Here is a 140,489-nt window from a genome sequence, read left to right as displayed (position 1 = left end):
GATTTTTCTCAGACTTCTCTTTTCTTGGGTTACTGTGTTTCTGATGTGTCCGGGTGTTTCCAGATACCCTGACACCCAGTCAATATGAATCCTTTTCTCTCTCTCTCTCTCTCTCTCTCTCTCTCTCTCTCTCTCTCTCTCTCTCTCTCTCTCTCTCCCTCTCCTCTCTCTCTCTCTCTCTCTCTCTCTCTCTCTCTCTCTCTCTCCCTGCCCCCTCCTCTCTCTCTCCTCTCCTCTCTCTCCCCTTTCTTTTCTTTTGAGACGGGATGTTTTCCTTTCTGTTTCTGTGACAAATGCTCTGACCAAAGGAAGGAAAGGGTTTATCTCACCTTAAAGGTTACAGTCTGTCACTGAGGGAAGTCAGGGCAGGAACCTTGGAAGAATGAAGAATGCTGCTTTCTAGCCCATTCGAGGACTCATGACTAGTGTCCTAGTCAGGGCTCCTACTGTTGTGATGAAACACCATGACCAACAGCAACTTGGGGAGGAAGGGGTTAATTCAACTTATACTTCCATATCATAGCCCATCAATGGAGGAAGTCAGGACGGGAAACTGGAAGCAGGGGCTGGTGCAGAGGCCATGGAAGGGTGCTGCTTACTGGCTTGCTTCCCTTGGCTTGTTCAGCCTGCTTTTTAATAGAACCCAGGACCACCAGCCTAGGAATGGCACCACCCATGGTGGGCTGGGCCCTTCGCCATCAATCACCAATTAACAAAGTGCTTTACAGGCTGCCTGCAGCCTGATCTTATGGAAGCATCCTCTCAGCTGAAGCTCCCGCCTCTCAGATGATTCTAGCTTGTATCAAGCAGTCATAAAAGGAGCCAACACACTTAGCTACCTCCTACATCGATTAACGATCAAGATAACCCCCAACAGACAAGACAACTCACCAGTCTGACCTAAGCAATCCATCAATTCTGTCTCCTCCTCAGGTTATCCTAGGAAATCACCAACTTGACAGTTAAAGCTAACTAGGTAACAAGGGTCTGAGCCTTAGCCAGGCCAGGCTGGTCTTGAACTTGCTGTGTAGATAAGCTGCCCTGAACACTGATTCTCCTAAGTACTGGGACTAGAGGATTAGAAGTGTGTAGCACCATGCCTAGAGTGTGCTCTCTCCCTTTCCCTCCCCTACTCTCCATCCATTCTTCTCCCCGCACCCCAACACACAGACTCTTCTTACTTGAGATAGTGTCACTAGGTAGCCCAGGCTGGCTCCTTCTGTCTCAGTCTCCTGGGTGTCTGGATTCCAAGTGTGAGTCATAATACGACTTGCTTCCTGCTTTCCCGTAGGGTCTTCCTTCCCCACACTGTTGTCTTGCTTGCATGCATTTCTCTTTCTTTCTTTCTTTTTTTAATTTTTATTATTTTTCAGTGTTTAGGGTTTTTTGGTTTTTATTTTGTTTTGCTTTGCTTTGCTTTGAGACAGGATTTCTTTGTGTAGCCTTGGCTGTCCTGGAACTCACTCCAGGAACTCACAGAGATCCGACTGCCTCTCTGCCTCTGCCTAAGTGCGTTCGTCACCACCACCACCCAGCACTGTGTGTATTTCTTGCTCGCTGCTTCTCACAGGGATGTATTTGGGGGCCTTAAAAGCTCCCCAAAGGTTGGGGCTCAGGAAGATATCAGGATATCTCACCCAAGCCTGAAAAGATAGTCTTTGAGAGTGAAGCTTCATTTGAGTGACATACCCCCTCCCAGCTTCTTCCCTACAGGGTCCTGGGCCTGTCATTCAAGAGGTGAGGCCTATGGGGCGGGTACTAGGGAATGAGGAACCACCCCCATCCCCACCTCCCTGGTCATAGCCCTGGAGGGTGGGGTCTGCCAGGGGCAGAAGTGTTGATGGCAGTGCCCTGGAAGCAGACTTGCCCCCAAGGAGAGCAGCTCCCTTTTGGCCCACAGACCCCTACCACAGGTAGGAGCTCAACTGTGTTCACTCAGACTCTGGGTAAAACATAGTTGGGTTGGAGTTTGCAGTAACTTGTCAATCAATTCTAGGTGGCAGCTGATTGGGGGCAAGCATGGCTCTCCCAGAACAGTTGGTTACAATGACCCTCTCAAGCTGGCCATGCTCTGGGAGAGCCTTGAGCTACCAGGGTTTCCATTTTGTCTTTCTGGAAACCCTGTTGAAAGCACACAATTCTACAGAGGCAGAAGATTTGGGGAGAGAAGGTTCAGGGGCAGAGATTGTGGGTGGTCTGTGTGGGGACCAGGCTAGAGGAAGACTGGGGTTTGATAGGAGGCTGGGAGAAGGAGATCTCTGGAGGCTGCTGGAAACAGGTGTGGACAGCTCACAGTAAAGGAGTAGCTCAAGGCTCTGACGTGATGGGTTGGTTTGCCGTAGGCCTATGCTCTAATCCTGGGCCCCAAAGGGTTTACTGACAAGGACCGAGAGGGATGGAACTCTGGCGGCCCCTTTCTGGTTCCTCCCCAGATCCCTTTGTAAAAAGTGGGGACAGAGGACAGTGTCAAACTACTTCTGATAATGGGAGAGAGGTGGGCTTGCCAGGTGTGTTCAGTCACATCCGAGGGACAGACACCCAGAGAAGTAGACAGAAGCCTCGTGTCACTGTATACTGGTACTCAGAACCTGTTTGGTCTTCTGGTCAGGCAGAACCACCTAAGACAAACACACACACACACACACACACACACACACATTCACACATGCCACACATAAACACATATGCACGTTCACATACATATACATATTCATACACACACACCACTGCACACAGTTTATGCACACATATACAAACATGGACACACACATGAACAGACTTGACAACATACACACATATACCCTACATATGCTTACCCACATTTTCAGAGGCCTATATATATACATATGTGTATATACACACGTACATATCATATCCATGTATATATACATATATGCACATTTTTATATATGTACCCACTTTCACACATGGGTATACACATGCACATACATATATACACCTACTGTACTCCTGTATACATTCTCAACATATGTATAGACATATATATACACACCATATAGGCATACATACCCTGACCCTGTGACCTTCCCTAACTAACTTGGTGTTAAGAAGTGGTTTATGGGGGCTGGAGAGATGGCTCAGCGGTTAAGAGCACCCGACTGCTCTTCCAGAGGTCATGAGTTCAATTCCCAGCAACCACATGGTGGCTCACAACCATCTGTAAAGAGATCTGATGCCCTCTTCTGGTGTGTCTGAAGACAGTGACAGTGTACTTATATATAATAAAAAATTAATAAATCTTAAAAAAAATTATATAAAAAAAAATTTTGGGTTGGGGATTTAGCTCAGTGGTAGAGCGCTTGCCTAGCAAGCGCAAGGCCCTGGGTTCGGTCCCCAGCTCCGAAAAAAAAAGAAAAAAAAAAAAAGAAAAAAAAAAAAAAAAAGTGGTTTATGGGGTTGGGGATTTAGCTCAGTGGTAGAGCGCTTGCCTAGCAAGCGCAAGGCCTTGGGTTTGGTCCCCAGCTCCGAAAAAAAAGAAAAAAAAAAAGAAGTGGTTTATGTCAGAAAGGTCTCTCCTGGCTGGGGATACTGGAGGGAAGGTTTCAGCCCACCAAACTCTGTGAGGTCTACTGTGATGGGGTCTGCTCTGACTGGCCCAGGAGGCCTTGGGCATATCACACAGGCTGCTTAGGGTCAGAGAAAGGTGCCCGGAAGGGAGAGGGTAGGCGGGTGTCGCCCCAGCCCGGGATGTGGTTAGGCCATGAGTGGCTTGCTTCCCAAAACCAGAATAGCCCAGAACTTACACAACTCACAACCCTAAACAATGTGGCTGCCTAGCCTGCCTCTCCACAAACTTTTCAGGGTTCCTGGCTCTCTGTCACTCTCTGTCACCCCGACTCTGAGTCTGTGTTCCCCAAATGTCAGCCACGACTTCGCTCCGCGCTCCACGCAGTTTCAGTTTACTGATCTTTCAGCGAGTCTACCCTCTCCCTGACCTACTGACCTCATGAACCTGTTCACCCTTGATTCATCCCTGACGCATTGGGGCAACTCCCCTGTACCCCACCTCTTTCCTTCCCAGGGCCTCTCTGTGACCCCTTCTTTCTAGAATGCCAACAGGGCTAAAAAGGGGAGCAGACACGGGGAGGGGAAGTGATCTAGCAGTGGGACTCCGTGGGTGAGCAGCTTCCTGGGGTCCCCGCCCACTTACTCCCAGACCCCACCATCTTCCCCAGGTCCATCCTACTTGTCTCTACCTCAGCTTCCCCTGAGTGTGACAAAAACTGTTTCACCATCTCTTGTAGAAGCCTTCCACCTCTCCTGGTCCCTATCGGACCTCTCCACTGTGGGGACTGTGTCTATCCGCCCATTCTAGTTCTTAATGCCATTCGCTACCCTCTGTGTCCCAATTACAGATTTCTTCACCAATTATCGCCCCCCTCAGACGCCCACATCTTCAAACTTCCCGGAGCCCCCCAGCTTTGGCCCCATGGCTGACTCCCTCTTCAGCGGTGGGATCCTGGGCCCAGAGATGCCATCTCCAGCCTCCGCTTCCTCCTCCTCGGGGATGACCCCTCTCTCAGGGAATACACGTCTCCAGGTGAGCTTATCTTATCCTGCTCTGCCCAGTCAGCCCTGAGCATGTAAGAGCCCTGGCTCACCTGGGGCCAGGAGATAGCCAGGCATTTACTAGGCTAACCAGGCAAAGACCTTGAAAACCCCATAAAGCAGAATTGCATGAACTGAATGAGAGAGGGGTGTAGGGGGACAGCAGATGGCAGAAGACACAGAACAGGGCACGACCCAGACGAAAGTTTTTAGTTCTTTTTTTGTTTTTGAGACAGAGTCTCGGGGCTCTAGATGGCCTTGAATTCATACAGATCAACCTGCCTCTGCCTCCTGAGTGCAGCCATTAAAGGCGTACACCATGCATAGCTGCCTAGTATTCCACGTCTTGGTGAGTGGCAAGCCAGAAAAAGGACAAGCCAGATGGGGAGGACCAGGAATGTGTGCGTGGAAACGGGATGGGTGCGTGTTTAGACAACCGTGAGTTGGCATCAATTCAGAAGTCATTTCCTTTCCACTGTTAAGCGTCTGTTCTGGTTTCATTTCTGTTGTTGGACTAAAATACCCCAAGGCAAAAGCAACTTAGGGAGAGAAAGGGATTTATGTTGACTTGCAACCCCAGGTTACAGCCTACCTTTGTGGGGCAGATAAGGCAGGAACCTCAGCGATCACACCACGTCTACAGTCAGGAACAGAGAAATGATTGCATGCACGCTCATCTACTCCCTTACTTATGTTCAGCTCCATGTCTCTATTCTTACACAGTTCGGGATCCTCTGCCTAGGGGATGGTGCCACCTACAGTGGGCTGGGTCTTTCCATATCACTTGACTCTGACAATTAAGACAATCCCCAATAGACATGCCTATGGGCCAACCCAGTGTTGGCAGTTCCTTGCTGATACTCTTCCTATGAGAATTCTTTTTTTTTTAAAATATTTATTATGTAATTATGTAGAAGCACACTGTAGCTGTCTTCAGACACACCAGAAGAGGGCATCAGATCTCATTACAGATGGTTGTGAGCCACCATGTGGTTACTGAGATTTGAACTCAGGACCTCTGGAAGAGCAGTCAGTGCTCTTAACCACTGAGCCATCTCTCCAGCCCCTCCTATGAGAATTCTTGGTTCTAGGTTGTCATTTTGACAAGTAAACCTAACCACCACAATGTCTTTTCCTCCTATCATTGAGCTTTTTGGTGCTTTCGTAGTTGATTTTGAGAGGTCTCTCTCCTCTATTCGACAGCTATGTGCAGGAAGGGTTGTCTTGGTCACCACTGCATTCTCTGTTCCTACCCGTTTCCACACCGAGTATCATTCAATACATAGTTGCCCAGTAAGTGAATGAATGAGAATACAGAGAGACTTAGGCAGCAGTAAATGGAAAGATTATTGTAGACAATGGTGTGCGCATCTGTGGGTAAGTGAATGTAAAGTAGAGTGGGCTGGTTTAGAGCTGATGAATGAACTAGTGGTGCACGGCTTTGTGAATGGATGAGCGATTTGTTCCATCCTGGTTGGTGAATAGACAGAGTATGAATGGACAGATGGGAGGATAGAGTTCAGATGGTTGGATCTCTTGGTAAACAGCTCACCTGGCCAGTCAACTGGAGCCATAGCCAGTCTCTCATCACTGAGCCACACCTAGGGAAATAACCCCAGGGAAGGAGTTACTCTGCTATGGCTTCAGAGGTTCTAGTCTATCCTGGGGGAGGAGCTGTAACACAGCTAAGAAGGAAAGATGGAGAGGTTGGGGTGGGGAGAGTACCCTCCAACTATTCCATTTGGATCCTTAGACTGAGCATTCATGGCATATCTCCCCCATATTAGTTACTTCTCTCCTTGCTGTGACAAGATACCTGGCTTAAGCAACTTACAGAGAGGTTTCTTTTGGATCATGGTCTGAAGGATACAGTGGAGAAGGCAGCTGCTCACATGGGGTCAGGGGGCAGAGGAGAGAAGGCTGGTACCTGGCCTGCTTGCTTATTTTCACTTGATGATGATGATGATGATGATGATGATGATGATGATGATGATGTCAACAACAGTGTGTGTGTGTGTGTGTGTGTGTGTGTGTGTGTGTGTGTGTGTGTGTGTGTGTGTACACAGGCATGCATGTCATGGTGTGTATGTGTAGATCAGACACTGAACTCAAGTCAAGGCTTGGTGGTAAGTGTTCTACCCACTGAGCCACCTTACCAGTCCCCATACTTACATTTTTTAAAATTTATTTTATGTGTGTTCACATGTGTGTGTACGGGGGCACCCATGTGGAGGTCAGAGAATAACCTTCAGGAGTTGGTTCTCTCCTTTCCCCTATGTGAGTGCCTGTGATCAAACTCAACCCATCAAGCTTGGTGGCCAAGAGTTTTAAGTTTCTGAGCCATCATGCTGGCCCACTTTCTAATCAGTCTGGGTTCCTCCCCCATGGAATGGTTCTGCCCACACCCAGGGTGAATCTTTTCTCTCAATTAACCCTCTCTGGAAACACCCTCAGAGACATACTTCTTGATGTGTCCACTAATGCCCTACCCATTTTTTTTTTAAAGATTTATTCATTTATTATATATAAGTACACTGTAGCTGTCTTCAGATACACCAGAAGAGGGCATCGGATCTCCTTACAGATAGTTGTGAGCCACCATGTGGTTGCTGGGAATCGAACTCAGGACCTCTGGGAGAGCAATCAGTGCTCTTAACCACTGAGCCATCTCTCCAGCCCCCTCTTTTTTCTTTTTTTTAAGATTATATATCAGATCCCATTACCGAGGGTTGTGAGCTACTATGTGGTTGGTGGGATTTGAACTCAGGACCTCTGGAAGAACAGTCAGTGCTCCTAAAGGCTGAGCCATCTCTCCAGCCCCCACCCTACCCATTTCTTTTTTTTTTTTTCTTTTCTTTTTTTTCGGAGCTGGGGACCGAACCCAGGGCCTTGCGCTTCCTAGGCAAGCGCTCTACCACTGAGCTAAATCCCCAACCCTCCCCACCCCCCATTTCTTAACTAAATTATGCACAATGGAATTTAATCAGCGTGCCCACCCTCTTAGACTATCCCCTCTGGAAATGTCCTCAGAGGAGCACCAGTATGGCTCCCCCAGCTCCTACACATTCCTCAGTCCTATCAAATTGACAATCCAGATTAGCCGTTCCAGATGAGGGCTGAAGTAGAGAGTTGGGGGAGTTCATAGAGGAGAGAATAGGTTGGGTAAACAGGTGCAAAAGATGGATGGACAGACAGGTGGATGGATGGATGGATGGATGGATGGATGGATGGATGGATGATGGATGGATGGATGGATGGATGGATGGATGGATGGATGGATGATGGATGGATAGATGGACAGCTGGGTGGGTGGATTGATGAATGGACAGATGGATGGATGGATGGGTGGGTGGATGGGTGGATGGACAGTTGGATTGATGGACGAACAGATGGATGGATGGATGAGCAGGTGGGTGGATAGATAATACATAGATTAATGGGTCAGTCAGTGGGGCTGAGCATGTAGATGGATGGATGAATGGGTGGATAGATTGATGAGTGGGTAGGTGGATGGATGGATGAATGGATGGATGGATGGAGGGGTAGGAGGATGGTGGGATGCATAGATGAATAAAGAATGAAAGAATGGGAGGAATGGTGACTGAGTTAGTGTTTTTCTGGATAAAGAATAGATATATGGAAAGATAAATGGTGGATAACTAGTGGATGGATTGATGGATGGCTGGATGGATAAAGGAAGACTACATTAGTAGCTGTATTGGACAGATTATTTGGTGGGTAAATGGACCACATATCATCTATAAGATGATGCTCTGTGCCATGCCTAATTTGTGCATAAGGGTTCTTCTAGGCTACGATTGCTCATTAGGTAGTAATGTGCATATGTGCATATGTGTATGCATGTGTATGCACATAGCACATACTTGGATCAATTCTCCTCCATACCCAGTCCAATGCATAGCCAGGAGAGAGGCTTCCTGGTGGTTGGAAGAAGGCGGCTCCTTCCCCTGCTCTCTGAGTACCATCCTGTCTCCCTTCCTGTCACCTAGGCTCGAAGCAGCTGCTCTGGACCCTTGGATCCCAGCACCTTTCCGAGCTCTGAATTCCTTCTTCCTGAAGACCTGAAGACCAAGATCCCACCTGCTCCTGTACCGACTCCTCTCCTTCCGTACCCCGGCCCTGTCAAGGTGCATGGCTTAGAGCCCTGCACTCCGTCTCCCTTCCCCACAATGGCTCCACCTCCTGCTTTGTTGTCAGAAGAGCCTCTCTTCTCTGCAAGGTTCCCCTTCACCGCAGTCCCTCCCGCTCCAGGAGTGTCTACACTTCCTGCACCCACAACCTTTGTTCCCACGCCACAGCCTGGCCCTGGCCCTGGCCCTGCCCCTTTCCCCGTAGATCATCTGCCCCATGGGTACCTGGATCCCGTCTTTGGGCCTCACTTCACGGTGCCTCAGGGTGTGCAGCCCAGATGCAAGCCCTGCTCTCCACCTCCTGGGGGACGAAAAGCCAGTCCACCCACCTTGACCTCTGCCACTGCCAGCCTCACGGCCACTGCTACTGCCAGAGACAATAACCCCTGCCTTACACAGCTGCTCAGGGCAGGTGAGGGGGAGAGGCAAATTGATGGGATACGGGGAGGGAGTGACTTGGGATGGAGGGGCAAAGCTTTAAGGGCAGAGGGCTAGGGTTTCAGGATGGTCTTGGGGAACGGAGAAGGTGGAATGATATTAGGGATATGAACCATGTCTGGTAGGGGTGTGTGGGCTGCTGGGGAACAAGAAGGGGTCTTAGTTGGTGATGGACTTGATCAAGCCAGTCTAGTGGTCCTCATAGTCCTGCCTGTACCCAGCCAAGCCTGAACAAGTACTGGAACCTTCCACTGTGCCCAGCACCCTCCTCCGGCCTCCAGAGTCCCCGGTAAGATGGTGGGCACTGGGAGGTAAGGGTCAGTCTAGGACCTTTACTCCAACTCTCTGTCCTTCTCCATCCCAGCAGGATGCAGTCCCTGAAATCCCCCGTGTCCGTGCATTTTACCCCCCAATCCCAGCCCCTACACCACCTAGGCCACCTCCAGGCCCTGCCACATTGGCTCCTCCCAGGTCCCTGGTTGTCCCCAAAGCAGAGCGGCTCTCACCTCCAGCATCCAGCGGTAAATAGGAGCGAGAGGGATTGTGGGTCTTAGGGGATGGAGGGAGGGGAAGGATGAAGGGGGCTCTGAGTGGGGTCAGGGTAAGGGGACTTTCTCCTTTGTGTGTCGGTCTGTCTGTGGGTCTGTCCATGCCACAGGCAGTGAGCGGCGACTATCAGGGGATCTCAACTCCATTCAACCCCCGGGGGCACTGAGTGTCCACCTGTCTCCCCCTCAAACTGTCCTAAGCCGGGGTCGTGTAGACAACAACAAGGTATGTACCCCACAAGACGCAATAGGCTTCCCCTCCGTCCCCCAGCCCTCCTACTTAGCCTCACCCGAACGAACTTTCTGCTTCCTAAGATGGAGAACCGGCGAATCACACACATCTCCGCGGAGCAGAAGAGGCGTTTCAATATTAAGCTAGGATTTGACACTCTGCACGGACTTGTCAGCACGCTCAGTGCCCAGCCCAGCCTCAAGGTGAGCCCCTAGCCAGAAAGGCACACTCCCTTAGTGTCATGGAGCCCCTCCTTGGACCAACACCCAACACCAGATCCCAGGGCCTGCCAGCACAGAGGCCCACATTGGTGGCGCTCGCAGGTGAGCAAAGCAACCACGCTTCAGAAGACGGCGGAGTACATCCTGATGCTACAGCAGGAGCGGGCGGCCATGCAGGAGGAAGCGCAGCAACTGCGGGATGAAATAGAGGAGCTCAACGCTGCCATCAAGTAAGCTGGGGTGAAGCCCAGCCTAGAAACCTATAGGGGGTTAGAAGGGTTAGAGATGTGACTCTGAGGTACCGCACGGGCCTAGAATACTTCAGTGAAGGCCTGGGGGCGTGGGCCAGCGATAGAGTGCTTTCTTAAATATCTGCTAGTAAGGGCTTGGGGGCGTGGCTTGATGATGGAGCCTAAAATCCTCCACTGAGGAGCTCCAAATACGGTTTGTCCTAGGGTGCTTACATAGCATATGCAAGAACTGGGTTTCATCCCCAGCACCTTAAAAAACAAAACAGCAGCAAAAGTATTCAGGGGCTAGGGTAAAGGAGATGTGTCCACATTCCCTGAACTGTGTGCGACTCTTCTCCATTGCTAGCTTGTGCCAGCAGCAGCTACCGGCCACCGGGGTGCCCATCACACATCAGCGCTTTGACCAGATGCGGGACATGTTTGATGACTATGTCCGGACCCGCACGCTGCACAACTGGAAGTTCTGGGTAGTATCCTTATTTGGACTAATGGCCTGAGGACAGTGGTGGCTGCTGTTGTTACAGTCGGGTCCACGCTGGGTCTCAGTCCATAGGCTGAGCTGTAGAGCCCCAGGGAATGGGCTTTGGTTCTGCCCTCTACTGTCAGGCCCTGGGATTGCAAGATTTCGAGGCAATCTAGTAGCAGAGGGGGAGCAAGAGTAGGAGGAGGAGGTTGGGAATGTCACTGAAGGCGGTCTAGAAGGATCTAAAGTCTTAAGTCCTTTGAGTCTTTTGAGAAGGCAAGGAATCCACTCATCTCTGGATTCAGGGTTAAGTTGTGTTTGTTTTCCCATACTATAGATCAAACATGAGCTCCATCCCAGCCCTCTTTTAACTTTCTATTTTGAGACAAAGTCTCACTAAGTTGTCCTGGCTAGCCTTGAACTCATGATACTCCTTCCTTGGCCACCTACATGACTGGGATTATGGGTCTGTGCCATCAGTCCTTGACTGAGCCTAGAGATATGGGACAGACTAATACAGAATGAGGACTCTGGAGGGACTAAAGGGAGGGGCTGAGAGGTAGAGAGATGAGTGGTAATCCTTGGTGAGAGGGAGGAAACAGAGTGGCTCCCCACAGGGTCCATGGTTCAACAGTGCCGGGCCTCTCTTGGTCCTGGCTTGGGTCAGGTGTTGTAATTCTGTGTGAAGTGGTGGGATGCTGTCTGGACCATTCGTGTGCTCCTTGACTCCAAATCCAGTTCAGCATCCTCATCCGACCTTTATTTGAGTCCTTCAATGGGATGGTGTCTACCGCAAGCTTGCACAGCCTCCGTCAGACCTCACTGGCATGGCTGGACCAGTACTGTTCCCTGCCTGCTCTCCGGCCAAGTAAGTGAGACACCTTCCTGCCACTAAATTGTGAGGCTTTGCAGAGCACTTGCCTAGAATCCCCCAATGAGGGGCTGGGGGTGTGGTTCAGTGGTAGAGACCCTGCCTAGAATCCCCCAGTGAGGGGCTGGGGGCATGACTCAGTGGTAGAGCACCTGCCTAGAATCCCCCAGTGAGGGGCTGGGGGTGTGGCTCAGTGGTAGAGCCCCTGCCTAGAATCCTCCAGTGAGGGGCTTGGGGCGTGGCTCAGTGGTAGAGCCCCTGCCTAGAATCCCTCAGTGAGGGGCTGGGGTGTGGGCTCAGTGGCTCAGTGGTAGAGCACCTGCCTAGAATCCCCCAGTGAGGGGCTGGGGGCATGGCTCAGTGGTAGAGCCCCTGCCTAGAATCCCTCAGTGAAGGGCTGGAGGGCTGGGGTGTGGCTCAGCTTTTACATCATAATATATAAGATCCTGAGTTCAATCTCCAGCAGCACACACATATACACGTATGTACACACACACACACACACACACACACACACACACACACACACACACGGACTTGTGGGTTTCCAAAACAGAGAGTTCAGGGGTTGGGATTTAGCTCAGTGGTAGGCGCTTGCCTAGCAAAGCGCAAGGCCCTGTTGGTCCCCAGCTCGGAAAAAAAAAAAAAAAAAAAAAAAAAGGAAGAAAAACAGAGAGTTCAAACCCAGCCTGTTTGGTCTCCAAGTATAGTCTGTCTTGAATACAGCCTAGGGTTTGAGGCTATCCCACCATGTCTTATCCTGAGTGGTCCTTCAGGCTCTAAATCACCTAAGGAAAAGGTCCTAGGGAAGGGCCACTTGTTTAGCTATCTAATATTTACTCCACGTTCTGGACCTCATCCCTAACCTTCAAGACATCTGTCTTAGTTAGGGTTTCCATTGCTGGGAAGGGACACCAAGACCAAGGTTAAGTCTCATAAAGAACATTTAACTGGGGCTGGCTTACAGGTTTAGAGGTTCGGTCCATTATCATCAGGATAGAAACCATGGCTGCATCCAAGCAGGGGTAGCACTGGAGGAGCCGAGAGTTCTCCATCTTCATCCAAAGGAAACACAGGAACACTGTCCTCAGGCAGCTAAGAGGAGGGTCTCAAAGCCCACCCCTCAGTGACTCACTTCTTCTAACAAGGTCACACCTCCTAATAGTGCCACTCCCTGGGCCAAGCGTTTTCAAATCACCACAGCATCTCACCCTCTTTTTCCAGCTGTCCTGAATTCCCTTCGCCAGCTCAGTACTTCCACCAGCATCCTGACTGACCCGAGCCTCGTGCCTGAGCAAGCCACAAGGGCAGTCACAGAGGGTACCCTGGGCAGACCATTATAACCCTGGTGAAGGTTTCCAAGCTCCAGGAACAACTTGTGGACACGTCCCTCTCGATCCTGGCTGGCCCTTTCCCGGCAGGTCTGGAAGGTTCCCGGTGTTCCACTCACCATCTCCTTGGGGATAGAGAAGAACCTGGCTCTGTCCTTGCACTGTTGCTAATGGTGTGATCCCTGGTGACTCGTACCCCATCTTTGGACCTCCCATTAATAACAGAGGACCCCCAAACGCATTAGCAGCTACAGCACTGGGGAGCTAAGCAGGGGCTCTGATGAGAGATGTCAGTCTGTTTTCTCACAACTCCCCGCTTTGGAGAACCCTTAGTTCCTGAGCCGGGAGGTAGAGCAGGAGATTCCTTCTCTTTGCCCCTGCACTAGTGACATGGGGAGCTACAGGGTGGCTTCCTCGGTGAGGCCACTGAGGTCTGATGCCAGGAGAGATCAGGGAAATGGGTAGCCAGAGCACAGCCGGCATCTTGCATGAATGTAGATGTGTGTGTGTGGATGTGGATTTTATAACAAAAAAGTTCTTGATCAATAAAAGCAAAAACCGTTTGCAAGGGTGTTGGTGTGACTGGCAGTGTGTCTCAGTGCGGGATGCAGAGCTGGCAGCAATGAAAGGTGACGTTATAGAGGACCCTGTGGGTCATAAATAACCTTTGTGTACTTTCGATCTGTTATTTTTGTTTTTGGTTTTTTTTTTTTTTTTTTTTTTAAGACAGGGTTTCTCTGTGTAGCCCTGGCTGTCCTGGAACTTACTGGATAGACCAAGCTGGTCTCGAACTCAGAGATCCACCCACCCTTGTCTCTGGAGTGCTGGGATTAAAGGCCTGCACCACCGCGGCCCAGCCCTTTGAGTACTTTTCAGATTGCTTGTGTGCAGGTGTGCTCACGTGTACTTGTGTGTGGAGGACACCGGCTGTCGTGGTTACCCTCCTCAGTGTTATCTGCCTTACTTTTAAAATGCTTCAAAATATATTTTAGCATGGTGGTGCACACCCAGTGCATCCCAGTACTTGGGAGGCAGAGGCAGGTTTTTATGAGTGAGAACAGCCTGTTCTACATTCGGAGTTCCAGGCCAGCCAGGGTCATATAGTAAGACCCAGTCTGCATACATACACACACACACATAGTTACACACACACACACACACACACATATATACACATACACACACATACACATATATATATACATACACACACACATATATACACATACACACACACACACATATATATATACACATACACACACACATATATATATATACACATACACACACACATATATATATACACACACACACACACACACATATATATATATATATATATATATATATATATATATATGTAGTCTTCATTGTCCTAGAACTTGCTATGTAGACCAGGTTGGTTTTAAACAACCAGATCTTCCTGTCTCTGTCTAAAAATAATTTAAGTTACATTTATTTATATGCATATGCACACATGCAAATGTCATACATGTGGAGGTCAGAGGATAACGTTTTAGGAAACACTTCTCTTTCTACCATATATATGATGAGGAGCAGCTCAGGTTATCAACTTCGGCAGCCAGTGCCTTTACTGGTCAAGCCATCTCACCAACACCTCTGCCTTATTCCTTGAGACAGGGTCCTTCATTGAACTTAGAACTCAACAGTTTGGCTAGGCTGACTGGCCAATAAGCCCCTGAAATCTACTTGTCTTTACCACCCCAACAATGGGGTTACCACTCCTGGCTTTTAGATTTGGGTTGTAGGTCTGCTCTTCAATGACTGAACCATCTCCCAGCTCCAGTCTTGAAAGGAGATATATACATATGCATATATGTATGTAGGTATGGTTTTTTTTTTTTCTCCCTCAAGACAGGGTCTCACCGTGTAGCCCTGGCTGTCCTGGAACGCACTCTGTAGAAAAGACTGGCTTCAAACTCACAGAGCTCTATCTGCCTCTGCCTCCTTCGTGCTCCTCAGGATCAATCCACAGCTGCTAATAAGTAAATGAATACATTTAAAAAATGGTGTTTCAGGAATTTTTACTCTGTGGTGGGGGTCTGGGTGGGGACTAGGAAACATACGCCTTGTCAGAAGGTTCCAGTGCAAAACTAAAGTTCAGTTCACCTTGGGTGCCGCTAAAGGGAGGGAGGGGAAATTGAAGCAGGCACATCGGAAGGTTTGTATCCAGTGCGAACGATAGCTTTCCCCATAGCTACATGCATGGAGTCCTCCTGTCCTCTTTACAGTGTCTAGAGTGAGGTCCAGAGTGGGGCTATGTTGTTGACATGGCCACAGCCATGTTTAGTACCCCAGTGCATGGCCTCATGGGAATGGCAAAACCATTCCCTTGTGAGGCTCAGAAGGATGTCAGAGCCTGACTCAGTGGTCTAAGAATGGTGAATGTTGACACGTGTGTGTAGGAAATATCAAACACTGCTTTCTCCTCAGTCCCCCTTTCTTGTGTTTGAAGATGTGAATTCTCAACTTCCCCCGTTGCTACCGTGCCTGCCCCCTGCTGTCCTGCCTCCTTGCCTTGATGGATTCATCCCTCTGGAAACGTAAACCAAAATAAACTTTTTTTTAAATAAGTTGCTTTGACTGTGGCATTTTATCACAGAAGCAGGAAATTAACACACCTCCTCTCTGTTGTGCATTAGGTAGTAATGCCCATGTCTGCATGCTCTCTGCTGCCAAACATCTCCCGGGTATAGTCTTGGCAGGCTTGGAACTTTCTCTGTAGATCAGGCTAGTCTTGAACTCATAGAGATCCACTTGCCTCTGCCTCCTGAGTGCTGAGTGGAAAGGCATATACCAACATGCTGGCTTACATTCTGTTTTCCCCAACCCATCTCCTTTCAGAATGCTCCTTCATAAAATACCCACTTGCTGGCATTGATAGAACACAGGTATAATCTAAATGGAGGTTGAGGCAGAAGGATATGAGTTGGAGGTAGCTCGGCATACATTGTGAGTTCAAGACTACCTTGGGATAAAAGGCAGGAAGGTTCCTGAGAGATGGTTTAGTGATTAAGTGTGCTTCCTGTTCTTCTAAAGGACCCAATGAGTTCAGTTTCACCGACTCCGGAGGATCTAATGCTGTCTGCTGGTCTCCTTGGGGACCAGGCACAAGAGCCATAATCATCATCATCATCATCATCATCATCATCATCATCATAACTATTAATAATAATAACTAATAATAATAAATACAACTCTGCAGTGGTGGCACAGGTCTTTAATCCCAGTATTCGGTAGGCAGAGAAAAGCGGATCTCTGTGAGTTCAAGGCCAGCCTCATCCACAGAGTTAGTTCCAGGATAGTCAGAGGTACACAGAGAAACCCTGTCTTGAGAAAAAACAAAACAGAGCGACAACAAAAAAGGAAGGGGTTGGGGATGTAGCCCAGTCAGTAGAGTGCTTGCCTAGCACACCGGAAGCCCTGAGTTCTATTCACAGGAGTACACAAACTAGACCCATTTTTATACCTGCTATCCCAGTGTTTGGGAGGTGGAGGCAGGAGAATCAGAGTTCAATACCACCCTTCGCTGAAAAGTGAGTTGGATGCCAGTGTGTGCCCGGTGAGATGCTATCTCAAAGAGCAAACCAGGGGTTAAAAGAAAGAGCTAGGCAGGGGTTGGGGTTTTAGCTCAGTGGTAGAGCGCTTGCCTAGGAAGCGCAAGGCCCTGGGTTCGATCCCCAGCTCCGGAAAAAAAAAAAAAAAAAAAGAAAGAGCTAGGCGGTTCAAAGCACTTGATGCTCTTTCAGGGTACCGGGTTCAGTTCCCAGCTCCTTGATCAGGAAGTTCACAGCCACCATTACTCCAGCTCCAGGGAATCCAGTGCCTCACATACACACACACACACACACACACACACACACACACACACACACACACACACGCGAAAAATCAAACAAACAAATGACCTTCTTGACCCTGGGTCCTCTTATTGATGGTTCCCCTTCCATGTGTACAATAGCTTTCTCTACTTCAGTACTTCAGTTCCTCCTGCTCCCTTGGCCTCTTATTTTTGTTTTTTGTTTGTTTGTTTGTTTTCTTTTTTTTCCGGAGCTGAGGACCGAACCCAGGGCCTTGTGCTTGCTAGGCAAGCACTCTACCACTGAGCTAAACCCCCAACCCGGCCTCTTATATCTTAACAGCTGCTTCCTGGCTCCTTCACTAAGTGCACCTCTGCACTCATTCTGTGCCTACTGTGTTACCCCCTGCCGGACCCTTACAAAATCCAGCTATTCTCAGGCACACATCTTGCTTCCCATAGGTCCTTAAAGTGCTTTCTCTGAATTCTTGGGCAGCTTTCTTCTTCTTCCTCCCTTACAGTCTCATGCCCAGTTTTGCTGCTTCTTTCTTGGCTTGTCTTCATCGGTCAATTTGCTCCCTTGACCGGCCTTTGGCCTGCTGCTGGGGTCCCTCCTCTGTATCTGACTCCCTTTCTTTCCAGGGTGAGACAGGTATGTATCCCTGTGGTACTACCTTGCCTGCTCCGCCAGGATGCTGCAGTAACAGTACAGAATTCACCATTTCTATTTTCTTGAGCTTTCATCCTGAGATAAAAGATCTCCTTCCCTACAATCCCCAGAACAGAAGCCAGCACCAAGACACTTGTGTCAATTAGATGTCTCTAAGTCCCCGCTCTTTCCCAGCTGCCTGAGCCACCTGTTCCTGAAGCCAGTTGACTAAGCCCCGACCTGCCCAAGCCAGCCCCTCGTCAATAGAATACCATCCCCTTTCTCTACACTTGCTATTAGCCTTGCATAATACCTTCCGGCTGTTTCTCAAGTTTGGATGAGTGCCAGGCACAAGTAGCGCAGCTATGGAAAAATCTTCCAATCCGCAACGGTCAGTCTGGACCACTTAAGCCAGAATCCCAGAGGTGATACTTAGACATAACAGTTTTAAAGGTGATTCCATCAGGCATTGAAGAACTCTTGTGAGAGAGGCTTTGAGGTATAAATAACATGCTTGGGGCTCAAATTAGCAAAGGTTCTTAAACTATAGGATGGAACTAGCGTAGAGCTCCGTGCTAGAGTGCTTGCCTAGAGTTTCCCAGTGAGAGGCTGGGGGGCGTGGCTCAGTGGTAGAGCCCCTGCCTAGAATCCCTCAGTGAGGGGCTGGGGGCGTGGCTCAGTGGTAGAGTCCCTGCCTAGAATTCCCCAGTGAGGGGCTGGGGGCGTGGCTCAGTGGTAGAGTCCCTGCCTAGAATCCCCCAGTGAGAGGCTGGGGGCGTGGCTCAGTGATAGAGTCCCTGCCTAGAATCCCCAAGGAGGACTGAGGGTGATTGTGGTGGTAGCTGAGCAGTAGTCTACCTTTCCTGTGCATGCCTTAGGATTAACTTCTAGCATTCCACAAACTAAAGCAATTACAAATTAAACTGTACTGTTCAGGACAACCAAGTAGCGGGCTTGTTAAAATACAGCTCACGTTCAGTATGTTGTGTGTAATCCCAGTTCTTGGGGAGGCAGATCTCTGTGAAATGGAATTCAGTCTGGTCTACACAGTAAGTTCTAGATCAGCCGTGGCTACATAGTGAGAGCCTGTCTCCAAGAAGGGAGAGGGAGGGGGAGGGGAAGGGGGAGGGGGAGGGGGAGAGGGAAAGGGAGATGGAGATGTGGGGTCAAGTATAAGCATGCGCTGCTCTTAAGAACTCTGGAATTTGGTTCCAGCACCCATACTGGGAGGCTCACAACTGCCTGTAACTCCAGCTCTAGAAAATGCCCTCTTTTGACCTCTGTAGGCACCTAAATAAATACATATGTCATGCACACGTTCCATATATGACATATTCAAACCCAAATACATGCTCTGGAGTTGTTTGAATGTGAATGCTCCTCTGTAGGTTCAACGGTTTGCATACTTGGCCCTCAGTTGGTGGAACTGCTTGGGAAGGATTAGGAGGTGTGGCCTCATCGGAGGAGGTGTGTCACTGGAGCGGTGGGCTATGAGATTTGAAGATTTACCTGCTCTGTTCCCAGTGTGTTTGCTCTCTGCCTCCTACTCACTGACCAAGATGTGATCTCTCAGCTGCTCCTGCGTTTGCTCTGCCATCTTGAACTCCAATGCTCTGAAACTGTAAGCCCAGTTAAATACTTCCTCTTTGAAGTTGCTTTTGTCATAGTGTTTTGTCACAGCAACAGCAAAGTAGCTCAGACACGCTCTGCTCTGTCTCAGCCTCCACCCCTGCAAATACAGCCAGAACTATGTGTCCTCAACTCACCCCTCCTTCCATGATCCATCCCACTCTCCTGAGTCCTGCTTCCTGCCCACTGTCCTCCTTCACACTTCTGTCAGCTTCAGACTGGGCTACGCACCCACTAGGGTAAGGGACGGCTGTATGCACCCTTCCTCCTTAATTTGGCTTGAGGAAGATCTATCCATAATGTGGCCCAGCAGGGGTTGTCACTGGCTGGGTTCTCTCTCTTGCTTCCTTCTTGACTGAGGCACTTATCTTGGGTTTACTGTGGCCACAATCCAAGACAGAAATAACTTAAGGTAAGATTTATTCACACTTGTGGTTTCAGATAATTGCTGTGGTGCATTGTGGGGAAGAGATAGCAGCAGATGGGTAGAGCTGAGCCTGTTCATGTCATGGCTGACCAGGAGGTGGAGACACTGGAACCAGAATTGGACTCTAACCTTCAGGCAGCTGCCTTTAGCAACCTACATCCACCAGGCAGGCCCCGCTTCTAATTGTTTCTTGTACAGTGCTTAACCAAGTCCCAAAGTTTGTCTCCTAATCTTGCAATAGGACCTCTGGGACGATTAAGTAACACAAAAGTCTTCTGAGGTCGGTAAGATGGCTCAGCTAATTCAAGGGCTTGCTGCCAAATCCAGCGACTTAAATCCTATCTCCTGGACCCAAGTGCTGGAGAAAAACAATCACACCAGTTGTATTCTGGCCTTCAGAGGAGCATTAAAGCATGTACCCCCCACCACCACCCATGCATCTGGAGAGGAAATGAATGTGATTTTAAAAAGTTTAACTATGGGCTAGAGAGATGGGTCAGTGGTTAAGAGCCCTGACTGCTCTTCCAGAGGTCCTGAGTTCAATTCCCAGCAACCACATGGTGGCTCACAACCATCTGTAATGGGATCCGATGCTCTCTTCTGGTGTGTCTGAAGAAAGTGACAATGTACTCATATAAATAAAAAAAAAGTTTAACTATATGAATAAATGCATGTAAAATACTCGATGAAATGTGGGTATGCATGTATACACGTGTGCACACGTGTGTGTGTGTGTTGTATGTACATCTTCAAAAAAAGTTTAACTATATGAATAAATGCATGTAAAATACTCGCTGAATGAAATGTGGGTATGCATGTATACACGTGTGCACACGTGTGTGTGTGTGTGTGTTGTATGTACATCTTCATGTGGGTTTGTCCATGTCAGTATAGGAACATATAGAGACAAGAAGTTAATAACAGGTGTTTTTCTCAGCCAATCTCCAACTTCTCCCACTTATTTTTCTAGTGAGTTTTTAATTAGTAGTTGTAGTATAATTCTGGATCGTGGGATAGGGGTCTGTCACGTACCCAGGTCCCTCTTTACCACCTGAGAAGGACAGATGACAGAATGGAAGCAAGATGGAGCCAGCATGTCTTTTTTTTTTTTTTTTTTTATTATTAACTTGAGTATTTCTTATTTACATTTTGAGTTTTATTCCTTTTCCCGGTGAGCCAGCATGTCTTATGTCAGCAGTTTCTGGTCTGGTCCCAGTTGGGACGGGGTTATGCAAAGGGTTGTTCTGGTAGTTGTTTAGTCTGGATACCAACACTCATGGTGCTCACTCCTAAAGATGCCCTTTGGGGTAGAGTGAGTTCTGTGTGACCCCTAGCAAACACCCAGCTTCTGCTGTGAGATCCGGTTTCTCACTAAACCTGGAGCTGGCGAATTCAGCTAGATTGGTTAACTAGCAGGCCTCAGGAATCTGCTTGTCTCTGAGTCTTCAACCCTGGGCTTAGATATGCACAGTACTATATGCCTGGCTTTTTTTTTTTTTTTTTTTTTTTTTGGTTCTTTTTTTTCGAGCTGGGGACCGAACCAGGGCCTTGCGCTTCCTAGGCAAGCGCTCTAACCACTGAGCTAAATCCCCAACCCCATATGCCTGGCTTTTATGTGGGTGCCGAGGAACTAAACTCAAAGCCATATGCCTGTGGAGTCAGAGTCCAACAGCTAATAAAAACTCACAGGAAACAGAGGCTGGGAAAGATGGAGAATGAGTAAGAAAGACGACTGATGTCAACTTCTTGCCTGTAATGCATTTATACAACTGTAAACGTGTGCATACAACACACACGCCCATGCACGCACGTGCGCACATACATGTGCAGAGAAATTCATTTCATTCACCAAACACTTTTACTTGCCGAGCCATTTCCCCCAGCCCTGCAATGCTTCTTTAAAGTGACGCCATCACTTAGGAGCAGTGATGGAGGCTCTTGATGCCAGCACTGGGAAGACCGAGGCAGGATGATCATGAGTTCGAGGCCTAGACAACCTAGGGAGTTCCAAGTACATTATTTTCATACTGAGATCAAACCAAACTAAATGTTCTAGTTTGGTTTCTTATTGTGTAACAAAGATCAAAAACGACTTAGAGAGGAAAGGATTTATTTGGTTTATGCTTCCACAGGATAGGTGGTCCTTGAGGTGAGCCAAGGCAGGATCTCCTGGGGGTTAGAACTGAGTGACACCACCAGAGGTGTGCCCCCCCCCAGCCACTAATTACATAAGTGCCCCACTGATATGGCTACTCCTCAACTGAGATGCCCTCTTCCCAGGCAACTCTACTTTGTATCGAGTTGACAAAAAAAAAAAAAAAAAGTAACCAGCACAACAAAAAGACAAAACCCCAGACAGCTTCATCTGTAGATGGCAGAATGGCCAGCACTCCCCACCACACTGCCCAGAACTGAATTGATGCCAGTTCCCAGAAAAGGGCAAAAGGGAAGGAAGTGAGTCCTCTCTGCTCTGACTGGACATAGTTCCTCACCAGAGACAGCCAATATGTCTGGCTGTCTATGTCTGTCTGCTTCTGTCATTGCTCGTGTCCTTAGAGGGTCCTTGTCATGAAGACAGGGCTGGAACTGTGAGGCCCGGCAGTTGGAGTGCAATGGGGTTAGGGCAGGCTGGCCCATAGTGGAGGCTTGCTGTGGGTGTGGGGACCAGGCAACTCACAGCGCATACCAATTCTAGAAACATTCCTTTCTAGTGAAGCATGTCTGATTCAAATGGTATGTTTCAAGATGTGTTTTAATGGTGAATTCTGTAGATTATATCAGTGTCATATACATCAAAATCAATTCCTGGTTATATCTGGTTAATCCTGGTTCTTTAGATTTTAATTGGAGAAAATGGACTGAAAGGCCCATAGGACTTCACTGTTCGTTGTTCTCTAATGGCCGCCTTTTAAAAATTACATTTATTGGGGCTGGTGAAATGGCTCTTTGGTTAAGAGTACTGGCTCCTAAAGAGAGGTCCTAAGTTCAATTCTCAGCAACCACATAGTGGCTCACAACCATCTGTAACGGGACCTGATGCCCTCTTCTGGTGTATATGAAGACAGCAACAGTATAGCTATGTCAATATATCTATATATATATATCAATATATATCTATATATATAGATATATAGATATATATTTTGAAAATTATGTTTACTCCTTTGTGTGCTTCTGGTCACCTGTGCCTGCCTGTGTAGGTCAGAAGACAACTTGTGTTAGTTGTCTCGGTCATCTGGGCCCTGGGACTCAAATTCAAATAGTCAGGCTTGGTGGCAAGTGTTTTTAATCTGCTGAGCCACTGTGGTTGGCCTTGAACTCGGGATCCTCCTGCCTCTCTACCTCCAGAACACTGGGATTACAGGTAAGTGCCTCTATGCCTGGGAGGGTTCATTTTCCTTTCAGTGCCTTGTAAATCTGTAATTATTTTTAAATAAACTAGTTTTAGAATGATGTGCTTCGTGGTACATGCCTGTTTTCACAGTACTTTGGAGGAAAAGGATTACTTCAAGTTCGAGGCCACCCTGGCCTACAAAGTGAGTTCCAGGACAGCCAGGACTACACAGAGACCCTGGCTCAGCAGCCCAAAATTAAAATTAAAAAGCCCAAACCAAATCAAACCAAAAAAATTCCTATAATCTCAGTTCTCAGAAGAGTGAGGAAGGGTTGCCACAAACTTTTTTTTAAATTTTTTTTTAAGACTTATTTTATGTATATATAAGTATACTGTCTCTGTCTTCAGACACAGCAGAAGAGGGCATCAGATCCCATTACAGATGGTTGTGAGCCACCATGTGGTTGCTGGGATTTGAACTCGGGACCTCTGGAAGAGCAGTCAGTGCTCTTAACCACTGAGCCATCTCTCCAGCCCAAGGGTTGCCACAAATTTAAGGCCAGTTTGGGCTACAATATTGAGACTGTTTGAGGGGAAAAAAAAATCAAAAGTTTTCTCTTCGGGCTGAGGAAAAGATGTCTTAGTGGGTAAAGCATTTACCGTGTGTGTAAAGTGGAGTTCGGGTATCAGAAACCATCCTAAACCCTGGGTGGGTATGTCACATCAGCCTCCTCATAACCCTAGCATGGAGGAGAGACAGAGAAATTAGTCAGAATAGCTGAAATTGTACAATACAGGTTTAGCATCATACCCTGCCCCAATACTCAGAATACAAAAGGTAGAGAACAATTTTGAAAACCAACAGGCATCAACATCTGGCCTCCACACAAATGCGCGCGCGCGCGCGCACACACACACGCACACACACACACACACACACACACATCACACATCTGAACACATGCAAACTTACACTCGTGTATGACATACACACACATACATATGCAAAAAAATTTGTGAGACAGAAGCCTCACTATGTATACTTGAACAGCGAGGGTGTTGTGGAGAGGCAAAATTGTAAGCATTATAAAAAAAAAAGTGAATGCACCAGGCTGACCTCAAATTCAGGAGAAATTCACCTGTCTGTGCTTCCCAAGTGCTGGGATTAAAGGAATATGCCACCACAATTGGCGCGCCCAAACATACATACAACCTTTTCAGGGACGAGATAGTAGCCTCCATTGTAGAGCAGCTGCTTAGCTTAGATCTCTAGCACGGCCAAAAAAATAAGTATCTCCTTTTCAACATCCCTTTTGCTCTTCAGGCTACCTAAATCTAGATACTGATCACCTCCCTGGAATATTTTTGCAACAACTTCCAGTTTGTTTTGTTGTTGTTGAGTCTCACATAGCCTAGACTGCCCTGGAACTCGCAATGTGGTCTAAGAGTACCTTGAATTTCTGATCTTCCTGTTTCTCCTCCCAAGTGTCGGGCAGCAGGCAAATGCTACAACATGGGATGCTGAAGAACTCAGGCAAATACTACAATATGGGTTTATGGGGTGCCGAAGAACTCAGCTTCTGCAAGCTAGGAAAACACTCTTCCAATGGAGCTACAGCCCCAGCCCCAACACATTGTAAGTTTTGGTTTTGTTGTTTCTCTTTGCAGAGCTAGGGATGGAACCCAGGTTTTTGTACAGGCTAGACAAGTCATCTACCATCTCCCTGGCTTGTTTTCTACCTTCGGTCTTTTGTTCAAAATACTACACTCATGGACTTTGCTCCGAGCCCTCTTAGGATAACTGACGTGCTCGGATGCAACCAGTATTCTAGCGTCTCCAGTTCTTTCCGACCTTACTAGCCGTTTCTGTTTCTAATGGTTACAACTTTGCCTCTCCGCGACACCCTTACTGTTCAAGGTTTTGCGTCCCATACCAACAGCCGGGGCATTTCTCTTCCTCAGCAGCGAAAGCACCGATCAAGTGGCAATAAGAACCTTGGAAGGATCCAGTGTGGCGACGCTGCAATAAAACCTCTAATTACCGATCAAGACACAGCTTTAATCAGAGCAGTTCTCCCTTAGGCCCCGCCCCTCAATAGTAGTCCAATAGCCAGGCCTTGCCTTTCGGGTCACTCGCTAAGTCCCGCCCCTCAGAACACTTAGCCGGAAGACCCTGCCCCACGAGGCGTTCAAATAGCCAGGCCCCACCCCCTCAGAGCACGTGAAGCAAAAAAGCGAGTTTCGGCCTCCAGAAGCGTGAGCAGCAAAGTCCCACCCCTCAGGTCGTGTCAACGGCCAGGTCTTTCTCCTCCTAACACTCAAATTACCAGTTCTCCCTCCCCAAATAGACGAAAACGGTCAAGATTGGCTCCCCAAGATGCCTCAAAGGCCAAGCTCCGCCCAACAGTACGTGCAATTGGGTTCAGTGGGTCGAAGCGCGCCAACGGACAGGCCCCTCCCCACAGAGCACTCTAACCGCCGGGCCCACCCCTCGAGGCGCGCCAGTCCCAGGCTCCGCCCTATAGAGCGCTCCAACTGCCAGGCCCCGCCTCACAGAACCGGCTAACGGCCCGGCCCCGCCCTCAGGACCCTCAAGCGGCCAAGTTCGACCCTGCAGAGCTCTCCAACGGCCAGGTCCCTTCTCATAGGACCTCGTAACGGTTAGGTCCCGCCTTCGGAGGCGCGCTTACCCCCAGGCCACGCCCCAAAGAGCCCATCACTGGCCAGTTCCGCCCCTCGAGGCGCGCCAACTGTCCTCCCCCGCCCCCTCGTGCGCCGAGACGTGAGGACGCCGGCGTCGTAGGCTGAGGTGGCAGCTGTCCCGCAGTCATGGAGCTGCCGCAGATGCCGGAGCTGATGGGGCTGTCCCTCCTGGTGGGGTTGCTGGCCCTGGTGGCCACCGCGGCCGTGGCGCGGGGCTGGCTGCGGGCCGAGGAGAAGCCCAGCCAGCCCATCTGTAAGTATACCGGGCCGGGTGGCGGTGACTCTGGGGACTTTGCTCCCGGCCGCTGCGTGGTCCGAGGAGCGTGGAGAGTCACGGACCTCAGTTTCCCCGGTTGTGACTGAGATGAACTTTCCCATGTAGGTTTCGAGTTGCAGGTGCACCCCAGGGACAAGACACTTTAGAATCTGGGAGCTGCGCTGCTACGTGGTGGGTGACTTTTTCCAGGGACACCTCCCACCGCCACCACCTTTGTCCCCGGGGCTTCTATGAAAACTCAGTCAGACCCTAAATTTGCTATGTGTTCATGTCCTTAGAAAATGGGGATCATTTGAAAATACTGTTCAGCAGTATTTCTGACCGACGGGAACGTTTTCTGAGCTCCTCAAGCCTATTGCTAAGCTTCGAGGTCTTTTTCGTATGTTCAGTAACTAAGAAGCTAAGAAGTGCACGTCTACACTGCAGATCTGAATTGTAAGCATCTGAAAAAGCAAGAGAAATATATGGTGTATTAAATTTCACAGAGGAGTGATTAGTATAAAAGGAACGAGTATGAATGGTCTCGCTTTTTTTTTTTTTTTTTTTTTTTTTTTTTTTTTAAGTTGAGGATTCTGGGAACTCTTCAATGGAGGGTAGGGAGCCCATTGTGGGTTTTGAGACGAGGTTTCACTATGCTGTCCAGACTTGAACTCTAGACCTTCTCAGGAGCATTGGAATATACAGGCGTGTGCTCCCTCTACCTAGCCTTGTGTGGTGCTGGGTATATGGAGCCAGAGTCTCAAGCAAGTGCTGTACCACAGAGCTACACCCCCAGTTTGTGATGTGAGTTGTTCAAGGATGGCACTGTAGGGTTGGCTTGGGAGGCCAAGGAAGAAAGAAAGTTCTGCCAGTGGCAAAAGTCAAGAAGGCAGAGATTCTAAAACATTTGGAGGCTGCTGCGGACATGGTGCAACTGTAGACCGCCTGCCTTGCACCCCCTAGTGAGGGGCCAGGAGCAGAACTCAGAGCTAGAACCCTTGCCTGTGAGACCCAAGGCACTGGGTTTTATCCCAGTGAAGAAAGAATAAAAAACCAGCATCTGGTTTGACTCCGAAGGTCAACATGGGCAAGTTAGAGGCAGATTGTATGTAGCAAGTTCAATAATAATAAGTTTTAATTCCTAGAAGAATGAGGGAACGGAGTTGGGGATTTAGCTCAGTGGTAGAGCAAGGCCCTGGGTTGGTCCCCAGCTCCGAAAAAAAAAAAAAAAAAAAAAAAAAAAAGAATGAATTGGGGAACATCTACTGCTGCCTCACACATGTCAGCTTTATGTGGAAACCTAGTTCTCCAAGATATGTTTAATTTTAATTAATTTATATTTTGTTTTTTGAGACAGGATTTCTGGGTGTAGCCCTGGCTACACCCAGATGGGTCAATCCATCTGCCTCCGTAGTGCTGGGGTTAAAGGCATGTGCTACCACTGCCCTGTTTGCTTGCATTTATTCTCATTCTCTCGCTCTCGCTCTCGCTTGTGTGTGTGTCACTGTGCCTGTGTAGAGATTGGAAAACAACTTCGGGAAGTCAGTTTTCTTCCATGTGAGATTGGACCTGGGTCGTCAGACTTAGTTCGCCTCAAACTTGGTTTCTGTCAGATACATTGGTGGTTGATTTAGAGCCAGGATGCCACTGTATAGCCCAGACTAGCCTGGAATCCTCCTACTCCTCCTGTCTCACACTCAAATACCAGGGTTACTTGTGTGTGACACTGGGTGGCTTCTCTTGAGATTTCTCATCAATGCAGGAGTGCTTTTGGCTTGTAACTCATTTGATCCTCAGCCCTTGGGGATGTGTGGTATGTGCTTGTGTGTGTGAGAGAGAGAGAGAGAGAAAGGGATGTCCAGGTAGGTGGACCTTGAACTCACTATGTAGTCAAGTTTGACTCTGAAACCACCCCCCCCCCGAGTCTTCCTGTCTCCACCTCCTGAGAATTAGAATCATTTATAGTCGGCATACATCACCAAACCTGGTTTCACCATCTCTTTGAGGAAATCAAGATTTGAAGCAGTTACCCCAAGACCAGTTCTTCAGATTCCATTGTGCAGATTATTTCCCTATCTCGGGATGCCTGACTAGAATCCATACTACACTGGCTAAGCCACGAATCCATCCATCCATCTGTGTTAGCTCAGAGAGATGCCATACAGACTCAGCAAGCAGCCTCTGCGAGATCTCTCGCGAGGGCTGGGGATGTGGAGCATGTACCCTTCCTTAGCATGCACAGAGCTATAGTCGCAATTTCCAGAATTGCTTTAAAAATAGAAGAGAAGAATACGCAGTGGTAAAGACCAAATCCAAAGTCAAGTCTGAGCTCTAAGCCTTTTAAAAAAATTATATGTATACGTCTGTCTATAGATTTGTCCATTTTTGTGTGGGTGTTCTTGGGGGCCCTAGAGGCCATATTCTCAAGGACTAGACTTATAGTTGGTTGAGAGCCAAACTGAGTCTCTGAAAGAGCAATATATGCTTTTAACCACTGAGCCATCTCTCCAGCCCCATTTCGTTTGCTTTTAGTACAGCTGGGCAAGCCCTCTACCATTAAGCCCCACAGCCCCTCCCCCTTTCAATGAACATGTATGGGTGCACTTGTGCATCTTGTGCACATGGAGATCAGAGAACAGCCTTCTATATCGTTAGGAACACAAGTTGCTTTCATTGAGACGGAATCTCATATTGACTTACAGCGCATGAACGAGGGGGTTGGTTGGCCCGAGAGCCCCAGAGACTTTCCTGACTCTACCTCCTCAGTGCTGAGATTACAAGTGCATGCCACCACACCTGGCAATTTTATGTGGGTTCTGGGTATCAAACTCTCAAGCACCTCATATGTAGAAAGCAAGTGCTTTACCTATAAACAATGCCTCCCGCTCCCAAGCCTGGTTTTGCGCATGTCCCTTTCTCAAGGACAAGGGCCGTACCTGAGTCATGTTGTAGTACTCCACAGAGGGCCTGAGTAATTCTAGGTACTCAGTAGGTGCTTTCTGAGTGAGTGCATGGATAAATGACATGACCCGTCCTTCTAGGTCAGAAAGAAAACGAATCCAAGAAGTCAGTATCCAAGAAGCAGAAACAGAATCAGCGGATTCGTAAGGAGAAGCCTCAGCAGCACAACTTCACCCACCCCCTCCTGGCCGCAGCACTGAAGGTACTTGGTACTCCTGGGTACTGAACACATGCAGTCTGTACATGAAGACTGCTCCCACCCAGACCTTGTCCTTTCATAATCTGTGCAAATCACGTACATTCCTAAGTCTCAACAAAAGAGTAGGTACCCTTCTGGCCTTTCTGGGTTTATTTCCTTCCCCTTGTACTGAGGATTGAACCCAGGGCCAAGTGCATTATACCTTCCGTTCTGGTAAGGTCTGCACTGTGGCTATGTATCGTAATCGTGAACACTGGCTGTAAGATCTGCTTGCCTCGGGGCTGCACACCAAGTGACGCTATGTAACCTTGCTCCTTAATATAAAACTACTGGTTGGATAAAGATGCCTACAGCCTGTAGCTGGGCAGAAGGGGGATAGATGGGGCTTCAGTTCCCAGTGCTTGGGATCAGAGGCAGAGACCATGAGGAGGAGAGCAGAGGGGTGAGGAGAGGGTAGGTGAATCATGAGAACGTTGAGGGCTGATCAGTTGGAGTAAGAGCAGCCCAGGTGGAACGTGGCAAGTCATACAGTTACTGACAGGGAAGTGGACAGGACAGCATAGAGGGTTGATGGCTGCCCAGCTCTAGTGCTGTTACTGTTAATTATAAGTATAAAGGTTCTGTGTCTTATTTGGGAACTAAATGATTAAAGGTGAGGTAGAAACCCCCATTTAAATATTACTCCATCAAGTTCTTGATTGGCAGGTTGCTGTATAAGTGTCCTGCAGGCCCTGGACCATAAACTCCAGTCCTATTCCACTCAACTTTATTTACATTCATTGTTTCTACTATTTTGTTCTACACTTTTGAGATAGCTTCACTAAATGCTTGGGCTAGCTTCAGACTTACTCTGCAGCCCAGGCAGGCCTTGAACTTGGGATCCTACTGCTGAGCTCCTGGGGAGCTAGGATTGTGGAACTGAACCAGCAGGGCTAGCTTATCCTGGTCTATCCAGCTTGTCGGTCATCCAAGCCCCTGAGCCTGAGTTGAAGCTCTAGGTTCAGCCTCCCCATCCACTTGAGAGACTTCTCATTGGTACTTCCCTGTGTCCTTTTCCCTAGAGCCACAGTGGGAATATATCTTGCATGGACTTCAGCAGCAACGGCAAGTATCTGGCCACCTGTGCGGATGACCGCACTGTCCGTATCTGGAGCACCAAAGATTTCCTTCAGCGGGAACACCGCAGCATGAGAGCCAACGTGGAGCTGGACCATGCCACCTTGGTGCGCTTCAGCCCTGACTGCAGGTGGGACAGGACAGAGCCTCAGGCTTGCCTGCAAAGCCCATCTCGTGGCTGTGGCCTTCACATATCCAGTTGGGGGTTAACAGGGAGGGATTAAGAGTCTCCCTTGTTGTGACATAAAAAGGGCATTGCTCTGGAGAAGGGATCAGAGACAGGAAGATCATTCTTACCTTGGATGCTCCAACTCTAATCCACCGTGAACTTTGGAAGTGCTTATGACTTCTTAAGCTCTAGAGATGAAGGGAGCCAAGGCTATGAGGGTCCTTTTCCTTTTTTCTGTTGTAGAGTAGGGACTGAACTCAGCATCCACATCCCAGCGAGCTACGCCTTCAGCCTTGGGTTTAGTTTTTTGGTTGTTTTGAGACAGGACCCAGAGCTTCGCTATGTAGCTCTCACTAGGTGATGCAGCTTGGCCTTGAACTTGTGATCTCTGCCCCAGTCTCCCCATTGCTGGGTTTCGGTGTGGCCTTGTGTATCTTAGTTTAGGGGAATATAAGCAAAAGTCTGTGTACCCTAGGAAGGGCATCAGCAACAGACCAAAGAGTGATTGTGCTGTGTGGTGCTTGGTGATCCATTGGGTTTATTGAGGTTTCTTACAGGAGTATGGGTAAGAGGGTGCTTAAAAGAATGTGGACAACTCTTTGGGAGTCAAATCACAGCAGGCCCCTGTTAGCATGGATGATGATGACTTGGAAAAGCTGGATTGGAGCTGTGGATTGGGCTGTCAGGCAGCTCCCTCAGACAGTCCTCTCTTGCCAGCCATTGCTTACTATTTCTATGACCTTGGGGAGAGGCCTATGAGTGTTAAGACTCTCGTAGCTTCCTGCTCCTTAAGTCTCAAAGCCCCTCTCATCTAGGGAGGATATACTTTGTTTAGTGCTAAGGATCAAATCCATGGCCTACCACTGAGATACATCTCTGTCCTTGAATTGTTTTGTTTTGGGGGGTGTGTGTATGTGTCCCAGAGAACAACAGAAGAGTTTTTCCCTTCTGCATGGGTTCCTCAGTATTGAACTCAAGTTACATTAGCCTTGCCAAGCAAGTACTTTTTTACCTGCTGAACCATTTCATTGACCTTATGAATAGTTTTTGCAAGACTTTGAATGATGGCTTAGGGGTTAAGAACACCAGCTACCCACACAGGACCCAAGTTCAATTCCCAGCACCCACATGACAGCTCATGACTGTAACTCCAGGCTCATGGAAGCCAATGTCTTCATATGGCCTCTAAGGACACCAGGTGTTTATGTGGTGTGTGTGTGTGTGCGCGTGCACACACGCACAAAACATTTTTAAAAATCTTTTTTTTTTTTTTTTTTTTGGTTCTTTTTTTCGGAGCTGGGGATCGAACCCAGGGCCTTGCGCTTCCTAGGCAAGCGCTCTACCACTGAGCTAAATCCCCAACCCCCATTTTTAAAAATCTTAAGTTAAAAAAAAGACTTTGAACTAAGAGATCTATTGTAAGACTGTGCAGTATGGCACAAGGGACAACCTTGGTTTTTCTAGAACACATAGGCCTCTGCACAGGTGAGGAAGTGAACTCTGTTTTGCTTCTCTCTAGAGCCTTTATTGTTTGGCTGGCAAATGGGGATACTCTCCGTGTTTTTAAGATGACCAAGCGAGAAGATGGGGGCTTTACTTTCACAGCCACCCCGGAGGATTTCCCTAAAAAACACAAGGCACCCATTATCAACATTGGCATTGCTGACACAGGTAAGGGAAGTCTTGTGGATGGAGTTTACTCAAGGCATGAATATGTGCCCGAGGCATAACTTGTTCTCTGCTTCATTTGAAAGGTTTATTTTTACTTTACGTGTATGGTAGATATTTTATCTGAATGTATGTGTGTGAACTACCTGCATGCTGTGCTCACAATGGCCAGAAGAGGGCATGGGATCTCCTGGGATCATAGTTAAGGCCAATTGTGAGCTGCCATCTGGGTGCTCGGAATCAAACCCAGGTCCTCTTGAAGAGCAGCCAATGCTCTTAACTGTTGAGCCGTTTCTCCAGGCCTCCCTCTCCCTCCCCTGCCTTTTTTGCATTTATTTTGTTGTGTGTTTATCATAGCACACAGAAGTCGGCCCAGTGGATCCTGGGATTGAACTCAGGTCGTCAGGCTTGGTGGCAAATACCTCCACCAGCTGAACCACCTTGCGAGTGTCCGAGTTTTGTCTGCCTGAGTTTTGCTTGTTGTCCCTGGTACCAAAGCATTTTGGTCCTATGCTTCCCTAGAGTCCATGAGATTGAATACTAAGAACACAGTGTTACCTGTGGTGACCTATGGCCTGAGAAAGGAGCACGGATCCTTCTCAGAGCAGTGCCCCATTGTTTCGTTCAGAGGTGACAGTCTGATGTTCTTGAACTCACAGTGGTCCTCTCCTCATCAGGGAAATTCATCATGACTGCCTCCAGTGACACGACTGTCCTCATATGGAATCTGAAAGGTCAGGTGCTGTCCACAATCAACACCAACCAGATGAATAACAGTCACGCTGTTATCTCCCCATGTAGCAGGTGAGGAAGAGGAAGAGGCACAAGAGGTACAGAGCAGAGAGGCAGCTAAAAGGAGGGGTGTTCGGACACTGGAGTATAAGTCCTGGATCTCCAAAAGGAAAGGATTTCACCCAAGCCCCCAAGCTCCTTAGTGTCTGTTTCTTCACCTCTCCTGTTTTTAGTTTTGCAGTGCTGACGGTGGAAACCATGCACTGTACATGTTAGGCAAACGCTCAGCCACCTCTCATGTGCTGCTCATCTAAGGGTTCATTTAACTTGTTTCGTTTTTGAGTCGGAATCTCACTGTGTATCCCTGGCTGGCCTAGAACTCATTATATAGATAGGATGGCCTGAAGCTCACTGAGATCTGAGATCACAGGCAGCTGCATCTGCCTACTAAGAACTTTTTTCTGAGACAGGGTCTCTCTGTATAGCCTTGGCTATCCTGGACCTCCTATGTAAACCAGGCCGGCCTTAAACTCACAGAGATCCATCTTCATCTGCCTCCCAAGTACTAAGATTATAGGTGTGTACCACTGTGCCCAGCTTTTCTTAAAGATAGGATCTCTCCGTAGTCTGTTCTGGCCTTGAGCTCACTCTGTGGTTGAGGATGACTTTGATCCCCTGATCCTTCTGCTTCCACCTCCTGTGTGCTGGGATAACAGGCATGCACCACCAAACTAGGTTTATGTGTGCGGGAGTGGGCTTTGCTCAGTTAGGAGTATACTCCTGGGCTACTTCTCTATCCCTATACTGTGGATCTTAAAGCACACTGTCACCTTGAACCAAGAATAGATATACAACCTTTCCTTTACCCTGTAGTACTGGGTATAGAATCTAAATCTTCGAGCAGGCTAGGTAAGTTCTCTATCCACAGCTCCCCAAAATTTTCATTGTTTTTTTAATTTTAGTTTTGCTGTGGAATTCAGACTGGCCTAGAACTAGCTATGTAGTGCAGGTTGGCCTTGAACCTGTGATACTCCTCCTACACCTGCCTGCTCAGTACTGGGGTTACGGACATGTGCCACCAGCCCTGGCTCTTTTTGTTTTTTGGTTGGTTGGTTTTATTTGTTCTGAGACAGGATCTCAGTCCAGTAGCCCTGGCCAGACTAGAACTCACTACATAAACTAGGGTGATCTCAAACTCACAGAACTCTGCCTGCTCTTGCCTCCCGAGCATTGGGATTAAAAGTATGTACCACCAGGCACCGTCTTAACTTTATTAATTTTAGTCTTAGTTTGAGCTAAAATCCTGCTAAGTTACCCATACTGTCTTCCAGTTTACTGTTAGCCCAGGAAGGCCTTGAACTTGAGATCCTCCTGCCTGAGCCTTCATACTAGCTGGGATTTCAGGGTCTACCTCCGTGCCTGGCACAGGAACACTTTAAAAAGCTTCCTCGGGCTGTGGCTAGCCGTAGCTACAAATCGCTTGCCTTCTATTTATGAAACTCTAGATCCATGTCTAGCATCCCCAAAGGGTACTGTTTCTCAGGAGAGAAAGATCTAAGACTTGTCAGGACCGAGATGCCTTTAACGTTTGAGTTTGAAGAGTGTGGATTGTATGACAGGTTTGTGGGTTCGTGTGGCTTCACCCCCGATGTGAAGGTCTGGGAGGTCTGCTTCGGGAAGAAGGGAGAGTTCCAGGAGGTGCTGCGAGCCTTTGAACTGAAAGGTCACTCTGCGTCTGTCCACTCTTTCGCCTTCTCCAATGACTCTCGGAGGTGAGTGCTTCAACGCAGTCTTCTTTCCTCTGCCCTTTGGCTTGCTAGGTCTGATTTAGGACAGATAGCCAAGGCTGGCCCTGGAGTCCTGATCTACCTGCCTCTCTGCCTCCTAATTACTGAGGTGCAGGTGTGTCCTACCTTACCTGGTAATTTGTTTTGTTTTGTTCGTGTTTTTCAGACAGGGTCTCACTTGGTAGCCCAAGCTGCCCTTGAACTCACAGGGATGCTCTTGCCTTGCCTCAGCCCCCCAGTGCTGATGTTATGAAGGTGTGAGCTACCAAGCTGGGCTAAGCAGTGAATCTGGGCTTCTTCTGCCTGCCTGGGCTGCAGTTCTGAAAAGGGTGGAGGACTTGATTCTTGGCAGGATATAAACTTGGGTTCCTAGCTGCTGGGTCCCTCATGCTGCTCCAGTGTTTTCCCAAGCTGACGTTGTGGAGGCTCTAGCTGTGATTTCCCATATTGCAGGATGGCCTCTGTCTCCAAGGATGGCACATGGAAGCTATGGGACACAGATGTGGAATACAAGAAGCAACAGGACCCCTACTTGCTAAGGACAGGCCGCTTTGAAGAGGCGAGTACCATGCCTTGCCGCCTGGCACTCTCCCCTGACACCCATGTCCTGGCCTTGGCCAGTGGCACCAGTATTCATCTCTTCAACACACGGCGTGGGGAGAAGGAGGAGTACTTCGAGTGTGTCCACGGGGAGTGTATTGCTGACTTGACTTTTGACATCACAGGCCGCTTCCTGGCCTCCTGTGGGGACCGTGCAGTTCGACTCTTCCACAACACCCCTGGCCACCGGGCTGTGGTGGAGGAGATGCAGGGCCTCCTGAAGCGGGCATCCAGCGAAAGTACCCGCCAGAGGCTGCAGCAACAGCTGACCCAGGCCCAAGAGGCGCTAAAGAGCCTGGGTGCCCTGAAGAAGTGACTCTGGCTCTGGATGGGTCTCGCTGTCTGCTCCAGTGACCACTTCCTCCCAGGTGCCCCTGGGATGGAGACCTGGAGGAACCTCCCAATTTTCTTCCTGGTGACCCCTGTTTTTTCCTATTGAAACTATTCTTGCATACTCCGATTCTTCTCTCTCTGTCTCTCTCTCTCTCCTTGTTTGACTCTTCCTAGACTGAAAGGTGCTGTTTTCTCACAGGCCCAAGGGGGGATCCATCTTCACCTAGCACTGAGAAAAGTAATAGAAAAAGACAGAACAAAGCTCTTGACAGTTTGGCAAAAGACCCTGACACCCAAAGAAGTTTGTCAGTGTAGAAGTTTGTCACCAGGAGCACGTTGCTGTTTTAGAAGAGTACAGATGTGTTTTATAATGCTGCATGGTGAGCCTCCATCTGGACCAGGCTACTCATAGTAGCAAGAAGCAATTAAGGACTGGTCTTTGTCGGCATTGGTCTGTAATCTTAGCACTCTACAGGCAAAGGCAAGAGATCAGTGGTTCAAAGCCAGCTTGGACTACATAGTGAATTCTAGGTCCTCCTGGGCTCCATATGGAGAGAAACCTTGATGAGATTGTTTTTCCCTGGGCTTCAGTTTTCTTATTTGTAAAATGGGGAACGATGCTCTCTGTGGCCTTCCTGCAAAGCTGCTGTGAGGCTAAGAGTGTGTTCCCACACATGGAGTGTAGCAGTGCTGTCCAGTGTCATTAACTACCAGGTAAACATGGGACGAAACCGGTGTTCTGCAAGCCAACTAGGTAGAGCCACAGCCCTTGTGAAGGCCGAGTTTCCTAGGGCTCTGCTTGCTCATTCATCTTGGATAAATCTGGTGGTTTGGTTCACGTGCCTCGAGAAGTAATGCCGTCTCAAGATGGTGCTCCTCTCTCTTGGAGACTTCTTGAACTCATCACTTGAGTGCCTGCTTCATGGGACTAGCTAGTGATGCTGGCTAACACAGACAAGACTGGGCCTGCTGCCAAGGATAAAAGCTGGTGGGAGGACCTAGAGGCTGGTGTCTGTGACGTGCTTTTTGTTCATTGACAGCTGCAGGGGAGGTGGTAGACGTAAGGCTTGACCTTAGTGAATCCAGGACAATAATGGGGAATGAAGGAAATACACCCACTAATAAATTGGGTCTCAGCCATGTACATTTGAAGACTGCTTGGATCCAAGGGGTGAGGAAGATGTCAGGAATCTAGGAAGGCTTGAATCTAGCAAAAAGTACCCATCCCTGTTAGTTTTGACGCTCACTTAAAAGTAAAACCACTTCCGGCCGTCCTCAATGCTACAGGATGTTTAGAACAAGGCACAACCCTGAAGTTGACCTTGATGGCTCCCTTGTCACCCTCTCCTTCCACCACTGCTGCTACATCCAGATGGCCTGCAGCATCTGCTGTCTCTCCCACTCTTCTGTTACCATCCCGGTCTTAGCCACTGTCCTGTACTTTGTGGATAGTACTTGTTTCCAACCGCATTACTTCAAGTCACCTTCTACATAGTTTAGCCAGCCTTGGGAAAACAAAAATGTCTTTTTGGATCACGCCGTTCCCCAAAGGTCTCCCTCTCTTCTTGGAATGAAACCCCAAACCCTCCTTGTGGCCTGCATAGTGTCGTGAAATTTAGCCTCTCTTGTGATCTTTCTTTGCCGTGGTCCATCCCACCCCATTCTTCCTGTTCTTCACTAACAGGCAGTTGGCAGGCTCCAGGTATGCTGCCAGCATTTTTCCTTTCTGTTGGCAGACTTGTCAATGCGATTCAGTCCTTGTAACTTTCTCTTGAAAACAGTTGCCTCCCTTACCCACTTCCTCCGAAGTAGCCCTTTCCACCAATCCTGTCCCACCTGGTGCCCTGGTGTTTTTCCTTCTTTTGTATGACTTGGTGCTTTCTGAAACCATCTTGTCTGGCTATGTGTTTGCTCCAGTGTCAGTGACAAGGGCAGTCGAGTGGGGAGCAGGAGTGGGAATTAGGCCCGTTACCTGGTTGTGAGATGGGAGGAAACGGTAGAGACTGTACTGGGCTGCTGTCTATTGTCCTGGCTGCACAGTGGGTAGGAGCCACTACTTCCTGTTAAGAATCCCGCAAAAGTTGCCAGTTTCAGAGAAGTTAGATGTTGGCACTGCCCTTCTCAAGGAGGCTCCATTGTGAATTACACTAAACCCTGACAGGAGGAGGTAACTCAGCAAGGCTTCTTCCTTGCTTTTCCTTTTGCAGTCCTGGGAATGGAACCCAGGGCCTCATGCAGGGGAGACAAAGAGCTCTGCTGCGAGCCATGCCGCAACCCCTTACTGGGAGGCTCTCTGCTCAGCCCCAGCCCTCACTGGGCAAATGCTTTGCCACTGGCCCTCTAGCACCAGTTTGTAAAATTGCTGACGAATTTGTTGGAGCAGAATACTTGTTAGTGTGCCTTGCTCTGGGTCCCAAGTCAACTAGCAGGACGAAGTAAGCTCTCAATAAATGGAACTCAGACCAGAAGCAGTAACCGAACTTTTGATATTTTTTTTTCTGCACTCTGCTCTCTATTGTGGATTCAGGTTTCTGATGAGATCAGTCATACTGAGGGTTGTGTGACGGTCACACGTGGTTTGGGCTTCCAACTACACAGCCGTGCCTCAGACTTGTGTGTGCACGTGGGGTCTGGGGGGCATCTGCTCTGGCTGCCAGAAGCAGCTTGAAAACGCCTCCGCTTGCTTCTGCACTCCTTTCGGGAAGTAACAGGCGTTGTGGCTGCAGAGTAGTGAACCCAAGCCTAGTGAAGTAGGAATCTGCTCCTGAATTGGCCAAGTCACTGACCTGTGGCCTAGAGTCCGCTAACCACAGAGGTTGCCAGAGTTTGTCTCCTCATCTGTAAAATGGGAATAAATGTTGTTCTGCTACCTTGCCATGTTGATTCTTTGCTTATGTATTACACAGGATTAGACATGTAGTCTTGCCGCAACCCCATTTTTTGTGTGTATTGGAGACAATGACTCACTTTGTAGTCTTGGCTAGCCTGGAATTCATAGAAATCCACCTGCTTGGCTTCCTGAGTGCTTGGTTTTAAGGTATGTGCCGCCATACACAGGTCTTTTTGCCTGTATTTTGAGCTAATGTTTCAGTAAGTTGCCTTTGATCTTGAGATTCTCTAGCTTGACACCCCCCTGAGTAGCAGGGCTGACAGGCCTGCATCTCCATCCCTGGGAGCCCTGAGTTCATAATGAGCTGAACATTACAAAGGGTCACTGCCCAGACTGCCCAGGGATAGAAGAGAGCTGTTCTTGTTGCCCTAGGAAAAATGTCTGGCTATTAATAGAGACTGCCAAGCTTTTATGATCCTCAAAGCAGAGGCAGCATTGATCTACACAAGGTGTGGCGGTGCATGCTTGGAGCCCGAGTACTTAGCAGGTTGGAGAACCATGAGTCAGCTCTGCATAGACTGGCTAGAACAGTTCATTTATTTTGGCTTTTTGAGACAGGGTTTCTCTCACTCTGTAGACCAGGCTGGCCTCAAACTTTACAATGATCCACTTGCCTCTGCCTCCCAAGTACTGGGATTAAAGGCATATGCCACCACTGTCCGGATCTAAAACACGAAATTTAATACGAATTTTGAAGCTTTTTAATTTTTAAGGTGTGGGAGAGCTAAACATGGTGGTGTAAAGGCTAGCCAACTCCAATCCTGGGAGGGAAACCACAAAGTCCACTTAGACAAACACCTGATGGCACCCCCCCCCCCATCCTCACCCTTCACCGCCACCCCCACCTTAGCAATAGCCAGTCAGGCTACAACAACCGGGTCAAGGTACACACAGATAACCTAAGACATCCTGCAGAGAAAAGATAACCTACCCATCCCGCTTGTCAGGCGGTTTTGCCCCCATATTTGGTTCCTAGAGATTACAACAGAAATGCAGCTTTTAGGGCTGGAGAGATGTCTTAGAGGTTAAGAACACTATCCGCTTTTCCAGAGGTCCTGAGTTCAATTCCCAGCAACCACATGGTGGCTCATAGCCATCTATAATGAGATCTGGTGTCCTCTTCTGGCCTGTAGATATACAGGTCACTGTATACATAATCTTTCAAAAAAATTCAGTTTTTAAAATATTAATTTGCTGACCCGGATGGAATTCCCCAAGCTTGCTGTAGCCACAATACATACCCTGTACCCCTAGACTTGAGGCTCTCATTTCTGACCTGCTATGTCGATGATGGTGAGAGTCCTTGCTCTGGAGCTCCTAATAAAGACCCTTATGTGTTTACACCAGAATTGGCTCCTTGGTGGTCTTTGGGATCCTTGTGACTTGGGCATAACAGTGTACTTAGCTTATAACCCCATCACTCAGGAAGCTGAGTCAGGGATAGCAAACTGGGCTATAGCAATACCCTGTCTCAAATATGGATGTCAGAGAGGAGAGATGGGTCAGTGGCTGAAGGATCACAAACCCATCAACCTGTTTAATCCCCAGGTTCCACATGCAGGTAGAAAGAATCAGTGACTTCTTTGGCCACACATATGCATACAATACTTTCTTAAAACTGAAGAGAGGCTGGGGAAGTGGAGTCAAGTGGATCTGTGTGAGTTCAAGGCCAGTCCGTTCTACATAGCAAGTTTAGACCAGCCAGAGCTATTTAGTTACATTCCGTGTGATGGTTTGAATATGCTCAGCCCAGGGAGTTGCACTCCTAGAAGGTGTGGCCCTGTTGGAGTAGGTGTGTCACTGTGGGTGTGGGCTTTGAGACCCTCACCCTAGCTGCCTGGAAGTCAGTTTTCCACTAGCAGCCTTCGAAGACATAGAACTCTCAGCTCCTCCTGCACCATGCCTGCCTGGATGCTGCCACGCTCCTGCCTTGATGATAATGGATTGAACCTCTGAAGCTGTAGGTCAGCCCCAATTCAATGTTGTCCTTTATAAGAGTTGTCTTGGTCATGGTGTCTGTTCACAGCAGTAAAACCCTAACTAAGACACCTTGTCACAGGAAAAAAAAGTTGATAGGTGGCTCAGTAAGTAAAACTACCTTTCGCCACACCTGACAACCCCACTTGATTCCTATCTGCGCTGACTCCTCCAAGTTGTCCTCTGACTTCCACATGTGCTATGGTGTGTGTACATATACACAATTTTTTTAGAGGATGCTATTTTTTTTTTAAAAAAAGTTTAGGGGCTGGAGAGATGGCTCAGCGATTAAAAGCACTGGCTGCTCTTCGAGAGATCCTGAGTTCAATTCCCAGCAACCACATGGCAGCAAACAACCATCTGTAATGAGATCTGGCGCCCACTTCTGATGTGTCTGAAGACAGCAACAGTTATCTATATGCATACACTATCCCTGTCTTCAGACACACCAGAAAAGGGCATTGGATCCCATTACAGATAGTCGTGAGCCACCGTGTGGCATCTGGGAATTGAACTCAGGACCTCTGGGAGAGCAGTGAGTGCCCTTAACTGCTGAGCCATCTTTCCAGCCATACACAATTTTTTAATGCTAAAAAAAAGGTTACAAACCCACTCAGAGATATCTTAGCCAGCACAGCACTTACCCCACAAGCATGAGGATCTGGGTTAGATCCCAAGAGCCCACATGAAATACCTGGGTATGTTGCTGTGCGCTCATATTCCCAGAGACAGGAGTAGCCATGGGACTTGCTGGCCAGTCAGTGTGGCCCAGTCAGCAAGCTCCAGGCCAATGAAAGACCCCTGACACAAAAAGCAAGGAGACTGATAACCTGAGGAATGACAGGAGAAATTCAATTCTGCCCTCTACACACACACACACACACACACACACACAAAACATATAGGTACACACATATGTGCCCAGGTACATGTAAAATGTCTTTTGTTATTTTTACGTTATTGTAGTCATGGTGGTGGTAGTAGCAGCCAGGTGTGCACATCTTTTATCCCATCCCTCAGGAAGCAGGCAGATCTCCAGGTTTGAGGCCACACTGGTCTACAGAGCTAGTTACGGGATAGCAGGGCCACACAGAGAAACCCTGTCTTGACAAAACAAACAGCCCCTCCAAATGCGCGCGTATGCATGTATATGTGTATGTATATAAAGAAAACAAAAAAAAATTACTGTAGGGGGTTGGGGATTTAGCTCAGTGGTAGAGCGCTTGCCTAGCAAGCACAAGGCCCTGGGTTTGGTCCCCAGCTCAAAAAAAAAAAAAAAAAAAAAAAAAAAAAGATTACTGTAACAGACGTAGTGGTGCATGCCTGCAGGTTATGCACTGGAGTGACTGAAGTGGGTCATATGAATCCAGAAGTTCAGGAGCAGCTTGATCATCAACACAAACCCCACCTCTTTAGAGACAGCATTAAGGGGATACAAATTATACTGAGTTATGATTGGTGAGTGACTTTCTTTGTGCTGGATCAGTACTCCGTCCCAATATTCTAGACACTGATTCTGGAAACTCAGGTCCTCTATACGGTACAGAAACCAGGTCTTCCGTAGCTTGCTTTTGGGGCGTGACTTTGGGAATTCGGGTTCATGGAAGAGAGCACAATCTTCTGAAGTTGCGAGAACATAGGACGTATCACAAGCATGCCTGGTCTGTCTTCTGATGGCGGCCCCAGTTTCAACATCTGGTTTCACAGGCTGTTTCCAGAGTTCAGAAGAATTTAGCCTGGGGAAGAGTGTGTGTTTTTCTTTTGGTTTATAATGATTTATTTCATGTGGATTGGTGTCTTGGTTGTATGTCTGTTGTGTGAGGGTACCAGATTCCCTGGAACTGGAGTTACAGACGGTTGCAAGCTGCCATGTGGGTGCTGGGAATTGAACACTGGTCCTCTGGAAGAGCAACCAGTGCTCTCAACCACTAAGCCATCTCTCCAGTCCCATAACTGTGGTTTCTGCTCGGTATACAAATGCTGCTGCTGCTGCTTACAGTTATTGTGGTTTTATTTAAGCACAAATAAATCATGGATGTGAGCAAGCCAGCCACTCGCTTTCTCTGATGCACAGTCTGGCCTGGGGACTGGTGACTCTGATGCTGCTCTCTCGGGTGGCTGGCAGAACTCACAAGCACTGTGTGCCATCTCAGTATAGTAAGACTGACTTACACCAGGAGCAGTAACAGCTGTGTGATGCTTTAAACCAGAAACTTCTGGAAGCCACCGGGCAGCGTGTGCTTTGTTTTCGTATTGCTCCTGTGTTCGTGATGCTCCAGTGTTGGGCATCAGGATCTGGCCCTTGGTTCTGCATGGCATCCTGTTGGGCAGACACCTCTGCATTTACACCAGTTGCTCTTAGTTCTGATGCAATGGTCTGACTGGTGCAGGACGGGATCTTATTTCACCAGAGGCTAAAGGGCAGCCATGATGCTTGAAAAAAGAAAACTGCCACTTCACAGGCAAGCCGAGAGGAAGAAGGTGATATCTGCTTCTCTTTAAATTTGGGGGTTACTTGTGTTTTGGGACAGAATTTCACTATGTGGTCCTGGCTGGCCTTAAAATCAGAGATTTGTCTCCTCTGTCTCCCAAGTGCTAGTACTTGCCAAAATTTTAGAGTATTTTTGTTCAATCGGTTTTTTCTTTCCCCGGAGCTGGGGACTGAACCCAGGGCCTTGTGCTTGCTAGGCAAGCGCTCTACCACTGAGCTAAATCCCCAACCCTCAATCGGTTTTTTATTATATATAAGTACACTGTAGCTGTCTTCAGACACATCAGAAGAGGGCATCAGATCTCATTACAGATGGTTGTGAGCCACCATGTGGTTGCTGGGATTTGAACTCAGGACCTCTGGAAGAGCAGTCAGTGCTCTTAACCACTGAGCCATCTCTCCAGCCCCTGCTCAATTGGTTTTTGAGACAGGGTTTCTCTGTGTAGTCTTGGCTGTCCTGGAATTTGTAAAACTCAGAGACTGGTCTGTCCCTGCCTCCTGAGTGCTGGGATTAAAGATGCGTGCTACCCCTTCCAGACAAAATTTTAAACCAGTCTTGAACTACCCTAGCTTCCCTAGCGCTAGTGAGTCACCATGCCCCATGTGACTTCCACTTTCACATCTACTTCTATCTTGTGAACTTCCAAACATATGTAGTCCACGCTGGCCTGGAACTTCTTGCAATCTGCCTGCTTCAGCTTCCTGAGAGCTGGGACTGCAGGCACGAGACACCACGCCAACACATTCAGTCTTTTAAACTGTAGGTCAGAGATGAAAATAGTACCATTTTATCAATGGCCTGCCGTATTCCAGAGGTGTGTATGTGTGTGTGTGTGTGTGTGTGTGTGTGTGTGTGTGTGTGTGTGCGCGCGCGCGCGCGCGCGCGCGCATGCACGGGTGGTGTTGGGGGGATAGACATTCTACATGCTAAATACATGCTCTATTTTTGAGCTATGTTTCAAGCCTGGACATTTCACATTTGAGCCTTAACACAGTAAACATAGATGCTTACTCCCTGAGGGAATGGATTGCAGCCAGTGATGCTGTCTGACCATTTCAAGGTCCAGAAATGACTTGCCAATGGGCTGTTTCCAAAACACCATTTCAGACTTTAACACCTTAGAAATGACATACCACATCACGTTTTATTTCTGTGTTATGTGCATACTTGTACTTTCTGCAACAAACGGGTCGTTTTCTGAAACCAGCAACCTATCGTGGAAGCAGGACTCACTACATCCCTAACTGTCCATGACGACTAGGGATGTGGGTCAGGGAGGAAGTACCTCTCTGGCGTGTGTAGGACTGCATTCCATCCTCAACACCATCACAGCAAAATAACCTCTCATAGCCTCGCTCTTTTCCAGGTGGCCAAGACTGGCTTAGAACTTGAGATCCTCCTGCCTCAGGCTCCTGAGTCTCGAGCTGTGCCACCATGGTCAGCTCAGTTTTACTTTGGATTGGTTTTCTGAGGTAGTGCAGAACTGTGAGCACACAGCAGACGGGGACTGATGGAGCTGAAATGGCAAGCACGAATTCAGTCCAAGGTCTGAGCGTAGAGCTCAAACTTGCTCCTAGTGTTTCCCTGTAGAGCCCCCCCAACTTTGCCATCTACGAAGTGATCCTTTAAGGATCCTTTGAGTGGTCCTTTAAGACCTTTTAAGTCTCAGGAGTACATTTTCCGTGTGCATTAGGTGTGATACTTGGGATAGAAGTCAAGTTGCATGTTCTAACTTTGAGCTGTGTTCCCAGACTCTCACTGGCTGATCTATCAGGTCCTTGGTTACTGACCCAAACCTGATTTTACCGAACGACTCTAGGCCAGTGCTGTACCATCAAAGTCTTCTCTGATTCCAAACCTACTTTTTCCTCTTTTCCTCAAAACCAAGATCTCATGGAGCCCAGGTTGGTCTTGAAACCACAATGTAACCGAAGCTGGCCTTGATCTTGAGCTCTTCTAACCTAAATTTCCCTAGTGCTGGGCTTACAGGTGTATGCCAGTAGATCCTACCTGTTTATTTGAAAAGGGGTCTTGCTATTTAGCCCAGGTTGGGCAGGTTGGGTTCCAGGCTGCATGGGAAGACACTACCTCAAAAAAAAAAAAAGTTTTTAATTAAATTTAAAGAAGGCAGCAGAGGGGGTTGGGGATTTAGCTCAGTGGTAGAGCGCTTGCCTAGGAAGCGCAAGGCCCTGGGTTCGGTCCCCAGCACCGGAAAAAAAGAACAACAACAACAAAAAAAATAGCGGCTGGAGAGACGGCTCAGCAGTTAAGAGCATTGACTGCTCTTCCAGAGGACCTAGATTTGACTCCCAGCACCCAAGTGTCAGCTCCTTATCACCTGTAACTTCAGTCCCGAGGGCTCTGATGCCTTCTTCTGGCCTCCAAGAGCACAAGAAGGCAGCAGAGAAGCATGAACAGCAGAGGGAGTTCTTGCTGGCAATAGCTTGGATTTAGGTCATGAGAGAAATTAAACAGATCTGTCAGGGGGTGGCCTTGTACTTGTGCTGGTTTGGGGAGTGGGTGTTCATGAGCAACACTGGTGATGTTCTTTTCTTGTTCTTTACTTTTCATCAGTGTAGCAGTGAGAGGATCTTCTTCATTGTATCCTTCGATGTAGGGCATAACGTTTAGGCAATGCTGGGTTCACTTGTATTCGCCATCTGGGTTTGGGGAATAGATTCATCACCTTTGATCAGGTTATTTCAACAGTAATCCTTTTTTTTTTTTTTTTTTTTTTTTTGAGAGCGAACGCAGTCCCCCACTACCACAAATTATGCAGTCGAGTTTCCCGCATTTGGGGAAATCGCAGGGGTCAGCACATCCGGAGTGCAATGGATAAGCCTCGCCCTGGGAAAACCACCTTCGTGATCATGGTATCTCCCCTGCCAGGTAAGTATCAACAGTAATCCTTTCCCTGCAATTTCTACTTGGGCCCTTCCACTCATCAGGCGGGAGCTGTTTAGGAATCCCCTACCAGCAAACATGCTTAATCAGCTGAAAGGCGGAGAGTCATAAATCAGCTTTGTCAAGTTCAGGATAAGCTACCCATTCACTGGGGAAGGGGGGACGCACTCCTCTCCCTCTTCTTTAACAAGGTCTCGTGTAGCCCGAACTGGCTTCGAACTTTCAACGTAGTCAAGGATGATCCTGAACTCTTGATTTTCCTAGAACTGCAAGTAAAATTCAGTGTTCATGGGGCTGGAGAGATGACTCAGCGGTTAAGAGCGCTGACTGCTCTTCCAGAGGTCCTGAGTAACCACATGGAGGCTCACAACCATCTGTAATGGGATCTGATGCCCTCTTCTGGTGTGTCTGAGAACAGCTACAGTGTACTCATATAAATAAAATAAATAAATCTTAAAAAAAAAAAATTCAATGTTCATTCAAATGAATACCACCATGGGAGCATGTAATGTCAGCTTTGGGTCACTCTGTGCCCAGGTCACTTGGTGCCTACTATTTGTTTTGTCTGTTAGCACTGCTTTCACTCACCCGATTCTTTTCTTTTTGTTCTCTCCCCTCCCATCCCAACCCCCAGCCCTGGCTGTCCTGGAACTCACTCTGTAGACCAGGCTGGCCTTGAACTCAGAGATCCACCTGCTTCTGCCTCCAGCATGCTGGGATTGAATGTGTTCATCATAATCCCTGATTCAGAAATTCTTTCAAAGGAGAAACACTTCTATATCCACAGTACTTGGTCTAATGCACATAACATAGGCCGTGTGTTATCCAGAACTGAATTCCATGGGAGTTGAGTGCTAAGTATGAGCCAGGTACAAAATACTCAGGACAAGCTGCAGTTTGAGCCGGATGTTGAAAAAGTAGTTTATTCAATCAGAAGAAATTTCCAGGTGGGTAGCGAAGAATTGGAAGACGAGAAGTCAAAAAGAAAAAGGTGTGATACTGACTCTGGAACACAGCTATTTAAGCAGTGATGACACAGGTCTCCAGTTACATGAACATGAAAAGCATAAATAATTTTTTTTTTTTTTTTTGAGCTGGGGATTGAACCCAGGGCCTTGCGCTTCCTAGGCAAGCGCTCTACCACTGAGCTAAATCCCCAACCCCAGCATAAATAATTCTTGAAGGGCCAGGAGTCATAGGGGTTTAAAGGACTTGATGCCAGCCTAAAACTCACTGGGGAGAACCAACTCCCACAAATTATCCTCTGTACCATATATACTTAAAAATTTTCTTCCCAATGGTGCAGTGGCTCACACCTTTGATCCCAGCACTCCAAAGGCTGAGGCAGGCAGATTTCTGAGTTCAAGGTCAGCCTGGTCTACAAAGAGAGTTGCAGTACAGCCAGGGATACAGAGAGCCTGTCTCGGAAAACAAAAATGAAACAAAAGTTTCCAGTCAAATGCAGTGGCACCCAACACCTGAGAAGCAGAATCAGGTGGCTCTGAAGTTCGAGGTTGGTCTGGTCTATAGTACAGCAAATTCCAGGACATGCACAGTGAGACCTTGTTTCCAAAAAATAATTAAGTTCGTTGAAGCAGTAGATTGGGAAAGTGGTGACTTCGAAATCTCATCCCACCAACATCATTGCGGCCTCGCCTGGCACACACCACGTGCGGGCGACACTAGGTTTGGCCTGCCAGTGAGGTGTCTAAGGGTCTCTGGAGGTGCACAGTAGGGACGCCCCCGGGCGGGTGCGCAAGCGCGCTGAGGCCTCAAGGGCCCAAGGGGCGGGAGGGTGCGCGCGCTCCCCCGCGCACGCGCGCACGGGGGGGGGGTGCGAGCGACGGCCGCGGTGACGTGCTGCGGTGGCAGCGGGTGGACGACGACGCGTGAGGCGCGTGATATCCCGCGTCTTGGGAGCAGTGTCCCGGCCCCCAGCCACTCCCCGCCGCCGCCATGTCCGGCCGTTCGGTCCGGGCCGAGACCCGTAGCCGGGCCAAAGATGACATCAAGAAGGTGATGGCGGCCATCGAGAAAGTGCGGAAATGGTGAGGGGCGGGAGTGGGGGGGGGGTTGCTGACGTGGGTTTGCGGGAAACCCGGCGCGGAGAATCGCCAGACACGTACAGACAGGGTGGGAACCAAGAGGCCGGCCTTTGGGGGGAGGGGGCCGGAGGAAAAAAGCGAAAGGAGGGCGCGCCGGCGTCGGCGTGAAGTCAGAGTCCGCGTTCACAGTAGCCAATCAGAAGGACAGTCGGCTCTTAGCCCCTCCCACTAGCTGTCATTAGTCGCTTCCGGCCCGCTCTGTCTGGGGCGGAACCTGGCGCTGCAGTGTTGCACTTCCGCCGGGGACCTCGCGGAAATGCTTGGCGGCTCCCGGCTGGGTTTCCGCTCCTGCGCATCGCAACTGTCCGGTGATGTCCGTTGTTGCCAAGTCTTAAGCGCTATAAGTGGTCGAAATTAAGCGGAAGTTTACAAACGCGGCACTTTTGGAACACAAATCCCTTATATCTGTAGATCTGGGGCCCTTAGCCAGCGCACTCGTTTGCTCTAGGCGCCCAGGGGACTCCGTCTGTGCAAATACTTACTGCAAACCCGGATTTAACGGACAAATGGTCAGGATTTCATTGCATTAAACTGTTCTGAACCAAGTCTTTGAGCCATTCCCCCTCACTTAATGACTAGTAATTTCGTTACTGTTTCGTTTATTTTAACCGGATCTCCCCGAGTACTACAGTCTGGCTTTACACTTGCAGTGATCCTTCTGCCTCAGTTTCCCCAGTGGCTAAGAGGCCGCTAGAGTGATTTTTTTTTTGTTTGTTTTGTTTGTTTGTTTTGAATCAGTGTCTAAAAACCTTTGGCTGTTTTGGAACTCACTTTGTAGACTAGGCTGGCCTTGAACTCCTAAAGATCCGCCTTTCTCTGCTTCCCAGGTGCTGGGTTATGGCATGCCTCTGCTTCCTATGTAATTCTCAAGTGTCTCCATCCCCTTTTATTTTTTACTGATAAGGAAAAGTTCGGAGGCTGGAAAATGGTTCAGTGGTTAAAAGCCCCGGGCTGTTCTTGCAGAGGACCTGCATTCAGTTCCTGCCACCACATGGCAGCTAACAAACACCTGTACTTCAGTCCTATGGGATCCCATGTCCTCTGGTATCCGTGGGCACAGCATGTGTGTGGTGCACAGACATATGCATGTAAAGCACCCCCACACATAAAAATTATAAAAGGCCCAAAAGAAATTTAAAGGTTGGTTCCTCAGAGACACATTTTGAAATTCTAGAAAAGATCCCCTTGATAGAATTTTCTTCAATTACGTTAGGTTGAACTTCGAGACGTTCCACATATTTGAACCAACACCCATTCCCTAATTCTGAGAGTAGAGCCCACAGCCTTGTTCACACTAGGAGATTTCTCTAGCACTGAACTATATATCCCCAGCCATATTGACACTGCAGCAAAACAGGCCTGGAGTCCCCTAGCTACTCAAGGAAGATAACAGAAATCTCGGGGCTTCAGGCCTAAGCAAACAGTGAAATGGGCCAAATGCCTTGGGCCTGTGAGCTCAGGAACTCAGGAGGCTGAGGCAGGAGGAGCTCAAGTTTAAAGCCAGTCTAAGTGATTTAAAACAAAAAAAGGCAAAACAAGCATTTTGAGCAAGCAGGGATGTTGCTTGGTGGTAAAGCACTTGCTTAGCATGGCCAAGGCCCTGGATTCCATCCCTAGTTCTCCCATCCACCCTCACCCTCTACTGTCCCCCCCCACCCCCCCAATACACACAGGAGAAATGCTGAATGAGTTGAGGGTACACTTGGTTCAGTTGGGTTTAGAGACCTGGGAGGCCTTCATAGTTTGCCTTAGGGTGATCTTCAGTAAAAGCCACGCAATGTTTTGTTTTCTTTCTTTCTTTTTTTTTTTTTTTTCTTTTTGTAGCTGGGGACCGAACCCAGGGCCTTGCGCTTGCAAGGCAAGCCCTCTACCCCTGAGCCAAATCCTCAATCCCACTCAATGTTTTCTTACTTTGCTAGTACCTTGGTAAATCTGACATTTCTACCTCAGGAGGAACAAGGAAGAACGTTGAGGGAGGGGTCAGTTTGTTTGTATGCTGGGGATGGAGCCCATAGCCTTGGGCAGGCTAGACTAGTGCCTCCCAGTGTTGTTCCTGGCCAGAGAAAAAAGGCAGCTAGCTACAAAGCTGTAGTGTTTCTCTGTGAGTAATCTCAGTGACCCAGCATGCAATTGCTGCCTGTTCCTTTCTGGTGCTTGTTCTTCCTTTGGAGGAACCTTAAATGGAAGATGAACAAAACTAGCTTAGAGAGACTTGGAAATTATCTCCACCTTCCTCCCTGACTTCTATCTGCGGGGGATCAAAGTCAGGACCAGTGCATGCTAATAAGCCTGTTGAGACTGAGCCACAGGGGTTGGGGATTTAGCTCAGCGGTAGAGTGCTCAAGGCCCTGGGTTCGGTTCCCAGCCCCCCCCCCCCCCAAAAAAAAGGAAAAAAAAAAAAGACTGAGCCACAATCAGTGTCTTTCGTGTCTTCCTCCAACCCCAATTTGTGGCAGTCCTCCTGCCTCAGCCTCCAAGTGCTAAAATTACAAGAATAAAAGTGAAAGCCTCCCCACTCCCCAACACCTGGCTTTCATCCCTACTCTGGTTACATCCTCTTGTACAAACCCACGTTCAGGTGTAATTTGATGGAGAAGTCTAGAAGGCATTCCAGATCAAAGGAACAATCTGTTGAGACACAAAAGCATAGTTAATAAACAAACAAGAAATGTGATTTATTAATCCTAATTAATGCTCATCTTCTAGGGAGAAGAAATGGGTGACTGTGGGTGACACGTCCCTGAGGATATTCAAATGGGTGCCTGTGACAGATAGCAAGGAGGTAAGTAGGGGGTGGGCAACAGTTAAAGAAACCACTGTCTTAGTTTCCATTTCTCGCCTCTTTCAGTTATAAAGGAAGTTCTTTTCTGAAAAGACCTCAGGCTCCCTCGGCCCGGTCTGTGCAAAGTCCTCCTTTGTCGTTTGCTCCTGTATCCTCTCTTTACTTAGACAGTAGCTTCAGCCCTGTTCCTGTTGATGGGTTATTTCTCTGATGGTGAAGTGAGCCGATGCAAGCCAGATTAGATTATATATAGGCAGGTTTATTGGGAAGTTGCCCTCCAGGGAGTTCGTTGACCCCAAGGACAGAGGCCAGAGAAGTCACAATGGGGAGAGAAAAGGGTGGAGAGAGAGACACACACACACACAGACACACAGACAGACAGACAGACAGACAGAGCCAAAGTCTGGATTATATAGAAAATCTGCCTCTTGGGGAAGGGCAGCCCAGCCACTGGGCTGGAAAGTTTAGGGTTGAGGGCAGGGTATGCCAAGTAGGGACTAAGGAATCCTGGGAGAGCCAGATGTAAAATATGGACCTCGGTCCCCTGTCTGGGTGTCAGAAAGCAAACACCTGTATTTTTCCTGCAAAGGGTTTTTCTTTTCATTATGGCTGTGCTGCCTGCATGTATACAAGTGTACTATATTCACGTCTGATGCCCAGGAAGGTCAGAAGAGGGCTTCAGATCCCTCGGAACTGGAGTCATAGATGACTGAGTCACCATCCTAGATGGTAAAACTCAAACCCAGATCCTCTGAAAGAGCAGTAAACAACATTCTTTAACTGCTGGACCATCTCTCCAGCTCCTCCACAGTTTAAAAATATTACTTATTAGCTCAGTGGTTAAGAGTACTGACTGCTCTTCTAGAGGTCCTGAGTTCAAATCCCAGCAACCACATGTTGCCTCACAACCATCTGTAATGAGATTGGACACCTTCTTCTGGTGTGTCTGAAAACAGCTACAGTGTACTCATATGTAATAAATAAATAAATCTTAAAAAAAGAGAGCCTTTTAAAAATAATATTATTTATTTTTATTTTATGTGTGTTTTGCCTGCAGAGGCCAGAAATGCATATTAGGTGCTGTGAAACTAAAGTTACAGACAGATATGAGCTGCCGTGTGGGTGCTGGGCTGGAATTCCACTAAGTCCTCTGGAAAAGCAGCAAATGCACTTACACTGAGCCATGGCTCTAGGCCCCATCTTGCTCTTTAGACTACAGTCTGGGTAGCTCTGCATGGACTCAGAAGGGTATGAGGTCTACACCAGTTTCCTGGTCACCACCCTCCTCTCTGCCTCTGTCCGTCTGTAACTCTAGCCCCAAGAGATTTGATGTCCCCTAAAGGAAAAGATAGATAAGGTGCTGGTGGTTGCTGCATTTGCCTAGCAACCTTATTTCAATACTTGGAACCCATGTGAGCGTGGAGGGAGGGAGCTTTATCCTTAAATCTCCACCTGTGGGCCATGGTGTGTGCCCCCCCATTGTGCACACATAATAATTGGTTTATTAAGAATATATAATGGGCTGAAGAGATGGCTCAGTGGTTAAGGGTGCTTGCTGCTCTTTCAGAGCACCTCGGTTCAGTTTCCAGTACCCAAATGGAGGCTCACAAACTGCCTGTAACTCCGGTTCCAGGGATCTTATGTCAGGCGTGCTCGTGAGGCACAGACCTCCATGCAGGCAAGGGACTCATACATGTAAACAAACCTTTTAAAAATATAAAAGAAAGCTGGGGGTGTGGCTCTGTGTGCTGGGGGTGTGGCCTAATGCTTGAGGCTCTAACTCTCTTGCACTGAAAGAAAAAAGTGTGTGTGCATATGTAGAGAAACATATTCAAAACAGAACTTAGTCTAGTTAAGTATAAACCAGTGTCCTTGGCATATACGCCTAGGTCTAGCTGGGTGATGCGTACATGTAACCAATCCTAGCACTCAGGAGACTGAAGTGGGACGGGGAAGTCTAAGCAAGCCTGGGCTGCACAGCGAATCCCCTGTCTTGGGTGAGTAAGTTGGAAACACTAGGGTCCAGGAAGAGAGCATCACCAACTCTGAAGATCCCGTGCCAGTCTGTCCTCCTCTCCAGGAGTGGCCACTCATGTATTTCTTACCACTGCTCTGATCATTTTTAGGGATTTTGAACTTTATACAAACGAATCATAGGGCTGGAGAGATGGCTCAGCAGTTTTGAGCAGTGGATGCTGTTCCAGAGGACCTGAGTTCAGTTCCCAGCCCCCACGTGGTGGCTCACAACCATCTATAACTCCAGTTCCAGGAGATCGGGTGACCTGTTCTGACCTCTGCTGGCACCAGGTAGATGTGTGGTGCAGATGGTATATGCAGGCAGTCCACCCGTCCACATAAAATAAAAATTGGAAAACTGAAAAATGAACCATAAAGTGTCTATTTTTGTGTCTTGATTTTGCTTTGTTGTGATTTTGGTTTGTTTCTTGTTTTGCTCCGCACTGTATTTTTGGTAGCAATCCATGTTGTCTTTGGTCCTGTTTTTCCCTTCCCTTCTACTATAGAATTTACTTTCTTTTTTTCTGTCTGTTCTTTGTTTACATTTTTTCTTTGTAGGGGAGGGTGAGACAAGGTCTTTCTTCTTAGCCCTGAATATTCCGGAATTTGCTATGTAGGTCTAGCTGACCCTGAACTCATACAGATCCTCCCACCTCTATCTCCCCAGTGCTGGGATTAAAGGTGTGCACCTCAGGGCGTGGTGGCTGCCGCCTTCAATCTGAGCAGAGACAGGTGGATATCTGTGAGTTCAAGACTAGCTTGGTCTACAAAACAAGTCCAGAACAGCCAGGGCTATACAGAGAAACTGTGTCTCAAAAAAACAAAACACAAAACAACCACAGAAAAGGAAACACGAATGCATGTGCATGCCCGTATTGAGATTTGTCCCAGAGTTGTTTCTTTTTTGCGGTAGGGTTTCACGTAAGCCAGGCCGGCTCAGGCCTACTGTACAGACTTGAACTTCTGATCACCCTCCCTTTGCAGTCTAAGTGGTGAATTTCCAGGCTTGCATCGCATCACCGTGCTTAGCGGGTTCCTTACGTAGCCTGTTCCTTATGAGTTGTGAGAATTCTGCTTACTGTCCACGCATCTTTCCATTCGTAACTTGTTTTTAGGAGTGTTTCATTTTATTTATTCATTTGGAGATTTTTGCAACAGAATCTTTGTAGCTCAGGCTGTCCCTAGACTTGTACAACCCTCTCTAGCCTCCAGTGCTAGGATCACAGGTATGAGCTGCAGTGCTCAGGTACAGTGTTCAATGGATAAAAATAAATTGGACTTTTGGTTCTAGAGGGTTATTTAGAGTCTACCGTGGTGGCCAAGCTAAGGTGTGGTGGTTGGGACAGCTGAGCGCTAGCACTGCAGGAGGCAGAGTACACTGGGCGGGGTGTGAGTCTTTTGAAAACTCAGAGCCCACACACACCTCCTTTGTCTTTGAGTTGTCATTGATGCGTTAAAGACCTTGATCCTAAGCAGCTTGGGGAAGAAAGGGTTTATTCTAGTTTACAGTTCTCTGGTTTCATCCAGTCATTCTCTGGTTGCAGTCAAATCCTGGCAGGAACTCAAGGCAGGAACCTGGAGGCAGGAACCAAAGCAGAGGCAGGAAGGAGTGCTGCTTCCTGCCTCACTCAGCCTGCTTTCTCATAACACTCAGGGCCACCAGCTCAGGGGTGGCCCCATCATCCTTCAAGAACATGCACTACAGGCTTGCCCACCTGCCAGTCTGATGGGGACGTTTTCTCAATTGCAGTTCCCTCTTCCCAAATGACTTAGTGTCAGGAGGACCAGAAACAAGCCAGCACCTCTTCCAACAAGGCCTCGCTTCCACCAACCAGAGACCAAGTATTGAAACATATAAACCTGTAGAGACCATTCTCATTCAAATCACCACACATAAGAGTTCTAGCCAGACTACATAGTGGAGTCTGTCTCAAAAACCAACCAACCAAACAAACGAAAACATGCATCTGCTTACTATGCCTTTCACTCATTTTTGATGTATTTATGACTTTTTCACAATAGGCAGTTTTGTTGCCTCTGAAACCTGTATAAAGAGTTATTGTACCGTTTCTCAATCTCTGGGATTTTGCTCTGGTTACTTCGTTTGCTCCTGCTCTCCTAGCTTATTGAATTGTTTAACTCTTGTGGGCATTTTCATTTGTTTAATTCTTTTATTTTGAGCGTGTGGGTGTTCTGACTGAGGGTGTGCCTGTGCACCACATGCATGCCTGGTGCCTGCACGAGGCTCAAAAAGGCATCAGATCCCCAGGAAATGGAGTTACAGATGGCCGCGAGCTGCTGTGTGGGTGCAGAACCCAGGTCCTGTGGAAGAGCAGCCAATGTTCTTTCCTGCGATCTATCTCTCCAGCCTGGTTGGGTTTTGTTTTTTTGTTTTATTTGGGAGGTTTTGTTTTTAGGGTTTGTTTGGGACAATCTCATGGAGTCCAGGCTGGCCTCAAACTTGCTATATATACACGAATACATATATGTATACCTTCATATCCAAGGATGACCTTAAACTTCTTGCCTCCCGGGTCCTGGGATTGCAGTCAGGCACCATTACACCTGACTTCATTCAGTGTTGGGGATGCAACCCCAGGGCATCAGGAATGCTACGAAATGCTACACAAGCACTCTGTCACTGAACTACATCCCAGCGCATGTGCGCATGCGTGTGCCTGTGTGTGTGCATGCGCACACACAACTCTAAACCTGGCTTATAGGCGGGGCTGGTTGAGTGTTGACTGTTGTGGTTAGAGCAAAAGGAGAGCCATGTTGTTGTAGAGGAGCCTCTCCCATTGCTCAGCTGTTCCGATACAGCGTTCACCCTACAGCTAAAGAGGCTGTGTCGAGAGGAAGCAGTCACCTGCGTCTTCCTCATTCTCTGTCTCCTGGCTTCCTAGTTCCCACATTTGTTCCCTGTTCGGACCTCTGAGGGCTCTCAAATAGCAGGTCCCCTTGTCCTCCTTGTGAGTCCTGCTTATCTGTGTCGTATTTCTTTTTCTTTTATAGAAAGAAAAATCAAAATCTAATAATACAGCAGCCCGAGAACCTAATGGTTTTCCCTCCGATGCCTCAGCCAATTCCTCCCTCCTCCTCGAATTCCAGGGTGAGTTGACATCTTCCTTTCAGAAAATAGAAAGCCTAGGGGCTGGAGGCCCCCAAGCTCAGTGCTTCAGAGCACTTGTTGCTCTCACAAGGACCCAGGTTCGGTTCTCAGTGCCCACGGGGTTGCTCACAGCCATCCATAACTCCAGTTCCAGGCAGGGCATCTGATGCCTTCTGAGTTCCAGAGGCACCAGGAACACAAGTGGGGCACACATGAAGACGCAGGCCAAACCTCACACACATAGGATAAATCTAAAAACAGAAAAATCCAAGGACATCACGGGAATGAGAGCACACCTGGGAGCCACGTGTGGCGGCACCAGCCTTTAATCCCAGCACTCACCTGAGGCAGAGGCAGGTGGATCTCTGAGTTCGAGGCCAGCCAGGGCCGCACAAAGAACCCTTGTCTCAAATAAAACAAAATAACTGGGCTGGGGCAGTGGCTCAGTGGTTCAGTGGTTAAGAGTAGGAACTGGGAGGGGTTGGGGATTTAGCTCAGTGGTAGAGCGCTTGCCTAGCAAGCAAAAGGCCCTGGGTTCGGTCCCCAGCTCCGGAAAAAAAAAAAAAAAAAAAAAGAGTAGGAACTGTTCTTGAAGAAGACCTGAGTTCAGTCCCTAGAACCCACATGAGGTGCCTCACAGCACCCAGTAACTCCAGGGTCAGGGGAGCTGACCTCTTTTCTAGTCTCCTCAGGCGCGCGTACTCACCACTCATATGTGTACACGCGCACACACACACTCATACACACAGAGATACACATAATAAAAAAAATATGTATTTTAAAAAGGAAAGTTAGAAGAACGAAAGGAAGGACCAGGCTTGGATGGAGTCCGTACCTCAGCAGCCGTGCTCAGCCAGAAGCCAAGGTCCTGGGGCTGACTGGTAGCAGCGGCTCCTCTCTCTGGAAATGACTTCAAGTGCGTGCTTCAGCTCTGCTCTCAGTGCCCAGGCTGTGGGTGACAGCCCTGTGATAGAATGCTCTCACTGCCCAGTGTTGAATGGCAAGGCTTGGCACTGAGAGTACCAGCTACCTGCAGTTAGTGAGAGCGTGGCCTTCCTGTCAGAAGCGGTGGTATTTGTTTGTTTGTTTGTTTTGAGACAGCATCTCTCTGTAGTCCTGGCTATCCTGGAACTCACTGTAGAGCTCTGTAGGGTCACCTGCCTGTGCCTCAGGAGTGCTGGGGTTAAAGGCACCCTCATGCCACCCCTCCCCGATGGAAGCTGCTGCTTTTTTTTTTTTTCCGAGCTGAGGACTGAACCTAGGGCCTGTGCTTGCTAGGCAAGCGCCACCACTGAGCTAAACCCCAACCCCGCTGCTTCTTTTTTTAGGGTGTCTGTCTTATCACACTGCTTTTCAGTAGGCGGCCCTCGCCAAGGCTGCTGCCTCCTGACAGAGCCTGAAAGAATCCTGTACCCATAGTACCTACCACTTTCTAGTGCAGTGGCTCTCAACCTGTGGGCTGCGACCCTTTTAGGGTCCAATGCTGTTACACAAGGGTCACCTAGACCATCATAAAACACAGGTATTGAACTATGATTCATAACAGTAGCAAAATTACAGTTATGAAGTAGCAACAAAAATAATTTTATCGTTGGGGTATTAAAGGGCCTTAGCATTATTCCTAATGTTGAGAAAGTGCAGCTCACAGGCTGGAGAGGTGGCTCAATGGTTAAGAACACTGACTGCTCTTCCCAAGGTCCTGAGTTCAATTCCCAGCAACCACATGGAGGCTCACAACCATCTGTAATGGGATCCAATGCCCTCTTCTGGTGTGTCTGAAGACAGCTACAGTGTACTTATATATAACAAATAAATAAATCTTAAAAAAAAAATAGGGGTTGGGGATTTAGCTTAGTGGTAGAGCGCTTGCCTAGGAAACGCAAGGCCCTGGGTTCGGTCCCCAGCTCCAAAAAAAAAGAACCAAAAAAAAAAAAAATGAAATAAAATAAAATAAAATGGGGCTGGAGAGATGGCTCAGAGGTTAAGGGCACTGACTGCTCTTCCAGAGGTCCTGAGTTCAATTCCCAGCAACCACATGGTGGCTCACAATCATCTGTAATGGGATCTGATGCCCTCTTATGGTGTGTCTAAAGACAGCTACAGTGTACTTAGATATAATAAACAAATAAATAAAATCTTTTTAAAAAAAAAAATGAAATGAAAAAGAGAAGCGCCATTCACACTGTGCTCAGAAGCAGTTCTGTGCCATCCTCATTTTTATCCTGTCAGGCTATGTGTGGTACAGGCCGTGCAGTTGTCGTCAGCCCCACTTAAGGAATCGCACACTCCAGGGTGCACAGGTGACAAGACTTGGCTGCTCTTTTTTCCCTTTTGTCAGTACTTGGGATTAAATTTACAGCCTTCCTAGGGTAGGTCTCTGCCTCTGAGCTTTGCCTGCAGCCCTGCTATCTTTAATTCTGAGATAGGCTGACCTTAAACTGTCATCCTTCTGCCTCAGCCTCCCAACGAGGTCTGTTACAAGTCTGTGCCACTGGCCTCAATCAGAACTTTAGCTTTCTCTGTCACACACGCACACCCAAAAAACCAGAAAGCCACTTTGGTTTTAGTGTGGAGGATAGTAGTCCCGGAAAGAGGGAAGCCCGCAGCGGCCTTCCACTGTCTCTCAGGAACCATATGTAGAGATACCTAGCATGCAGTTGTCCTTGCTGTCCCCCTTCCACCACACCAAGGTCGATGTCATGCAGGAACGAGAACACAGGGAATGGCATTCAGTGATCAGAAGGTTCCAGGAAACGAGAGGCATCAGTCTGGTCCCCAACTCCTCCTTTTTTGTACTTCCTGTGTCTGGCACTGGGACATCAGGGACAAGGCAATGACAGATACTGCCTATAGAGTGTGAGAGAAGGTGACCAGTGTGTGCCAGGGGCCAGTAGAAGCATCAGACACTGGGGCTCCACAGAGGAACTGATGCTGTCACTGAGTTTTATAAACATAGGAACTTTGTAAGGAACCTGGAAAGGGAAGTCACACTAGCCAGCAGCAGGAAGGTTGGGAGAGATACGGTCTGAGAAACAGTGCTTAGTCAGCTTCTAGCTGCTGGAGCCAGGGTAAAGGTTAAAGAATGGCAGACAGTGAGGCCTGAGGGCAAAAACCTCTCTGCCTGCCCACGGAAGAGCAGGGGCACCGAGCACTCTCCAAGGAGGAGCCAGGCATGGGTTGGAGCGTTTGCTTTGTCTGTGGTTAAGGTCGAGATTCAAGGCTGTCACAACAGGCTAGGCCAGTGACAAGGAGATCTGAGCTGATGCCCTGAGCAAGAAACAAGTGCAAGTGACCTGACTGCCTGCTGGAGGCGATGGGGGAGGGGACTGTGCATGCCTCAGCTTTTAACTTACTTGGTGACCTTAAGCCTGTAGACAGAGCCCCGGGTGCTAATCTCTCGTCCTTGGGGCAGTCAGGTGTCTGAGAGCCTGAGGTGATCACCTCCAGACACCACAGCCTTCTTCAGGAACCCTGAGGTCAGGACACGTGGTGCTACCATTCTCTGTGCCATGGGAAGGCACAGATGGCACCCCTGCCTCCCACGGTGCAGCGAGGAGCTACCTACTGGGCTGGAGCTGTAATTGGTAGGCAACAGAAACACGGTTATATAAGCAGAGCTCCACAGTCCTGAGCTGGAAATGTTGCAATGCTAAGTTATGGCCACGTGTTCTATATATTGTCAAATAGAAAACGCTTGGGGTGGGAATGTGGTAGAGTGCGCGCTCAGGACGCAGGCAGCCCCGGTCCCGTCCTCAGCACCACACAAAAGCAGGTGTGGTGGTGCACGCCTCCGGGTCCTCCAGAGGCGGAGAAGGCAGGAGGCTCCAGAGTTCATAATGAGTTCTGCTACATGGTGAGTTCTTGTCCGGTGTGGTGAATCACGTCTGTAATTAGGACGGGGAAGCAGAGCCAGGAGGATGGATGTAAGCTTGCGGCCAGCCTGGTCTGTATGGTGACACTTGTCTCAAAGCAAATTAGCTTAAACTCTGCAGAGTCCCCCCACCCCAGGACATGGGAACCCCACTCAGGCCCCCCTTTTGGTAACCGTGCCAGCGACTCTGTCTGAACTCCTTGTGCGGTGCCAGCTGTCGCCTTACTATGCTTGGTTTCCAGATGAGAACAGCAACCAGAGTTCTGTGTCAGATGTCTATCAACTCAAGGTGGACAGCAGCACCAACTCAAGCCCCAGCCCCCAGCAGAGCGAGTCCCTGAGCCCAGCACACACCTCAGACTTCCGCACGGATGACTCCCAACCCCCCACCCTGGGCCAGGAGATCCTTGAGGGTGAGTCATGAAGATGCCCCCTGACGCATCTTTGGCCTTCATTAGCTTCTGTTGTTTGGCCACACAGCGGAAGTTGTTTTGGTGTAGATACGGTGTGCTTGCTGTTGCCCATGTGCTGTTCTAGATCCTTCCATGTGTTGTTTTATCTGATGCAGCAGCCCTCTCAGACCAGGGAGGCTTGGTAGGAAGGGTGATGTTCAGAATGGCAAGTGAACGTTGGCTCCCAGTGTCTGCCACTCACTCAGGCTGGGATGGTGGCCCTCTGTGATCCGGTCAACTTCCTTCATCTTACACGAGAGACAGGGGCTTCTTAGCTAGACCCTGCACCTGTGGTTGCTGAGCCTGCATCCTCTGGATGTCAGTCTCAGGAACTGCCCCAGGCCCAGGCTGAGGCTCCACTTACCTTGGGCTGACACTGCTGCTCTTACAGAGCCTTCGCTGCCTGCGTCTGAGGTTGCAGATGAACCCCCCACGCTCACAAAGGAAGAACCCGTGCCAGTAGAGACCCAGGTAAGAGGTTGCTAGCCTGCCCTGTGTTCTAGAGTGGGGCAGGGTTTGTTCACCTCGGGGCAGGCAGAGCGTAGGCTGCAGGTGGCAGTGTGGTAAATCCGAGGACTGCTGGGAATGACTCACCACGCCATCCTGTTTCTTCCAGACCACTGAGGAAGAGGACTCTGGTGCCCCACCCTTGAAGCGATTCTGTGTGGACCAACCTGTAGTGCCGCAGACCACGTCAGAAAGCTAGCACCTTCCGGCCCCTCGCCTCCTGGCCCCTGCCTCTATTTATTGCATTCTGGTCTGGCCGAGCTCTGATGCTGGGGTCCGGGCAAGCACTAGGGTCCAGAGCCTGTGCGTGGGAGCCCTCTGGGCTAGAAGGCTGACGGAGGGCGTGGGGTCGTCGCACCATCTTCCTGTCCCTGACACTTGTGTCTGCTTGCTCTTGGGCAGAGGAGCGCTCACATCTTTTCTGCACCCCAAGTAGGCCGGAGCAACAGGGTTCATGTCTCACCTCCGAACCACTGCACGGAGCTGCTGGCGCCGCCACGAGGAGAAAGGTGTGGAGGGCACCCTAGAGAGAGTGCCTAGATTACTCGAACTGAATGGAGTCTGTAGAGTACGGACTGTGCCGCAGGGCCAGGCCCTGCAGGCTGCTGCTGGAAGAGGGACTGACCAGTAGAGAAGCGGAGAACACGAGAGAAGAGGCTCTTCCAGGAGGGAGGGGCTTCCACTGTGGGCAGGAGACCCACGGGGGATCGCATCCTGTCCCTGAGGCAGGCGGGCCTCTGTTGGATGCCCCAGCCGCTCCCAGCCCTGTGCCTGCCAGAACCTTCCGCTTCCTCACACTCACTACGCACACGCGCAGCTTCCTGTCTTCACCTGTTTCATTCCAGCATCCCTGCCTCCTGCTGCAGAAAACCCCAGCCATGATTGGAGGTTCTGACCACAGTACCTGCCCCCAGTACTCTTTCAGCTCAGACTTTCTAGAACGTTCCCTTTTCTTTAAAATCTGCATGTTTAATTAAACTTTATGATTTTATTTTTTGTCTGAAAAAAAGAAAAGTTTAAGAAAATGGAAATGGGTAACAGCAAGTGAAGACCTATTTTAGCACTGAATAGAGTATTTTTAAAATTAAACTATTTGAAATATTTCTTGTTAGTACCCGATTGCTTCTTTCAACAAGGTTGTGGGAGCAGAGTTGGGTGGGTGAGTGGTTGTGACATCATCACGGCTGGCAAATGCCAGCCCTGCAGATTGAAATGGTTTCCGGATGCCCTTGGAATGAGTGTGAGTGCCGAGTGCACTAACAGCCTGGAATACCAGCCCTCAGGAGCCTGCGGCAGGAGAATCTTGAGGCTGACTTAGAGTTCGAGGCCTGGCTAGCCTTCACAGAAAGATCCTGCTCAGGAAAACAGACAAAGACACTAGGCTTGAAGAAATGGCACAATGAGAGTTTCCAGGGACTAAGCCACTACCCAAAGACTATACATGGACTGACCCTGGGCTCCAACCTCATAGGTAGCAATGAATATCCTAGTAAGAGCACCAGTGGAAGGGGAAGCCCTTGGTCCTGCCAAGACTGAACAACTAGTGAACGGATTGTTGGGGGAGGGTGGTAATGGGGAAGGGAATCCTGACATGAAGGGGAGGGGAGGGTTAGGGGATGTTGGCCCGAAACTGGGAAAGGGAATAACAATCAAATGTAAATAAGAAATACTCAAGTTAATAAAGATTTAAAAAAAGAAAGAAAGAAAGAAATGGCACAGTGGGTAAAGCGTTTTACCTGGAGACAGTGAGGACCCAAGTTCCAGCCCCACCCCCACCTATGTAAGGCCAGATGGAGGAGTGTCGGCCATTATCCCTGTGTTCCTATGTGAAATGGGAGGCAGAAACAGACTTCCTGTGAGCTCAAGGGCCAGCCAGCCTGGACTACATGGGTGAACCAAATACAAGGTGGAAGGTGAGGACCAAACTTGAGGTGACCTTCTGACCTCCATCTGAACTCTGCTGACATGTGAACACCCCATCCTACATGAAGATCTAACACAAATATATGTATATAAGTTAGGGTTACATACATTATTAGGCAGGAGAGGTGGTTTAGTGGTTACGGGCAGCATGTACTGCTCTTGCAAAGGACCAGAGTTCAGTTCCCAGCACCCACAGGACAGTTCACGACCAGAGGTTCTACCTTCCACATCACTTAAAATGAGGTGGAGATGGATAGGCGGGAAGACCAGGGTCAGCCCTAGCATGGTGGCACATGCCTTTAATCTCAGCACTTGGGAGGTAGAGGCATGAGGATTTCTGTGAATTCAGGGCTGGTCTACATAGTTTCAGGAGAGCCAGAGCTGTACTCTGACTCAAAAAAAAAAAAAAAAAAAAAAAAGTTTAGGGTCATCCTTTAGGCCAGCCTGGATTCCACAGGGTCCTGTCTCACAAATAAAAAAGGGCACTAGTTTTTAGAGTGGACTCAGGTTTGATTCCCAGCCCCCACATAGATGCTAACAATGAAGGGTAACTTCAATCCCAGGAGCTCTGACATCCGTTTGTGGCCTCTGAGGGCACAGCACACCTATAGGGCACAGCCAAACACACAGACCAAACGCTCACCCACATAAATAGTAAAAGCCGGGAAGAGTGGCACACGCCTTTAATCCTAGCACTAGAGAGGCAAAGGCAGCTGGATCTCTGTGGGTTCAAGGCCAGCCTGGGGAGTTACACAGTGAGTTCCAGCACAGCCAGAGCTGCATCATGGAACCCTGTCTCAAAAATAAATCAAGGAATAACCAAAGTTCCAGCTTGGTTATGGAGCTCTAAACGGTGCTTTCCTGGCAGGAAGCCAGCTACTGCTGACACAGGAGGAGGTCTGTAGAGGATGCCTAGAACTGCCTGCCATCTTTAATCTTTGTTCTTTAGTATTAATTTGTTTATTCAAGTGGGACAGAGCCTACATGGAATGAGTAATCGTGCTAAAGTTATGATTTAAAAAAAAAAGAAAAGAACAGTCTTGCACAAGGGGTGGGGGGTGTAGCTCAGCTGGTAGGGAGCTTGCTTAGCAGTCGAGAAGCCTTGAGTCAGACAGCGGCCCTGACAGCAGAAATGGGGCACCACACACCTGTAAGCCAGGCTCTGGGTGGTGGACGCAGAAGATCAGCGGTTCAAAGTCATTCTCTCAGCTACACCGGAAGATGGAGACCAGCCTGACGTGAGAGAGACCCAGTCTCAAAAACAAATCCAAAGCCTTGAGTTGTGCCTGTCTGCACGAGACCTTCTCCAAGACCGAGCTCATCAACACTCTGTAAACTCTGTAATTAATGGAGGGACTCACAGACCCTGCCCCTCCCTGGGAATCTGTGAGAGTCAATGCTGCTGGGAGAGAGAGAGGCGTCGTCAGTGGTGTGTGGACTGGCAAGATGCCCACACTCCTGCATGTAAGCCCCCTCAGCCATGCCCCTGCTAGCAGCTGCATAGACCTCATTCTCTCTCTCTCTCTCTCTCTCTCTCTCTCTCTCTCTCTCTCTCTCTCTCTCTCTGTTTCTCTCTCTCTCTCTCTCTCTGTCTCTCTCTCTCTCTCTCTCTCTCTCTCTCTCTCTCTCTCTCTCTCTCTCTCTCTCTCTCTCTGTTTCTCTCTCTCTCTCTCTCTCTCTCTCTCTCTCACACACACACACACACACACACACAGACACACAGGAAAAACAAACAAAAAGCAAAAAACAAAAAACAAAAAACCCTAAAGATAACAGATAACAGTAACAAAACCAACAAAACATGAAAGTAAAGTCCTGCAGGGGTAGCACACATCTTTAATACCAGTACATGGGAGGCAGAGGCAGGTGGATCTCTGAGTTCAAAGCTAACTTGGTCTAAAGAGTGAGTTCCAGGGGTTGGGGATTTAGCTCAGTGGTAGAGCGCTTGCTTAGCAAGCACAAGGCCCTGGGTTCGGTCCTCAGCTCCCCCCCCCCCAAAAAAAAAGAGTGAGTTCCAGGACAGCCAGGGGCACACAGAGAAACATTGTCTGGAAAAAAAAATCAAAAAACCAAAACAAAACAAAATTAAAACACAAACAACAAAACAAAACAGAAAACAAAAACCCAAAACAAAACAAAACCCATGAAAGTAGAAAAGGATGGTTAGTTGTTCTAGTTCAGAATAAGGAATCAGAGTAGGAAGGAGACAAGGGAGGGTAATGAGCGTGCCTATGATCAAAATATATACTCTGGGCCTGCAGGATGGCTCAGTGGGGTGCTTGTTGTCAAACCCGAGGACCTGAGTTTAATCCCCAATATCCACATAGTAGAAGGAGAGGACAGACTTCCTCGACCTCCACACCTGTACAGTAGCTCCCATGTTCCCCTCAGAAATAAAGAAATAAATCTAGCCAGGGCAGTGGTGTCACATAGTGAATTCCAGGAGGCAGAGTCAGAGGTTGATCTCTGTGAATTTGAGGCCAACCTGGTTTACAGAGTGAGTTCTAGGACAGCTGGGGCTACACAGAGAAACCATCTCTCAAAAAGGGTTTCTCTCTAGCCCCTCAAACCCTTTTTTTTTTTTTGTTTTTTTTTTTTTCGAGCTGGGGACCAAACCCAGGGGCCTTGCGCTTCCTAGGCAAGTGCTCTACCACTGAGCTAAATCCCCAACCCCCAAACCCTATTTTTAATGATGGTTCTTAAACGCTTTAACCTTCCTCCTAGTCCACCACCCACCAGGGGTCTTAGAAAAGAAAGGATACTAAGGACGTGGACCTGTTTAGAACTGGTTCTTTGGGGGCTGGAGAGATGACTCAGAGGCTAAAAGCACTAACTTACTGGCTGCTCTTCCAGAGGTCCTGAGTTGAATTCCCTGCAACCACATGGTGGCTCACAAGCATCTGTAATGGGATCTGATGCCCTATTCTGGTATGTAAGTGTATATGCAGGCAATAAATAAATAAATAAATAAATAAATAAATAAATCTTTTTTGAAAAAGAAAAGAAATAGTTCTTTCAAGCAACTCTCGTCTGCATCCACTCCCAGACATCTTACAGATATAGTGTTGGGACAAACATCTTATAGATATAGTGTTGGGATAACAGTAGATGTCAGGACCTAGCAGGAACAGCCAGGTCTCAGCCTCAGCACCGGTCAGCAGGAGGGACCAGGAGGGACACCAGGGGAAGGTCTTGGTTGTGCCTCTCAGTGAATCGAAGATCAGCGAAGAGTCAATACCAACAAGCACTGCACAGCTAACTATACCAGCAAGCCAAGCTTAACCTCTGTCTGTTGAGTCCTTTGAGTTCTTTGCTGTATTTCTCTCTATGGAGTCCCAACAAATGCAGTCCCAACTACGAAATGTAAGGTAGACCAATACATGTGTGTCATTAGTGAAGAATCCTTCATCATGCGTCCTTTCACATGCTAGCAGAACATCCTTGCTCCCATGACTGCTTCATGGAAACGTTCCTTCATGTGTTTGCCTTAGCCTTTCTTTCATCCGTGTCTGCTTCAGTGACATGTTCCTTCATATGTTTACCCTGGCAAAACACCATCTGACACAACTGACTTTCCAAAGAATCCTTAAGCTTCCACTTAGAACAATTAGGAGGAAAAAAATTCAGAAGCAATAAAGCGATCAGAGGCACAGAGGAGAGGTGGATGCAGCTGGGAAGACTGAGGCAGGATGGCAGGCTGGCCTGGCTGCGTGGCAATGAACCTGTCTCACCAAACCAGGATGGCAGTATGGCAGTGCTGGGTAATTCTGTCCCTGTCAAGTGAGTGCATTTTTCTTACTTTCCCTTTTTTCTTTTGTTTCTCCTTTCCTTCTTTTTGCTCCCTGTCCCTACCCCGATCCCGTTTTTGACAGTCCATAGTCCTGCCAGACAAGGATCTGGTTGCCTCCCCTCCCCAGTGCTGAGATTCTGAGATTCTGATCTCCATTGCCACCGAGTGTCAGGTCCCCAACTCTCCAGCTTTTATTATTTCTCTCTCTCTCTCTCTCTCTCTCTCTCTCTCTCTCTCTATCTCTCTCTCCCTCCTCTCTCTCTCTCTCTCTCCTCTCTCTCCCTCCTCTCTCTCTGTGTGTGTGTGTGTGTGTGTGTGTGTGTATGTATGTATGAATGTATGTTTTGCCTGTGTATCTGTGCCCTACATGTGTGCAATGCCCAAGGAGACCAGAAGAGCATGTCAGATCTCCTGGGATCGGACTTACAGACTTTTGTGAGCCACCATATGGGTGCTGGGACTCTAGACCCCCTGCAAGAGTAGCCAGTACTCTGAGTTTTGAGCCATCTCTCCAACCCCAATGTTTATATATATATACATATATATATATATGTATATATATGTATATATCCTTTAATATCATTTAATTAATGCCACAGACATTTAAATTTATTATTGTTATTATTGGTTTTAGAGTCTTACTTTGTACTTAGTTTTTAATTATGTGAAGGGCTGGAGGTGGGGGTGCAGTGTGAAGGTCTGTGCATATGCCTTCAGGGAAGAGGGCGTTGGACCGCCTTTGAAATGGAGTTACTGACAGTTGGAAACCATCCCACGTGGGTGCTGGAACCCACCTCAGGTCTTCTGCAAGACCGGTATGTGTTCTTAACCTTAAGTCATCTCTCTAGGCCCAGCTTTTTTAAGTAATACTTTTATTTTTATTTTAAATTATGTGTATGGGGGGTATGTTTTCAGGTTTGTAAGCGCCTATTGCTCTGGAGTTACAGGTGATTGTGAGCTTCCAATGCAAATACTGTGAATCAGACTCAGAACTTCTGGAAAAACTGGAAATCTTAATTGTGGAGCCACTTCTCCAGCCCCATTAGCTTAATATATATGTCCTCTAACATAATTTTATTTTATTTACTTATTGTTTTAGGGTCTTGCTATTCAGCCCAGGCTGGCTGGTAAGACTCTTTGTAGCTCAAGCTAGACACAGACTATCTATCTATCTATCTATCTATCTATCTATCTATCTATCCATCCATCCACACACATATATTCTCTTATATGTGTACATACAAAAGAAATTTCTCTATTATTCTTCCACTTTTTTTTTTCAAGGTTTGTTTTTAAATTGGGTATGTGTGCATGCATGGTGGGGGATGTTGTATGCACATGAGTGCTGTTGCCTGAGGAGGCAAGAGGAATGCTAATTCCTGGAGTTGCAGCTGCAGGCAGGGTCGTGCTACCTGATGTGGGAGCGAGGAATTGAACTTGGGTCCTCTGAAAGAACTTAGCCCCTGAGCCAACTCTGCAGCTCTTCCTCCACATATTTTTAAGGAAACTTCTACATTATCCTTCCCTGTAGTCCTTAATTTGTTTCGCAGTTATGTCTGGTCGGGAAGGGTTGGGGTCCCAGCCGCCCCACTGCGGAACTTCTGTTTGAAGAGGATCAGAGTTACTTCCCGCCCAGAACAGCTCCACTCGCGCATCCCCGGGCGTGGCCGAGCGCGGCCCCTTTAAGAAGGGGGCGGAGCACGAGTGGAAAGACAAAGCCCCTGGCCGCGCGCTCCCCCTCCCCCCTCCGGCGCACCACACGGACAGTGAGTGCCCGGATGTCGGTGTCGCCGTCGGTGACAGATGGCGCAATGTCTGTATCTATGACAGGGCTTTCTGCTCTGACCTCTTTGAGTCTTCCGCTTTTCGTCCTCCCCCTCCCACTTGCTGTCCCATTACTTTTTAAGTCCGCCACTGGAGGCCCGCATGCCAGTCACCGGCTCTTACATAACGTGACCTTTCACCTTTTCAGACTGCCCTCTAGTGCGCTGCAACTAAACTTTGTGGCTGGGGCCCAGGGGGCGGGACTCGACCGCGGAGCGGCAGTCTCTCTGAGCCAATAGGCTACGAATGCCGACCAGTCCTCCGCCTATCGGAGCATCCGCCCCAGGGCGCCACGGAGAAGCAAGTTAGTCTGTGCGCTGGCCCGGCAGCGGGGGGGAGGAAGGGAATCTCCCGCCATTTTTCAATAATTTCCTCCCGTGCCCGCTGGAGAGGAGTCGTGACTAGCGGCCGCCGCAGCGGAGATCAGCGTAAGGTGAAAGCTGCCGGAAGGAGCGAGCAGAATCTCTCCAGTTTTTCCCCTCGAGGCGTTCCCCTTGCTTCCATGGCCGTGGCGCGGTCCCGCCAGCTCTGAGGGAAGCCGGAGTTCGCGCCGCCCTCTCACCCCTCCCCTCCCCCATCGCCCCGGGAGCCAGGCGCTTCGCTAGCTCGTTCGCCCGGGGCTGCCGGGGCCTAGCGCTGCGCAGCGGAGCGGTCGAGCCTTCGGCGCTCCGTCCCTGCCGGCGCTGCCGCGATGGCGCCGCTGCTGGGCCGCAAGCCCTTTCCTCTGGTGAAACCGCTGCCCGGAGAGGAGCCGCTCTTTACCATCCCGCACACTCAAGAGGCCTTCCGCACCCGGGAGTATCCTTTTTTTCGTGCGCGGTGTGGACGCTCGGCCGCGGCTGCGCAGGGCGAGGGATGGAGATGGCGAGATGCGAATGGGCCGCGCGCGACTCGCGGGGCAGCTGTCACCGCACGGGGCCATCCGCGGGCTGTGATGCCCGGGTCCTGCCTCGCCGGGCTTGGGATCTCCGGGGCGAGATCCATCTGGGCTGTCTGCAGCCGTCCTTCCCGGAACCGCGCGCCTCCATCCTTTTCCCCCTTACTTTGTCCCCGGGGCCTTGGTGATGATCGCAGCACCAATCCCCTCCTCCCCAACTTGGCTTCGGGCCCTAAGTGACTAGGGAGGGTTAGCCGGGTTTTCTTTGCGCATTTTATTTCTCTCTCCTTTCATATAAATGGGACCGTCAAGTTAAGTTTCTGAAATTGTACCGGCGCAGCCGCGTGATCCGACTTGTGCAAGCCTCTACTGCGTCTTGTCTGGGCTGAGCGTGGACACTGATGTAGCTTATGGGTTTTGTTTTTTTCTCCTCCGGAGTGGACTTTAGGCCAGGGATGAACTGACAGAAACCCGGCATTAACTTCTTGCCAACTGAAGGTGGGAAGGAGCAGAACGCTACATTGATGGTGCTGGTGGCCTTTGCTTTTCTAGAAAACACAGAAGTTTGACATTTAGAAGTTTCATTTTTTCTGTCGTTTTTGAGAGAGCGCTTCATGTAGCACCGATTGGCCTCGAACTCAGTATGCAGTAGAGGTTGGACACTGCATTCCTGATCCTGCTGCTTCCCCTTCTCCAGCCGGCTTGCTTTTCTTTCGTTCTTTTCTTTCCTTTCTCTCTTTTTTTAGGACCGTGAAACTGGTGTTTTGTAATAGGAAGTCTGCATTTCCAATCATTACTTTAAGATTTCTTGACCAAGCATAACCTCTTAATTTAAAGTTGTATTACTTTTTTGGGGGGGGCAAGGTAGGGGGAATGTTGAATGAATCTTTTAAGGCTTATTTGTTTTTTTTTTAAAGATAGATAGGTTTCTTTACCAAACTTAGTGTCCTGCTAGGTTTAGCATCCCCTTTCCTTTGGAAAGACTAGATTTTGTCTTACTTTCTGTTGTACTTGTAAGAGCAGGAAGGATTCAGGTGAAGAATTTCAGTTTGCTCGTGGCCTTTGCTTTCCTGGTTTGTTTATTGTTGTTTTGTTTTAATTGTCTTGTAGCCTAGGCCGATGTCCAACTTATGTGTTGGAAGCTAAGCTGACCTTGAATGTGGTGTTATTCTGCCTAACCTCCCAAGTATGATTGCAGACATCACCTTTGTAGCCTTAATACAGCGTTTTGAGTATTTAGGATACTTTTGCTCCCTTTCCTCTCCTTGATATTTGGGGGGATTTAACATAGGGCCCTGCAGTATTAGTAAGCTCTGTCCATAGCCCTCTGTTCTTTTATTTTGTGTCAGGGCATTGTTAAAATTGCTGAGGCTGGCTCTGAACTCACCGTGTGGGTCAGGCAGGCCTTGAACTTTTGGTTCTCTTGCTTTACCTCCCTAGTATTTGGGATTAATAGACCTCAGTACCAGCCAGCACGAATCTTGTTAGCATCAGTTCTGAAAGGCAGTGTCCACCTACAGAGAGACTTGGAAAAGGAGTCTTTTTTTTTTTTTTTCTTCCCCCTTTTAAACACCCCTTTGCCTGTAGGGGTGTTTGCCTGCCTGTGTGTCTATGGAGTGTTCCTGGTGCCTCTGAAGGCCAGATTTGCATCCCCTGGAATTAGAGTTAAGATGATTGTGAGCTACCGTGAGGGTGCTAGGGACTGAACCCAGCACTTAACCTCACTGCTGACTCTAGTCCGGGTAAGTTCTTGGTTTTTTTTTTTTTCTTTTTCTTTCAATCAGGTCTCAGTGTGTGACTCTGTCAAGCAGCGAAATCATTTTGTAGTCCAGATTGGCCTGATACTCAAAGATCTGCCATTCTTTACCTCTAAGTTGTGAGATTAATGGCTTGCACCACCACGCCTGGCCTCCGTGTAGGTGTTTTTGCTTAGGTATGCTGATGGCATTTCTGAGCTGAAAGGGGTCTTAGAGGTGGTCCAGATTTCCTGTCTGCTTGCCAAGTGCGTCCAAGGGAATTGAAATTGGTATGACTTTGAGTATGATGGTGAATGTTGGGATTACCATCCAGTGCTCTTTCAACTAGGTCACTGTAAATAAATCATGGGAAGAGGGAGGAACTGTGATGCTGGGGTGGAGCCCAGGGCCTTCCTCGTGTGCTGTACACTGAGCTGCAGTGTCTGACATAGACTGTCTTGCTCTTGGGCTCTTTAATCCCGCTTCAGCCTCCCACTGTGCCACACATCCTCCGTTGCTTTTAATCGAATTAAAACACTTTTTAAAGACTTGTATATTTTATGGATATGCATGCTTTGCCTACTCGTATGTGTGTGAAGCTTCTGAGTGCCTATTCATGGTTGCCACCATGTATTAGCTGAGAACTGATCTAGGTCCTCTGTAAGAACAGCAAGTGCTCTTAACTGTTGAGCTGTCTCTCCGATAACCAGCCTTACCCTTTTATTGAAATATTAGTCTACTGTGTGTCAGTTTGTGATGTAATTAGATGATATACGGTGTATTTAGTTCTATGAAGTACATTATTCTGAAGGTACCACACTTGGTTTTTAAAACAATTTCCATGATTTCAGTAGAGTAATAGTTTACTACTAGGACTCTGACATAGTCTCCATACATGTCAGTTATCTGTCTGTCCATCCATCCATCCATGTATCTACTTATTTGTTAGGTAGGTGTCACTGTACATCAGCCCTGGCTTGCCTTGGCCTCCTGGGTGGTAGGATTAAAGTCTCATGGTACCATACCCAGCTGTTGATTCTTTTGGAACTGTTGATGGTCGTACTAATATTACCAGAGGTGGAATATGGTCTTTTTTGTTTTTTTCCAGTCTGATCCTAGTGCAGTATAATAAGTACTTCATAAAAGAGATGAATTCCATGTCTAACGGATATACTGAGGTATTTGAGAAATGGCCATAGCCAACTAATTTAGAACTATTAACAAAGGCACTGTATATTATCTATTTATTGTGTAGGGGGGTGTATGGTCACTCATATGCTTGGGTGCACATTGTGGAGCATGCTAGTACTATTTTCCTAATCTTGTAGACATTTTATTAATGAAAACTGAAACCTGAACCATTTAAAATGGTATACATTTAATCAACATTCTTTTAGAATTTCCTATACCAGTATTTAGGACTTTTAAACAAAGGAATTCTTTTTAAGAAGATTATATTTAGAGAAAATTGCTCTCCTAGAAATTTCCTGAAGCAGGGAGCACATTGAGGGTGGTTTAGAGAATTCTGGACCATGTGGCTGGCTGGTTGACGTGTTTCCTTATGAGGCTATTCGTGGTTCCATAGAGGAAAGCAGACGTATGGTTGAGCAAGAGCTGTATTTGAAGTATTACCACTCCTCAATTTATATTTATGTCATATTTTTAATAAGATTAATTTTCTCCTCATTTTGACTGCATTTATAGTTACAACAAGTTTTCCTATTTTAACTTAAAGTCATGAGTAATCACTATGTTCTTGAAGGGTACCTTGTACGTCTTCATTGAATTTACAGTGGAAGCTTACTGGTGGCTTATGGCTGTAATCCCAGCATTCCAAAGCTAATGCAGGAGGAAAGGGGGCTTTAGGCCAGCCTGGCTACAAGGGAGACCCCTGTCTCAACAAAAGGACTAGACAGTAAGACACTTAAGGCTCTCCTTACCAGAGAAACCTCAGATTGCAGGCTCAAACCTCCTGTAAGTCCAGCTCCAAGGGAACATAATGCCCTCTTCTGGCTGCTGCAGGTACTACAATACATGGCTTGCTTCGTTCACAGACACCAGCACACATAAAATGTTTTAATAAGATTCATTTTATTTTATATATATAAGTACACTGTAACTGTCTTCAGACACATCATAAGAGGGCATCAGATCCCATTACAGATGGTTGTGAGCCACCATGTGGTTGCTGGGAATTAAACTCAGGACCTCTGGAAGAGCAGTCAATGTTCTTAACTGCTGAGCCATCTCTCCAGCCCCCAATTTTTTTAATTAAAAAAAAGAAAAAAGGAGACTGGAAGTTGCAGATAATACATCAATTTAATGAGTGTATGTTTTTATTATCATAGGTTATTAATTGTACTTTACCTTTGGACCTATGGGATATTCTTCCGTAGGGGAAGTACCATAGGCAAGACAATCTTACTAGAATAACAATTGATTAGAATCAAGTTTGGTGTATATTTTTTGTTGTTGTTGCTTTTAGATTTTATGTGTCTGAGTGTTTACAGACATTAATGTATGTATGGTACACATGGAGATCAGGGTTGGGTCCCCTGGGATTGTAGTTAGTTTCGAGTGTCCATGTGAGTGCTATGAATTGAACCCAGGTCCTCCTTGAGAGCAGTCTTAATCATTGAGCTATTTCTCTAGCCCTCTTTGTTTTGAGACAGGATAAGCCAGGTTGGCCTTAAATTTACAGAGACCCATCTACCTCTGCCTCCCAAGTGTTGGGACTAAAGGCATGTGCCACCTTGTCTAGCCCTCCACCCTGTTTTTTTGTTTTGTTTGTTTGTTTTTGGGAACTCAGAGATCCTCTTGCCCTTGCCTTCTAGTGCTGGGATTAAAGATATTTACCACTACTAATCCACTCGCCAGAGTTATGGTCCGGCTTATGAAGTCCAGACTGGCTTTTACTTGAGTTTGACACCGTTGTGTAGCTTTTTAGCCCTGCCTGGCTGGAGCTTTAGGCAGCCTGTCCAGCCTTAGCTTCCTGGCTGGTGGAAATGCAGGCGCGCGCATCACCATGCCCAACCAGTGGTTTTTTGACATTTGGTCATAGGATGATCTATTTAGTAAAACTGGGTTTTAAAAAGAAGCAGGAGCTGAAGCTAGCAGTAGCCTAGTGTCATGGTTCTGTGGTGTGCATCAGTTGTTTGTGTGTGATTAGGAACAGCTGTCTAGGAGCTTTGGCGTATGCTCCAGGAACTCTCTTTCTTAGATGGTTTAGTGAGGGGCTGTTATTTGTATGGTAAATCTGGCTTTACCAGACTGAGCAGAGCATGTTTGAAGAATTGGGTAGCTGTAAATAAGAGTTAGCTTGGGGTTGGGGATTTAGCTCCGAAAAAAAAAGTTAGCTTATAGTTCTAGATAAAATTTCTTTTTAAGCCAGGGTTTCTCTAACCCTGGCTGTTCTGGATCTTGGTTTGTAGGCCCGACTAGCCTCAAATTCTGTCTGTCTCCACCTCCCAGGTGCTAGGATTAAAGGTGTGGGTCACCAATTCTGGTTCTGAATAAATCTTTAAAAACTAAAAACTAAATAAATAAATAAATTACTTTATCTGTGTTTTGCTGGCATGTATGTCTGTACCATGTGCTTGTCTGGTGCCCTCAGAGCCCAAAAGAGAAGAGGTCAGATCCCTGGGAACTAGAGTTACGGATGTTTGTGAGCCACTATGGAAGGCTGGAAATAAATCCAGATTATCTGGAAGAGCAGCCAGTGCTCTTAACCACTGAGCACCTCTTCAGCTCCCAAAATTGTAGTTTTGGTAGGGTTTATTTTTCTTTTTAATTATAGCCCATGCTGGTTCCAAACTTTCTGTGTGGAATAGGCTGGCTTTGAACTTGGGGCAGTCTTCCTGCTTCTGCCTCCCATTTATTGAGATTACAAGTGTATGACAATGCCCGCTTAATTTAATATAATAAATGATGCCAGATTAGAGTTGTTAATTGGCACAGTGATCCAAAGAGAGAAAAGATAGGATTAAAAGGCAAATCTGAGCTTTGGCGATATTCAAACTCTAGGATTATATTTGTGTGTTTGTGACAGGCTCAGGGGTTCTGAGATTGCAAGTGTGTGCCACCCACTTTGAGTAATTACTGTGTATGGGGATTTCAGTGCATGTGTGTGTGTGCACCACATGCATATCTAGTGTCGGTGTCAGAGAGAGCATCAGATTTCCGGAGATCTTCAAATGGTTGTGCCTTTGAGTTCTGGGGACAGAACATAGGCCCTCTGTGGGAACATCAGGTGCTCCAAACCACAGCTTTCTTTACCCAGCCCTTTTACTTGTGCTATTTAAGTCTCCATATGCTCTTTTCAGACTGTCAGTGTCTTGGTCAGTGTTGTGTTGCTGTAATGACACCATGACCACAATCATGCTTAATAAAGAGAACATTTAATTGGGGCTTGCTTATAGTTTGAGAGGTTTAGTCTATTATTGTCATGGTGGGGAACATGGCAGCGACAAGGTGGCATGCAGACAGAATAATGGTTCTGCATCCAGATCTGCAGGCAACAGGAAGAGAGGACTCTGGAATTGGCTTGGAGTTTGAAGCCCCAAAGCCCACCTCCTTGCCATACTTTATCCTACAAGTCTACACCTATCACCTGTTCTTAATACATCTCAGGTAGTGTCACGCACTAATGACCAGGCATCAAATGTATGAAACTCTGCAGCCATTCTCGTTTAAACGACCACAGTCAGGTACTTTGGAAAGAAATAAGCCTTATTAGGTTGAAGAGAATCAAGCAGCATATTGTGGTGAGGAGAATAGTTCAAGAAAGTAAGTGTATAATGATACAGTCAAGGACTTCCAAGTACCTGATCAGTTATAGATTGCTTAACCTTTTGAGAATTGCTTTGACATTTTGTCTCGATTACATATACAGCAGTTGCTGAAACAGAAGAACCTCAGTTGACATTTTCCGTGAGTGGTTACTTGGGAGTGAGTGACTTCTGGTAACCTAAAATCTAAAACAGAATTTAGGGGCCGCTGACTCAATATTCCTTAACAGGCTAACCCCCCTATCCCATGCTTTTTGTTTTGTTTTTGTTTTTTTTGAGGCAGGATTTCATTTGGCCCACGCTGGTCTCAAACTCCTTGTGTATGAGCTGGAACTCCTGATCTTCTGCCCCTGCCTCCTAGGTTCTGGGATTACAGGTGAGTGTCACTCCTGGCTTAAATACAGTCCGGATGAAGCATGCTGCATTGCGCATACTGGGATTGACAGCTGACTCTAGCTGCAGCTCAGTTTGCTTTCTTGTAGAGCATCTGTTACTGTTGGTGCACAGAAGTCAACTAGTTACTTGCTATTTGAATTTGGGTGTGCCTGACTGATAGTGAGCTCCAGTTGGGACGGACAGTAGGAATTTGCATAGTGTAAGGCACTCTTCTATCCTCTTCTCTCATCTCACTCAGGGAGACTGAACAACTAGGTAATGGTTTGGTGAGTTTAGTGTTATCAGAGCCAACATGAAGGCTGGAATAAATAGTATGTCAAAGCCATGTTTAGGTTAGGCTTACTTATTTTGAATTGCAATACTGGAATTGAACTGACAGTGTAGTGCATGCTTAGGCAGATGTCACTGAGTGACAGTCCCAGCTTAGAATTTGTTTTTCAAGCCTTAGGAAGGAACAGGTGTTCAAGGTAGGTAGAAGGGCTGGTGGTAATGAGTCACTAGTCTGCATTTCCCTCAGACTGTGGGATGTGGTCATCTTATCTTACTGTAGACTGATTTTTTTAAAAAATCTGTTTTTAGGTTTATTTATTTCATTTTATATGTATAAATGAATGTTTTGCATGCCTGTGTGGGTGCATACATGCATGCATATATGTATGTGTACGTGTAGCATGTTAGTGCCTCGTGTCTGAGGAGTTCCAAAGGAGGTACTGAATCTCCTGGAGCTGGTATTAGAGATGGTTGAGAATTACCATGAGGGCACTGGGAACCTAATCTGGCTTCCTTGGAAGAGCAGCAAGTGCTCTTTACTTCAACTATGTCTAAGTTATACCACAGTTTCACTTAATCTTACGTCCTCATTCCTGCTGGGTATGGTGGTGCACGCCTTTAAACCTGTCATTCAAAGGCAGGTGGATCTCTGTGACTTTGAGGCCAGCTTGGTCTACAGAGTTCCAGAGCTACAAAGAGAAACCTGGTCTTGAAAAACAACAAAAAATGTGACCAGTTAATATCATTCTTCATTTACAATCATACTTTGGATTTATTTATTTATTTTTTTCCGGGGCTGGGGACCGAACCCAGGACCTTGCGCTTCCTAGTCAAGCGCTCTACCACTGAGCCAAATCCCCAACCCCCATACTTTGGATTTATGACTTGTACAGATTTCATTCTTATTTTCTCTTCTCTTACCTTAAAGAAAGGACACTTGGTCATTTTTCTATAAAGTCTTCTCCGAGTGTGTGGTGGGTGTCTTTGTTGCTTGAGTATTGTTTTCCTGAGCCACTGTGACAGAGAGTATGAAGCCCGCTTGGAACGATACAGCGAGCGCATTTGGACCTGTAAGAGCACAGGAAGCAGTCAGCTAACACACAAGGAGGCCTGGGAGGAAGAACAGGAAGTTGCTGAACTGTGAGTAAAAGAAGCCTTGTCCTTTGGCTTTACCATCTTTACTATGTCAGGGAAGTTGGGGGCAGGGATAGTGCCCCTAAGGTAGTGTTTGTATTTAAGTGTTTGGGACTTGAATGGAATACATTGTGTTAGTGTACTGTACTCGGAGTGCTGGTTGGTTAGTAGCATTTTGCTGGTATTTCTGTATGTGTACTTACTGAGTATTTTACTAAGCCTTGGGTAAGTAAAGGACTGATATGATCTAGAATTAATATCCAGGCAGCAAAAAAGCAGACTAAACCTGAATTGGCTAGAGGTTCTACAAAATAAATGATTTGGTAATTAAGAATGTTAGAAGTAATGGGGGATTCTTGAAAAAGAGAGAAGGGGTCTGAAGAGATGGTTCAGTGTTTAGAGCACGTGTTGCTCTTAAAGAACACTTGTGTTAGTGCCCAGCTCTTACATGGTGGCTCACAGCCATCCAGAACTCCAGTTCTAGGCAGTTGCAGAGGATTTGATGCGTTCTGACCTGCTTGGGCATATGGTATGCATTTGGCACACATCCATTCATGTAGGCAAAACACTCATAGCATGTAAAAGAAAATCTAAAAACAATTTTTTAAAAAGTTAGAGAAGTTTTAACATTTTTAGTCAAGGTAGAAATCTTTTTTTTTTTTTTTTTTCTTTTTTTCCGGAGCTGGGGACCGAACCCAGGGCCTTTCGCTTGCTAAGCAAGCGCTCTACCACTGAGCTAAATTCCCAACCCTTTTTTTTTTTTTTTTTTTTTTTTTGAGGTAGCCCGGGAAACTCGGAGAGCCGAGAGGGCGGCCTAGAAATCTTTTTCTGATTATTGAAGTAATTCTGGGGAATGCAGTTCAGTGGTATCCCACATGCCTGGAGTTGCTAAGAAAAAGTAGTGTGAGGTTTTAAAACTTGATTGACTTGATAAAATTAATGGAAAGAGATTGAATTTGTAGGGTTCAGGAAAAAACTTAGGCATTAAAGAAAATGGAATTAAAGAACTCTGAGGTGGGGGGGGGGTGGACCATGAGGGGAATAAAATCTGGAGTGTAAAAATAAAAAATTAGGGGTTGGGGATTTAGCTCAGTGGTAGAGCACTTGCCTAGCAAGCACAGGCCCTGGGTTTGGTCCCCAGCTCCAAAAAAAAAATTAATAACAACAACAACAAAGAAGTCTGAGGATGGTTAGGCTGGGAAGGGAGGTGCATGGGAAGAGTACAAAGGTAATTGACTATATACCTTAACCCAGACCAGAGGTCCAGATTCTACTTTGTAGACTGCAGTAAGAGACTTGAACTCCAGAAGTCAGTTAGAGAGCTGTAAGTAGCCATGGACAGCACAGACTAAAACAAGACGATACAGAATCTAACACAAGGCTGGGCTACAACTCTTTGGTGGAAGACTTGCTTGACACGCCCCTGGGTTCAGCCTCTAGTAACTCAATAAAGCACACGTGACACTGTCATTTCTAGTTGAAATTACATGTCTAGTTGTCCAGTTAATTTTTATTTTCTGGGGAGGGGGAGGGGTTGGGGGATGTTGACCTGGAAACCGGGAAAGGGAATAACATTTGAAATGTAAATAAGAAATACCCCGAGGGGCTGGGGATTTAGCTCAGTGGTAGAGCGCTTACCTAGGAAGCTCAAGGCCCTGGGTTCGGTCCCCAGCTCCGAAAAAAAGAACCAAAAAAAAAAAAAAAAAGAAATACCCCGGGCTGGAGAGATGGCTCAGTGGTTAAGAGCGCTGACTGCTCTTCCTGAGGTTCTGAGTTCAATTCCCAGCCACCACATGGTGGCTCACAACCATCTGTAATGAGATCCGATGTCCTCTTCTGGTGTGTCTGAAGACAGCTGCAGCGTACTCAATACATGAAATAAATAAATCTTTTAAAAAAAAAAAAGAAATACCCAATTTAATAAAGATGGAGAAAAAATATTTATACCAAAAAATTTATTTTCTGTTAAAGGAATTCAACTATGAATATCTTTGTATATATAGCAGGTTTTTTTTTAAAGATTTATTCATTTATTATATATAAGTACACTTAGTACAGGTATTAAGCCAGCATGTATGTGTGTACAGTGCCCTCAGAAGCTAGAATTCTCTTGAACAGGAGTTACAGATGTTTATGGCACCATATGGGTGGTAGGAATTGAACCTGGTTCTCCTAGCACAGCAGCCAATGCTCTTAACCACTGAGCCATCTCTTCATCCCCCAGTTGCTTTTCAAAAGGATTGGAACAGATTAGTCATTAGTGTCTGAGGACCGCTGTAGCATTCACTGCCATCCTTGGGCTGATATTAAAATGACTCTATGCAGATAAGTAAGTGAAGGAACTCTTGGTTCTTTTTTTTTTTTTTCCCCCCCGGAGCTGGGGACCGAACCCAGGGCCTTGCGCTTCCTAGGCAAGCGCTCTACCACTGAGCTAAATCCCCAACCAGTGAAGGAACTCTTATTTAAGCTCATTGTTTTACTTTGCTAGGGCTTTAGATTCAAGTCAGGAACTGAACAGGTAATCTTTCCTGAAGCTTTTGTCTGTAAAGTAAAAATGCTGGACAGCTCATGGGATATTATGAGGAGTGAGTGACTGCATTTGAAACACACACAACCAAGGGGTAGGAAGAGACTCACACTTGGGAAGATGTGCACTGCAGAAGCAAGGCAATGGGGCCAAGCTTGATGGCACACACCTTAGATTCCAGCAGAGTTCAGAACCCACCTGGTCTACATAGAGGGTTCCAGGGCCACACATTGAGAGCCTAAAAAGGAAAGTAACAGGGGAGTGTTGAACTTACTAGTAGAATGCCTGTTATTTTCACTTATGAGTGAGGAACTAACCTGGATGGATTAATCTGACAGGTAAGGCCTTTCCCTGCCTATCTGCTCCTGTTTATCCACACACTGTGCACATTGGCCTAGAGCGGACAGATCTTGCTTCTGCCACCTGACTGCTTTGTTTGTTTGTTGTTGTTACTTGGGAACTACCATGTCCTGGTTAGCTGCACAGTTTTTTATTTTTTATTATTTTGCTTTATTTTATTTTTTACGCTGTGTTTATTTTATGCATGTGAGTATTTTGGCTGCGTGTATGTACGTGCGCTCTGTGCTTGCTTGGCACAGGAGGAGGCCAGAAGAGGGCATCAGATCCCTTGGAACTGGAGTTACAGACAGTTGTGAGTTCTTATGTGAGTGCTAAGACTCAAAGAGCAAATGCTTTTCACTGCTCAGCCTCTCTCCAGCCCCACCCCACCTTGGGCTTTTTAATCTTTGTTTATTTTCCAGTTCTCTGCGTGTATTTGCTGGAGAAATACTTTTGGGGGGTAGGGAGTGAAACATACTGTATGAAATTTTCAAGTAATAATTTTTTAAAGGAAATATTTGTTTCACTGTTACCCTAAAATTGCTCTAAAATGTTGTCTTTTTTTAAAGTTTGAATTGAAATCTCTTGGTAAAGGCTTTTGTATTTCCTTTCTAACTGTTGACACTTATTTAGTTTGAAGGAAGAGTTCCCTAACTGGTATGAGAAGCTTGTTCTGGAAATGGTTCACCATAACACAGCCTCCTTAGAGAAGCTTGTAGATTCCGCCTGGTTAGAAATCATGACCAAATATGCTGTGGGAGAAGAGTGTGACTTTGAGGTAAGTGTCTGTATTTCTGTTTGTTTTTCGAGACAGGGTTTCTCTGTATAGCCCTGGCTGTCCAGGAACTATTCGCTATAGACAGGCTGTCCTCAAACTCAGAGATCCATCTGCTGGGATTAAAGGTGTGCGCCACCACCACCTGGCTTGTTTTGGGTTTTTTATTTTGTTTTGTTTTGTTTTGTTTGTTGTTGTTGTTGGGGTTGGGGTTGGGGTTTTTTGTTTTTGAGTCTTAGGCCTCATTGCCTGTCTCTGCCTGGCCTGGAACTTGCGATGTGGTCCAGCTAAAGTGAAAGTGATTTGTCTGCATCTGCTGGGATTAAAGGAATATACTCCCATGTCTGGCTGAAGCTAACGGTTTTTAAAAATACCTGTATGTTTGGGATAGCAGAGTCACTTTACAAAGGCAAAATAATCTGAAGAGAAATAGTAAGGTAACATTTATTTTCATAGGTATTCATGTTGACATGTATCAGAGATGAAAATTGGGTGTTTGTTTGTTGTTGGGTTGTTTTGTTTTGTTTTGTTTTGTTTTGTTTTGTTTTTGGAGACAGTTTCTCTGTGTAGCTCTGGCTGTCCTGGAACTTACTCAGTAGACTAGACTACACTTGAACTCAGATGGGATTAGAGGCGTGCACCACCAGGGTGTTCTGAAACCTAGACTCTGCCCTGTTATTCACAGATCTGTGGTTCTTAGCGTGGTTGCCTAATGTTCTTTTCTTCCTTTTGAAAGAGATGGATTTGGAGTCCAGCTTGGCCTGGAGCTCATAGTCCTACCCCAGCCTCCTAAGCGCACCACAGTGCCTGCCAGCGGGCTGTTTGATTTCCATCCCTCCTGCCCTGCCCAGCCCTTAGGAAGGGAAGCCAGGGCTGAACGAGCCTCCATCACATCTCTAGACTTTCTGTTGCATTTTGGTTCTGAAATTGTTACTGTATTTGGAGTGAGGGGATACTTGTTAGAGGATTATATTTTATTAATTTGTTGTTGTTGTTTTTGACTTAGGATGTTGTTCTATATCCCATACAGCCTAGAACTTCCAATCCAGGCTGACCTCGAAGTTGTGGGCATCTTGCCACAGACTCCCTAGTTAGTATTGGGATTATAGCTGAAGACGTTCATGCATGATTTCATGTCTTCTTCTTTTTTAAGAGCAGTGTGACAGATTTATTTAACACAGTTTTTCATTAGATTCACTTACTTGTGTGTATGCACACTCCTGTACCACAGTACATGTGTGGAGGTTAGAGAACACCCTGTGTGAGTTGGTTCTTGGCTTCTAGCATATGGGAATTGAACTCCATTTGCCAGGCTTGTTGGCATGTACCTTTATCTGCTCAGCCATCTTGCCAGCCTGAACATAAATTTATTTAGGAGAAGTGAGAAAGAACTTCAGTGAGGGGAAGTGGCTCCAAAGGGAGGACTATTCAGGAAATGCTCTTTTTTTTTTTTTTAAGATTTATTCATTTATTATATATAAGTACACTGTAGCTGTCTTCAGATACACCAGAAGAGGGCATCAGATCTCTTTACAGATGGTTGTGAGCCACTATGTGGTTGCTGGGAATTGAACTCAGGATCTTTGGAAGAGCAGTCGGGTGCTCTTAACCGCTGAGCCATCTCTCCAGCCCAGGAAATGCTCTTTTTTTTAAAAAGCCTACAGCACCTGGTATTCCCAGGAGGTCTCCCATCCAAGTACTAACCAGATCCGACCCTGCTTAGCTTCCGGCAGACGAGATTGGGCGTGTTCAGGGTGGTATGGCCATATTAGAAAATGCTCTTCTAAGTGGGAGAAGAAAATGTTTCCAGAAAGAAAAATAAAGCAGCCCCTTATCTTGGCAAGCTACTGCCTAGATATTGGTTTAAACAGCTACCTATCTTTACAAACTAAGAATGTGATTGTCAGGGTTTTTTGTTTTTGTTTTTTTAAAGATTTATTTATTTATTATATATAAGTACACTGTCCCTGTCTTCAGACATACCAGAAGAGGGCATCAGATCTCATTACAGATGGTTGTGAGCCACCATGTGGTTGCTGGGAATTGAACTCAGGACCTCTGGAAGAGCAGTCAGTGCTCTTAACCGCTAAGCCATCTCTCCAGCCCATTGTCAGGGTTTTTTAAGTGGCGGGCTATCTTGCTCAGGGACACAATGTGCTCAATAAATAGTGAGATCAATATTCAGTTCATATATGTATCTGTGATACTTCACTCTGTTTTCACTTTATTTTACTAACGTATTAATGAAATTACTCCTTTTTTTAAAGTTTTATTTATTTATTATGTATACAGTGTTGTGCCTGCATGTATGCCTGTGGGTCAGAAGAGGGTACCAGATCCCATTACAGATGGCTGTGAGCCACCATGTGGTTGCTGAGAATTGAACTCAGGACCTCTGGAAGAGCAGTCAGTGCTCTTAACCTCTGAGCCATCTCTCCAGCCCCATGAAATTATTCTTGTTCTGTGTATTTGTAGTGTCTGAGGTTATCAGTGGTTTTGTTTATTCGTTGGTTTGGTTTGATCTTTTGAGAGTCTCATTCTGTATGCTATGTTGGCCTTAAACGCTAAGCCATTTTCTTGCTTCTGTCTCTTTTTGTTGTTGTTTTTAGGACAGGGTTTCTTTACATACTCCTGCCTGTTTTAAAACTCACTCTGTAGAATAGGCTGTCTTCCAGCTCAAAGAGATCCGCCTGTGTGAGCCTCCACACCTCTGCCTTTAAGTGTTGTGATTACATGCTATATAAGTCTGGTTTATTAGTGAGTTTTAATCACATGCTTGGTATCAGTTACATGTTGACAAAAAACAGATGGAGGACTAGAATGGTGTGATTGAATTGAGTTTAGTAAAGGGACTTTTAGTTGGACAACAGTCTGATCAAACATAAGCAATGCTTCACAGGGAGAAGTCCTGGTTGCTATGAGCTGTAGGGATATCATCATTTCTAAACAAACTTGAGGGAAACAAAGGTAGAGGATCCAAAATGTAGAAAGAGTAGTTGTAGTTATTAGAATAATTTACTGATCTGATCTAGCTAACTTGTTTGGAATTTGTTCAGGGAAATGTACCAGAAATAACCCCACCTCATTTCTCCCATGTCTGGTTACCATGTGCTTCCCATGGACTGACTTCAAGATCTGGAGGACACAGAAACCCAGGATAGTTAGCCTTTGTAAACACCAAGCCAAGTAGAAAAGAAAGACTAGACTTAAAAGCAAAAGGAAGAAAAACGAAACACAACAAAAGCGAGAAAAGGAAAGCATTAGGCATATCTGCAAGATGGGAAAGGCCTGGAGACGTGCTTCAGTTACAGCTGCGTGCTTAGAGTCTGCCTGCCAGCGAGGGCTGCAGCATGCTTGCCCAGCATGAGCAAGGCCCGAGACTCCGTCCTCAGCAGACACTGAAAATAAAACAAAACAAAGATGGAACAAGAACACGAGAGGCAGAGGATGGGAATATGTATGTCCCAAACCATGAAAAGATGTTTAAACTCATTTCTACTTCAGGAGTCAAATCAAAACCACAGTCAGGAATATTTTGTACATATAAGATCAGTAAATATGAGCAACTGCCAAAGTTTGGTAAGAAAACGGAACTGCTCATAGGTCATTTTTGCTTATTCTTTTTCCCGTGTGCTGTTTGTGGTACCCAGCCGTATACATGCTAGGCAGGTGTGTTACCTCTGACCTATATTGCCGGCGTCCATTCACCACCGGCACTGTGAACGCTATGGCTCTTTTGGTGAATGCTTTGGAATTGCTACTACAGTTGAATGTGCAAGCCCTTGACTGGGCTTTCATCTTTGAACATTTATTCTTTTTTTTTTTTTTTTTTTTTTTTTTTTTTTTGGGTTCTTTTTTTCGGAGCTGGGGACCGAACCCAGGGCCTTGCGCTTCCTAGGCAAGCGCTCTACCACTGAGCTAAATCCCCAACCCCTTGAACATTTATTCTTATATCACCCCAGGATACTTGCATAAGAACTCAATATTTTATTTATAATAGTCCATAGAGGAAATAACCTAAGGACCTATCATTGGCAGGTGAATGAATAAATTGTTAAGGCCTTGAATACTCAGTTGAAAAAAGAAATGTAAAATTAAAAGAAGGTAGTCACAGAATAATATAGTCTTGATTCCATTTACTGAAGTCAAAACAAAATAATACAGTGGTTGTCAATCTCTGAGGTAGAGACGGATTACTTTAAGACCTGTTTTTTTTTTTTTTTTTTTTTTTTTCTTTTTTTCGGCGCTGGGGACCGAACCCAGGGCCTTTTGCTTGCTATGCAAGCGCTCTACCCCTGTGCTAAATCCCCAACCCGACTTTAAGACCTGTTAAAGTTGCACTTCTATATGTGTGTGTGGGAGGGGTGTGTGTGCTGTTCCCCCTTCCCTTGTATTTTTGGAGACAGGGTATGATTTAGTTCAGACTGGCCTCAAAATTTGTTGTGTAGTCAAGGGTGGCCTTGATCTTCCTACCTCTACTTTCCAAGTGCTAGGATTGCAGGTATGTGTCCATATGCCTTACTGTCTTGTGTGTGATAAAAATATAGTGTATATGGTGTATGATAAAAATATAGTGTATATGGTGATGTAGATGTTGTGTTGTCTCAATTCTATAACTGCTTAGCCTAAGTACTGGGTTTGTGTGTGTGCTTAATTATGTATGTGGATGTATGAACAAGTACTGGTGTCCATAAATGTCAGAGCTGTCTGATCCCCTTTGAGCTAGAGTTAGAGGTGGTTGCAAGTGTGATGTCCCCCATTCCCCCCAAGTTGCAGTTTCTGTGTGGTTTTGAGAAAGGACTATAGTGTAGCACAGGGTGTTGCTATTCTGGCAGTCCACAGGACGAGGCTTGCCTTCTCCTTGTATCAGTCCTGCCTCTTCCTCTAGAGCGCTGGATTACAGTCACGTGGTACCATGCCCAGCCAGTCTAGTTTCTGTGGTAAGACAGATAGTGCTTTGGATAGCCTAATATCTCAGAATAACCCAGACGACTGATTTGTAATAGTCACTGACAGGTAATCAAGTGGAGAAAAGACAACAGACTGGTTCTGTAACCACTGGATATGTTATTTTTGGAAAAGAAAAGTTCTGAGTGTGGTGATGCACTTGTAATCCTTTCACTTTAGAAGAAAGGACCACAAGGTTTAGGCCAGTCTGCTATACACGGTGAGTTCCGGGTTGACCAAAAAAGGCAGTTCTTGAACTGTACTTGGCATACAATTTAGGCTCACACAGCAGCTGCCCTTAGTATATTAGCACATGAATTATGCAATGGATATTATTTATTTAAGGTATATTTTACTTTCTGTTTATAAATGTTTTGCTTACATGAATATATGTGCACCACATGTGTGCTCTAGCCCCTGTGGAGTTACAGATAGTGTGAGCCATCATATAGGCACAGGGATTCAAACCTCCGTCTTTTGCAAGAGCAACTGCTCATCTTATTTATTCAGCCCCCCATTTTATTCTGTTTTAACATTTTTTTTGTTGTTGAAACAGTATGTTGCTATGTAGCCCAGGCTGACCTTGAATTCACTATGTAGGAGATGATGATGAAGAGGCCCTGATCTTCCTGCCTCAGCCTCCTAGGGATTATAGATTGTCATGGTATTGTGTGGCAGATCTTTCTGTTTGTTTGTTCAGTGATCAACCTGTGGGTCATGACCCTTTTGAGGCTGTATATCAGATATTTACATTTTGATCCATAATAGTAGCAAAATTAGTTATGAAGTAGCAATGAAGTGATTTTATGGTTGAGAGATGCCATATATGAAGAACTGTATTAAGGGCCAAGTCTTAGGAAGGTTGAGAACCATTGGTTTAGTTGAGTTTTCGAACCGTGTTTTTGTAGCCCATGCTAACCTGGAGCTCACTACTTTTTCAGACTGGCCTTGAACTCACAGCTTCTTCCTCACCCTTTCAGATGTTGAAATTATAGGCATATGATACTGTGACGGGCTCATTTTATTTTTTAAAAAATGTATATTTAGATCTAGAAATCTGAGGAGCAAAGTTTACTGTGCCTGGATACTTCAGAGTTTGCATGAATCTTTGTTTGTTAGGTGTCTTAGTCACTGTTCTGTTATTGCTGTGAAGAGACACCATTGACCAAAGTCACTCTTACAAGAGAGCATTTAGCTGGGGGCTTGCTTACAGTTTTAGAGGCTTACATTTTCAGATGGGGAGCATGGGGGCACACATGTCGCTGGAACAGTTGCTGACAGTTACGTCCTGATCCATAGGCAGACAGACAGACAGATGGACAGTCAGTCACTGGGACTGGCTTGGACTTTTGAAATATCAAAGCCTGCTCCCAGTGATATGCTTCTAACAAGGTCTTAACTTTCTAATTCTTTCAAATAGTGCCATTCCCTGGTGGCTAAGCATTTAAATATATGAACTTATAGGGGCCATTTTTATTAAAATCACCATATTAGATATACTGGGTCATGCTTTATTTTTGTAGGTTTCTAGTTCTACTTACTAAGTATCTCTTCGTTTTCTCTTGTATTGCATGCACAGGTAGGAAAGGAGAAAATGCTCAAAGTGAAGATTGTGAAGATTCATCCTTTGGAGAAAGTTGATGAAGAGGCTGCTGAGAAGAAATCTGACGGGACCTGTGATTCTCCATCAAGTGACAAGGAGAATTCCAGTCAAATGGCTCAGGACCACCAGAAGAAGGAGACAGTAGTCAAAGAGGACGAAGGCAGGAGAGAGAGTATTAGTATGTATGACGCTAGCCCTGCTCCTGAGTCAAGGCAGTGCTTATTTGTTACATAGAAATCTAGCATTCTGTAGCAGCCACATGTCTAGTTAGGTTTTTATATAGCCATGGTTTTAGTCATTATGATTCAAAAAGCCACTAACATACCCACAACCTGACTTAGGACTTAAAACTCCCTAAATAGTTGAGACCATTCTTAACCAGGATGGTAAAAAAAAAATGGATTTCTGTTCATTTTCCTACTTTTTTTTGTTTGTTGTTGTTTTTTCTTTTGAGTCAGGGTCTGAATATGTAGACTAGGCTGACCTCATTTGGAGTGGTCCTCTTGTCTCTGTCTCCTGAATTCTGGGATTACAGGTATGCACCAAGATAACACCTAGGACTCTTTCCTACTCTTTGTTCTTTTTGGTTGGTTGGTTTGTGGTTTTTCCTTAATCAAGGTCTTACAGTGTAGTCCTGGCTGGCATAGAACAGAGATCTGCCTGCCTCTGCTAACACACCCTGCCCTCTTGCCTTTACCCTTAAAGCAAAATCTAGGTAAACAAAGCGCATTCTAATCCCTCCCGATCCTCACAGTGCAAGCTAGTGTGGTGGCTTTCAGATACAGCTTTTCTGTTTGTCTCTTCTGACCTGACTTTCACGTAGGAGCCACTAGAATTCTAGAACACTGTGTTAACCAAATATAATTCTTACAGATCTGGAGACTAAAATAATATTTTACAGTTAGAAGAACCGAGAGCTTTGCTTACTTGGAAAGCTTTTCTGATAGTGTGTGTGTCTTAGTTATTAGGGTTCCTATCGCTGCTATGAAAACATCGTGACCGAAAAAGCAAGCTGGGGAGGAGAGGGTTGATTTGGCTCACACTTCCACATCACAGCCCATCATTGAAGGAAGTCAGGACAGGAACTCACAGGGCAGGAACCTGGAGGCAGGAGCTGATGCAGGGGCGCTGCTTACTGGCTTGCTCACCCTGCTTTCGTACAGAACCTGGACTAGTATAGGAATGGCACCACCCACCATGGGCTGGGCCGTCCTCCGCCATCACTAATTGAGAAAATGCCTTACAACTGAAGCTCTTTGGGATGATTCTAGCTCAGTTGTCAGGCAAAACCAGCCAGTACAGAGTGTTACCACATTCTAAGCCTTTGTTATTTAAACTTAAGACTCATTAAGGAAATTAACTGTCTTAGAAGTCTTTTGTCTCTAAATGAGCACACAGTATTTGGTATATATGATCTGTAACTGTTGGCTGATTGAATAATTTCACCTCACTATTTTAATTGCCACTTTTCCTGCCAGCCTTTCGTTGTGTCCAGATGTTTTGGATCCACGCTGATTATTTTAGAAGTCCTTATAGTAGTCTGAAGGAAACTTCTGAGGCTTGGTCGTAGCCGGTCTTTTGGTTTTGTTATTTCAGCTGTGTTTTCTGCTTTGTTGGGATTGCATATCTGTCCCATTTCCAGGTTCTCTCTTTGAAACTGAATTTATATTTATTTGTAAGCTTATTCTATTTTTATTTGTGTGTGAGTGTATGGCCTGTGTGTGTAGGTAGGTGCACAGAGGCCAAGAAAAGGGGTCAGATGCTCTGCATCCAGAGTTACAGGCGATTGTGAGTCATCCAGCGTGGGTGCTGGGAACTGAACTTGTGTCCTCTGGAGGAGAACAGCAAGGGCTCTTAACTGCTGAGCCTTCTCACCAGCCCCTAAAATGTGGAAATTCTGATTACCTGAGGTTGAAAATTGTTTCATGAGGAGCTGACTGAAGAGGATATCTTCCTACTCTTCTCCCTCTGGAGAATCAGTTGGTCAGTGGGATACCAGTGATCCCGAGACTGTTTGACGTCACTCCTGAGACATTGGTACCCACGAATCGGGATTTAGGTTCGACTTCTTTTTTAGTGTGTTTGCCTTAGTTAGGTTTTAATTACTGGGATCTAGTGATATTTCTAATGTGTAGAAAGGGTGGATAGGCAGTTTGAATTAATGTTACAAAACACTGAATGTTTTCTCTAAACTTAAGATTTCTGTAGGAGTGTGATAAAATTCTAGTTTCCATAGTATTTTCTTGGTGGGGAGAAAGGGTTAATAATATATCAGGCAGGAACATGTTAGCTCTGTGTTTTTATTTTGGCTTGATATTTTATTTATTTATTTATTTTTAACACTAGCCTTGAATTTCTGGTCCTCCATTTGTACCTCCCAGCAGTTGGGATTACAGCTAGGTGTGCCACCACACCCAATGGTACTCCCCTATCCTGTTTATTCCGAGAGTCTTGAGAATGTTTTCTTCTGTACAGACAAGCCAGTGGTTGGCTCCTTTGTATTAATTATGATTTAACTTGTCTGACTTTTTACTTTTTTGCTCGGGGACAGTAACTCAAATAGGCTAGCCTCAAGCTCACTATGTCTGAGGAAGATGTTCAACTCGTGATCTTTCTGCCTCTGCCTAGAGAATACTGGGTATTGATATAAGCTTGTGTCGCTATTCTTGGCACTGTTTCTTTGTTGTAGGCTGTTATGACAGCCTAGGACTGTGATTTGCTCTGTGACCCAGACTGGCCTTCCTCTGTTGAGTTCTGGGGTTACAGGTGTATCAAATGATGCTTCCATGCCTGCGTTAACTTCTGCCTTTTAATGACTCATAGTTTTCTAATCAGGTTGCAGATGGCTTCTTATTTGCCAGGTACAAAGAATTTTCTTAAAGACTTGTTTTACTTTTTTGAATTTTTAGAGATTTCATGTGTGTCAGTTTTTGCTTGCGTATGTCTGTGCACCACTTGCATGCCCACTGCCCTTCGAGGCTAGAAGGTGCCAGATTCCCTGCAGTTAGAGTTACAGGCGGTTGTGAGCTGCTGTGTGCTGGGAATCAGACCCAGGCCCTCTTGAAAAACATCCAGTTTCTTTTTTTGTTGTTGTTGATTTGCTTTGGGTTTTTTGTTTTGTTCTTAATCTTAAATTTACTTTATTTTCTGTGTATGGGTATTTTGCATGTATGTCTGTATACCACATGCATGCAGTGCCCATGCAGGCCACAAGAGGGCATTAGATTCCCCTGGAGTTGGAGTCATCCTCTGAGTTCTAAGAACCAACCCAGTTTGGTCACCTCTCCAGCCCTAATTGTTTTAATATTTTTTTGTTAGTTTTAACACTGGTGGTTCTCCTGTTATAATTCACTTTCTTTTATTCGTGTCTTTATTTTATGTGTATAGGTGCCTACATGTATGTACACCATACGGATGCCTGGTGCCACAGAGGTCATAAAAAGACATTAGGTCTTCTGGACTGCAGTACAGACAGTTGTGAACCACCATGTGGGTGTTGGCAATCTAACCCAGGTCTAAGCCATTTTTCCAGCCCATAAGTCATATTCTTTTAAGGTGTTTTCATGCTCACCTTCTGGAATATTTTCTGTACTTTGAGAGTGTTCTTGTTTGTCAGCCTGTGTAGTGGGATTGTAGGCATTAGCTTCCCTGACTTCCTGCATAGACCAGCTCCTGGAGGTTATGACCACACCTCATCAGCCAGTGCCTGGCATAAGTGAGGGACCAAATGAAGTTATTAGTTATGAGTAAATGAGTTGAATTAAAATAATTTATTATTATTATTTGCTAATTTCCTGTTGATTTGACTAGATGACAGAGCACGTAGGTCTCCGCGAAAACTTCCTACTTCGTTAAAAAAAGGAGAAAGGAAATGGGCTCCTCCAAAATTTCTGCCTCACAAATACGATGTGAAGCTACAGAGTGAGGATAAGGTGGGTCAAACCGCTTCTGTGGTAGACCTTACGGACTTTTGTAGGGGCGGGTGGTTTTCATGGGGGAAAATATGCTAAGGAAAAACGTACAGGAATGTCTTCACAGAAATGTAAAGTTACATGAGGAGTCAACTCTGAAACCACGTTTATCATTAATCTTAATAGATTTCAAGCTAGTCAGTACCCTTAACTACTGCTTTTTTACCTTTTTAAAAAAAATCCCTCAATGAGTATTGAACTCAGGGTATTGCTATGCTAGGCAAATATTCTACAAGGACTTACATCCCCAGCCCTTTTTTTTCCTGAGATATAAGGTGTTTGGCTTTTACATTTTTAATTTTTCATGTGGAACTAAGGCTCTTTTGTATGTTGGAAAGTACAATCACTGAACTGTTTCCAGCTCTAGTTTTTTTTTATATCTTTCAATATATTCAGAGTCACGATGTATTTAAAGGCAGTTGGCGAGGGTTTATTTCCTAGCTCCTGGTAATTGGAATATGGAAGCAGGAGGATTAGGAGTTAAAGGTCATGTCACACAGTGAGCTTGAGGGTGACCTGGGCTACATGAGACCTTGTGGCAGAAAACAGAAGTTTTAAACGTAAATAAAATATGTTGCCGTGATGAAGTCTAGATTTAAAAAATATTGGTATATTATTTTGGGTGTTTCTATACATACCTGGATGGGACTTTTAAGTTTATTGCACAGAGGACTAAGATGTTGAAAATCATAGATAACCCTTTCATACAAGAAGCAGCTTAGCCCCATGAGGTTTAACCTTGCAAAAGGTCGTGACAAATAACCTAGGGATTGTTTATTTTGAAGTTCTGTCTCAGAATTTTGCCTTATCTTCTAACAAGGAGGAATTGTGATTCTTTCCCTTGTGGCTGTGTTTTGTTCTCCTTTAGCGACTTCGCTTCCCAGTGCTGACCTCTTTGTTACTTTTTCACCTAGATCATCAGCAATGTGCCTGCAGACAGCTTGGTTCGGACAGAGCGACCCCCAAATAAGGAGATACTCCGATACTTCATCCGGCATAACGCCTTACGCGCTGGTACTGGGGAGAATGCGCCTTGGGTGGTAGAAGATGAACTGGTGAAGAAGTATTCCCTGCCCAGCAAGTTCAGTGACTTTTTACTTGACCCATATAAGGTAAGCTCACTGTTATGTTGGACACCTAGGTGAAACCTTACTAGATCATTTTCTTTTCTCTACTAACTCACAGTAGAATTAGATTCATATCAGAATTTGAACCTTTAACAGCAGATAATTCACTCAGGAACTGAAGTAGTCTGTGAAGGGATGACACTGGCTTGTTCCCATGCTTGCTTGGCCTGCTTTCTTATACAGCTCATAGCCACCTGCCCAGCCCATAGTGAACTGTGCCTTCTCACGTCAGTCGTGAGCAGTCTCATAGAAACATTTCCTCAATTGACATCCCCTCTCTGGATTACTCTAGTGAGTGTCAAGATGAACTCGGATGTCAGAACTGAGCTAGGCACAGTGTCACATGCCTTAATCCTAGAACTTGGGACACACAGACCAGCAGATTCTCAGTTCCAGGCTGGCCTGGTTTACATAGTTTCAGGACAAGGGCTATGTAGAGAGACCCTATCTTGGGGTATGGGGCTATGGAGGTGGAAGAAAAACTGATTTTCTATATAAGGCAAGATAATTTTGACAATCCTATAAAGCCTGGAATATAACTTATGGAACATGTTAATAGAAACCAAGCCTTTTCTTCTCGAGACTACATTTCCCCCTCCTGAGTTGTCCTTTTTGATCTTTAAATCATTTTTATGTAATTTATGGTGTATCTATTGGTCTTATTTTATAAGTGGGGAATCTGAGGTATAATCTAACTAGAATCAAATAACAGTGGGTGATTAATTGAGGATTTGGCTTAGGATTTCTTTTCTTTTTGTTTGTTTTTTTTCTCTCCCATCTTCCCTCTCTTGTCTCCTCAATTCCTCTTTCCCTCTCTGTGTGAGGTTCTGGGCTCAGTACCCAGGACTACAACAAAACAAAACAGAAAAATGCCTTCCCAGCTAACTTACTGGCCAAAAACATACAGCGGTTGAGATAAACTATTAATTGCCCTCAAACTTGTGCTGTGTTGTCATCAGTGAGGAGAGAAGGAGAAAAGCATTGAGTTTGGTGGTAGATGACTTGTCTGCTGTGAGAGGCCCTGGATTCTATCCCATGTGCAGCAAGGAGGAGACTGGAGCTCTCTCTGTGTGTGTGTGTGTGTGTGTGTGTGTGTGTGTGTGTGTGTGTGTTAGCACATGACTTCATCTAGTCTCTATAGCAAGTGCCAGAATAGCCAGGACTACATTTTTTCAAAGGAGAACAAAAAACAACCCACTGGACTAAGTATGGAGTATGTGAGTGAGGCTGAGAGATGGCTAAGTGATTAAGAGCACGCACTTCTTGTCTGGAGGGCCCAGATTCAGCACCTGTCATCACATCAGGCAGCTCACAACTGGCTGTGACTCCACTCCCACAGATTTGACACTTGTGGCCACTCTGCTCACCTGCACTGACAAAGCTCTCAGTTGGTCTGAGTGCTTAGACACGGTATTTTATTATTAAATTCAGCTTCAGATTGACTTGCTGCAGATTGTTTCCTCATTGTTAATCAACAAAGAAAAGTTTTCTTTGACTTAGAGTCCTGGTGGTGTTATGTTCTCTGTGATGGAATAATATTAGAATAATGTTAACTTTTTCTTTCGGCCTCTCATGTTGCTGTCATAAGTACTTAGCACTGAGAAAGGGCCCTTACCAAAATAATTTTTTCCCCATTTCCCCCCCTCTGTATTAATCTTATAGAACTGTGCTGAGTGGGAAATAGAGGAGACCCTCGGCACATAAGTGGTTTTATACTTTTTCAGATCCCCCTGAGTCCAGCCATGCCGGCTCCCATTTGGCTGTGACTACCCAGCATGCTCCATGCTGAGATGATCCAGCTACTGAAGGACTGCTCACGCCGGGAGCCGGCCTGTTGGGAGGGGGTTGGGTGAGTTCATTTCTTTCATTTTTCAGAAAAAAAATTTTTTTAATGTGATATGACTTGATGAAAATAGAGACTAGAGCTCTGGCCATTTAGTGGTCCATATTATTTTTCAACACTGCTTCCAAGTGGAAGTAAAAGCACCTTATTGTAACTTTGAATTCTTTTAAATAGAAAGACAATCATTAAGTTGGGCATCCCAGTTCTAATGATGCCTATTAAAGGTATCTGTTTAAAATGTCAGAACAAAGCTGTCTTGAGCAGCCTCCTATTTAAGCATGCACCTGAGCATCAGCAGGAGTGGTTTGTTTGTCCTGTTGTGCAGTTGGTTGTCTGGGCTGCTTGAGGAAGGGCCAGCTTGAGTGCATACACTTGTTTTCACTTGGTGCTGGGGTTGCAGGACAAGCTTGGCAGTACATTGCTCTCTGAAGCACTCACAGTGTTGTCTGTGAGGAGAACCTTAAATAAGTTGTCTTTTTTTTTTTTTTTTTTTTTTGCTTATTTCTCATTAACATTTGATATTTAGTCCTGGGAAACTACAAGTAGGGAATTCTACAGTGGGAAAGGTATCCCAGGAGTCACAGCTAGAGTTTATGTTCTGTAAGATGGGGAACCTTCATCCTGAGAAAGGGGTATTGGGAAACAGCACATTTAGTTTTAATCAGGAACTAGTAAGCAGCCAGCTAAAATCAGCTAAAAGCCCTGCAGTCTTCCTCCTCCTGCGAGGCCGAATGGGGGTGTGCACCAGTATCTTGTTGCCTATAATTCTGAAAAGCCAGCTTGGGCTTTAATGTTGGGATTTGCTCATTTACTCAAAAGAAGAGTTTAATCATAGTCTGTTCTCTCAGGCTCTTTTGCTTTCGGTTTTGTTGTGGTTCTATGGGTTTGTTTCCTTGATTCTGTTCTTAATGTTTGAGCTGACCCTCCTTTCCCTCCTGAGTGCTAGGATAACAGATGTGCGCCACCGTGCCAGTTAGCCCTGTCCATTCAAAATGGTTCCTCAGGCATAGCTGCTTCCTATGGTGGAAATTATCTAGTACTCTTTTTCCTGTTAGCTCAAATGAGTTTGACCGTTTAGTTTGTATTTTAACTATCAGTTTACTGTTTTGACTTGTTTTGGGTTTTTTGTTTTGAGTCATGGTTTCATGTAGCCCAGGCTGCCCTTGCCCTCCTATTCCTGTCTTTCCAGTGCTGGGGTTATAGGCTTTGACATGCCATACCTGACTTATGATTATATTGTTTAAAATATTAAAATCAATTAAAAATTTTATACATACTTTAGACAAATTCCTGTTGTGGCCAGTGAACTAGGTTCTAACCTAGTTTTGGTTGTTTTTGAAATTGGGTCTGACACTGTAGCCTCATCTGTTGGCCTTGAGGAAATTCTCCCAGTTTTCCAAATGGTGGCATTTCACATGTGCCTTTTAGATTTAGTTTTTTTTTTTTTTTTGGTTCTTTTTTTTTTTTTTTTTTTGGTTCTTTTTTCGGAGCTGGGGACCGAACCCAGGGCCTTGTGCTTCCTAGGTAAGCGCTCTACCACTGAGCTAAATCCCCAGCCCCTTAGATTTAGTTTTGATACAGTGTCTCACACTGTAGTTCCGGCTGACCTCAGACTCCTACATGACACTCCTTCTGACCCGACAGTCTTTCTCCCTCAGCCTCTGGAGTTCTTGAATTACAGGTGTGAGCAAGCGTGCCAAGCGCCTCTTAACTAACTCTATGCGAGGGAAATGAGGCATGGAAGCTTGAGGTGCCAGAAGGTGTGAATGGAGCAGGAAGGAGATGGACTGTAAGGGAGTGGACTGTGAGAGGGCCAGCAGCGGATCATTGTAGTTTCTGTCCTGACGTGTTTATGATGAACATGAACAACCTGGGCAGAATGGACTGGGCTTTTTCAAGTAAATACATAACATGAAGTTGTTCGTTTGTGTGAAATGGTTTGTAATGACTGCTTAGAATTAAATTTAAGTGAAGAACAGTGGAAGCCAGTCATGGTGGTCTATGCCCATCTACTCTGCAGGCTTGGAGCATGGCTTGTTCAGAGTCTTGAGACTGTCTTGGGCATATCTTGTTTATTTGGAAGGGATTTGTCAGCATGTTTCAGACAGCTCATTGGATATCCCTGGATATCCTGAAACTTAGAGACTCTCATGCCTCTGTATCTTGAGTGCTGGGATCATAGGTATGAGTTACTGTGCCTGGCTCTGATGCCTCACCTCTTCAAAAAGTACAAACAGGTTAGGATCTTGAAAATGTAATAAAATTAATGGATTTAAAGTTTTATGAGATACTCTGGGTGGTGGTGGCACACACCTTTAATCCTAATACTTTGGAGTCACAGGCAGGAAGATCTCAGTGAGTTGGAGGCCAGCCTGGTCTACAGAGGTAGATCCAGGATAGCCAGGACTACAAGGGAAACCCTGTCTCAGAAAACAAAGGAAAAAAGGCTTGTGAGATTGCAACATTGTAGACTAGAGTGGCTGAGAGAACGAAGGGGTGGGGGGAGCATTCAAACTATACAGTCAGGGTTGGCAGTGTAGCTCAGTAAGGAAAGGTACTTGTGTTTAAGTCTGAGCATCTGAATCAAATCCCTCTGATCCACATGATGGGAAGGGAGAACCAACTCCCTTCATGTTTTTTTCCCCTGACCTCCACATGCCTACCTTGGCATGCTCATAGCACCACCCAGCACACATATACTCAACCTACATAAGATAAACAGTGGACAGTGTTAAAAGAATTTTAAAGAACTGTATAAAATAAGTGAGAATTTATAGTGCTTGTAGTTAATATAATCATAGAAATGGGTTTTTTCATTGTGGGAGAGAACAAAGAAGAATTTGAGAAACCAAGAGCCAAGGCCAGGAGGGTTCTATATCTGAACAGTATTATTACCACTCCACATAATTGTGTTTTCACAGGAATGTATGCCTCTGGGTTGAAACTAGGTATTTGTATAGTATATTCTACTTACAGCAGAAATTATTGAAGCTGACTTAAAATTAAAGGTTGAAAAATCTAACTTATTTCAAGAACAGGGTTATTCCCTCTGGATGCCCCACCCTTTTTCAGGGACAGGATACAGGGTTTTCATGTTCGGCAAGTGTTGTACATTGAGTCAGCTGGAGGGAGGGGTCTAGGAAGGTGCTCTACAGCTGAGCTGCACCCTCAGGTTGAGAGTGGTACTTCTTGAAATCTTGAGATGCTTCTGATTTTAGATCAGTTACTTCCTAATTGGACCCATGGATAGACTTTGAAAACTGTATGCATGGTTTTTATTTGTTGTTGTTGGAGAAAGTGTTCATAGAGTTCATTAAAATACGTGAGAACCGGTAGAGCGCTTGCCTAGGAAGCGCAAGGCCCTGGGTTCGGTCCCCAGCTCCGAAAAAAAGAACCCCCCCCCAAAAAAAAAAAAAAAAAAACACGTGAGAACCACAAATGCATATGGGAACATGAAGCTAGCCGTGCATCAAAGCATCAAGCATTCAGAGGACTGTAGACTGGTTACAGTGCTGGAAGTAGAACCCAGGTCCTCACATATAGAGAAGCGTCCTATCGCTGAGCTATATAGCTCCACAGTGCACATTTTGGGGGGTGGGGGACATTGAGACAGTCAGTGAGTGAGTCAGGATGTCCCCAGTCTTGGTATGTAACAAAGACAGACTTTAAATTTCTGATCCTCTTGCTTTACCTCCTGAGTTTGGGGATCACTGGTACCTTCTCCGCCACATCGGCCAAGCGTAAGCTTTGCCTTCAGACAGGTCTTCCCATGTTGTGACGCTGGATGTGTGGCTTTACAGGGCTTAGATAGTGCTTGCTGCACATAGTTTTTAAAAGTAATTTTGCTCCTGTTCTTAAATTTTAGTATATGACTCTCAATCCCTCTACCAAGAGGAAGAATACTGGATCTCCAGACAGGAAGCCCTCAAAGAAACCTAAGAGAGACAATTCTTCTCTGAGTTCCCCACTAAACCCTAAGCTGTGGTGTCATGTGCACTTGGAGAAGTCGTTAAATGGCCCGCCACTCAAAGTAAAGAACTCAAAGAATTCCAAGTCTCCAGAAGAACATTTGGAAGAGGTGATGAAAATTATGTCCCCCAACAAGCTACACAGCTTCCACATTCCTAAGAAAGGCCCGTCCACCAAGAAGCCGGGGAAGCACAGCGACAAACCTCTGAAGGCCAAGGGCAGGGGCAAAGGCATCCTGAACGGACAGAAGTCCACAGGCAACTCCAAGTCGCCCAGCAAGTGTGTGAAGACGCCTAAGACCAAAATGAAGCAGATGACTTTGTTGGATATGGCCAAAGGGACTCAGAAGATGACTCGCACCCCGCGGAGTTCTGGGGGTGTGCCAAGGTCTTCTGGCAAACCCCATAAACACTTGCCACCTGCAGCCCTGCATCTGATCGCCTATTACAAAGAAAATAAAGACAAAGAGGACAAGAAGAGCGCCCTGTCCTGTGTAATCTCCAAAACAGCACGGCTTCTCTCCAGTGAAGACAGAGCCCGTCTTCCAGAGGAGCTCCGGGCTCTTGTCCAGAAACGCTATGAGCTCCTGGAACATAAAAAGAGGTGGGCCTCTATGTCTGAAGAGCAACGGAAAGAATATTTGAAAAAGAAACGACAGGAGCTAAAGGAGAGGTTGCGGGAAAAAGCCAAAGAACGGAGAGAGAAAGAAATGCTGGAGAGGTTAGAAAAGCAGAAGCGATATGAGGACCAGGAGTTAGGTGGCAGAAACCTCCCGACATTCAGGCTGGTAGATACCCCTGAGGGGCTGCCCAACACCCTTTTTGGGGATGTGGCCCTGGTAGTGGAGTTCCTGAGCTGTTACTCCGGGTTGCTCTTGCCTGATGCTCAGTACCCTATCACTGCTGTGTCCCTAATGGAAGCCCTGAGTGCAGATAAAGGTGGTTTTCTGTACTTGAACAGAGTGCTGGTCATCCTGCTACAGACCTTACTGCAGGATGAAATTGCAGAAGACTATGGAGAACTGGGCATGAAGCTGTCGGAAATCCCCCTCACCCTGCACTCTGTCTCAGAGCTGGTCCGGCTCTGCTTGCGCAGGTGTGACGTCCAGGAAGACAGCGAGGGCTCAGACACAGATGACAATAAAGATTCAACACCATTTGAGGACAACGAGGTACAGGACGAGTTCCTAGAGAAGTTGGAGACATCCGAATTCTTTGAGCTGACCTCAGAGGAGAAGCTACGGATATTGACAGCTCTGTGCCACCGGATCCTCATGACGTACTCTGTGCAAGACCACATGGAGACCAGACAGCAGATGTCTGCAGAGTTGTGGAAGGAGCGGCTTGCCGTGCTGAAGGAGGAGAATGATAAGAAGAGAGCAGAGAAACAAAAGCGCAAGGAGATGGAAGCCAGAAATAAGGAAAATGGCAAAGAGGAGAACGTGCTAGGCAAAGTGGACAGGAAGAAGGAAATTGTGAAGATTGAAAACCAAGTGGAAGTGGAAGCAGATGACATGATTAGTGCTGTCAAGAGCAGAAGGCTGCTTAGCATGCAAGCTAAGAGGAAGCGGGAAATCCAGGAGAGAGAAACAAAAGGTAAAATTTGTCCTGAGAGCTTCAGGAAAGCCCTTTCATGGGTAGAAGAACAGAAAGTACTAGTAATGGTAGGGTATCTGTCGTAAACTAGCACTCACTAAGATAGTTTTGTTTTCTCAGTTTTGAGATAAGGTCTTAATTAGCTCAGCCTTTCCTGAAACTTAATTTTTAGCTAAGCCTGACCTTACACTCACTCTCCTGCTTCAACCTACAGAATGCTAGGATTACAGGCATGAGGCCACCATGCTCGCTCACCAGCTTTGTGTGCTTTGGATACAGTGTGTGTGTGCGTGTGTGTGTGTGTGTATGTGTATGTGTGTGTGTGTGCTGGCGTGTGTGTGTGTGGCGTCGATTCACAACTATTTCCAAAGGATCCAGCCTCCCCTTCTTTCCTCCACAATCATGCAGGTGGTGAATGGACATATACAGGCAAAACACGCATTCATAATTATTAAATGAATAAGTAATTGAGGGACCTGCAGACTGTAGTAAGCCATGGAATAATAACCGCATATAGGCAGTGCTTTTGATTTTGTGGCTGCCTGCATGCACATAGACTATGTCTCTTTCTGTTACTGTTTTTGTTTTCTTTGTTTCAAGACAGTCCCACACTGTAGCCCAGGTTGGCCTTGAATTTAAGGAAATTTCTCTGCCCTGGAATTGAATGTGTGCACCAGAGCATTTTCTGAGAGGTTCATCTGTGTTATAGCATGTAAAACAGTATGTTGGAAGAAGTCAAGACATAAAAGACAGTCTCATATTTCCACCATCCCAGAAGAAACCTCGAAAGTTGTTCTTAGCCTCTGAAAACTACCGATTTCTCTGGATTTATGTGCTCTGTGCATTTCATTTAAATAGATTCCCATTGGGCCAGTAAAAGAACTCAGTGTCAGTTGCTATCACATCTAGCAACTTGCGATTGCTCCTGGGACCCACAGAGCAGAAAGTGAGAACTGACTTCCACAATTTATCCTCTGACCTTTACACACACGGGATAATTAAATGTAATATATATGCATTATATATTAAATAGTATCACATCAGGCTGGAGAGGTGGTTCAGTGATTAAGAGAGCATACTGCTCTTTGAGAAGATATGACTTCTGTTCCTGGCAAAATAATTTATAACTACCTGCAATTCCAGCTCCAGGGGATCTAACACCATCTTCTGGCCTCCTCGGACAACTGCATTCTCATGTACATGCCTTCACACAGACACATGCATGCACATAATTTAAAGTAATAAAAACCATATAATTACTTTAATGTTGTATTTCTTTCATTTGAATGGATTCAAGAATCACAGATGTTATTTGTTGACTGCTCACCAGTCAGTGGACACTTAGGTCACCTGCATTATTTGGCTGTTACTAGTATACCTCTGTGAGCATCTCTGTAAAGGATTTGTCTCCACATAGTGCCTTTGGGGTATGCCTAGGAAAGTACTTACTGAGTCCAGTAGCCATGCTTAACCGTTTAAGGAGTTCCCCGGCCATTTACAAAGTGACTGTATAGTTTTACATCCCTGTCGCCAGAATGAGGGTTCTGATTTTTTCCATGTTTTCACCAGATCTATCTTGAACACTTACTCCCTTTAATGTTTACTTTTGTGCTTATCTCTTCTGTAACTGCTGTAATTATATAGCTAATCCGTCTAGAGAACTTTATTAAAGGCCATAGATTTTATACTTCATTTTATTTTTGTGGTTTCAGGGCTCAAACTGAGAGTTTTGGATGTGCTAGGCGAGCACTGTACTACTGTGGTTATTTTTGTTTAATTTTTTTGTTTTCCGAGACAGGGTTTTCTCTTTGTAGCCCTGGATGTCCTGTAACAAACTCTGTGGATGAGGCTGGCTTTGAACTCAGAACTCAAATATCTGCCCGTCTCTGCCTGGAGTGCTGTGAATAAAGGCATATGCCACCACTGCCCGGCTGTTGTTTTGTTTTGTCGAGGTTGTCTCTCACTTCCTGGAACTCTGCTCTATGTACTCCTGGCTGACCTCGAACTCAGAGACCTTCCTGGCTCTGCCTCCCAAATGCTGGGATTAAATGTGTGTATTATCAAAGCCAGCTTTATTTATTTAGATAGATAAATAGGTAAGATTTTTACCTTATTTTTAAGAGATACTGTTGACAAATGTATTTTTTAATATTCTAACTATATTGTATGTATGATCATAGAGACAATTTTGTGACATTGTAAATAGCAGCCTTTTGTTCATTATAGTAGTAGGATTTGACAGACAAAAACTTAAATACTAGATTGATAGATTGTTTTTATTGAGCAACATTCCACATATTAACAAGGATGGAGACCAGCTTGGGCTACACGAGACTCTCTCAACTCCATAATCTTTCCCCATCAGTGAAGTAATAACATTAATTTTAACTTGTATTTATGTTTATAATTGCTTTATCCTTGCGTATGAATGTGCACCATGTGCCTGTCTAGGGTCACATCCCTTAGAACCCAAGTTACAGATGGTTGGGAGCTGCATACGAGTGAGCTGAGGTGAACCAAGTGCTCCCAGCCTCCGACTCGTTTCTCCAGCCCCCAAGCAATAACTATTAAAAACAAAGTCATGTGGTGATGGTGGGTGCCTTCAAACCAGGGAGGGAAACAGGGACAGGCAGACAGATGGCTGTGAATTCTAGACCAGCATGTTCTAAATAGTGAGTTCAAGGACAGCCAGAACTACACAAAGAAACCCTGTCCCGAGGGATCTGAGTGCCCAGTGGTACTACATTTAATCTCCACACTCCAGAAAGTCCATGAGTTCAGGCCAGCCAAGGATATAGAGTGAGGTCCTGTCTGAAGAAAGAAATGCTCTCCGATGAGCCACGTGTTAGTACACGAGTGTCTGGAGTTTGGCTTTGGATGCTAGGCAACTCTACCACTGAGCCTCAACCGTAGTTCTATTGTAATTACTGCTGCTCTTTCCCTGTCCTGATATTTTTTTTCTCCTGTCACATTTAGGAGCCCAGTGTGGTGGCCTATACCTTTAGTCACAGCACTTAGGAACAGAGGCAGGCAGACCTCTAAGTTGAAGGCCAGCCGGGTCTGCATAGTAAATTTAAGACTGAATGGAGCTATATAGCAAGAACCTGTACATACACACATGCATACTTAGAGAAGTTGTCACAGGTTCTGCACAGGCTTTCTGTGTGTGTGGCCGTGGGTGTCCTAGAACTCTGTAGTCCAGGCTGGCTTTGAATTCACAGAGATCCTCCTGCCTCTACCTCCCCAGTGCTGGGATTAAAGATATGCACCACCCCTCACTCCCATCTGCACCCTCTGTCTTGACTGAAATAATTTCTTTTTAATTCATCAGGGATCCTGTGGCAGTGAGGGTGAGACATCCTAAGGAATATGGGAGGATCATAGATGGTCATGTCCTACCTTACATGGAAAAGGAAGAGAGGCTGGTCCGGCAAGCACGTGCTTCATACAGACACTTGTTTTTAATCTTCACAGTGAGATTGGAACGGGAAGCTGAAGAGGAGCGAGTGCGGAAGCACAAGGCTGCGGCAGAGAAGGCTTTCCAGGAAGGGATTGCCAAGGCGAAGCTCGTCCTGCGCAGGACACCAATTGGGACAGACCGCAACCACAACCGGTACGTCACTCAGCTGAGTTTCTGTGTCCTAGGAGTGGTCCTAGTTGTTACTGGTTGGGAAGCTAGCTGAGGTGTTCTGTTCAGTTTCTCAGTTCTGTTTGTAGCCATGATTGCGCTCGGTTCAATCATTGACTATTACTGGTGTCAGATGCTAGGGTTGAAGTTAGATAAGGCAATTTCCCAGGCTTATTGGTAGCTTATATCAGAGCTCTTGCATAAACCATGGGTTCTATTCCCATGATTAAGAAAAAAGTCTCCTCTTGTCCTTAAGGCTACCATCGATAGGAAATTTAAATAGCACAGACAGATGAACTGTAATCCAAATAGTTATTTTTAAGTGGTTCGGTATTTTAGGAGAGATGGTTCCATGATTAAGACTACTTACTGTTACTGGGTTTGGGTCCCACCCACATGGTGACTTATAACCATTTGTAACTCTAGCTCCAGGGGTTCTAATACCCTCTCTGAACTCAGTGGGGCCCCAGTCATGCATACACATACATACATACATACATACATACATACATACATACATACATACATACATACACACACACACACACAATACAAAACACTAAAAATAATTTTTCAGGTAAGTTATTTTAAATTTATTCATTGTGTGGAACCTAGTGAGGCAGAATAGGTCCTACAGAAGTGACACAGACATTAGATGACTTCCAGATGCCTGACTTTCCTTACAGATTGTGAGGAAGGGACTGTCAACTGTGACCAGTTTCCTGCTTCTCAGCTTGCTGTCCAGCAGTAAAGCGACCCAGTCTTCTCCCTGTCCACTGTGTCACTTACCATGGCTGTCACTAATTAATCCCTTGTTGTGCTTTGTAGATACTGGCTCTTCTCAAATGAGGTCCCAGGGTTATTCATTGAGAAGGGCTGGGTCCATAACAGCATTGACTACCGGTTTAAGAATCACCGCAAAGACCACAACAATCTACCTGATGATGATTACTGTCCCCGCAGTAAGTATGTCTGCTGCGGAGCTCCTGACGTCAAGCAGCGCTTCTCAGCCAGGGCTGGAGGGGCGGGGTGGGGGTGGAAGACCCTTTCACGGGACTTGATAGTCAGGCGGTATGGTTGGGGTCACCGCGCCATGAGGAACTGTTAAAGAGTTGCAGCACTAGGAAGGCTGAGAACCGCTGCCCTGAGTATGGTGTCAGCCTGTCACAGGTGGGGGATGGTTTGTCCAGAGTGCCTTGAGTAAGTCGGAACTGTGGAGCAGCACAGCACGAAGCACTGTTTTCCTAGTGAGTGTGTGGCTGCTGAGGAGCTGTGGCCACACCAGTGTGCTGCACATTGCTGTCACAGAAAAAGATTTAAGGACTGTTTCCTTTGAGTGTGTTTTGACCTCCTTCTTTTGTAAAGATGAAACATTTTTATTTGTTTGAAGCAGTGCCTTGCTATAGTTCAGGCTGGCCTAGAACTGTCAATCCTCCAGCCTCAGCCTCTTGAGTGCCAGGATGGCAGGTGCGCACCTCTACCCTGGCTTTGAGATATTTAAGGTAGGGACTGTTTGTGGTTTAACAAAGTCGGGTAGGATCCACACTGCGGACGGACTCTCCTCTGCCCCCTTTCCCAGCCATGTGTTTTCTTTATTACCAGCCTAGCTTCTGAGTGAAGAGGAGCGTGTAGAAAGGAGAGAACCTGGGAGCCCTGTTCCTAGCGTAATGAGGGAAGATGAAGAGCTAGCACGTGGGTAGTCGATTCTACAGAAAAAGCTTTCAGATTTTGTACCTTGTCTGTAGAGGCGGCAAGCCTAAAATTGAAGCAGGAGACCAAGGAACGAGTTCTCTTCTTTCTCTGCTTTTTTAAATTAATTCTGAAATATCTTGTATTGTGCAAAGGAAATCTAGGTGTGCTGGGGATTTGACTCCAAAAAAGACAGATACGGTCCTGAGTGTCACTTCACTACAAATCTAATAAGGAGGAAACAGTATTTTTTTTTTTTTTTTTTTTAATTTATTTATTCATGTTTGTGAGTGAACTGTCACACTCTTCAGACACACCGGAAGAGGGCATCGGATCCCATTACAAAGTGTTGTGAGCCACCATGTGGTTGCTGGGAATTGAACTCAGGACCTCTGGAAGAGCAGTGAGTGTTCTTGGCCATTGAACCATCTCTCCAGCCCAACAGTATCTTGTAATCTCAGCACTTAGGAGCCTGGGGCAGGAGGTTGTGAATTTGAGGCCACCCTGGGCTTCATAGAGACCCTATAGGGTGGTTGCTGGGTTGACTGAGACTGAGGCACAGTGGCACTGTCTGTAGTTGTCATTCCTTAGAAGGCTGAAGCAGAGTGATTGCTTGAGCCTAGTTGTTGAACAGACAAAACAGGACAACCACCTACCACCTGTTTGGGAAGCTCATATAACCTGGGTTGGTTTTGAAGTCTCCCTCTCCTCCCTCCCCTCCCCCCTCCTCCCCTCCCCTCTCCCCCCCTCCCCTCCCCCCTCCTCTCCTCTCCTCCCCTCCTCTCCTCTCCTCTCCTCTCCTCCCAAGTATATGTGTTTTGTGTCCGTATGTCTGAACTGTGTGCATTGGTGCCAGTGAAAGTCAGTAGAGGCATCAGATTCTATGGAACTAGAGTTATAAATGTTAGCTGTCATAGGTTCTGGGATTTAAGCCCTGATCCTCTGGAAGAGCAGCCAGTGCTCTTAACCCCTGAGCCCTGGCTTTGGACTCTTTGATGTAGCCTAGGACTACCATGAACTTTTAATTCTCCTGCTTCTACCTCTTAAGTTTCTGGAATTGTAGGCATTCAACATCTTGCCTGATTTTTATTTTCTTCTTGAAATAGAAATAAATTTTTTTTTTTTTTTTAAACATTCTTTTTTTTGTTGGTGATTTTAAAAAAAGTATAGATGTTTTTACGTGGTAAGAAAAAAAAAAAAAACCCAAAAAAAAAAAAAATAAAAAAAAAAAAAAAAAAAAAAAAAAAAAAAAAAAAAAAAAAAAAAAAACAAAAAAAAGAAAAAAAAGATTAAATTTTGGTTTTTTTTTTTTTTTTTTTTTTTTTTTTCGGAGCTGGGAACCGAACCCAAGGCCTTGCGCTTCCTAGGCAAGCGCTCTACCACTGAGCTAAATCCCCAACCCCAGAAATAAATTTTTAAATTGGTAAACATGGATTTGATTTTAATTTTTTTTTTAAGATTTATTTATTATGTATACAGTGTTGCACCTGCATGTACACGTGCAGGCTAGAAGAGGGCACCAGATCTCATTATAGATGGTTATGAGCCACCATGTGGTTGCTGGGAATTGAACTCAGGACCTCTAGATGAGCAGACAGTGCTCTTAACCACTGAGCCATCTCTCCAGCCCTGATTTTAATTTTTAATGTTTGTGTCTTCTTTGCTTGTGTGTGTCTGTGCACCACACGTGTGCAGGACTGGCAGTTGTGAGCCACCCTAAACAATAAAAACATAAATAGGTGATTTAGAAGAGTTATGAAGAGTCACTGATAACATTTTCTTATCTGAATGTTGTTGGTTATGAGGTATCTAAATTGAAAAACTAGATAGATGTAAGTGTACTTTTCTGGATAGATATACTTTCTTCAGCCATGTGTGTATGTGTATATTCAAGAACAAAAGAAACTGTTTCAGATCAGATGCTAGGGTTAGTGATGTGGTTTCTTTGTAGTTAGAAAGGGTCGGGGTTGGGGATTTAGCTCAGTGGTAGAGCGCTTGCCTAGCTAAGGGCAAGGCCCTGGGTTCGGTCCCCAGCTCCGAAAAAAAGAAAAAGAAAAAAAGAAAAAAAAAAGAAAGGGTCTTGTGGGCTTTAATAGGATATTTAGTACCACCTCTTCTTCTGCCCACTAGATGTCAGCAGGCATGTGCAAATGTCTCCAAACCCTGAACACGTCCAGTATGTACTGTCTGTCATTATACCTATAAAACAAAAACTTGGGGACCATGTGAGACTCAACAAACAACTCATATGATATTAATATCCACTGCTTTAAAACATACGGTTTTCTTTTTAAGCAAACATACTTTTTCAAGGTTTGGAATTTAATTTTTTTTATGTAATATAACTATATTTTGTAATGCTCTTATTAAATGAAATACTTGTAAATCTGGGAATAGTTATTTATATATTTCTTAAATCTTATTAATTAAAATTCGACAGTTTAGTAATTATAAATGTATTCTGTGTTTAATAGGCAGCATCTGTATATTGTTAGGCAGGGCATGGAGTCTGCTTAGGTTTTCTGAACAAGGAGTTGGGTTTTTAATGTATTAAATCTAACATTTGCATTTCTCTTAGGTAAGAAAGCAAACCTAGGCAAAAACGCAAGTGTGAATGCACACCATGGATCAGCACTAGAAGCTGTGGAGACCACTGTGCCCAAGCAAGGACAGAACCTATGGTAACAGAGCCCCGGTTGGCTTGCTCACTTTTATTCCTTTCCAGCGTTAAGGGAGAACTATTTAACACAGTAATGTCAAAGACACTTTATGTCCCTCATGTTCTGCATGTCAGAGCTTACTGTTGTGCGAGGGGTGGCTCCGCTGGGAGAGCGCTTGCCTGATGTAAGTGAGCTCAGCGCTGCATCTCCAGCAGCTCTCAAGCAGTTTGTGGGAGTGAGTGCATTCCTGGAACCCAGCACTTGGAGATGGAAACCGGACATATCAAGTCCAGGACCAGCCTGGGCCACATAATACCCTGTCTCAAAGGAAAGAAAGCCCAAAACCTCACTGTTACAAAACCACATGTGATCTTTTGGTAACCAGCTATTTTTCTCAAAGTTCAGATTTGTTTCTCCTGCTTGTTCTACTTTGGTTTCTGTTGCTGTGATAAACAGACACTGTGGCCTAAAACAGTTTGAGAGTAAAACGGACATTTTAGCTTTCCATCCTCCAGGGGAGCCAGGGTAGGAAGGAGTTCATGGCAGGGGTCACCGAGGGATGCTGCTTCCTGGCTTGCTCCCAGGCTCACTCTCAGCTGTCTTCTTTCCTTTGCTTAGGCATGATACTTCCTGCCCACAGTGTGAAAGCAATCAAGAAATGTCCGCAGGCCTGTCTGATGAAAGCAATTCCCCAAATTGAGGGCGCCTCTTAATAATAGTTGTATCCAATTGACAACCGAGATTAGCCATCAGACCTCTTTATAATATAATCTGGTATATTAGGTGCTGGATTTACCCCCAATTCTTGAGACACATAGTCTTACACTGTAGCTCAGGTTAGCCTGGAACTCACTATGTAGCTCAGGCTGGCTTTGAGCTCACGCTAATCTTCCTGCTTTAGCTTCCCAGTGTACTAGGATTACAGGCATGCACCACACGTCTGCTGTGTAATGCCTCTTATGTAGCACTGCCAAATGCTTCTGAATCAATTTGGGAATATGAAGATTTCTGAATTTGTTGATTACACTTTATAAAGTATGTCTAAAATGAAAGTAAGATAAATGTAATTAAGTAAATTTTACCCTTGGAAAAAGATTAAAAATGACTTTTGATTTCTGGGTATGTACAATTCTGCTTTTAGGCAAAGAGCTAGATTTTGCGAGGGTCTTTACTACCTTTGATTATATAAAATATGTTTGGTGCAGTCACTTAGCTGTTTTGTTTAAGGTATAATTTACTTTTTCACGTTGTAAGGACAGGTGTTCTGTTGTCTTTATACAGTCTATCTCTGAGCCATGTGATTGGCACACACACACTGTTAGTCCCAGAATAGAGGCTGAGGCAGGTGGATCTCTGAGTTCGAGGACAGCCAGGGCAGACAGACAGAGAGAAGCCTTGTCTCAGAAAAAACAAACAAATGTCACTGTATTGTAGCAGAAGCTCTTCACTCTTCCATAACTTACAATAAAGTTAATATCAGGTGTTCTAACATTAGACTGAAAACAGTTTGGAATTCTGCATTTCTCACTCACTGTCATCCTGAGACTTCATACACTGTTGGGTTTTTGTTGTATTTCCAACTTGTAAGGTTTGTTTCTCTTCTTCAGGTTTCTGTGTGACAGTCAGAAGGAACTGGATGAGTTGCTCAATTGCCTTCATCCTCAGGGAATAAGGGAAAGTCAGCTTAAAGAGAGACTGGAGAAAAGGTAAGTGCTTTTCAATGTCAGTGTCAATGTGTGAGTGGTGTGCTTTTGAAGTAGGGTCTCTGTAGATCAGTCTGGCCTCAAACTCACAAGAGATCTGCCTGCCTCTGCCTCCCTAAGTGCTGGGATTAAAGAGTACACCATGATACTCAGCAACAAGATGGGTTTGGTTTGGGCTTGTTGGCATACTTGATTTCTGTGTGTGTGTTCTTTGATTTTTAATTCAGTAATATTATGTGTATGAGTGTATTGTCTGTATGTATGTCTGTTCAATGTGTGTTTAGTGCTCTGGAAGGCCAGAAGAGCTGTGGGTATTCCTAGGATTGGAGCTGTAGATGATTGAAAGCCACTGTGTAGGTGCTTAGCAATCAAAACCTCGGTCCTCTGAAAGAGCATCCAGTGCTCTTAACAGCTAAGTCGTCTCTCCAGCCTCAACCTGCATTTCTATTTGAAACAGGGTCTCCTTTCTGTATAGCACAAGATGACCTTCACCTTCTTACTCTCCTGCCTCTACCCTCTGTGTGCTGTGCAGGTCTCAAGGAGCTCTTGGCTAGAGCTGTGTACAGTCATACCTGACTTTTTGTTGATAATCTGTTAACGTTACAAGATAAGTCTGTAACCTGTGATGTTCACATAGTTTGTAATCTTTTTTTTTTTTTTTGGGGGTTCTTTTTTTCAAAGCTGGGGTCCGAACCCAGGGCCTTGCGCTTCCTAGGCAAGCGCTCTACCACCGAGCTAAATCCCCAACCCCAGTTTGTAATCTTTTTGAGCATCATGTTTATTTGGGAAAATACACTTTTAGGGTGGTATATATGATCCACGGGTAGCATACTTGCTCTTTGACTAATGTGTGTCCTGAACCAAGCTGTGAGCCACTATAGTTAAGCAGTATTGCAAAAGTGCATTCCTACTGAATTAGTGTTCAAAACTGATCTGTCATCATTCATGGTGGACCAAAGATAGAAGTGCCGTAACTGTCTACTGTAGAGAGACACAGTGTGACTGTCAGACAGCACACCATTTATTCACTTACAAAAGGGATGACAACTGGAGAGACGGCCACACAGAGCACATGCAGACAAAAAGCCCCATAAACATTTTTTAAAAAAATTGTGAAGCCCTGGTTTGTGCTGCCACATGGGTAAGTATCAAAACATTTGCTAATAAGCAAAGGAAGCCAGATATGAAAAGCCATGTATTGGGGTTGGGGATTTAGCTCAGTGGTAGAGCACTTGCCTAGGAAGCGCAAGGCCCTGGGTTCGGTCCCCAGCTCCGAAAAAAAGAACCAAAAAAAGAAAAAAGAAAAAAAAGAAAAGCCATGTATTGTATGATTCTGTATATGTGATTGGTCAGTATCCAATATAGAGTAACACAGGAACAGAACTGGTTATTGGCTGCTGGGGGATGTAGAGAGCATTTGCAAAAGTTTCTTTAGGGGCCCAGAGAGATGGCTGAGTGGTTAAGAGCACTGACTGCTCTTCCAAAGGTTCTGAGTTCAATTCCCAGTAACTATGTGGGGGCTCACAAGCATCTGTAATGGATCTGATGCCCTGTTCTGGTGTGTCTGAAGACAGATACAGTGTACTTATATACATAAAATAAATAGTTTTAAAGAAGAAGTTTCTATAATTTCCCCCTTTCTCAATCTCAACTCCTGTAGGTACCAAGAAATTACACACTCCATTCATCTGGCTCGGAAGCCAAATTTGGGTCTAAAATCTTGTGACGGCAACCAGGAGCTCTTAAACTTCCTGAGGAGTGATCTCATCGAAGTGGCGACGAGGCTGCAGAAAGGAGGACTTGGCTACATGGAGGGAACATCCGAGTTTGAAGCCCGGGTAAGAGTGCAAGAAACCCCCTTGGGGAGCTGGGTTGCGTTCTGGTTAGGTTTGCTTTGCATGATACATGTGGAACCAAAATGTGTATACGTAAAGCTCTCTCAGTCATGGCTTTCGTTTGCTAAGTATTTATCAGGAAGTGGGCCAAAGCTAGTTCTTTCTCTTGCTGACATTGGATTGTTTTTCTTTCTGGCCTGATTTTTTTCTCTTCAGGCAAGGTTTACTACATGGACTTTACAAAACTCACTATGTAAGATCAAGCTAGCCTTACACACAAGTGATCTCTTGATTCTGCTTCCCTAGTGCAAGGAATAAAGGTGTACACCACCACACTTCTTTAAAATTGGCATTCCTTATGTGACTGTCAAGATTGTAGTGCACAACGTTTCAAGCACAGTTTTGTGACCTGAAGGGCTGGCTCCATGACGAAGAGCACACACCGCTCTGTGAAGCACCCAGCTGTTCCTCCTGCACCAGACACGGTGGGCACTGCACTCATGTACGCATATTCAGGCAGGCACATACGTGTGATGAGAAGTAAAATACATTTACTAAAAGTGTACGTCAAACATGGTTCTATAGCATGAGCTTAATCCCAGCACTGGGAAGACAGAGTTAAGTGGGTCTTTATGATTTGGAGGCCATCCTGGTCTACATAGTGAGTTCTAAGCCAGCCAGTGTTGCCTAGTGAGACCCTGTATCAAAAATTGTTTTTAATTTTTTTTCCTTTTCTTTTGAGACAAAGTATCACTGTGTAGCTTTGACTGGTCAGGGACTTTGCTATGTTGAGCAGCCTTGCTCCCACCTCAGGCTTACCTGCTTCTCAAGTACTGGAAGTAAAGACTTGGGCCACCACTCCCAGCTCCAGTTTATTTTTGATGTGTGTGTGCGCGCACACACGTGCACACACACACAGTTCTTGTCCTGGAAGCTGGAGGTGCTGGATCCCATGGAGTTGGGTTAACTGGTGATTTTGAGTCTTCTGACATGGGTGCTGGGAACTGAACTCTGGGTCTCTACAAGAGCTGTGCACACTCTTAACTGCTCAGCCATCTCTGCAGCTTCACAAAGAATGTACAAAGAAAGAAAGGGATTTGGTGCCTGTCTCTACAGCCATAAAATTAACAAAGGTTTAGTGGAGGTGGGAAATGTAAAGCTTAGTGCTTGACCCCAGCCAGGAAGTCGAGAGCTTGAGTCTTCTCAGATGTCTGCTTTCTCGCCTGTGTTTTATTTCCGGTACTGGGGTTTAAAGGTGTGGCCTCCTACATACTTCACACAGCCTCTGTACCTCACCCTCAAGTTTGTCCTGCACGCAGTAAGGAATAGTGACTGCATACAGGAGCAGACGGACTTTCAGTCTTCTGGATCCTTTCTGGGGAAGTGCAAGTGTCAGGTGCTGGTAGATCCCAGTCTACCATGGAAGGCGCGCAGGACTCGCGGAACTGTTCTGGTACTTGGCTTGGGATGTTAGGAACTTACAGGCGGACTCTTTTATTGGTCTCATTCTCCTCTTGGTGTCAATTTAAAATCTTTCCCTAGGTCATCTCCTTAGAGAAACTGAAGGATTTTGGTGAATGCGTCATCGCCCTTCAAGCCAGTGTCATAAAGAAATTTCTGCAAGGATTCATGGCTCCCAAACAGAAGAAACGGAAACTCCAAAGTGAAGACTTCACGAAGTCCGAGGAAGTAGATGAAGAGAAGAAAATGGTAGAGGAAGCAAAGGTACTGAGTTGCTGAATCCAAGCACGGGGTTCTTGCTTTAGGGGACTTGTGTGAATGTAAGACGGAGAAGCAGAGAGCCGCCCGCTGACAGCAGTAGACTCAGCTGTTTGTAGGGACAGCTGGTGTTGGACATACAGCAGGGTAGGAAGTACCCTGAGCATGCTGTCCTGTGGCAGGCACAGCGTCACATGACAAGCATGACAGTGAGCTGAGTCCCAGTTCTTCCTTAGTAACAGTGCGGCCAGCTTCTGCTGCGGCTCCATGCCCCTGCCTCAGCTTTACCAGAGAGGATTGTGCTTGTGTCAGCCAGCCATTGCTAGCTCAGAAAAGATGGACTTACATGGGGTTTCCACGAGTTTTCCTTTCACACCATCTTTGAACTCAACCCCTCCTACCAGGCAAGTCTCTGAGTTCAAGGCTGAGACGCCAGGGCTATATAGAATCTCTGCCTCAAAAGGAAAAAAATTAAAGTCATTGTGAGTCCAGGCCATCTGTGCTGGTGGATAGGAGTGGCCCTTGAGCTAACTTATGAGTGCCAGGGTGTCAGAGCTTCCCAGCAGTAGTAGTAATGGGCGGGGGCTGGGTTCTGAAGGAACCTAAGTGCAGATTAAAATGAAGTCTGTCTCACTGTGAGATAAATCTATCTAGTTCTCTTTTATTTTTGTTTTAAGCCAGTGGTCTCACTGTGCTGGCCTGGAACTCCATGTAAACCAGCCTGGCCTTAAATTCACAGTTCTACCTGCCTCTGGGATTAAAGGTGTGTGCCACCATGCCTGGCCTTTGTTTCCTTTTTTTGTTTTGTTTTGTTTAGATCCAGGGTCTTAACGTAGGCTTGAACCCCTGAGTCCTTTTACTCACATCTCCCAAGTGGCCACAGGTGTGCAGCACCACAGACAGAGACTTTTCAGAAGAAGTCACTCTCAGGTGCTGCAGAGATGGCGGGGCAGTTACAGCCTTGGCTGTTCTTCCAGAGAACCTGGGTTCACGTGGCAGCTCACAACTGTCTGTAACTCCAGTTCTAGCTGGTCCAACAAGCCTTTACGTGTGCCTGTGTGATTACAAGCAGAAATGCTTAGGATTAAGTCCCTCCTCTTCCTAAAACACCTCGAGAGTTTGTACACAGTTAAGTTTCTCTTTCCTTTTCTTAGACCACAGTGGTATATGATTCAGGGTGATCATCTGGGGTGAGAGGCTGATTTACTTCACAATGGGACTTCACACCTAATCAGTATTTTACTAGCACGACTGTAATGACTCTTCCTGGGTTTCTTTTAGTGGCCTTTAGCACCCAGATCGTATTCTAGGTGATCTCTGAGACAGCTTCAGCCTCGGGCTCGCATGCTGAAGTTAGAGACCTAGATTAAATTTGCCCCAGTTTTGGTTTTAGTCGTATGTGTTTTGCACACATTTCTGTGCTACAGCAAGTGGAGGTCAGAGGACAGCCTGAGGAGTCGGTTGTTGGATCACCTAGGTCTTACTGTCGGATAGAGTTTTGATTGTTGGGCTTGGTGGCAGTTGCCTTTGCCCTGTGAGCCATGGTGCCCTTTAACCCAGCTTTGTAGGGACTTTTATTGGAAAGCTCTTGGAAAAATGTTTCCTTGCTATTTACTTTTCCTGTGACATTTTCTTCTTACTGAGGACCAACAGGTAATTAAGTCCCATTAAGGTCCCTTTGTGTACTAAACCCTGAGCTGAAATAAATGTAAGCCCTAGACTGAGTGCAAAAGTGGAGAGCTTCTTGGAAAAATCAGTTAGGCTGCTTGCTGAGTGGCTCTGCTCTATTCTGTTCTAGCAATATCCTGCCCAGCAGCTCCCACCAAAGGTCAGCTTTGCCACAGCTCAAAATTTTCCACTGTCCTCTGCTTTGAAAGTTTCCACTTAGCAAGGGCCAGGGTTTCCTTGGCCGGGACCAGGCTGCTACATGAGTTTATGTCAGTCTCTCTTCTGGGCTCCAGTTTCTTTGGTTCTGTGAGATCGTCTCGCCGGTCTTTTTTGTAGTAATACATGATCTAGGGTCTGCAGTTTTTAAAAAGTTAAAAAGTAGCATTTATTTTCACCTACGTTGATGTGTGTGTGCCGGCTTGTCTATGTGCACCATGTGCATACAGTGCTCTCAAAAACCAGAAGGCGGCATCAGCTCTCCTGGAACTAGAGTTGTAGGCAATTCTCAGCTGCCTGATGTGAGCGCCAGGAACCGAACCACAGTTTTCTACAAGAGCAGCGAGTACTCCTAACCGGAAGCCACCTCTTCAGTCCTGATCTATGTAAATATAACACCAATTTTCTTTCTCTAAATTGAGAAAGATAATGCGTACTTTAGGAAAATGCTGGGAGAAATCCTGCTCTCTTTCTGCCTCTTCTCTCCTTCTCTGCCTTGGTCTCCTTTAACATCGGGTCTTAACCATGTGGTCCAGGCTTGCCTCAAATCTAATTTTGTCTCAGCCTGTTGAGTGTGGAATAACAGATGTGCGTCACTATGTCTGGCGTTTTTTTGTCTGTATTTGTTCTAACAACCCTGTTGTCTGCCACTTTTTCATTTTGTTTTGTTTTGTTTTTATGAGACAAGGTTTTACTGTCTCCCAAGTGCTGAAATTACAGATCTGAATTGCTGTGGGAGCCTCCGAGCACCGCAGACAGCATAGAATGGTCTGAAGGAGGCAAGGAGGCATGTTGAACATGACATCAGGACTCTGACCCCGGGCAACTTATTTTAGGCATTTTTAAGTACAGTACACTTTGGTGAAAACTTCCCTGTGTACAGTAAAGCACACAGAAAGCTAAAGATTGGAGGTGATTACATCAAAGTGGTGAAAAGTGCATTGACACCTTCCGTAAAGATGGGTTGTATAAACGACTACTCTTGACAGCTTCCGTAGATGGCTTCTGTAGCTTGGAAAAAAAAAAAAAAAAACTTAGGTTAAGGGTTTAGGGGAGGATCTGGTGTGGCCTCCAGCCACTCAGATATCACAAAGGTCACCAGGCTAGAATGTATGTCTACTCCCAGCTTTCTACGAGGATAACAGGTTATGCATCCCTTCCTTGAAGTAAAGCCCTGGGTGCTTAGCATTCCAGGTTCCCTAGTGTTTCTCCATGCACAGGACTCACATGCCTTCTGAAAGCTTCCAGACCTGGCTCAACTTGCCTTTATCATTTTAGCTGTATAAATTTATAGTATGCATTATAACTCAGTGTATGTACATCTGTATAATATCAAGTCAGAGTAGCTAGTACTCCCCCTCTTTAAACACACTTCATTTAGTTAAGTCATTCATTTGTTTATTTGTATATTTATGGCAAAGTTTCTTGGTGTGACCTTGGCTGTCCTGGAACTCAGTCTGTAGACCAGGAGATCCTCCTGTCTCTGCGTCTTTGGTGCTAAGATTAAAGGCGTGCCCCACCACAACCTGACTAGATTTAGTTTATGCGTAGAGTAAGGTTTGCCTGAATATACACGTGTGTGTGTGTGTGTGTGTGTGTGTGTGTGTGTGTGTGTGTGTGTGTGTGTGTGTGGGTAAGAAGAGGGGAGATGTTGGATTCTCTGAAGTGGATTCTTGAAAACCACCATGTGGGTATTGGGATCTAAACCCAGGTCCTCTACAAGAGCAGCCAGTGCTCTTCTCCTAGCCATCTCTAGCCCCATTTGAATTGTCTAGAAGCTCATTAATACCTGATAACTGCATATTTATGAGGTGCTGTGTAATTTTTAAAGTATGACTTTGCCTAGTGCATGTACCCCATAGATGTTTCATGTGGCCGTCCCTTACAGTCCTTGGGACATGAGAACTTTCACTTGATTAAAGGCTGGTGACATGCAGATGAGAGGAGCTTTATCTCAGGTTCACAGCTTTATAGATAAGACTCACCGTATCTGTGGCCTGAGTGGGTGACTCATTAGCCAAGGTTTTGTAGGCCGTACATTGATCATGTGTGCTGGTGTTTATTCCTACGCCAAAACGATTTCACTGGAAGAGACATGTTGCTTCTCGACCCTACTCTATGCTTTGGTGTGACCTCTGCCAAGCTTCTTTTTTATCCTTTGAAGCCTTGATGGGGGAGTATCATATAAGTGGGTGGCTTTAATGAAACTCTAGAATCCTCCAAATTCTGTCTTTGCCCACTCAGACCCCTTTGTAGTCTTTGAGGTCATGGTCATGCCATCAGGTTGTCTCCTTGCTGCTTAGGTTGCCTCTGCCCTGGAGAAATGGAAAACCGCCATCCGTGAGGCACAGACCTTCTCCAGAATGCACGTCCTCCTTGGGATGCTGGATGCGTGTATCAAGTGGGATATGTCTGCAGAAAACGCCAGATGCAAGGTTTGCCGGAAGAAAGGTACGCACTGAGGAGAGTTGATAGCGGAGTGTTCCACTCAAAGTTTTCTTTCTCCTTTGAAGGGATTTTGGTTTTTTGAAACAGGGTTTTTCTGTGTTGCCTTGGCTGTCCTGGAACTTGCTCTGTAGCCCAGACTGCCTGCTTGTCTCTCAAGTGCTGGGATTCAGGAGTGCACCACTACAGCCCACCCTCTGAAGGAATTTTTGTCCGTCATTTAGTCCTTCCGTGTGTACCTCTCTCTAACTGTGGTAGGGCAGATTTCCCCTTTGCGATCTCCTGCTGGTAACCAGCATGTGTGAGCATCTGCAGTGTGCGAGCATCTGCGGTGTGTGACTGGAGCAGCTGCCCAGTCTTCACTTTGTGCAGGAGCAAGTTAGTGGAGTAAAATCTGCAGTCCTCGGGCCTGTGAGCCGAGCTGAGGTCGGTGCTTCCAGCAGGGGGCAGTCTTTGCGCACCCAGACCTCAGTCTTTAGCCTTGAGTCCAGGGCCACGCATTTGGGAATGTTTTTTACTTTTCCTTGACTAATTCTATGTCATGAATTAACTTAGGGGTTCAGTTTCCAAAGGGTGAGGCACTGTGTAGACTTGGTTGCTGTAGAACTGCCTAGACTGGCAGTTAGAGAAGGAAGTTAACCAGATGGAGTCTGTACAGTGTACACCAACTGGAGAGAAACCAGATCTGAGGACCCACGCAGACATGTGGAAGAATTTGGGGGTCCAAGGAGAACAGCAGAGTCTCCAGCCATTGATTTTTTTTTTAATTATTTTAATTTTTTTGCTGCCTTTTAGTTAAAATACCCATACAATTAAACACGTTTTATTTACTTATTTTCTTTTTTTTTATTTCGGAGCTGGGGACCGAACCCAGGGCCTTGCACTTGCTAGGCAAGTGCTCTACCACTGAGCTAAATCCGCAACCTTACTTATTTACTTATTCTGAGATAGGGTCTCATGTAACTCTGGCGAGACAGAAACTCAAAAATACCTACCTCTTCTGCCGCTTCAGTGCTGGGATAAAAGGAGTGTGTCACGATGCCCAGTTAAACTTAGTGACTACTAACTGTCCTAACCTGATTCTAGATAGTTCTGAGGAGATACGTTAGGAACTCTCCCTAAATTGTCCAATTTTCAGAAAGTAAATGCATTTTTTTAAAAATGCAGGCTGCAAAGATGTCCCAGTAGGTAAGATGCCTGTGCGTAAGCATGGGGGCCAGAGCTCTGTGCTGCACCCACGTAAGTGCCCGTCGGCCATGGCGGCCCTCCTGCCCAGGCTCTTAGGAGGGAGAGACAAGGGCTTTTACAGAACCAGCCTTGAGCTCGGGATTCGAGAGAGAGAGAGAGAGAGAGAGAGAGAGAGAGAGAGAGAGAGAGACTGACTGACTGACTGACTGACTGACTGACTGACTGACTGACTGACTGACTGACTCAGTATATAAGGTGGACAGCCGGTAAATACGATAACTAATGCCAGCCTCTAGCCTCCATGTGCACATAGAAGCAGCTGAGTGATGGGGTGTTCCTGTGATCCCATCACCTGGGAGGCAGGGCCAGGAGGAGCTCCCCCAGTGTGGCTGAACACTGAAACCTTATATTGAAAGAAAGAAAAAGGAGCTGGGGTGGTGGCCTGGCTCTCACAGGTGCTTGCTGCTTCTCCGGAGGACCCGTGTTGGGCGGTTCTTGTAACTTCCAGCTCCAGGGGATCCTGTGCTCTCTGTGGCTTCACAGACTCAAACACACATGGCATACGTTCCCACAGGCATTCATGGACATAAATAAAAATAAACCTTTAAAAGGGAAGAGAGAAGTGCTGCCCCGCGGTGTTTGTTCTGTTGTGCTGCCAACAGTGCTGTGTGTGTCTGTCTGCAGGTGAGGATGACAAGCTGATCCTGTGTGACGAGTGTAATAAAGCCTTCCACCTGTTCTGTCTGAGGCCGGCCCTCTATGAAGTACCAGATGGCGAGTGGCAGTGTCCAGCTTGCCAGCCTCCTACTGCCAGGCGCAATTCCCGTGGCAGGTGAGAAGTTTTGAAAGTAAGTGGGGGGCTGGGATCTGGTAGAATGTTCACCTAGAAAACAAAGTGAAAAAAAAAAAAAAAAAAACCAAAGGCTTGGACTTCATCCCTAACTCTGCAGAAGTCAGGCATGGGGGTGCAAGTCTGTTACCCAAACACTGGGAAGGTGGAGGCAGGAGGATCGGGAGTTCCGAGTCATCCCTGGGTACACAGCAGTACAAAGCCTTTCTGGGCCGTAAGAGACCATCAGATAAGTGCATGGGAAAATTCAGTTCCTCAGAACTGAGTGTCTCCAAGGAGCTTTAAGCTTACTTGGGTTCAAAGCTTGACCTTTTGTGGTTCGGATACAGGAGCTTAGATGCTATCCTATGACTTTGGTTTTGGGTGTGTGTATGTGTTTGGGGGGGGGGGAGCAACTGCATTTAGTTTTACTTTTTAATGTGTATGAATGTTTTGTCTGAGAGTGTGTCTTAGCCATGGAGGTGAGAAGGGTATATTGGATCCCTTGGAACTCGAGTTGTGATGGTCACAGGCTATCATGTGAGTGATGGGAATTGAACCCTGGTTCTGAAAGAGCAACAAGTGCTCTTAACTGCATTTGGTTTCGTTTAGTGTTGACATTTCTGCTTTTCACTGTTAGCCCTGTCCCCTCCCTCTGTGTTTTGGTCTTTCAAGCTGGGTTTCTCTGTAGTCCTGGGTGTCTTTCAACTCAGATCTGCCTGCCCACACCCCCACACCTGCTCACAAGCTCCCCATTTAACTTTTTATTTTGTTTTAAATGTTGTGCGGACATTTACCTGAATGTATATCTGTGCACTACATGTGTACCTGGTGACTATGGAGGCTAGAAGAGGGCGCCGGATCCTCTGGAACTCAAGTTACAGGTTGTTGTGAGCATCTATGTAGGCGTCAGGAATTAAACCTAGGTCCACTGGAAGACCTGCCACTCTCTAACCCCTTGATTCACTTTATTCTCCGATAGCAAGAGCATCTTCCCCTGCCTTTAAATTTACTCACTGCCTACCTTACAGCCGCTTCTACAGGCGATCACACTGAGTATCTGCAGCCAAACCACTGCCTTCGCTACCCACGCTCAGTTTCCTTTCCCTGCTGTCTCTTTCATCATGGACTCCCCTGTGTCGGTACAGCCAAGCCAGCACCGTGAAGGCACCTAATGTCTTCCCAGTTAACTGTGGTTGCTTTGTACATTGACATTTGAGATCGCAAAAGGGCATCCTTTCAGGCACTAGGCTGTCTCTTGTAAAGGGCAAAGCTGTTTGATTCCAACCACATCTTAGCAGCCTTGCTGGTTAGTTCTCCCTCTGCCACCATTCCCATGTCCTCTTGCAGGGTCACACGGCCTGTTGCTCTGAAGCAGTGTTTGGACCAGGTGTCCTGAGCGGGATCAGTTGCTTTGTTGTGTGTCACCTGCAAGCTGTCTCAGCTCCGGGACGGGAGCTGCCAAGTCTGCAGTGACACCTGCTGGGCTCTCCGTCCTCCCCGTCCACCCAGAGTTGGGGCAGCTTTGGTGTCTAAAGTGTTACCTTATCTGACTTTTGTGAGGCAAGAGTAATAGTGTTTTGTACTGTTTGTGAGAGGAAGTAGAGGTTGTATTTTGTTCTTGGTCCCCTTCCCCATGGGTGTCCCTTAAACCATTTTAGGCTTAGGACAGGGATGCACTGTGTGAAGCATCGTGGGCCTGTCCCCGGGTCTCCCCCTTACTGGCCGTCAGGGAGCTTCGCTTCAGGAATAGAGGTACTGCACATCCTCTGGGGCTTCTGCTCTCCTTGGGCCATCCTGGACCAAACTAAAACCGCGTCTCTACTTGGCTTTGCTTCCCCATAGGAATTACACTGAAGAGTCTACCTCTGAGGACAGCGAAGGTGATGAGAGTGGTGACGAGGAAGAGGAGGAGGAGGAAGAGGAAGAAGAGGATTATGAAGTGGCCGGCTTGCGGTGTAAGTATCTAGTATGGCATACTTGCCTTGGTCTCAAACTGACCAAAGAAGCCTGGCTGGGAGAGAAATTCAGCATTGCCATTTTGCTGTCTTCCTCTTCTCTCTTGGGACTGTGGGGAAATGAGCTGCCATGTGTATATTGGCTTTCGGGACAGGGTAGAGGGGCGGATCTATACTGCTGTACCATGTGATCAGTGTCCACTTCCCAGGGTCCTTGTTGGGCAGCTCACAGCTGCCTGTAACTTTAGTTCCAGGGACCTAGGACACTTACCTGGACTCTGGGCACCTTCATTCATGTGCACACATATATGTACATGTACACACAGGGTCACACGGAAACGTAATTAAAAGTAAAATCTTTTTCAACTGTCGGGAGCAGGTAGAGTGATCCCCAGAGTGTCCGCCCACAGCAGATCACTTGCTCTAAGATCCAGTGGGTGTCATGCACGTTTATGACAAGGTTTCTGGTCTAGCCCCATCCATGCACAGTGACAGTGGCCAGAGAGGTCTCTGACTTATGGTCCAGGGCTGGTTTCAGCCGTCTCTGCTTTTCTCATCCTATGCTGACTGATGCTCCCTGACGAGTGCAGTTTTCCAATGGTCACAGGATGCTAAGAATGCTCCTGTTGGCCTCGGTGAAGCCAACGGCTCAGCCCTCCTCTCAGTGGTTTCCTTCTCATAGGCCAGTAGAAAATAGAGCACAGGGCCCACAGCCCTGAGGAACTGTCCACGCTGTGAGAGGAAGCAGGTGATTGCTTGGCCATTTCCGACTGCGGTGGCGCATCCCGCGTGTTCTGGCCTCGCTCACGCTCTGCACAGCTCTGTCTTGAGATAGGAACGCACTGTGTATCCGTGGCTTTCCTGGAACCTCCAGTGTAGGTCAGCTCATGGAGAGCTGCCTGTCTAGGCCTTCTGAATGCTCTGATTAAAGGTTTATTTCCAAAGCTGTCCAGGAATAGCTCTCCATTGGTGGGATTGCAGACACAGGCCACCGCACTAGACTGTTGGTTCACTAGGTGTGAGCTGAGGGGTGCAGGCCATCCTGTCAGGAGACCCCTCAGTGATCCGTAGAGTGGTGCACCCTCCTCACACGGCTGCTGAGGTTTACATTCATGCCAGTGGCTGCTTCCCACCTCTGCTCCACGGAGGCGATGCTTCTCTTTCGCTGGCCTCCCAGGGTTATTGCCCAGCTAGGAAATACTTGGTACTTCAGAGCCCCTGGTGCCTTCAACCTTTCAGGCCACCCGTGTGTCCTGTCCATGTCAGTTCCCTTGTGCAACTTCAGGCCTAGGACCTAAGCCTTAGCTTCTTCCTCATGAACCTTGTCTGGAGCTGAAAGCCTTAAAATAGCCACTGAAGGGTTAGCGTGGTCCAGAAATAGAATGGGAAGAGCGTCGTTCATTGGTTCTCCACATGGCTGCTTCTGTGAACACATTCTCTGCCCAAGTGTCATCTCCCCCCACCCAGGGCATCAGTGAGGAAAGGTTGTGGAAAAGGTTTTAGTGGAGAAGCTTTGAGCTAATCCTTGCAGAGAATGTTCCCAAGGGCATCCCAAGGAATGTTGGTTTGCCTGCCCTGAGCACCTGTCACCAACCAGTGACACGAGTAGTCTACGTGCCTTTAAGTTATTCTCTTCAGAGATTCCAGGCGGGGCTCTCAGGGAAGAGTCTCACCTACCATCTTGGTTTTCAGAAACATGAGAGGGTGGGTCCTGACTTATATTTGCAGAATGTTGTGGGCCATTGTGTGAGTGAGCTTTTCCCTGAAAACACCAGGTAAAGAGCATAGGGTAACTGGAAATTACGAAGCAAAGTCAGATTCCCTTGTACGTGGAGGTGTGTGAATTCTCTTGGGCTAAGTCTGGGCTGTCGGCGAGCCATACTGCCGGGTTGACAAACATGTTTCCAACTGAGTTACTTGACAGTTGACCCCTGCTGATCAAGTAGAGACAGGATAGAAGTGCTGGGACCTGGCCTTCTGCAGCCCCAGAGAGTCGCTGCCTGTCTGCTCTGGTGGTCTCGCCCTCCCCTGCCACACCATGTCCGTGTCCATCTGTCCGGTGTGTGTCCCTACCCCCACCCCCTGTTGCTGCGCTCTCAGCCCATGTTTCATTTCAGTGAGACCCCGGAAGACCATTCGAGGCAAGCAGAGTGTCATCCCCGCAGCAAGGCCAGGCCGACCACCGGGTAAGAAGTCACATGCTGCCAGACGGTCACGGCCAAAGGATGACACGGAGGTCGATGAGCTGGTAAGAATCACTTAGCCTCCTCTAGTCTTTGTATTCTTTATGTTCTAGTCCACAATGGGGAATTCACAAGGCAACAGGTGGGAGCCTGCCCGCCCTTCCCCTCCCCTTGGGTCGGGGGCTGAGGAGCAGATGGATAGGCTCGGTGCAGACGAGGCAGCAGGCCCTCCAGGAGCAGCTATGCCCGGCATCCTGCCTAGCCTGCTGCAGACAGTCTCCCCTAGTTAGCAGCAGCCTGCAGCTCGTTAGGGACTTTAAAATAGTATCCATGTGTCTCTGGTGGGCCCAGAGGGGTGGGCCTCCCTGTGGGAATGCCAGCAATGCCAGAGCCACTAACTGCTGCTTTAGCCACAGTTGTTAGAAGGACATTGCCCCACTCCTCTGTCCTCGCCGCCTTGCTGCAGTGGCTTAGATCCGGCTTGGCAGAAGGAAGCTCAGGCACTGGCCTGTCTCTGCAGCTGAGTTAGGGCTTGAGGACATGAAGGAAACCACTGGGGAGAGGACGGTCCTTAACATTGCCAGTGCCTCATGTGCGGTTCCTACAGCCGTGCAATCCACCCGCCTGTGGCTGCCTGCAAGGGTGCCCCGCCCCCATCTCCTTAACACCTCCTCCTGCAGCCACTGAGGACTGGCGCTACACCTCCTGCTTTTCTTCCTAAACATCCGTGTTCCCCAAAGCTGGCTGCTGGGGTCGGCGATGGCTTGTTCATGTCTGTAATTCTGGATTCATCTCTCACAGGGTTAGCCCTCTCCAGCCACACCCCCTCTCTCTGTTCTGCTGATGAGTGCCTGCTGCGCCCCCTCTGCCACATTAGCCTCTCTCTGACTTGAAAGCGCCACCTGCCCTGAGTGTCACCCACCTGTGATGCCAAGGCACTGTGCTTGCGTGCACATTGTCCGTGTGTCTTGTAACCCTTCTGCTTCTACGTCCTGTAATGACTGGCGCTCTGCTTCCTCTGTGCCAGGTACTTCAGACCAAGCGTAGCTCAAGGAGGCAGAGTCTGGAGCTACAAAAGTGTGAGGAAATCCTTCACAAATTAGTAAAGTACCGCTTCAGCTGGCCCTTCCGGTGAGTGCCCCGCCTCTCCCGCTATTCTCACTCCTTGTTGAGACAGGTCTAAGCAAGGGGATGGGGAGTCACGGCCCATAGAAGGGGGGCAAACTTTGTCTCCCGGGTCGGCTTGAGCCGTGACTGCAAGCATCCTGCGTGGTGCTCCTCTGGCCTGGGTGTTTCTCACTTGGTGTTTTCCTAGGGAGCCTGTGACCAGAGACGAGGCTGAGGACTACTATGATGTGATCGACCACCCCATGGACTTCCAGACCATGCAGAACAAATGCTCCTGCGGGAACTATCGGTCTGTGCAGGAGTTCCTCACCGACGTGAAGCAAGTGTTTGCCAATGCTGAGCTCTACAACTGCCGAGGCAGCCACGTGCTGAGTTGCATGGAGAAGACAGAGCAGTGCCTGCTGGCCCTGCTGCAAAAACACCTCCCCGGCCACCCCTACGTCCGCAGGAAACGCAGGAAGTTTCCTGATAGGCTTGCTGATGATGAAGGGGACAGTGATTCAGAGTCTGTCGGACAGTCCAGGGGACGAAGACAGAAGAAGTAAAGAGGCAGGGTCCTAGTGAGGGAGCTGAGGAGGGGGGACAGGAGGAGACCTCCAAGGGGTGTGGGAGAGGCAGGGAAGCTGGGAGGATTTAAAGGGGAAGTGACGGTAGGTAGCATCCAGAAAGGCCTGTCACTCCATGCTTGGGCTTTTCTGCAACTCCCATGGGGCCTTTTTCAAGCAAAGCCAAGCTCTTGGGGAGAATCGAGCTAACCTGATGCGCCCTGCCCAGAGAGCTAGCGGCAGATGTGGGCCCCACCTTGAGTTCTGAGGTGGGGGAAGCCTAGATATGGCTTCTCCTGTGAGCTCTGCCCTGCTCTCCTCCTCTTCCTCCTCCTCCTCCTCCCACCTCATTACAGCAGTGCCAAGCCCCCGGTCTCAGAGAGGGTGTCGTACCCACAGTAGGAAGGAGCGTCATCAGGCCACGCTGGGTGAGGTGTGGATCTTTGGAATTTATATTTATACACAGTCCTATTTCTTTACATCCGCACTGTCTCTTCCTCCTCCTCCCTCTCAGGTGACAGTATCAGCGAGTGCCATACAGAATTCTGTGTTCACCAGCATCTTGGGACAGTGTGGGCTTTGAGTTGATTGTGGCAGAGTAGAGGGACATTTTCTGGAGCTGTCCCTGAGGACTGTCTACATTGTGGCAGCCCTTCCTACCCTCACCCGACTCACCGCCTCGTAAGAAACCAAGCAAACTAAGGCACTTCCCATAGACTGGAGTCCTGCTTCCAATCATGCTATGACCTTGGCTTTGATGGGTCTGGCCAGAGGGGTGTTGGAGCCCAGCCCACCCACAAACCAGACAAGCCCTTAGGGAGCCGGAAAAGAGCAGGAAGAAGTTAAAATGTTTAATTTTTTAAATTGACTTTTGTAGTTACTGAAGTTGCTTGTTTCCGCAGTGATATTGTATAAAGAACATCTTGTAAAATAACTTGTCACCTTGCTTTGGCACATGTACAGTACAGTTTCTATGATATGTGTTCGCTTTACTACCCTCAAAGAGGCCAGCAGGCAGCAGGCTCTGGGGTTGGAGTCCTCTTTGCCTACCTGCGGGTGCCTGCTACTCCAGGGCCCACTCTGCAGACCTAGTGCTCCTTCCTGGATGGTGATTGCTGTCAACATCTGGAGAGTGGGGAAGGCCAGCTCTGCCCTTCATAGCCGGTCTAGCCTTGTGTTGTATTTAGGCAAAAGTTTGTAGTCTGCGTTCCCTTTTATGACAGATTTTGATAAAAGTACAGACAGGGTTTAATTTTCTTTTCCATCGATTTTCAACTTGGAAAATGTGAGTCCCTCAGCTCTTGTTTAAAGGAAAAGAAGTCTGCCAGGTCCAGGAGCCCGCCATTCCACCGTTCCCAGGGCTGAGGGAAAGACAGCCTTGCTGCGTGCGGCTCTGGGTGTGGCCCCATCCAGTGGCTGAGGAAGGCTTCCTTCTGTTTCTCGAAGGGGCTTGGCTGGGTTAGCACTAACACACCGTGATCCTCTAACTGCTTCCTACCCTAGATGTTGGTGTTTTAGCAGAAAGCTGGTGTTCCCACTGCAGTGACATCTACCTGCGTGGTGGATTTTTAAATTGTCTTAAAGGAGGAAGGGCCACGGTAAAGGGTAGACGTGTAATAAATTGGAATTTCAAATAAACATATGTACTTGTGTTTATAAAGAAGAGACCACTGCAATGGCTCCTTTTTCTCTTGGGGCAGTGGTGGGCAGTGCAGCCCTGGGTGCTGGGTATTTGAAGATGAACAATACAGCGTATCTATAGCTCCTGCCTAGAGCATGCACTCTACCCCACGAGAGGCCATAGCCTGTTTCAGACACATCCCTGCTACAGAACAGAACAGCACCTCAAGCCTTTGCTGGCACGGCCTGTCTGCCCTGAGTCCTGACAATGGTTAGTCCTGAGGTCCCCTTCACTTCTCATCTCTGCTTCCGTCTTCCCTCCTAGTTCCTCTAAAAGCCACACCAGCCTTGCTTCTGTTGCACAAACAGCCAAGTACTGACCCTCTCCCTCCTTACCTGCTGACAGACAAGGGAAAGGGGTGCTCTGCTGGCCCATTAAATGTCCACCTCAACACGGCCCCCTGCCTTCCCCATCCTGTCTGCAGGTCCTTGAGCAGATCCTGTGCACCACTCCCAGTGTGGGCTGTAAGTTTTCTCCTACAAGACGGTCAGACAGGATGAATGGATGCTCCTTACAAAGAAAAGGCTGAGGGTGTTCTCTGTATGAAGAACTTAGGAAAGCCTGGGGGTGTGGCTCAGTGGTGGACTGCCTGTCTGTCCTCCTGGCCCTGGGTTCCATCCCCAACAAAACAAAAGTGGTGTTTTGTGTACCAAGTATCTATCTAGTTCCTACCCAGGTTCAGTTACGTACACACGCTATTCCCGGAGATAACTGCATGTAATAGAGGTGTTTTGTGTTTCCTACCGCTGATTTCAACGAGATAACGAGAGACGTGAAGTGAGGCCTGAGGTTTCATAAAACAAATGAAAAAACTTTCTTAGCCAATCCTGAGTGCCTTTAATCGCAGCCCTCGGGTGGTAGAGACAGGCAGCTCTCTTAGTCTGAGGCTGGTGGTCATATTGTGTCCAGGACAGCCAGGGCTTATAGAGAGAGACCCTGTCTCAAAATACAGAAAATACACACAAAAGCTTTGAGGCGCTGCACTGGAAAGTGCCGGATATGTGTAGAATCCATCCAGGCCCACTTGATCACGATCTTTGCCAGCGGCTGGTAAGATGGGAGCAGTGGGCAAGAACACGTGCTGTGGGGACGTTAGAACCTGAGAGAAAACCCCCTGCACCCACAGAGAAAGCTGGGTGTACTAGTGAGCTGATAAAGGCCTGCCGTTCTCTCTGGCCCGTGTATGCATATATGTGCATACGCATGCGCACACATTCACAGAGGCTACTTCCGCCTGATTGGCATCAACGGCTTAGATAGAGGCCAATATTGGTCGACACAGACCTCCAGGATGACCACATATACCTCACAGGGGACAGGGATGGGACAGGTCCCAGTAGCCTGAGCCTCCCTAGCACACAGGTATTCATGGTGCTTTCCCAACCTCCCATGCATGTGTCCCAACCGTCCCAGCACAGCTGTGCACATCCCCATGGTCCTGCCTTATCCCACAGCTATGTCAGCAACCCAAGTTCTGGAGTTTGGGGTGGGCAAGGAGGGACAGTCAAACTCAACAGCTCCCAACCTCCCAGACTGCTACCAAGAGACATGCATGGTCCTGCTGTCTTTTCCCTCCATCCAAAACCAGGAAGATATAGCCTGGGGCTCTAACTACTGAATATTCTGTTTGGTTTTGTTGTTAGTGAAGGGTTTTGTTGTTAATGTTATGTTTTTGTTTTTTTCAAGACAAGGCTTCTAACTTGCTGAGCAATTCTTTTAAAAATATTTTTACATCAGTTTAGGGAATTGAATGCAAATTAGATTGGATGGTTAGCAACTTTCCCTGCTGAGCCATCTGACCTGCCCACTCCTTTTTTCTTATTTTTTTGTCCAAAGAGTCTCAGGTAGCCAGGGGAGTCCTGATCTTTCTGCTTCTATCTCCCAAGTATTTGAATTACAAACATGCTCCACCATGCCGCTTTTAAGCCCTGCTGGAGACAGAACCCAGGGCTTCGTGCATGCTAGGCAAAGACTGCCAACTGTGCTTGGGTCCCAGCTCTCTGCAATCTTCATAGATAGTGACGCGAACCATCTTCCAGACTTGGAAACAGTCTAATTCCCTTGCTTCCTTTATAAAAAGCTTCTTATTACATAGGTTTACTTGGAGAGCAGGAATCGTGCCACAGAGCACAGGCGGAGGTCAAAATGACAATATGTGAGTTCTCGGACTGAACTCAAGCCCTCAGCTTTAGCTGTAAGCACCTTTAACCACTGAGCTCTCTTGCCAAACCTGACCTTATTTTGCTAAAGCGAAGTGTGGGTGTGTGGGGGTGGGGGAGCTTACCTGTTTCCCCAAACAAGCTAGATGACAGGACTACAGGTAGCCATGTCCCAGCCAGGGGTTCCTGGGTATTCACGAGGAGGCTCTTGATTCACTTCAGAAGCACGGATCTCAGTCTTGAGACAGGTGAGAAGAGAATCACGCATACACGCACGCACAGTCTAGGACGCCTATAATCCACCCATGCCCCACAGAGGAACTTCCTCCTTTACATGGAGAATGAACTTCATAGCTCTCGCCCCCCAGCTCTGCTTAAGAAGTTTCTCACCCTCCTGTCTTGTCTTCCCTCTTTCCAACCCAGACAGACACAGCAGTGCCACACGAGGGTTTATTCCAGTCACAGCTTCCAGAGAAATGCCACAATAAATTACATCATTAAATAAACTCCGCTCTGGACCCTGCCCCCCCCCCTCTGCCCCTTCTGATCCTAGGACCCTCTGTGGACTTAACTAGGCCCACTCCCTGCCTGAGAAGGAAAGACAAGGCCCTGAGCTTTACTGGGTCCCCACCCTAGTCCTCAGCCCCCTGTGTCTCACTTGCTGACCTTGACAGCTGGGCAGCTGTTAGTCAGCTGTCTCTGGAGGGGGGAGGGGAGGGCAAGGAGGGAGCAACCATAACTCAGCCCAGCCCATGTTCTAGAGGTGTGTGGGGTTCTCCAGAGAGGGGTCTGTCTTAGTCATGTGCAAGACCACCGTGGGGGCTTTGTAGTGACAGTGGGTACCCCGGCCATAGCCCCCTGGGGTTCGGCAGGCCTTGGCCCGGGCTCGACCAGCTGCCATTTTTCGGTAGCATAGACTCTGCCAAGTCTGGAAAGTCTTGGAACTCCATACCCAGACTCCACTGGTGATGCCCACCACCAAGGACATGAAGATTTTGAGCATGAAGACGGCCACAGTGGGCACCGAGCCGCCTGGCAGCGAGCAGTCTCTTCGGCCTCCAGGCACGGCAGCGGCAGTGCATGGTTGCTCTGTGGCCCGAAGACGCCAGAAGTCCATGTTGAGGCGTTCGTAAACATAGCAGACAATGACGCAGGTAGCCGGCACTGTGTAAAGGATGGAAAAGACTCCGATTTTCACCATCAGCTTCTCCAGCTTCTCTGTATTGGTGCCGCCCGTCTTCATAATTTTGCGGATATGGAAGAGAGCCACAAAACCGGTCAGGAGGAAACTGGTGCCCAGTACCAAGTAGCAAGAGAGGGGCACCAACACAAAGCCAGTGAGAGCTGCCGGGTCCATGCTAGCTACATAGCAGAGCCCAGTCAGCTCATCCCCAGCCACCTTACGTAGAGTCAGGACCACGATAGTCTTGAGTGCTGGCAAGCCCCACGCTGCCATGTGGAAGTAACTACCGTGAGCCTCGATGGCTTCGTGGCCCCACTTTTTGCCTGCAGCCAAGAACCAGGTGAGAGTCAAAACCACCCACCAAAGTGAGCTGGCCATCCCGAAATAATAGAGCAATAGGAAGACCAGGGTGCAGCCTGTGTTTTCCAGACCCTCCTGGATCACATACAGAGCCCCTGCCTCCTGGTCGCAGGCCACACTCTGTGCACCTGCCACCGCTCTGATCAGGAAGGCCAAGGAGTAGACATTGTAGCACATGGAAAGGAAGATTATAGGGCGCTCTGGGTACTGGAATCGGTGAGGCTCCAGCAGGAAGGTGAACACGGTGAAGGCCGTGGAGAAGAAACACAACGCGGACCACACAGCCATCCAGACCAGCGCGAAGTCCTTATCCCGCCGAGACCAGAACACCTCGACGCCCGGCCCGCAGCGCGGAGCGCACGAGCGACTCTTCTCCACGTACTGGAACTTCTCCGGGTTGTCGCAGGTGCCACCACTGCCCGGACCTGGGGCTGAATCTCCCGGTGGCCTCGCGGGCCGAGGTGCCACAGGAAGCATGCCCAGGCCCTTGTGGGGTTCTGTGGGGCCTGCGGTAGCGTTCTCGGGTGCCTCCATGCAGAGCGCGTGCGGGTCGTTGCGCGTGGGGAGCCGGGCACAGTCGAGGGAGTCCGGCCAGCCGAAATTGAATTGCTCCATGATGGGGGCGCAGCGCAGGCGAGCCTGCTCGCACATGGGCCGGCAGGCGGGGATGGGAGTGGAAACCTGGTCGGTGCACATTGGGGCGTAGAGCGAGCAGAGGAAGAAGCGCAGGTGGCTGTGGCAGCCGTACTGCACGAGAGGCGAGAACTCGGCCAGCTGCGCGGCCGCCTCGCCCTGCGACGTGTGGCCCAGTAGGTTGGGCATGCGGGTCAGGTTGTAGCCGATGCCCCGGCACATGGGGATCTCCATCGCTTGGCACGGTGCGGGGCCACGGCCGCGCTCCGGATCGAAGCGGCCGATCTCCAGCGCCGCGCCGCCCGTCGCCAGCAGCTGCCACAGCAGCAGCGCCCCGCGGAGCAGCGGTGGCACGGCCATCGCCCCGCGGCGCGGCCGCCCCGGCTCACACGCGCCGCTCCATCCCGGGTCCCGGGATCTGCGCGCCACGTCGCGGGTCCCACGCCATCTCTCGGCCGCCCACGTGTGTCCTGGAGCGCGCGGCGCCTTCGGAAGAACAGCCGCCACCACCGCCGTCGCCGTCGCCGTCGCCGCCGCCGCTGCCGCCGCCACTCCAGCCAGAGCCGGCGCGGTCTCAGCCGCCAGCCGCAGCAGCTCCGAACCCCGAGGGCGTGGTCAGTGGGAAGACACGCCCGGGGGCGGGGCTGTCCCTCCGGGCACGCCCTCGTCGCGCTTTAAAGGTGCCGCGCCTCTCTGCCACGCTGGAGGCGTGTGGGCGACGTTGTGGGGCAACTCTTCTTCCCTTCTGCTCATTTCTTTCCCTTCCTTTGCAGACTCGACAGTCCGTGGGGACACACCTCCCTCGTAATGTCAAGTGTGCCCTCTTCTCCCAAGGTGGGAGGGGACCATCCCAAGCTCTCCCAGCTCCAGGCAAGGAAGTTGCTTGCTGCCCCTCTCCTCTCTTCTCTTCAGCGTATTTTTGTGGATCTTGTTGTTTTTTGAGACAGGGTCTCAGATAACCCAGGCTGGCCCTCAAAAGGGCTGCCTCCACATGAGTTTTATGATGTTCGTTCTAGGAATGGAACTCAGGGAGACTCATACAGGCTAGAACAAGCGACTAAGCCACATTGGTGATTTTGTTGTTTTCATTAACTTATCACACACACACACATCCTGCCGTTGTATGTGTGTGTGCATGTGTGTGTGACGAGTATGCACGCGCACGAAGCTGCAGGCAAGCAAGGACAACTTGGGGAGTCAGTATTCTTCGACCATGGGGGACCTGCCCACTGAACTCAGGTCACCATGACTGGTGATGACTAGTTATAAAGGTTATACTGAACCGTCTCTCTGACTCCTCCATTTGTCTGTTTTGGTGTTATTCAGCCTTGTTTTTAATTTTTACATTTTCTTATTGATGATGTATGTGTGATTTGCCTGTGTGTGCCTGGTATCCTTGGAAGCCGGAAGAAGGCTTTGGAACTGGAGCTGTGAACCTCTATGTGGGTGCCGGGAATCGAACCTAGGTCCTCCGGAAGAGCAATCAGTGCTCTCAATTCCTGACCTAATCTCTCACACTCCCCATTTGTCTGTTTCCCAGACTGTTCCATGGTGTCCAGGCTGGCCTCACATTCCTTACGTATCAAAGGATGGTGTTGGACTTCTCACCTCCAGCTTCCACCTCCCAAGTGCTGGGATGACAGCTACGAAATACTTCCAGTGCCCGAGCCTGGCATGTCCCAGGGACACTTTCAGCCCTTACTGTGGCCCTACAGGAAAGCCTGTGTCTACGGTACAAGTCTGAAGGGCAAGCTACATACTCAAACTCACATACGTTCTAGGGGTCAGGGCTGGCAGGCATACTGTTTCCTGCTTGCATTTGCCTGGTACACACACACACACACACACACACACACACACACACACACGGGAATGGAAAGGCAGATGCCCGGCTTGACCAATACCCTCCCGCTATATTTAGAGCTGGGATTCAGGAAGGAGCTGGGACTGCGCGGATGGCCGCAGTGAGAGAATGGGGCGGTCATTTCCCAGTCTCTCGGCTCCCTGAGAGCCAAGCTGCAGCTTGGCAGGGACAAAGAAAAACATATGTGTCACTGGCGTGCACCCAGCCCCTCCTCCCCTGAAAAGACTGGAGAGAAGAAGTTTTTGTGAAGATGCAGCCTGCCCTGCACGACAAACTCAGCCCCTGGGAGTCCCCAGATCGTAAACGTGGGGCTGGGGAGATAGCATAGGCAGACAGGTGCTTTCTGGGCGAACATGAGGACCTGAGTTCAGATCCCCAGCACCCACAAAGCCAGGCAGTGTGATACACACCTGTTGATCCCAGTCCTGGCCAGGAGACAAGATCTTTGAGGGTTATGCCTCCCCCTCCTCCCAACCCCACCCCATGAACTAACCTACTTCTCCAACCTTTAAGGGTTTTTTGTTTGTTTTACGAACATCCCAAGACCTTTCTCTTCTCCCATCCATCACAGTAGACTTAAGTAGACGTAATCATCACCTCCTAGTGGCAGCCTCTGCTTTGGGTCCTCCAGTGTCCTTAACTCTCTGCCTATCTTTCCCTTCCTTTCTGCAGAACTCTAACAGCCACGCCAGACACCTGAGTCAGGGAGCACTAACTTCTGATCTTGAGGCTTAGCCTTGCTTCCTGAGCATCTGCCCCGAAAGACTGGGGCTCTCTGTGAGGAAAGTTGTCCCTTCCCTCAAAGCCAGCTTGGAGGTACAGACTAGCCTGGGAGTCCTGTTTTGTATGTCCCTGCCTCCCACTCCAGGATGCAAAAGAGTTGGAGGCCCCCGAACTCTGGCAGCCATAGTGGGGAGGGCACTCCAGGGGCCAGTGGGATGCAAGGCCTGCCTGTCGCTATGGCAACAGCCAGCTCCTGGGAAGCCAGAGGTGTACGTGTGCCTACCCCACAGTGCAGATGCTGCTGGGGGAGAGAGGAGAAGAGGCCCCTTGGGCTGCCTGCCCACCCACCCGGCTTTGTTACCCGATCCCCCTCTTTACAAAAGAGGAACAATACCTCCGGCATACACTGAAAGGGAGCCGATGCGAAGGGCAGAGACGGAAGGAGGTCACCATCAATGCCCACTCCCACTGGGAGTCCCCCGAAGCTCCACCTCCCTGGAAGATGCCAGCCTTCCTAGGGGCCTTGGTTGGGGGCCCGCTGTGGGAAGGGACAGCCTTCTGTCCTGAGTTCCCACCCTCTCCACGCCAACCTTCCTCTAGGCCTCTCTTGCATTGTAACCTCCCTCCCTTTAAGGATAAACCCGTAGCCCCTCCCCCAGGCCCCACCTCTGCTCTGATTAACCCCCACCCCCCAACCCCCGCCCGGGTCAGGATGCCTCCTACCGACGCCCCACTGCAGAGTGCAGCTAACGGCTTCAGAGTCTGATTCCCCTGCAAAACCTGGGGGCTTCAGGAGGAAGGCACCGCGCCATGCCCTACAAGGCTTTGGCGCCTGGCCTGGATGCCTATAAATGTCCACTGTGTTAAAGGAACGTGTGAAAGAGAGGGACCATTAAAAAATGCTTAAAGGGGGCTGGGGAGACAGCTCAATGGGTAAAACACTTGCCGAGTAAGTGTGAGGAGTGTGAGGAGTTCAAGTCTCCAGACCCATCTCCAGGCATGGTAGATGGCTGTAACCCCAAGGCTTCTACAGGGAGTAGGAGGGGAAGACAAGGAGAGAGGCCCTATAAGCCAGCAGGCAGCTACCCTACAGATGAAAGGACAGCAACAGAGCCTTGACTCAAACCCAAGGTTGCCCACTGACCTCCTCATGCAGGGCAAAACGTACATACACAACGCCCCCCTCACCCACAGACCGTGCATGTGAGTGCGCACATAAACACACACACACACACACACACACACACACACACACACACACCCCAGAGCCCTGACTCAAACCCAAACTCAAGGTTGTCTACTGACCTCTACATGCATGGCAACAACCACACACACACACACACACACACACACACACACACACACACACACACACCCACAACACACACACACACACACACACACGTACACACACCCCAGAGCCCTGACTCAAACCCAAACTCAAGGTTGTCTACTGACCTCTACATGCATGGCAACAAACACACACACATACACACACCAACACCCCCACCCCCCACAACACAACACACACACACACACACACACACACACACGAAAAAACGGTGGTGTGTGCACCTTTGATCCCAGCAGAGGTAAAGCCCAGTCTACACACTGAAACTGTCTAAAAGAAATGCTAAGAGTATTTTTAAAACCTGTTACATGGGGTTGGGGATTTAGCTCAGTGGTAGAGCGCTTGCCTAGGAAGCACAAGGCCCTGGGTTCGGTCCCCAGCTCAAAAAAAAAAGAACCAAAAAAAAAAAAAAAAAAAACAAAACCCAAACCTGTTACATGTATTTATCTAGGGGAGGAGGTATATTCCTGCCACAGTGTGTAGGCCACCATGTACCTGTGAAGGTCAAAGGACAGCCTAGGGCTTGGGCCTCTCCTCCACTATGTGACCTTTGGGGACCTTTACCTAGCAAACCATCTTGCCAGCCCTAAAAAAGGATCTTTCTTTTTTTTAAAAAAAAAATTATTAAAAAGGTTAGTTTTATGTGTGTGCAGCTATACAGGAAGGGGTATGTGGATGTGAGATCTGGGGACCTCAGAGGCCAGAAGATGTCCGACACCCAGGAACTGGAGTTACAGGTGTTCGTAAGGTGTTTGACACAGGTGCTGGGAAGCAAACGTGGGTCCTGTGAGAGCAGCACACGCCCTTAGCTGCTGAGCCATCTCCAGCCACAGAAGCTGTTCTTTTCTTCCATTTTGTTTGTTTGTTTTTCAAGATGGGAGTTTCCTTGTATAGCCCTGGCTGTCCCTGGAAATTGATGTGTAGACCAGGCTGGCTTTCAACTCTCAGAGCTCCACCTGCCTCTGCCCCCTGAGTGCCGGGATCGAAGTTGGGCATCACCACGCCCTGAAAGCAGCATTTCCTTAAACTGTGGACGTACGCCTTTGATCCCGGCGCTCAGAGGCAGAAGGTGGTGGATCAGTGTAAGCTGAAACCAGCCTGGTCTACAGAGTAAATTCCTGAAAGGCCAGGGCTACACAGAGAGACCCCCATCTCAAAATAAAATAGAAGCCAGGCATGGCGGCACATACACGTAGTCCCAGCATTTGGGGGAGCAGAAGGATTGTCATGAGTTCAAGGCCAGCCTAGGTTACACAGTTAATGAGAGGCAAAATCCGAAGCCAGGTACGGTGGCAAAAGCCTGTCATGAAAATCTGGACCGGAAGCAGAGGATCAGGAGATGAGGGGGTCATCTCATCAGTTTATTTTTTTCTTTTTCTTTTCTTTCCTTCTTTTTTTACCCCCATGCTGGCCTCACCTCCTAAGTGTAAACCATATTGAGGAACAGTATTAGTGTTATATATACCATGAGTGGCAAATAGTTTTCTTTTAAAGTTTTGGGGGTTTTGGTCGTTTGTTTTTGAGACACGGTGTCTTAGTTTGGGTTTCATTGCTGTGAACTGACCCCATGATCAAGGCAACTCTTATAAGGACAACAGTTAATCGGGGCTGGCTTACAGGTTCAGAGGTTCAGTCTGTTATCATCGAGGGAAGGCAGCATGGCAGCATCCAGGCCGGCGTGATGCTGGAGGAGCCCCGCGTTCTACAGCTTGATCCACAGGCAGCAGAAGGGGACTGACAGGCAGCCAGGAGGAGGCTCTGGAATTCCACACTCGGTGGAGCTTAAGCATTGAGACTTCAAAGCCTGCTGAGACACTTCCTCCAACAAGGCCACACCCACTCCAACAAAGCCACACCCCCAACAGTGCCACTCTCCACGGGCCAAGCCTTCAAACACTGGAGTCTATGGGGGCCAAACCTTTTTAAACCACCACATGGGGTCTCACGGGTTAACCCTGGCTGGCCGGGAACTCACTATGTAGACCAGACTGGTCTTGAACTCAGAGATCTGCCCGCCTCTGTGTCTTATTTAGTGCTGGGATTAAAGGCGTGTGGCGCCACACTTGGCTCTGTTTATGTTTTACTAGCATAGATCAGTGATCTATAATTACATAATGATGGTCTCACAGAACATCTCCATACATGTACATAATGGGCTTTTCTGTGTGTGCATGTGTGGAGGCCGGAAGTCAGCCTGCAGGAGTCAGTTCTTTCCACCATGGGAGTTTGGGTGATGAAACTTTTCCACCTCTACAGCCCTTGACATTTACTGAATCTGTCATCTGTCTGTCTGTCAGTCAGTCTGTCAATGTATTGAGGGCACATGCCAGGGGCAGAGTGCAGAGGTCGGAGGACGACCTATGTGAGTCACCTATCGTATGTGACTCAGTTCTCTCCTACCATATGGGACTGGGAGATCAAGTTCAAGTCAGGTCGGTGGTAAGTGCCTTTATCTACTGAGCCATCTTGCTGATCCAATGATAAATTCTTTATTTAAAGACTTCTTTGTTTGTTCAGAGATAGGGTCTAATTGTGTAGCCCTGGCTGGCCTCAAACTCACAGAGACCCACCTGCTAGAATTAAAGACTTGTGCCACTAAGTGGCTTGATCTTCTCTTCTCTTCTCTCTTTCCTTCCCTCCTCCCTTCCTTCCTTCCTTTCTCTTTCTTTCTCCTCTCCTTTCCTCCTCTCTCTCCTCCTCCTCCTCCTCCTTCTTCCTCTCTGTCTCTCTGTCTCTCTGTCTCTCTCTCTCTCTGTCTCTCTCTCTCTCTCTCTCTCTCTCTCTCTCTCTCTCTCTCTCTCTCTCTCTCTCTCTCTCTCTCGGCAGTGTTTCTCTGTGTAGCCCTGGATGTCCTGCAACTAACTCTATAGACCAGGCTGGCCCTGAACTTAGAGATCCCCCTGCCTCTGCCTCCAGGGTGCTGGGATTAAAAGCGTGTGACCAATAGCTTGATTTTCAACGGGAAACTTTTAACTGAGCACTTACTCCACGTCAGGCAAGGACTCCTTCGCGCCCCCTGCAGTTCACAGCCTTTACTACATTTGTGGACACTGAAGAGGAAGAGGTAAGGCGCAGTCACAGACATGGTCCAGACGAGGAGGAGAAAGAGAAGTGATGCTCCCTGTCCCGCTGAATCTCAGTCCTAAGGGGAAGCCGCGGAGAAGAAAAGGGAAGAGTGTTCAAGATGAGCAGTGTGGGTGCACCACTGATTCCAGCACTTGGGAAGCTGAGGCAGGAGGATCACGGGTCATCCTGTGCTGCACGGGGAATTTGAGATCTGCCGGGGCTTCATGAGACCCTGTCTGAAAACACCAAAAAGAAGAAAGACTAGGATGAGGAGGGGGAAGAGGAAGAGAAAAGGGAAAGGAGGAGGGAAGGAGGAGGGGGAGGACGCAAGGAGAGAAGGGCGGTGGAGGACGACAGGAAGAGAGAGGAGGGAGGGTGAGAAAAGCATCAGCCCTAGAGGATGCATTGGTCCGGTAAAGTGGAGGCCTCCAACCAGGACTCGGGGATCCCCCTAGGGCAACAGAGCCAGAGAAAGCTTTTAAAGGGGCGAGACAAAGAACCAGACCCTGCTGGGGGCAGGCGGGATCCCGAGCGGGGCTGGGGGCGCTGCTGGGAATAGGCGTGGGCGAGCACGAAGGCCAAGTGCAGCCTGGCTGGGCTGGGGGAGCCCCGACGGCCGGGGCGGGCGGGCGGGAGGCGCCCGCCGCAGCTCAAAGCTGCTTTTGTGCAGCTGAGCCCGGAGCGAGCTCCTGTTTCGTTGACGTTGGACGCTCCTGCTTATTTATCCAGTTCAGCAGCGGCCCAGGCGGGTGAAAAAGGAAAAAAAAAAAAAGAAAAAGGCCTCAGCTGCTGAGTTAGCGAGGAGGAAAGAGGCCCCGCCAACTTCCACAGCCCTTCCCAGCCCGGAGGGGCCTCCAAAAGCCTGGCAGAGAAGAAGCTGCCGAGGTCCCAGGGATTGCCCACACTCCCCGAGGGCTGAGTAGTCCGCTAGGCCCTGCAGTCCTTCTCCCTGCGGGACACCAACCCTCCTCTGGGGTGGCAAATAGCCCGGGGTGGGGGGGTCAACCAGGTGGGAGGGGCACCGAGCCTTTGCCAAGCCTCATCTTGTCCCAGTAACATCTGCCAGGGTCTAGCTGGGCTTCTTGGCTTTATAAAGATCTCTCCACCTTGCCTGCCAGCTGCAGGAAGTCGTCCCACCGATGGATGAACTCTACTGTCCCAAGCCCCATCTTTCCGATCTGGTTTGAGCACTCATGGCTGCTAGGGAGTGAATCTAAGTTGGAAATTCAGTGACCGAAGTCACCAGGTACTGGTCCGTGGGGGTGGCAACTACAGGAGGTGGATAGGCCCTGGTGACCATATCTCTGGGACGCGGCAGGACACCCCTGTGACCCCCCCCCCGAACTCCTGAAGCTGAGGCAGGAGGGCCGGTGGGATTTCAAGGCTAACTACAGTTGTCCAGCAACTTCCTGCCTCAAAGAAGAAAGAAAAGGGAGTGGTGTAGTGTGTGTGTGTGTGTGCCTCTGTGTGTGCATGTGTGTGTGTGCCTTTGTATGTATCTGCATGTATGTGTATGTCTATGTGTCTTTGTGTGCCTGTATATCTGTGTGTGTGTCTGTGTGTGTGTGTGTATCTGTGTGTGTGTGTGTGTATATCTGTGTCTTTGTGTGTATCTGTGTGTGTCTGGATGTGTATCTGCATGTATCTGTGAGTGTGTGCCTATGTGTGACTGTGTGTGTCTGTGTGTGTGCCTGTGTACATATCTGCGTGTATCTGTGTGCCTGTGTATGTATCTGCATGTATCTGTGTGTCTGTGTCTGTGTGTGTGATGCCTCATTGGGCAAAGGGACTGGCCACCAAGCCCGAGGTCCTGAGTTCAATTCTGCACTGATGCAGTGGGAGGAGACAGTGTACCCTGGAGAGTTGTTGCCTGACCTCCTCTCACAGGCTGAGGCATGTGAATGTCGTCCAAAGAAACAAATGTGAAGAAAGGGCGAGCTTGTGTGGTGGTGCAGGCCTCAGCACTGAGAGGCAGAGGCAGGAGAATCTCTGTAACTTTGAGGCCAGCCTGCTCTACACAGGGAGTTCCAGGGCAGGGTTACACACTCAAAACAAACAAACAAACAAACAAAACCA

General features: G+C 47.3%; 5 protein-coding genes, 1 non-coding gene and 1 pseudogene across 9 annotated transcripts in view; 4 read left to right on the top strand and 3 right to left on the bottom strand.

Annotated features, from left to right (window-relative positions):
- Mlxipl (MLX interacting protein like) overlaps positions 1–13,643 on the top strand; it is a 34,828-nt gene extending 21,185 nt beyond the window's left edge. Inside the window, exons 8-17 of one of the 4 annotated variants that reach the window (XM_032886920.1) lie at positions 4,377–4,561; positions 8,580–9,132; positions 9,380–9,447; positions 9,523–9,679; positions 9,817–9,932; positions 10,022–10,141; positions 10,262–10,389; positions 10,757–10,880; positions 11,612–11,741; positions 12,969–13,643. In XM_032886920.1, coding sequence (XP_032742811.1) covers positions 4,377–4,561; positions 8,580–9,132; positions 9,380–9,447; positions 9,523–9,679; positions 9,817–9,932; positions 10,022–10,141; positions 10,262–10,389; positions 10,757–10,880; positions 11,612–11,741; positions 12,969–13,087 — 1,700 coding nt within the window. In that variant the 3' untranslated portion in view covers positions 13,088–13,643. Of the gene's footprint in view, positions 1–4,376; positions 4,562–8,579; positions 9,133–9,379; positions 9,448–9,522; positions 9,680–9,816; positions 9,933–10,021; positions 10,142–10,221; positions 10,390–10,756; positions 10,881–11,611; positions 11,742–12,968 lie in introns of those variants that run through there. The other 3 variants (XM_032886921.1, XM_032886922.1, XM_032886923.1) reach the window with 3 other exon arrangements.
- Positions 13,644–25,724: 12,081 nt separating this feature from the next.
- Tbl2 (transducin beta like 2) lies at positions 25,725–39,700 on the top strand. The gene is made up of 7 exons (XM_032886740.1): positions 25,725–25,893; positions 28,938–29,059; positions 30,118–30,302; positions 31,861–32,012; positions 32,687–32,813; positions 34,361–34,513; positions 34,982–39,700. Exons 1-7 carry the CDS (start codon positions 25,767–25,769, stop codon positions 35,442–35,444), a joined length of 1,329 nt encoding a protein of 442 aa, XP_032742631.1. The 5' UTR covers positions 25,725–25,766; the 3' UTR covers positions 35,445–39,700.
- A 5,859-nt stretch (positions 39,701–45,559) lies between these two features.
- On the bottom strand, positions 45,560–45,717 carry LOC116885973. The gene has a single exon (XR_004386054.1). It is a non-coding gene; the product is annotated as a U1 spliceosomal RNA (small nuclear RNA).
- A 1,733-nt stretch (positions 45,718–47,450) lies between these two features.
- Positions 47,451–61,677, top strand: Bcl7b (BAF chromatin remodeling complex subunit BCL7B). Its single transcript, XM_032886883.1, has 6 exons — positions 47,451–47,772; positions 50,536–50,611; positions 55,640–55,736; positions 59,850–60,020; positions 60,451–60,530; positions 60,676–61,677. The coding sequence occupies exons 1-6, from the start codon at positions 47,681–47,683 to the stop codon at positions 60,763–60,765; spliced, it is 606 nt and encodes a 201-aa protein (XP_032742774.1). The 5' UTR covers positions 47,451–47,680; the 3' UTR covers positions 60,766–61,677.
- Positions 61,678–68,031: 6,354 nt separating this feature from the next.
- On the top strand, positions 68,032–127,060 carry Baz1b (bromodomain adjacent to zinc finger domain 1B). The gene is made up of 19 exons (XM_032887235.1): positions 68,032–68,901; positions 77,193–77,309; positions 80,803–80,947; positions 87,471–87,672; positions 91,305–91,426; positions 92,380–92,577; positions 98,301–99,999; positions 103,474–103,612; positions 104,456–104,589; positions 107,895–107,997; positions 109,584–109,682; positions 111,340–111,517; positions 113,057–113,239; positions 117,421–117,568; positions 119,435–119,582; positions 121,425–121,537; positions 123,655–123,785; positions 124,748–124,851; positions 125,036–127,060. Exons 1-19 carry the CDS (start codon positions 68,795–68,797, stop codon positions 125,391–125,393), a joined length of 4,428 nt encoding a protein of 1,475 aa, XP_032743126.1. The 5' UTR covers positions 68,032–68,794; the 3' UTR covers positions 125,394–127,060.
- On the bottom strand, positions 82,600–82,715 carry LOC116886006 (annotated as a pseudogene).
- An 827-nt stretch (positions 127,061–127,887) lies between the features above and the next one.
- Positions 127,888–132,001, bottom strand: Fzd9 (frizzled class receptor 9). The gene has a single exon (XM_032887070.1). The coding sequence runs from the start codon at positions 131,767–131,769 to the stop codon at positions 129,991–129,993; it is 1,779 nt and encodes a 592-aa protein (XP_032742961.1). The 5' UTR covers positions 131,770–132,001; the 3' UTR covers positions 127,888–129,990.
- Positions 132,002–140,489: the final 8,488 nt, after the last annotated feature.

Source organism: Rattus rattus, chromosome 16 (assembly GCF_011064425.1).
Source record: "Rattus rattus isolate New Zealand chromosome 16, Rrattus_CSIRO_v1, whole genome shotgun sequence".
Taxonomy (NCBI): domain Eukaryota; kingdom Metazoa; phylum Chordata; class Mammalia; order Rodentia; family Muridae; genus Rattus; species Rattus rattus.
Note: the sequence above shows the minus strand (reverse complement) of the source record. Positions and strands in the feature narration are given on the sequence as shown.

Excerpts from the sequence above, each read along its gene's own strand:
- Tbl2 (XM_032886740.1), top strand. The coding sequence starts at position 25,767 with ATGGAGCTGCCGCAGATGCCGGAGCTGATGGGGCTGTCCCTCCTGGTG. Across the intron at positions 30,303-31,860 it reads CGCTTCAGCCCTGACTGCAG|AGCCTTTATTGTTTGGCTGG; the intron begins GTGGGACAGGAC and ends GCTTCTCTCTAG. Across the intron at positions 32,814-34,360 it reads GTTATCTCCCCATGTAGCAG|GTTTGTGGGTTCGTGTGGCT; the intron begins GTGAGGAAGAGG and ends ATTGTATGACAG.
- Bcl7b (XM_032886883.1), top strand. The coding sequence starts at position 47,681 with ATGTCCGGCCGTTCGGTCCGGGCCGAGACCCGTAGCCGGGCCAAAGAT. Across the intron at positions 47,773-50,535 it reads ATCGAGAAAGTGCGGAAATG|GGAGAAGAAATGGGTGACTG; the intron begins GTGAGGGGCGGG and ends CTCATCTTCTAG. Across the intron at positions 60,531-60,675 it reads CCGTGCCAGTAGAGACCCAG|ACCACTGAGGAAGAGGACTC; the intron begins GTAAGAGGTTGC and ends TGTTTCTTCCAG.
- Baz1b (XM_032887235.1), top strand. The coding sequence starts at position 68,795 with ATGGCGCCGCTGCTGGGCCGCAAGCCCTTTCCTCTGGTGAAACCGCTG. Across the intron at positions 68,902-77,192 it reads GAGGCCTTCCGCACCCGGGA|AGAGTATGAAGCCCGCTTGG; the intron begins GTATCCTTTTTT and ends CCACTGTGACAG. Across the intron at positions 80,948-87,470 it reads GAGAAGAGTGTGACTTTGAG|GTAGGAAAGGAGAAAATGCT; the intron begins GTAAGTGTCTGT and ends TTGCATGCACAG.
- Fzd9 (XM_032887070.1), bottom strand. The coding sequence starts at position 131,769 with ATGGCCGTGCCACCGCTGCTCCGCGGGGCGCTGCTGCTGTGGCAGCTG.